The sequence below is a fragment of the Triticum urartu genome, chromosome 1A, assembly GCF_056163025.1.
Source record: "Triticum urartu cultivar PI428250 chromosome 1A, HENAU_Tu73, whole genome shotgun sequence".
NCBI classification, from domain to species: domain Eukaryota; kingdom Viridiplantae; phylum Streptophyta; class Magnoliopsida; order Poales; family Poaceae; genus Triticum; species Triticum urartu.
This window is the reverse complement of record NC_141873.1, coordinates 412,548,849-412,693,027: the sequence shown is the minus strand read 5'-3', so window position 1 is coordinate 412,693,027 and position 144,179 is coordinate 412,548,849.

Sequence of the window (144,179 nt, the reverse complement as noted above, 5' to 3'; positions counted from 1 at the left end):
ACTTCGGCTTTGCCTGGATGAGGTGGAGGGCGAGCCATTCATCGCGGATTCTATGTTTAAAGGCCGTTAGGGCTTCGGCATCCGGACAGTCGACTATCTAGTTCTTTTTAGTTAGGAACCTAGTCCAGAATTTCCTGGCTGACTCCCGAGGCTGTTGAACTATGTGACTTAAGTCATCGGCATCTAGCGGCTGGACATATGTTCCTTGGATGTTGTCCAGGAGGGCTTCTTCCAAGGCCTCCCAGTTGCCAATCGAATTTTTAGGTGGACTGTTTAACCAGTGCCGAGCTGGCCCTTTTAGTTTTAACGGGAGGTATTTGATGGTGTGGAGGTCATCTCATCGAGCCATATGAATGTGGAGAATACAGTCCTCGATCCACACCGCGGGGTCAGTTGTTCCATCATATGATTTGATATTTACGAGTTTAAACCCTTCTGGGAATTCGTGATCCATTACTTCGTCAATGATGCAAAGAGGGTGTGCAGCGCCTCTATATCGGGCCACATCATGTCGTAGCTCGGATAGAGTCCGTCTGTGGCATTCAGCCTGTGCGTGACTAGGTTTGTCACATCCGGATAGATAGCCATTGACATGTGTCGAGGCATGTCCTCATGATCCGTAGATCGATCTGGTATACCTTGCTTTGTTGTTCAGGTCCTGCCAGAGGTCATATGTGTCACCACAAGTTGTTTTATCTCTGCCTTTATAATGAGGTGAGGCGGGCTGGTATTCGGCTTTGGTTGTCGCTTTATCCCGACCACGTGGTGGTCTATTAGCCCCATTGCGTGATAATGGTATGGGCCCTAGCACCTCATCATCAAACTAAGGTAGCAATTTGTGCTTCGGGAAGTTTTTGGCTGGGCCCTTAAGGCCGTATTCCTCGGCTGTCAGGACATTAGTCCACCTATCGTTTAGTAGATCTTGATCAGCTTGAAGCTGCTGCTTCTTTTTCAGGCTTCTTGCAGTGGCTACTAGCTCATGCTTGAAGCGCTCCTGCTCAAGAGGTTCCTTAGGCACGATGAAATCCTTGTTTCCGAGGCTCACCTCATCCTCGGAAAGCGGAAGGTAACTACTGTCCTCCGAGTCTTCATTTGTGGCCTGTTTGTCGGGGCTAACTTGCCCATCTTCCCGTTCTTCTTGTCCGGAGGTTACTTCGACGGGGTCTTCATTGTCTTCGGCATCATCCGTAGTATTATCTTCTCGTGTGCCGGTATTGCTATCTTTTGCACGACATGACTTAGAGTGGCACCACTGACATCGACACTCAGGCTGTGTCCCAGGGGGTTTATCCTCGACTGGGTTTTCTTTGTCATCGTCGTTATGGTCTTTAGGTGTATCCACCATGTACATGTCGTACGAAGAAGTGGCCGTCCAGCATCCGGTGAACGGTGGGTTTTGGCCATGCTCCTCATCCGCATCGTTGTCCATTCCGTCGATGTCTTCGGAGCCGTAATCGAGCATGTCGGTTAAGTCTTCGACAGTGGCTATGAAGTGGGTAGCGGGTGTGAAGCGAAATTCCCCGTCATCAGCTTCTAGTTCGAACCGAATATAGTTTGGCTGTGAATCCCCAGCTAAGGATAGGTTTTTAATGAGTTCACCACATCGCCCAAAGGCGTGTGCCGGAAGATGTATGCGGCGCTGAATTCGGTGATCGATGATCGATCATGCTCGACCTGCACGGACGCACGTAATTCGGAACTTATAGATGACTCCAACACCAAAGGTTAGGTCTGTGTGCGGCTCCAGCACCATGGAGCCTACGGCTTCCGAGGCGGGGCTGAGCTTCCCTTTTTCGGATGGCACGACCTGCTCCGGATCTAAGGCCAGAGCAGTTGCAGGTGCAATTTCCTGGGTATGATAGATCTAGGTCATGTTCATCGAGGTGCTGGGGAGCTACTGCTGTAGTCTCAAATGCGTCGAAGATCAAGTCTCTAGGGATATCTCCGACATAGTTCAAGATCCTGAATCTGACCTGACGGCAAGGGGCGTAACTGTCGATCTGCTCCAGATGGCAAAGCGAGATGGCCCGCAGTGCGAAGCCGCCGAACATGAAGATTTGTCCGGGGAGGAAGACATCCCCTTGGACAACATTGTTGTAGATGATTGAAGGAGCCATCAAACCTTTTGGGGAGGACAAAGTGGAACTCTCAATGAAAGCACCAATGTCGGTATCAAAACCGGCGGATCTCCGGTAGGGGTCCCGAACTATGCGTCTAAGTTTGATGGTAATAGGAGACAGGGGACACAATGTTTACCCAGGTTTGGGCCCTCTCTATGGAGGTAATACCCTACTTCCTACTTGATTGATCTTGACGAATATGAGTATTACAAGAGTTTATCTACCACGAGATTGTAATGGCTAAACCCTAGAAGTCTAGCCCATATGACTACGAGTGTGATTGTATATCGATCCGAACTAAGCCTTCCGGTTTATATAGACGCCGGAGGGGACTAGGGTTGTACAAGGTCGGTTGCAGAGAAAGGAATCTTCATATTTGGTCGCCAAGCTTGCCTTCCACGCCAAGGAGAGTCCCATCCATACACACGAGAGAGTCTTCGGTCTTGTTTCTTCACAGCCCATTAGTCCGGCCCATGTCTAACAGGCCGGACGCCCGAGGACCCCTAAGCCCAGGACTCCCTCAAGGGGGATACCATCATGTAATCAGACTACTGTCTTATTCATTACGCCAGACATGAAACATGCCTTTGCGAGCCCGCAAGCTCTTCTGTGGGCTTGCTGCTCTAACTTACCTCAGTCTAGGTAGGCCTCAAACTGGTCTTGTAGTTGTCGATGTGCATTTCTCCCAAGGGGAGTCCTCCGCCGGCTCACGAGGTTTCGGGCTTCTGAGGAACCTGCTAGTTCGCCCGAGAGGGCCTCGCGAGAACGACCGTTACATCACGGCGATATGTGCACGCATACCATGCCCAGCCCCTGCTCACGAGGCACTCATAAGGGAGGGGCAGCAGGTGCGGGGCTCGAAACAAGGCACGGATCCAGAAAACTCAAGAAATGACGCATGAACGAGAAAATATGCCCCCCATGCTTGCCAATGAAAATACGTCTTCAAGTTCAAATCCAAAAGGCGGTAAATCAAGCTATAGAAAAAGGGGTTGAAAGCAAATGGCCTCGTCTGGCACCTAGTTAGTTTTCTTGTCTTCTCACCAGCGCAGAGCTAAGTGCTTTCACTGGCCACGAGCATAGTCATTGGGGGACAGTGTCGACAGCCAGCACTGAGCATGGTGCTTCCACTAGGATGTGGGTGGGAGCCCCCAAGGCCCGAGGGCGGCTCTCCGGAGACTCCGGGGCATGTACAGCCCCACTCATTATTATGTGAGAGTGTCACGGGCGGATACCTTCATAGGCATGTGAAGCATCTCCATTGTATCTATAATTCTTGATTCTTCCATGCAATATTCTACAAGTTTCATATACTTTTTGGCCACTTTTTGTACTATTTTTGGGACTAACATATTGATCATGTGCCCAGTGCTAGTTCCTGTTTGTTGCATGTTTTTTGTTTGGCAAAATATCCATATCAAATGGAGTCCAAACGGGATAAAACCTGATGGAGATTTTTTTGGAACATATATGATTTTTGGGAAGAAAAATCCACACGAGACGGTGCCCGAGGGGGCCACGAGGCAAGGGGCGCGCCCCTGACCCTCGTGGCCACCCCGTAAGGTGGTAGGTGCCCTTCTTTATCCGCGAGAAAGCTAATATCCGGATAGAGATCGTGTTAAAGTTTCATCCCAATCGGGGTTACGGATCTCCGGGAATATAAGAAACGGTGAAAGGGTAGAATCTGAGAACGCAGAAACAGAGAGAGACATATCCAATATCGGAGGGGCTCTCGCCCCTCCCACACCATGGAGGCGAAGGACCAGATGGGAAACCCTTCTCCCATCTAGGGAGGAGGTCAAGGAAGAAGCAGACTATGGGGCCCCCTCTCCCCTTCCCTTCCGGTGGCGTCGGAACGCTGCCGTGGCCATCATCATCACAACAATCTTCACCAACAACTTCACCGCCATCATCACCAACTCTTCCCCCCCCCTATGCAGCGGTGTAGCCTCTCTCTTACCCGCTATAATCTCTACTTAAACATGGTGCTCAACTCTATATATTATTTCCCAATGATGTATGGCTATCCTATGATATTTGAGTAGATCTGTTTTGTCCTAATTGTTATTTGATGATCGTGATTGGTTTGAGTTGCATGTTTTATTATTGGTGTTGTCCTATGGTGCTCTCCATGTCACGCAAGCGTGAGGGATCCCCGTTGTAGGGTGTTGCAATACGTTCATGATTCGCTTATAGTGAGTTGCGTGAGTGACTGAAACACAAACCCGGGTAAGGGGGTTGTTGCGTATGGGATAAAGAGGAGTTGATACTTTAATGCTATGGTTGGATTTTACCTTAATGATCTTTAGTAGTTGCGGATGCTTGCTAGAGTTCCAATCATAAGTGCATATGATCGAAGTAGAGAAAGTATGTTAGCTTATGCCTCTCCCTCAATTAAAATTGCAATAATGATTACCACTCTAGTTATCGATTGCCTAGGGACAAATAACTTTCTCATAACAAAAAGCTCTAACTAAATTTAACTTAGTTGTGTCTTTATCTAAATAGCCTCTAGCTTTTATTTACTTGCCCTTTATTACCTTGCAAACCTATCCAACAACACCTACAAAGTATTTCTAGTTTCATACTTGTTCTAGGTAAAGCGAACATCAAGCATGCGTAGAGTTGTATTGGTGGTAGATAGAACTTGAGGGAATATTTGTTATGCCTTTAGCTCCTCGTTGGGTTCGACACTCTTACTTATCAAAAACTGTTGCGATCCCCTATACTTGCGGGTTAAGTCACAGCCCTAGATGAGTCTTTGTTTGTCTTTGCTTCATCATCATGTCATCATGTTTAAATTCATATGAATTTGAATTGGGGATGTTTAAACCCTAGCATCAAATGGAATTCAAATAGGTTCAACTAAAAATATTTTTCAATGATTTCAAAATGCCCTTTAAAAATGTTCATCATTTCTGGATGAAGGTGGAAGCATCTACCAAAAATGGTTAACATTTCTTCAGGACATATTTGGACTTTGAATTAATTCAAATATATTTGAATTGGAGCTACTTAAATGCTATATATATTTTAGATGCTCCAAAAATTTTGGAAATTGTTAAGGGTCACTGGAATAATTCAGAAAGCACCCATAATTATTTCCAGGATTTTATGAAATGGTTTATTATTATTATTAAATCAAAACAGAGCAAAAGAAATAGAAAAGAGAAGAAGAAAACCCACCTGGCCTTACCTTTGCGGCCCACTTGGCGGCCCGACAACCGGCCAGCCCAGCTCCTCCCCTCCTTCTGTCTTCAACCTCGTGCTAGTAGGCAGGAGGGCGTGTGTCCCCGGCGCGCACACACGCGCGAGGCCACCTCCAGCCTGCCTGCTCGCTCTGGACGGCTCTGGACATCGCCACGCAGCCCCTGGTCCTCTCCCTCGCTCCCCTCGTCCTTCCCCTCCCCTAGATCCCTCTCTCTCTCTCACCACCGAGCGGGGCTAGTTGCCACTGACGCCGTTTACCACAGCCACCGCCTCCCCCTCGTCCCTTCGACATAGCCAAGAGCTTCGTCTCGACGCCCTTGTCGTCTACCCCAAGTCACGTGACGCGGGACGCACTGCATCACCGCCTTCTTCATCGTCTTCAACCTCCGGCCCCGAGATCACCGGCGATCCTGCGCTCGCCTCGCAGCCTCCCCGAGCCCACTGACCACCCCTGCAAACTCGCTGTGAGCTCCTCTTCGTTTCCCCTCCATCCTTTCGCTTGATTTCGTGCCGTAGCCAACGTCCCCGCCAACCTGAGTGCCGCCGTCCGCAATGGACGTCGGGAATGGCCTTGTTGTGTCCTTGCGCTCGAACCCATGCACCTCGAGTACTCCTGGAGCACTCGAGATCCCACCGCGCTCCTCAACTCACTTGCTAACGTGCAGCAGGCCTCGCGCCGAGCAGTCGTAGCTCTGGCCGCCGCACTTGCCATCGCCGCCGTCGCTGTACTACACCCCAGTTGCTGCCGCTGGCCACAATGGATGCGCGTGAGCCTGGGCGTCTCGTAGATCCCCTTCGCCGCTCCTTTGGTCACCAGGAGAGCGAACCCGACGCCCTCCGCCATATCTAGCTCCGCCGGCGATGAGCCGCGGGTCAACTCCGGCAAGTTGACCCGTGTTTGACCCCTGTTTGACCCCCCAGTGTCACTGACGCATGGGCCCGCCCTGTTAATTTTTAGTTAGGTTTAGTTTAGTGCTAATTAACTTAGATTAGTGCTTAATCTAACACTAACTAACTCTGTTAAGTTAGTGATGACACTGACACGCGGGACCCAGAGGTCAGGTTTGACCTGGACCGCCCCTGTTGACCTGCTGACGTCACAGTGATGTAGTGCTGACGCAGTAACTCTTTTTCTGGATTTATTCTTTTATAGGAAATTCCAGAAAATAGCCAAAACTTCTAAAATTCATAGAAAATCAACCGTAACTTCAAATGAAACAAATTATATATGAAAAATGATCAGAAAAATCCAAAGAATCTGTTTATGGCATTTTCATGCATGTTAGAGCAACTTATATCCTCTGTTTAGGACAATTCAATTAAATGGCATTTAAGAAAGCACATATGGAGTTTGAATTTGAACCTAGTGTTCAAACCAACTCCATTTAACTTGTTGCTAGTTGCATTAGGACAATCAATAGCATATTACCATGTCACATTCATGCATCATATTGTTGCATTGCATTGATTGTGTCCTTCTCTGTTTGCCAGTAACCGTCCCCTCTCAGTCGACGATGTTTCCACGACGTGATCGATGACACCGATGAAGAACTATATTATCTTCAGAAGTGCCAGGCAACAAAACCCCCTTGTTCATTCCGATACAATCCCACTCTATCGCTCTTGCTCTCTTTTACTGCATTAGGACAACAACGATTCATCTGTTACTTGTTGCGGTAGTTGAACCCCTTATCCTCTGCATGACCTGTCATTGCCAAAGTAAATAGATGAAACCCACTAGCATGAGTAGGAGTTGTTTGAGCCCTGATGTGCCTACTCATTCATGCTTGTTTGTCATGCCTGCTATTGCTTAGAGTTGTGTCAGGTCTGATTCATCGGGGATGAATTGGAAAGTTGTGAACATGTCCTACTGTGTGTGAGCTAAGTGTGTTGAACACGATTTGGTAAAGGTATCGATGAGAGGCCATGTAGGAGTACATGGTGGGTTGTTTCATTGGAACCATCCTTAAGCACCGAGATTTGTATATGTGGTTTAAGAACCAGCTACTACCATGCATTGGGCCCGAAACCAATGGACCCTCTCGGCTTCTTAATCACCCTAGTACTCTGTCCAGGAGTTGCAACTAGTTTATGGTGTTTATAGGATATGTCTTGGCAGCCATGCGTAGTGCTGACCCTAGGGGTGGGCTATGATGCGGTAGGTACACTGTGGCCGTCTCGGAACCCTGTACACATCGTTTTGGCCGTATGTGAAACCTCGGCCGGACTCCCTGCAGATGGAACCTGGATAGGCGATAAACCTAGACTAGAGACTTGCATGTTCAGGTAGGCCGTGGCCGACACCCTCGTTGGGCTTCCGCTTGAAGGTTGCCGAGTATATGTCGTGTAAACGACGGTAAGTGGTGAGAGCGTGTATGAAGAAGTACACCCCTGCAGGGTTAACATCATCTATTTGAATAGTCGCGTCCGCGGTAAAGGACTGCTTGGTTGCCTATACAGTTCATAGATAACTTGAAGTGGATACTCTAAAACTCGCAAGATAAGCGTCAGTGCTATGGATGGATTTCTCGTAGGGAGACGGGAGCGAATCCATAGTGGTGTATTGATATGGTGAATATGTGGACTCATGTGCGCCACTTCAAAAGAGTTGCTGGTAGTCGTAGTTCCGGTTAGCCACTGAGTCAAAGCTGGCTTGCCGCAGTTAAACTCCACTACCCCTTTGTTGATACCGATGCATATGTAGTTAGTTCTGATGTAAGTCTTGCTGGGTACATTTGTACTCACGTTTGCTTAATTTATGTTTTGCAGAGAGTCTTCAGTCTCGCTAGTAGTTCCGTGTGGACTTCGACGTTTAGCTTGATACCTCAGCTACGATCTTGTGCCCTCGGCAGGATCTGATAGATAGTCAGGCTTCTTAGCCTTTTTCATTTGTAGATGTCTGTACTCAGACATGTTGAGCTTCCGCATGTGCTTTGATTTGTATGCTATGATTGTTGGGTCATGAGACCCATGTTAGTAATTTCTCGCTCCTCGGAGCCTAATGAATAAATATTTGAGTCGTAGAGTTATGTTGTGATGCCATGTTGTATTTACACATATCGAGCATATTGTGTGTATGATTGAAATGCTTGGTATGTGTGGGATCCGACAATCTAGTTGTTTATCCTTGGCAACCTCTCTTATGGGGAAATGTAGTCTAGTGCTTCCATGAGCCATAGTAGTTCGCTACAGCTCGGTTCACCGGAGTCCTGCTAGCCCAGCACTACTGCTCAGGACACTTGAATGGCCGGCATGTGTTTCACTTCGTTCCTATGTTTGTCCCTTCGGGGAAATGTCACGCGGTGACATCCGGAGTCCTGCCTACCCTGCTACAGCCTGGGTTCCCCGGAGTCCTGTTAGCCCAGTGCTACAGCCTGGATTCACACGCTGTTGACCGACATGCTCGATGTGATTCATGTATTCCTGTCCCCATAGGTCTGTGCCGCTTTGGGTCCACGACTAGCCATGTCGGCACGGGTTCTTTGTCATATGGATGCTAGCGACACTATCATATACGTGAGCCAAAAGGCGCAAACGGTCCCGGGCCATGGTAAGGCGACACCCGTGGGAATACCGTGCGTGAGGCCGCAAAGTGATATGAAGTGTTACCGGCTAGATCGATGTGACTTGGAATCGGGTTCCCGATAGGTTATCAAGGCCTTTTTCTGGCGCCGTTGCCGGGGAGCAATAGCGTGGGGTGAATATTCTCGTGTGTGCTTGCTTGCTTTATCACTAAGTAATTTTTATTTGCTGTTCTTAGTTGTTCTTTATCTTTAATTATGGATATGGAACACATAATACCAAAAAAATTAGTTGTACTTAATGCTCATGGAGATGAGGAAGCTCCTAAAACCCTCGATGCTGGTTATGTGAAATATATTATGTACTACTTTAATAATCCTGAGAAAACCCCATTCAATTATGTAATGGGAGTAACGTTGGATCAACGCGAATACTTTAGGGATTATCGCTTGACACAAAAAGGGAAACTATTATGGGATCAAATTCATATATTGAATTGGTATGCTAGGCAACTATGCTTGAGATATGATTATACTTGTTGCTCTAGGATGAAGGCTCCACACCTTCCCTTTTTATCCAAATTTAATGATAATAAAACCTTAGCTTCTTATGCTAATGGTATATATGATTACTATGATGTGGAACAAATAGAAGAATTTGTTCCTTTTATGCGTGCTTATGAAATTGAATCTATGTTTAAAGAGTTTGAAGATTTTGATGATTCGGTTTATAGACCTGAAATTTTAGCTATCCTTAAGTATTGCTATGAGAATTATGAATACAATTCCGATATTAATGCACTTATTGAGAAAGTCTCCGCTGTCCAAGAAGAGACTAATATTTTGTAGGAATCTATGGAAGAAGAAGTTGATGAAACTGTGAGCTCATTGGATGAAAAAGATGGGGAGGAGAGCGAATAAAAAAGGAGGAAGAGCGAATTGATCGCCCGTGCCCACCTTCTAATGAGAATAACTCTTCAAATCATACATTGTTTAATTTCCCTTTGTGCTTACCAAAGGATGAATACTATGATAATTACAATGATCCCGTTGATTCTTTTTTCACTGTCTTTATATACAAATGTTTTATTTTTCCTAATTTTGGTAGAATTTTTCATGTCTCAGAAGTATGGTGAATTTTCAGATTATTACAGACTGTTCTGTTTTAGACAGATTCTGTTTTTGATGCATAGTTTGCTTGTTTTGATGAAACTATCAAATTTATATCAGTCGATTAAGCCATGAAAAAGTTATATTACAGTAGACACAATGAAAAAAATATGAATTGATTTGCAACAGTACTTAGAGTAGTGATTTGCTTTATTATACTAATGGATCTTAACGAGTTTTCTGTTGAAGTTGTGTGTGGATGAGGTGTTCGATGATCGAGAAGGTCTCGATGTGAGAAGGAAGAGAGGCAAGATCTCAATCTTGGGGATGCCGGAGGCACCCCAAGTAAATATTGAAGGATACACAGGCGTCTAAGCTTGGGGATGCCCCGGAAGGCATCCCCTCTTTCTTCAACAAGTATCGGTATGTTTTCAGATTCGTTTCGTTCATGCGATATGTGCAATCTTGGAGCGTCTTTTACATTTAGTTTTCATTTTTATTTTATGCACCATGATTGTATGAGATAGTCCTTGGTTGATTTATAGAATGATCATTGCACTTCACTTATATCTTTCGAGTATGGCTTTATAGAATGCTTCATGTGCTTCACTTATATCATTTGAAGTTTGGATTGCGTATTTCTCTTTACATAGAAAACCGCCATTTGTAGAATGCTCTTTTGCTTCATTTATATTTGTTAGAGCGTGGGCATATATTTTGTAGAAAGATTTAAACTCTCTTGCTTCACTTATATCTATTTAGAGAGATGACAGGAACTGGTCATTCACATGGTTAGTCATAAAATCCTCCTAGTTTTGTGATATAAAGATGGTGATATTAGAGTCATGCTAGTGGGTAGTTGTGGATTAGTAGAAATACTTGTGTTGGGGTTTTTGATTCCCGTAGCATGCACGTATGGTGAACCGTTATGTAACGAAGTCGGAGCATGATTTATTTTTTGATTGTCTTCCTTATGAGTGGCGGTCGGGGACAAGCGATGTTCTTTTCCTACCAATCTATCCCCCTAGGAGCATGCGCGTAGTACTTTGTTTCGATGACTAATAGATTTTTGCAATAGGTATGTGAGTTCTTTCTGACTAATGTTGAGTCCATGGATTATACACACTCTCACCCTTCCACCATTGCTAGCCTCTCTTGTATCGCGCAACTTTCGCCGGTACTATAAACCCACCATATACCTTCCTCAAAACAGCCACCATACCTACCTATCATGGCATTCCCATAGCCATTCCAAGATATATTGCCATGCAACTTCGATCAACATCATATACATGACTTGAGCATTCATTGTCATATTGCTTTGCATGATCGTAAGATAGCTAGCATGATGTTTTCATGGCTTGTCCGTTTTTTTATGTCATTGCTATGCTAGATCATTGCACATCCCGGTACACCGCCAGAGGCATTCATATAGAGTCATATCTTTGTTCTAGTATCGAGTTGTAATATTGAGTTGTATATAAATAAAAGTGTGATGATCATCATTATTAGAGCATTGCCCCAGTGAGGAAAGGATGATGGATACTATGATTCCCCCACAAGTCGGGATGAGAATCCGGACGAACAAAATAAAAAAATAAAAAAAGAGAGAAAGGCCAAAAGAAGAGAAGGCCCAAAAAAATAAAAAAAATAAAAATAAAAATGAGAGAAAAAGAGAGAAGGGCCAATGTTACTATCCTTTTACCGCACTTGTGCTTCAAAGTAGCACCATGTTCTTCATATAGAGAGTCTCTTGAGTTATCATTTTCATATAGTAGTGGGAATTTTCATTATAGAACTTGGCTTGTATATTGCGATGATGGGTTTCCTCAAACCCCCGAGGTCTTCATGAGCAAGAAAGTTGGATGCACACCCACTTAGTTTCACTTTGAGATTTCATACACTTATAGCTCTAGTGCATATGTTGCATGGCAATCCCTACTCACTCACATTGATATCTATTGATGGGCATCTCCATAGCCCGTTCATACGCCTAGTTCATGTGAGACTATCTTCTCGTTTTGTCTCCTCCACAACCACCATTCTATTCCACCTATAGTGCTATGTCCGTGGCTTACGCTCATGTATTGCATGAAAGTTGAAAAGGTTTGACAACGTCAAAAATATGAAACAATTGCTTGGCTTGTCATCGGGGTTGTGCATGATGTGAATATTTTATGTGGTGAAGATGGAGCATAGCCAGACTATATGATTTTGTAGGGATAAATTTCTTTGGCCATGTTATTTTGAAAAGACATGATTGCTTTACTAGTAGGCTTGAAGTATTATTGTTTTTATGTCAAATGATAGACTATTGTTTTGAATAACTCATGTCTTAATATTCATGCCATTATTAGATATGTGATCAAGATTATGCTAGGTAGCTTTCCACATCAAAAATTATCTTTTTTTATCATTTACCTACTCGAGGACGAGCATGAATTAAACTTGGGGATGCTGATACGGCTCCGTCGTATCTATAATTTTTGATTGTTCCATGCCAATATTCTACAACTTTCATATACTTTTTTGCAAATTTTTATACTATTTTTGGGACTAACATATTGATCCAGTGCCCAGTGCTAGTTCCTGTTTATTGCATGTTTTTTGTTTCGCAGAATATCCATATCAAACAGAGTCCAAACGGGATAAAAACTGACGGAGATTTTTTTGGGAATATATATGATTTTTGGGAAGAAAAATCCACGCGAGATGGTGCCCGAGGGGGCAACGAGGCAGGGGGCACGCCCAAGTGGCGAAGGCGTGCCCCTGACCCTCGTGGCAACCCCGTAAGGCAGTTGGTGCCCTTCTTTAGCCACAAGAAAGCTAATATCTGGATAGAGATCATGTTAAAATTTAAGCCCAATCGGAGTTATGGATCTCCGGGAATATATGAAATGGTGAAAGGGTAGAATCTGAGAACGCAGAAACAGAGAGAGACAGAGAGATGGATCCAATCTCGAAGGGGCTCTCGCCCCTCCCACGCCATGGAGGCCAAGGACAAGAGGGGAAACCCTTCTCCCATCTAGCGAGGAGGTCAAAGAAGAAGAAGACGAAGGGGCCCTGAGGGAGTCCTGGATTAGGGGGTATCCGGACAGCCGGATTATGTCCTTTGGCCGGACTGTTGGACTATGAAGATACAAGATTGAAGACTTCGTCTTGTGTCCGGATGGGACTCTACTTGGCGTGGAAGGCAAGCTAGGCAATACGGATATGTATATCTTCTCCTTTGTAACCGACCTTGTGTAACCCTAGCCCCTCTGGTGTCTATATAAACCAGAGGGTTTAGGTCCGTAGGACAACGACAATCATACCATATGCTAGCTTCTAGGGTTTAGCCTCTCCGATCTCGTGGTAGATCAACTCTTGTAATACCCATATCATCAAAAATAAATCAAGTAGGACATAGGGTTTTACCTCCATCAAGAGGGCCCGAACCTGGGTAAAACATCGTGTCCCCTGCCTCCTGTTACCATCTGCCTAGACGCACAGTTCGGGACCGCCTACCCGAGATCCGCCGGTTTTGACACCGACAGGCCCCCTCTCCCCTTCTCTTCCGATGGCGCCGGAACGCTGCCGTGTCCATCATCATCACCGTAATCTTCACCAACAACTTCACCTCCATCATCACCAACTCTTCCCCCCTCTATGCAGCAGTGTAACCTCTCTCTTACCCGCTGTAATCTCTACTTAAACATGGTGCTCAACGCTATATATTATTTCCCAATGATGTATGGCTATCCTATGATGTTTGAGTAGATCCGTTTTGTCCTAATGGTTATTTGATGATCGTGATTGGTTTGAGTTGCATGTTTTATTATTGGTGTTGTCCTATGGTGCTCTCTGTGTCGCGCAAGTGTGAGGGATCCCTGCTGTAGGGTGTTGCAATACGTTCATGATTCGCTTATAGTGGGTTGCGTGAGTCACTAAAACACAAACCCGAGTAAGGGGGTTGTTGCATATGGGATAAAGAGGACTTGATACTTTAATGCTATGGTTGGGTTTTACCTTAATGATCTTTAGTAGTTGCGGATGCTTGCTAGAGTTCCAATCATAAGTGCATATGATACAAGTATAGAAAGTATGTTAGCTTATGCCTCTCCCTCAACTAAAATTGCAATAATGATTACCGGTCTAGTTATCGATTGCCTAGGGACAAATAACTTTCTCATAACAAAAAGCTCTTTACTAAAATTAACTTAGTTGTGTCTTTATCTAAACATCCCCTAGCTTTTATTTACTTGCTCTTTATTACCTTGCAAACCTATCCAACAACACCTACAAAGTACTTCTAGTTTCATACTTGTTCTAGGTAAAGAGAACATCAAGCGTGCGTAGAGTTTTATCGGTGGTTGATAGAACTTGAGGGAATATTTGTTCTGCCTTTAGCTCCTCGTTGGGTTCGACACTCTTACTTATAGAAAACTATTGCGATCCCCTATACTTGTGGGTTATCTGCGTGAGCCTTGCTTCATATCGCCAGACGAGGGCCCCGCCCTGCGCCACCCTCGACCATCGTTGGGGCGTACAGAAACTAGGACAATGCCAAGGGGCAAAGGGGACAGTAGCAGCGCCCTCGGCGACCACGGGCCCTCTGCTGGTGGGAGGGCTCTCCGGCATCTCCTCGGCAGAGGACCTACCTTCGGGTTACGCCTTGCCCCGCGCGACATGAGAGAGGGCCTTGCTCCAGACCCCTCCCGTGTAGCCCCCAGTGCGCTACCCATTGTTGGAGTGGGGTTGCCGCACTGGGGTCGCTGAGGGAGTCCTGGTTTAGGGGGTATCCGGGCAGCCGGACTATATCCTATGGCCGGACTGTTGGACTATGAAGATACAAGATTGAAGACTTCATCCCATATCCGGATGGGACTCTCCTTGGCGTGGAAGGCAAGCTTGGCAGTACGGATATGTAGATCTCCTTCCTTGTAACCGACTTTGTGTAACCCTAGCCCCCTCCGATGTCTATATAAAGCACAGTTCGGGACCCCCTACCCGAGATCCTCTGCCCGAGATCCTTGTAGTACGCATATCATCAAGAACAATCAAGCAGGACGTAGGGTATTACCTCCATCAAGAGGGCCCGAACCTGGGTAAACATCGTGTCCCCCGCCTCTTGTTACCATCCGCCTAGACGCACAGTTCGGGACCCCTACCCGAGCTTGGTGCTTTCATTGAGAGTTCCTCAATGTCGTCATGGTTAGGCTGGATGGCTCCTTCAATCATCGATAGCGATGCAATCCGGGGTGAGACTTTTCTCCTCGGACAGATCTTTGTATCCGATGGCTCCGCACTGCGGGCCAACTCGCTTGCCCATCTGGAGCAGATCGAGAGTTACGCCCCTGGCCAGCAGGCCAGGTTTCGAAGCTTAAACCACACGGCCGACATCCGCGGAGACTTGATCTTCGACGGATTCGAGCCCCTGCCGAGTGCGCCGCACGGTCACGATGAGCATGATTTAGCTCTACCATCGGACAATGTTCAGCAGACCACACCGGCAACCACTCCGACCCTCAATTCGGAGCCAATTGTGCCATCCATGGATGAGTGGATAGACCCCGCCACGGAGGCCGCATTCTCAGCGGCGATCGAGCCGAGTATCGACCTTACCCTTCATGGGAGCCGTGATGCCGAACTGCCGGATTCTTCCCCGGCCACGGACTCCGAACCGCCTGCGCCCGTGCCTATCGAATCCAACTGGGCGCCGATCATGGAGTTCACCTCCACGGATATCCTTCAGCACTTGCCATTTGGCGACATACTGAACTCATTATGGTCTCTCTCCATGTCAGGAGAGTCCTGGCCAAACTATGGCCGGCCAGATCAGGATGCGGACGGCGATGAAATTCGCCGCCCCCCACCACCCACTTAGTAGCCACTGTCGATGATTTGACCGACATGCTCTCCTTTGACTCCGAAGACATCGACGGTATGGACGACGATGCAGGGGACGAATAGGAGCCACTGCCCATAGGGCACTGGACGCCCACTTCATCATATGATGTATACATGGTGGACACACCCAAAGAAAACGACGACGAGGAACGGAAGGACGCAGCGAAGGATCGTTCCCTTGAGAAGCAGTCAAAGCGGCGGCGTAAGCGCCGCTCCAAATCCCGCCTCGGCAGAAACAGCGATCATATAGACCCAGCGATAGAGCAGGGTGAGCCAGCGGACGACAAACACGACATTGAACCACCGTCCGACCACGGCAACACGGAGAATCAAACTGAATAACCCGACTCCGGCGAAGATAATAGTCTGGCTGACATCACACCGGACAGGCACCCGGAGCAACAGAATACCCATCAAAGGCTTGTTGCCACTGCGAGGAGTCTGAAAAAGCAGAAGCAAAGGCTCAGGGCTGCACAAGACACACTCAGAATTAGATGGAGTGAAGTACTCAACACTGCAGCAAAGTACGGCGGTAGTCGCCAAACAAAGAGCTACCCGAAGCGAAAGCTGCTACCTAAATTCGATGAGGAGGCCTTAGATACCCCGCAATCAAAAAGCAAAACACCCATCCGGTCGGATAGACGACCTCGTGGCCAACATACAGCGGCAAGCGACTCCGCACACTAGCCAGTACGCGATCCACGTGAGGGCTCGCATCAAAAGGACGACGCAACAAGATCCATCTACGGGCCAAGAAAGCATGCTCCAGAACGCAATGCAACACAACAAAAATCCGAACACCATGGTACACCCAAATACAGAGGTGCCACACACCCCCTATGTTTCACCGATGAGGTGCTGGACCATGAATTTCCAGACGGATTCAAACCCGTAAACATAGAGGCATACGACGGAATTACAGACCCTGGGGTCTGGATTGAGGACTACATCCTCCATATCCACATGGATCGAGGAGACGATCTCCACGCCATCAAGTACTTACCCCTCAAGCTCAAAGGGCCAACTCGGCACTGGCTTAAAAGCCTCCCCGAAAACTCCATTGGAAGCCGGGAAGAGCTCGAAGATGCTTTTTGGGCAAATTTTCAAGGGACCTATGTCCGACCACCAAATGCAGACGATTTTAGTCATATAACTCAATAGCCCGGAGAGTCAGCCCGAAAGCTTTGGAACAGGTTTCTCACTAAAAAGAACCAAATAGTCGACTGTCCGGACGCCGAAGCCTTAGCAGCTTTGAAGCACACTGCTCGAGACGAATGGCTTGCCAGACACCTCAGCCAAGAAAAGCCGAGAACAATGGCAGCATTAACAAGCCTCATGACCTGCTTTTGCGCGGGTGAGGACAGCTGGTTCGCCCGATGCAGCACCAGCGACCCAAGTACATCCAAAGTCAAGGATGGAAAGGGGAAGCCACGATGCAGCAAAAACAAGCGACGGAATAAAAAAGAAAGCCCAAAGAGCATGGCGGTAAACGCTGGATTCAGAAGCTCTTGGCCAGGTCAGCAAAAGCTGCCCTCCAAAGGCAACAAAGACGAACTGTTCAGCCTGAACAAGATTCTGGACAAACTATGTCAGATCCACAGCACCCCCGATAAACCTGCAAATCATACCCATAGAGAATGTTGGGTCTTCAAGCAGTGCGGAAAACTCAACGCCGAACACAAGGGGCAGGATACACCAAACGAAGACGAGGACGAGCCTCGCAAGCAAAGCACTGGGGAACAGAAGAAATTCCCACCAGAAGTCAAAACAGTAAATGTGTTACACGTGATGAAGGGGAGAAACAAAGCGGCACTCCTAGAGACACATGCCCCAGGGCCTATCACCGCGGAGTTCTACCACTGGTCGTCCAAACCGATCACCTTTGACCATCGGGATTACTCGGCAAGTATCCGGCATGCAGGATGGGCTGCCTTGGTGTTAGACCCGATAATTGACGGATACCATTTCACACGATTTCTGATGGACGGCGGCAGTAGTTTAAGCCTGATATATCAGGACACAATCCACAAAATGGGAATAGACCCAACAAAGATCAGCCATAGCAATACTACCTTTAAAGGAGTAACGCTAGGCCCAGAAGCCCATTGTATGTGCTCCCTGCTACTAGAGGTTATATTCGGCTTTCTCGATAACTTCCGCAGCAAAAAGTTAACCTTCCACATCGCTCCATTCCAAAGTGGTTATCAAGCACTACTCGGACGCGAAGCTTTCGCTCGCTTTAACGCAATACCGCATGACGCTTCCCTCATGCTTAAGATGCCCGGTCCACGTGGCATCATTACAGTAAATGGAAATATTGAGCGCTCCTTGCACGCGGAAGACCGTGCGGCTGCCTTAGCAGCCGCACACTAAACGACCTCACCAACTAGAGCATCTGACAGGTCATTAAGACCACGGACGCGGTTAGATGAGTCCGATGTAGCTATATATAATTGATACAGGTTTGATGGCTATACCCCTATGACAATACAAGGGGCTCAGCGCCTGTAAACAAGTGACAATTAGGCTCAACTTTACTCATCTTGAACTGTACATGGTTTATTTAGTATAACCTACCTTTTGCACGACAACTTTTCATCTAAGTTCCTCTCTTTTACAGATGACCATCGTGCTACACCCGTCCAGGATACGGCGCAACGGGGACACAGGCGCGGACGTGCAGCAGGGACCCATTCCAAAGATTCTTTTTAGATTAAGACCCTGTATAAACCTTTTTTACTATCTCTTGTTGATACACATCCCCCGGATTCTCAATACAATTGAGAAGGATGCTGACGTAGTGGCAGGTGGCCACGTCAGAATATTGCACGTACCTGGACACCAGGGGCTTATTACAAAGGGCACTGTTTAGCCCGGTTTACATCATAAAGACCGAATACCTTAGGGAGTGTTCGGCGTAATGAGTTTCGCCTTATATGCATGAGCTCCAAATCATGTCTTTGGTCAAATGCTGGGTTTGCCCGGCTCTTGTGTTTTTCTGCCTTATGTTCCGCTCTATCGGCTAAGGCGGCACCAGGAGAACTACTGCGACTGTTTCCTGGTTCATCCGGACGAGCACCTCAGTAGAGAAAGCAAAAAACTGACTATCATGATATAGCGTGAGACTGGTCAACCACTCGATGACCTAGCAGAATCTTCGGGATTCCTCCGCCTTAACGAAGGGCCGTTTCCCGGCCAGGCATGTACGCACCCTGAATTCGGATGAGCACGGCGCCACCAGGGGCTATATAGTAGCCCCACTGTCAAACTCCTCTGGCTAAGTGAAAGTGTTAAAGCATTATAGTCCGATTGCCTAGTTTGCTGCGCTATCACCTCCTTAATGGACCAAGACGTTGGATCAAGTGTGAACATGCGTCTTCTGCGAGCACCCCCGCCCACTACTAGGGAAAGGGCTATAGATGGAAATGACACTAATGGCGCACCAGCCATGTGGTGCGCCATTAGTGTCCAAATACTAATGGCGCACCACATCCACGGTGCGCCATTAGTAACATTTTTTTTAATTTTTTCAAAACTACTAATGGCGCACCGTGGGAGTGGTGCGCCATTATTAGTTGAACTAGTAATGGCGCACCGCTCCCACGGTGCGCCATTAGTAAAAAAAAATTAAATTTTTTTCAAAACTACTAATGGCGCACCGTGGGAGTCATGCGCCATTACTAGTTGAACTAGTAATGGCGCACCACTCTCACGGTGCGCCATTAGTAAAAATTTTAAACTACTAATGGCGCACCGTGGGAGTGGTGCGCCATTACTAGTTGAACTAGTAATGGCGCACCACTCCCACGGTGCGCCATTAGTAAAAAAAATTTAAATTTTTTTCAAAACTACTAATGGCGCACCGTGGGGGTGGTGCACCATTAGTAACTTGGCCCAAAGATTCGCCCGAATGCACCCCCCCCCCCCCCCCGTGGACCGCCTTTTCAGTTTCAAAAAAATAAAAGAAAAGGATAGAAATGTCAAAAAAATAAAAGAAAATAAGTTTCCCATGTGATATGTGGTCTAGTTGTTAGCAAAATTTACAAACATGAATTTTCGACTTTTTTGCAAAATCTCTCGAGAATTTGTAAAAATGGGCATAACTTTTGTGTACGAACTCGGATGAAAAAAAATTTATATGAAAAATCATCTACTCGAAAAGTTACGTCCGAATTTAACCGGGGAAACCGCGTTAAACATTTTCAAAATCCCCAAAAACCTAATAGAAAAAAGTTACAGGGCTTCTAAGATCCGGAGGCAAAAAAATTCAAAAAATTTCAAACTTACTAGTCGCGCACCGTATGCTAGGTGCACCACTAGTAATAGAAAAAAATTGGTTTTGAAAAAAAAATTGAATTATTTTTCAAAATATGATATGTAATATGATCGGGAAGTTTGAAATATTTTTTCAAAATTTCATCATACTCATGAACATGAACAAAGTCCTAGACATCAGCAAGGTTTAATAGGATTGATATGATAGATATATCAACAAGTGCTTGTAAGTGAGGTGGTGTTGGGGTTGGATAGAACTATGAAGTTAAGCATGCTTGGGCTGGAGTAGTGTGAGGATGGGTGACCTTTCGGAAAGTTTGACCACAGAGTGTGATTTGACCTGAGATTAAGCATATTGACTCGAGAATAAGCCATAGTGACCCGAGATTAAGAAAAAAATAAATAAATTTGAATTTTAAAAAAATGAAAAAAATTTAGAATTTTTTAAAAAAAATATATTTTTTTTTAATTTTGAAAAAAATGATTTTTTAAAAAAAATAAAAAAATGATTTTTTAAAAAAAATTAAAAAAAATATTACTAATGGCGCACTTCTATGTGGTGCGCCATTACTAAGTCAGATAGTAATGGCGCACCTCTAGGCATACTAATGGCGCACCACTGGTGCGCCATTAGTATGTGGTATACTAATGGCGCACCAGTAGTGCGCCATTAGTAGGCCTTTTCCTAGTAGTGCCCGCATTATATGCGTGGGGGCTGAAGCCGACGACTGCCATGTTTCAGGTTATATACATATATACATTAACGGCCGCACAGGAGGTATTATAATTCTTTTAGGCACAACTATAAAATAGCCTTTACAATTCACTAAAACATTGTTTTTCAATGGGAATACATGTCATTAGAACATAGTATTCTTCGAGCACTGCGCTTCTATTGAACGAGCGCCCTCAAGAACTTCTCGAAAGTAGTGCTCGGCTGGTACTCAGCTCTCGTTTGAATCTTGGGCTGCAATGCCGGTGGCCTCCATCTCCGCCCAGTATGTCTTCAGACGGGCAAGGGCCATCCACGCACCCTCTACGCACGCCGACCTCTTCATCACGTTGATGTGCGGCACTGCACTAAGGAACTGTTGCACCAAACTAAAATAACTGTTCGGCTTTGGCATTTCTGGCCACAGATGATCCACAACAGACCTCATGGCGAGTCCGGACAACCTACTCAGCTCGGCCCATTTAGCCAACCGATCAGTCAATGGAAGCGGACGCTCTGGAACGTTAAATTGTGACCAGAAGAGATTTTCCACTTTGCGATCTTTTTGATCTCGGAAGTATTCGGCCGCATCGGCAGCACTCGCCGCTAAGTCCAGATATGCGTCTGCAGAACTCCACACCTGGTCCAAAGGGGCGTACCTAGGATCTCCGAACTTCATCCGCAGCATAAAGGGCTTCCCAGCCACGATATCCCCGACTTGACGTAGCTCCTCCTTCATCGCTCTCATTGTAGAGCGGGTGTGTTTGGTCGCCATCGTGGCCTTCTCCAGGTCTGTCCTCTTCGCTCGATCTTCCTTTTCAAGAAGTTCGTAACAGTCAGCGGGATTCTTCAATTCCACAGCCATCCTGGCTATCTCCTCCTTGCTTTGGCAGTGAGCAGCCTGTTCGGCTTTCAACTCCTTAACTGCCTTTAGGGCAGCCGCCTCGCTTTTCCTGGCTTGTTCTTTGGCCCGGGCAAGTTCCGCCCGAAGGTTCTCCACGGCCGCAGCTCCATCTGCATTCACACACATATTATAGATATTGGCATCATGTTCCTCTTCCATGTCTCGCCGGAGGAATCACATACCATGTGCCTCGTCAAGCCCCTTGTTGACAAGTACGATGTCGGCATCTGCCATGTCAAGCTGCTGCTTTAGCTCGGCAAACTCATCAGTCCGGCTGGCCACCGGACCCTCCGCCACCTGCATATTAAGGCGGCACTATTATTCCTGGGACTATGATCCTCCGTGCGCCGTCATCTTCGACAGCACCCAGAGTCTCAGGGGCTACTATCTACATAGGGCACATCTAAATATGTGCGGTATTATCAAAAATGTACATCATTTCGCGTACCTCAAAACCTGTCAGTTGACTCATAACGGCTTCATGCAACCCGCTTTCGGCGGACGAAATCCTTTCAATCACCGTACCCATCAACATGCGGTGCTCTTCTGAGATAGGCGCTCGCTCTAGCAGATCCCTCAGCATGTCTGACCGCACACCAGACGGTGCCGGACTCTTTCGATTGCTCTCTTCAGGAGCCGAATACTAAGGACTTCGGGTGGCCATAGGATTGCCTTCTGGCCTTGCCGGATCAGGAGAAACCCTCCGTGATGACACTTCGGGGTCGCCAGCCTCATGAGGCAGTATGGCAGGGGGAGGCATTTCGCTCTCCATCATCTCTGGAAGAAGATCCCCTGAAGACGAGCTCTGCTGAGAAGGGCTAAGATCCGAACTGCAAGATAAATGCTTCGGTTATTTTTCTCAGAAGTAAAGCGAGGTATTTTCATTATTAAGTACCCTTTTACTTACAGCTCGGTGGAGGGTTGATCCCCTTGAGGGCATAGTGCGGCCGGGGTAGCCCCCGGGGCAGGAGCCTCCGGTGAAGATTTCTTCCCCCGTTTCGAGACCATTGTCTCCGGGTCCTCGAAGGCGGTCCTCTTCCTTCCCTGGGGAGAGGAAGTTTTAGTCCCTCCTCTCGTCTAACCTCCTTCGCGGAGGCGCTAGCCTCCTTGTTTCCCCCTTTATCTTCTCCTAAGGGCGCTTGATAAGGCGCGATCTCCAGCATCCTGGTTAGCACAGGATTTGGTGAGGTCTCAAGGAGGGGGGCCGGACACCTGATCAACTTTGCCTTCACTATCCAATCCTGGTCAAAGAGCGGCTTTTTTAGGGAAACATTGCGATAAATAAACGGACAGTGTGTTCGGATGCGGGGCTACTTACTTGGGTATCCGGGCGATTGCAGCTCAGATCTGCATCGTCAGTGATGTCCGGACACATTATTTGTGGTCCAAAGAAAAAATTGTACATCTCCTCGGGCGTCATGCCGAGGAAGTGTTGGATACCTTGCGGTCCCTCCAGGTTGAACTCCCACATGCGGAGGGGACGATGTTTGCAAGGCTGGACTCGACGAACTAGCATAACTTGCACTACCATAACCAGACTGAAATCTCTCTCAAAGAGATCTCGGATACGGCTTTGCAGTATTGGCACGTCCTTGGCTAGACCACAGCTCAGCCCCCTGCTGATCCATGACATCAGTTGTGGTGGGGGGCCTGAGCGAAAGGTGGGGGCAGCTACGCACTTGGCACTTCGGGGAGCTGTGATGTAGAACCACTCCCGCTGCCACAATCCGGACACCTCTGAGAAGCTACCCTCAGGCCATGGAGCGTCAGCGATTTTGCTTATTGAAGCGCCTCTGCACGCTACATGCTGCCCCTCGATCATCTTCGGCTTCACATCAAAGGTCTTGAGCCATAGGCCGAAGTGAGGGGTAATGCGGAGGAAGGCCTCGCATACGACAATAAATGACGAAATGTGAAGAAGGGAATCCGGGGCCAGATCGTGAAAATATAGCCCATAATAGAACATAAGACCCCTAACAAAGGGATCCAGAGCGAGGCCTAGTCCTAGGAGGAAGTGGGAGATGAACACGACGCTCTCGTTGGGTTCGAGAGTAGGGATGACTTGCCCTCAGGCAGGCAGCCGATGCGAAATTTCGGCGGTCAGATATCTGGCCTCTCTCAACTTCTTGATGTCCTCCTCCATGATGGAGGAAGGCATCCACCGACCATGAAGGTTAGATCCGAACACAGTTGAAGGTCCGAAGTGCCTAGGCATGAGCTTTGGGTGTTGGAACTCGAGGCGCGAGGCGGATTCGATTAAGATCGAGAGGAAAAAGCCTTGTCCCCCTTATAAAGAGGGTGGATATCAAGCGTCCTCCCCGTGGCCGTTTGGGACTTGCCTAAGATCTAGGAGTCCTACCAATAGGTACGGTTGGGTTACCCACGTCCGTATTGATGAGAATCCCGTAATAAAGGGGACACGATCTCTGCTTCGACAAGATGTGCCAAGGAAACCGCCTCACGATACACGCTGAGATTAGTTATGAAAAACGGTTCGAATAAAGACCTGGCTATGGTGTGATGTCACACTACAGGGTATGTCAGCAGATTTGATTTATGGAAATATTATTCTCTCTACGGTGGTATGTGGAACTTGTGCAGAGCCGGACACGATCCTTGTGTTCAAAATCTTCTATGAAGTATTCAGAGGAGGAACCCGCCTTGCAATGCCGAAGACAATCTGCGCGCCGGACTCATCGTCATTGAAGCCTGGTTCAGGGGCTACTGAGGGAGTCCTGGATTAGGGGATATCCGGGCAGCCAGACTATATCCTTTGGCCGGACTGTTGGACTATGAAGATACAAGATTGAAGACTTCGTCCCGTGTCCGGATGGGACTCTCCTTGGCGTAGAAGGCAAGCTTGGCAGTACGGATATGTATATCTCCTTCCTTGTAACGGACTCTGTGTAACCCTAGCCCCCTTCGATGTCTATATAAACCAGAGGGTTTAGTCAGTAGGACCAAGAACAACAATCGTACCATAGGCTAGCTTCTAGGGTTTAGCCTCTTCGATCTCATCGTAGATCAACTCTTGTACTACTCATATTATCAAGAACAATCAAGCAGGACGTAGGGTATTACCTCCATCAAGAGGGCCCAGACCTGGGTAAACATCGTGTCCCCCGCCTCCTGTTACCATCCGCCTAGACGCACAGTTCGGGACCCCTACCCGAGATCCGCCGGTTTTGACACTGATAGTCGCCATCAGCCGCTGCGGCCTGGTCCACCTGCAACCCATGATTAGTGTAAGCCTGCTCCTGAGATATCAGTGGTACCCTGCGGTTATTGTCGTTGGCAGGGTCGGCGAGGCTCTTGGGCGGTTCATGGAAGGCCGCGACTTCAAGCATCTCTTCTTCCCAGCCAGACTCAAGGAACGTGCAGGGGTCATCCTCTGGCGTGTACTCTCGATCCACCATGCGGGGCACATAGGCTTCCTGAGCTGCCTCTCTGGAACCTCCACCGAGACGCCCTGTGCCCCACACTGCCGAGCCCGGCGCACCTCTTGGTGGTTGTAGGGTGGCACCACATTGGGACTGTGAGGAGCAACGCCCGCACCTACGCCACCCTTGGGGAGGCAAAGGCACGGCCGGATGTCTAGCACCGTTGGTCGTGCTGGTGCTAGCGAGCCCTCCTGGTGCACCTGGTAGCACGCGGGCGCAATGAGGCCCGATGTGCGATCTGGCCACAACTTGAGATGTAAGTAGGTAGCAGAAAGGCGGCGTATCACTGGATGCAGCGTCCAACAGCTCAGCGACGTGTTCCAGCAACGTGTCGCGACCGCTCTCCATCAGCCAGCACCGCAGCGGCTCCCGCGCCACCATGAGCACGGCTCCATTGTTCGCCTGTTCCCGTTGGATGTGTAGTGCTCTCGCCGCTGCGTAGCTTGAGGACCTTGCAGGGCTTGCGCGCGCTGTGGTGCGAGGGTGGAAGGCGTCGATCCGCGCCGTCCGCGTCCCGCGGCGCTTGGCGGTGTGCAGGCCGCCTAGGGTGTAGAGTTAAGGTCTCCCTAGGCAGACGGCGCCGCCCTGACGGGCCAAGCAGCCCAATAGTTGGCGTTGGTCCTTGGGTAGCCAGACACTGGAGCCCCAGGGCATGGATGGGTCGACTGACGGGAGAAAAACTTCAGCGCACCCCTACCTAGCGCGCCAAATGTCAGATTGTGGCTTCTGTCAAACCCTTCAGGATCGAACACTGGGGTGCGCACGAAGATCTCTCTCTCTCTCTGTCTCTCTCGCTCACTCTTGCAACGATCTCTAGGCCCAGCTCGCCGAACCCAAGGAACAAGAGACACGAGAGTTTATACTGGTTCGGGCAACCGTTGTGGTGTAATACCCTACTCTAGTGTGGAGTGGTGGATTGCCTTGTAGGCTCAGGATGAACTAGAACAAGGGATGAACTCGGTGAGCTTGTGTGTATGAGGATGGTCTCAATGATCCATCCCCCACTACGATGGTGGTTAGTCCTATTTATGGAGGCCCTGGTCCTCTTCCCAAATGTTTAGGCGGAAGGGATCCCACAATGGCCAATTTTGAAGGGGTACAACTAGTACAAGCTATCCTGACAAAGGTGGTCTTCCCCTGCCAAAGGCTCTGGTGGTGACACCGTCGTGGGCTCAATGGTGACCTCCGTCCTGCCGGCCTGCTGGTGTTGGTCTTGTTGCACGGATATGGAAACCTTTGCCTAATGCCTCGAGACTCCTCGCCTGTGCCTGCTTCCTTAGCACCAAAGATGAAACTGGCACCCTGCGCCCGCTGGCGCCCACCTGGCCTTGGTCGTCATGGCTCATGTCACACGGACCTCGCGAGGTTCCCCTCGCAGATGACACCAAGACCTCCTCTGGGGTGGCAGCGCTAGGCAGGCTCCCGAGGAGAAGAGATATCTATGCAAGGGGCACCTCATGAGGTCCGCGTGAGGTGAGCCATGACGACCGAAGCCAGGCAGGCCCCAGCGGGCGCAGAGTGCCAGTTTCCTCTTTGGTGCTAAGGAAGCATCAGGCAATGGTTTCCATATCGGTGCAACAAGACCAAGACCGGCAGGACGGCAGGACAGAGGTCACTATGGAGCCCACGACGGCGTCACCACCAGAGCCTTTGGCAGGCGAAGACCACCTTTTGTCAGGATAACTTGTACTAGTTGTCTCCCTGGGAAATTGGCCGTTGTGGGATACCTTCCCGCCTAAACATTTCGGAAGAGGACCACGGCCTCTATAAATAGGACTAGCAAGACCGTAGTCAGAGATAGGCTCATCTCAGATCGGATCCACTCCACCAAGGCCATCTCACGAGCTCATCGATCTCAAGAACACCTCTTCTCAGGATGTTGTTCATCCACTGTAATAGTTCATCCTAACCCACGAGGCAATCCACCACACCACATTGGAGTAGGGTATTACATCGCAATGGTGGCCCGAACTAGTATAAACTCTCGTGTCACCTGTTCCTTAGGTACGGCGAGCTAGGCTTTGAGATCGTTGCGAGAGTGAGCTAGGGAGAGATCTTCGTGCGCACCCGAGTATTCGAACCTCAAGGGTTTGCCGGAACCCACGAATCCGATAACTTTAATGCACGGGGTAGAAACTGCCAATTTACTCTTCCACAACACGCAATTATCCTTAGCCAGGTATGCTGCATGCATCACGTGGGGTAGGTAACGGAGGCGCGCGGCACAGGAGGGCATAATGGTGAGGGCCCGGTTGTCTTGAATTGGTGGAGGAGGACGGTGGCCGCCCATTGATGGAGCAGACGGCCTCCCCGCCCAGCCTATAAAAGGTATGGGCGGAGGAGGGCAGAGTCATCCATCTTCACATTCCTCCTCTTCTTATCTTTTGCTTTAGCTGGCCATGTCGAAGAGAGGGGCCTGGGGCTAACCCCCGAGTCTCTGCTTGGAATCTCCCTTGGATCTGAGAGGAAGGTTCGGCTGGCGCGGCGGCGATGCTGGGAGTGGCAACCCCAGTGTGATTGCCAACGGGCCGCCCGTGGGCTTGACTTCAGTGGGAGGGGACATGAGCGACGTCGTGTCGTAGCTTGAAGTAGCCATGGCGTGTGGTAGTCGATCGTTCCCCATACTTCTTCCCTTCGCGGCGTGGGGGAGGGGTAATGGAAGGGATTCGCTGCTGATAGGGGCGAATCTGGCTCCTCCTGGGCGTCCTCCTTCTGTCGTGCAGGACAGTTCCCTGCTCTCGCATACGTCCATGGGACGTGCGGTGACTTCTGACGCCAGGGCTCCTGAGGACGACCATGCTCTCTGTGGGGAGGCCCAGAGAGCATGGCGTCCGGCGTGATGGTCGCACCGAGGCCTTTGGGCGGTAGTGGCACAGATGACAACGTCAACCCATGATGCGTCAAGAATGGGGACGACCGTTTCGACGAGTCGTGTTTTGCCGGTGACTCCCCTTCCCCCATCTGGTCCTCCGGCAGCGTCACCATCCATGCCTTCCCTCCAGTTTCTTCCTCCCTGTCGAGGAGCGGCGTCGTCCTGATCTTGGGGAGGTGCCGAATCCCAGTCGTGCCTGTCTCTGGCCCCTTCGACCTCTTCCTGTAGGAAATGGACAGGGGCAAAGGCGTAACGGGACACTTATCCTTTTCCAATCTTAAACTTGTACGCAATCGCCAAATTTTAATTCAAAATATTGTAATCCCTCGAGTCCATCTTTGTGTTCTGTAATACCTGTACTTGTATCAGCATGTTAATGAAAAAGATGAACCTTGTCGGGAACCTATGCATGTGTATGTCCATGCAGAGGTGGAAGGCCTCTTTAATGTAAAGAAACGAGCTATCCCCAACAGGCTATCCTGCTGGCACCCTCTTTGTCTGCCGAAGAACTACATCTATCGGGGAATAGATAGAGGGGCCAGCCCCCCGCCAACTCCTTTTTATCAAAGGCCACTGCAACCATCCTGACCGAAGCAACGTTCGAGTCATGGATGGGAGCACCTAAGTCTCAAAGGAGAAGCGAGGTTTTCTCATGCAAAGTCATAGATTACAGAACGCTGATGGACAAGGGGTAGAACTTGTCTGTTTGGCTTGCCGGTGATTGTAGTGTCGGGGCATCTTCTCAATTCCTTGACGAAGCCAAGTTCACGGCAGGAACCTGCAAACCCATGTAAATGAGAATGAATGCATGATGCAATCCTATCTATATGCATATGCAAATGCTCATGAAATGCTTATGAAGTGATCTTGGTGTGCTCATGAATGCATGCAATCTTAGTTGGGGCCCCCTATAGCGCTTCTTTATTTTCTCTTGCCCGGGGTCATCGCGCCGGCTTCGTACAAGGGGTTACATGCAATTAAGGGCAGGCCTGTACAAAAGGGTGGCTGTCGAGCAGGGCCCGACAGCCGCGCCTTACAGGTAGTACTTGGGGAGATGCTCAATATTCCATGAGTTTTGTAACTATGTGCCATCCCCGGTCTCTAGATGGATTGCGCCAGGTCTGTTGACTCATACCACCCGGTAAGGGCGTTCCCACTTCGGTGATAACTTGTGTGTACCCTTGGCGGACTGAACACGCATAAGGACAAGATCACCTTCCTCAAAACACCGGGCATGAACCCTGCGGCTATGATAGAGACACGCCGGTGCTGATCTTGCGCTACTTCATCGTAGGCAAGCACTCGAGGGGGCCGTAAATGAGTTCCGTGGGGATAACTGCTTCTCCCCTGTAGACCAGGGAGAAGGGACTCTTCCTGGTAGCTCGGTTAGGTGTCGTTGAGGGACCAGAGAACTACCGGCAGCTCCTCGATCCACCGCCTGCCATGCTTCTGCAGCGTATCGGAAGATCTTGTCTTGAGTCCACGTAGCACTTCAGCGTTCGCCCTCTCATCTTGTCGGTTGCTCCAAGGGTGTGCCACAGAGGTGAATGAGATCTTTCATCCGAGGGTATGCACATATTGCATGAAGGCGTGGCTCATGAACTGGGTGCCGTTGTCGGTGATGATCCTTGCCCGAACACCAAAACGACACACCAAATCTTTTAAGAACTTGATAGCTGACTGAGCAGTCACCTTTCTCAAAGAAGTCACTTCCGGCCACTTTGCAAACTTGTCGATGGCAGCAAACAAGATTTCAAAGCCCCCAATTGCTCGGGGGAAGGGGCCAAGGATATCGAGCCCACAGACCGAAAATGGCCATGAGAGAGGGATTGTTTGAAGGTCTTGGACAGGCAGGTGTGTTTTCTGGAATGGAACTGGCAGGCTTCACATGTCGTGACGAGCTTGACCGCATCTTGGAGGGCTGTGGGCCAATAGAATCCTTGTTGAAACGCTTTCCCAACTAATGCCCTTGATCCAATGTGGGAGCCGCACATTCCTCTATGAATCTCAGCCAACAGTTCATTTCCATCCTCCCGGCAGACACACTTCAATTTCACACTGTTGGGCCTCCTTCTATATAGAGTGTCATCGACAAACTGATACATACTGGCCCTCCGGGCTACTCTTTCAGCTTCAATTTAGTCGCTGGGGAGTTCTCCGGTCTGAAGGAAGTGGATGATGTGCCTTGCCCAAGTTGGAGCCTGGGGCTCGGCAACAAGGACTAGCGACACCTCCTCTACTCCGGGAGCACTAGCCTCGTTCATGGGGTCCATGGGCCCGGCTGGAGGGGGTGCTCCGGCAGGCTGTGAGGAGTTGGTTCTGGCGGGGTCTCTACAGAGAGCGGATGACTCGACCGGGAGAGGCTTACCATAGTCCAACTTTCTCCTTTTCCGGGCCATTGTTGCTGGGGATACGGAGGGCTGAGAGAGATGGAGAACAAAAGTTCCTGGTTCCACATGAAGGTTCTGCGCAGCACACTTTGACAGGTGATCAGCTATGCTGTTTTCCACACATGGTACGTGCTCTGTTTGCAACCCATCAAAGTGCTCCTCCTATCTCCTCACTTCCTCGATGTATGCCTCCATCAATGGACTCTGATAATCCTTGTTGACTTGTCTCACCACAAGCTGTGAATCTCCTCGAATGATCAACTTCTTAATTCCCAATTCTGCTACAATTCCGAGCCCGGCAAGGAGCCTTCATACTCAGTTGTATTGTTGGTGGCTTCTTCCCGGGCGAAATGCATTTGGATGACGTACTTCAAGTGGTCCCCGGAGTGGGCAACAAGGAGGACTCCATCCCCCGCACCTTGTAGGGAAAAAGCACCATAAATATACATAATCCATTATTGGGGTGATTCCTTGTCGGGGAGAGCCGTCTCTGTTATTTCCTCATCAGGGCTTGGCGTTCATTCCGCAATAAACTCTGCCAATGCCCCACTCTGAATAGTTGACATGCTCCCAAACTTCAAACCAAAGCTAGATAACTCCAAAGCCCACTACACTATTCTGCCAGTAGCCTTAGGGTTTCGGAGTATCCTTTGCAGCGGAAAACGAGTGTCAACCATGATCTCATGGTCTTGGAAGTAGTGGCGCAGTTTCCTTGAGGCCATAATGAGACCAAAAAACAACTTCTGCATGCCAGAGTACCTTGATCTGTCGGATTACGGGTTCCGGCAAACCTTTGAGAGGTTTGAACTCTGGGGTGCGCACGAAGTACTCTCTCCCCCTAGCTCGGTTGCTCAACGATTCCACGGCCTAGCGTGTGGTTTATAATGGTTCGGGCCACCATGTGGTGTAATACCCTACTCCAGTGTGGTGGTGGTTTGCCTCGAGGGCTAAGGATGAACTGGTACAATGGATGAATGGCCTCAAGGGGAGAGGTGATCTTGAGCTCCGTGAGCTGGTGGATGTGAGGATGGAATGGATCCAATCCAAGATTAGTCTCCCACTTTCCTCCCGCTTCTATGGTGGTGGCTAGGTGCTATTTATAGAGGCCTTGGTCCTCTTCCCAAATGTTAGGCGGGAAGGGATCCCACCACGGCCATGTTTGAAGGGAGACAACTAGTACAAGCTATCCTGAAAAAAGGTGGTCTTCGCCTGCCAATGGCTCTGGTGGTGATGCTGCTGTGGGCTCCGCGATGACCTTTGTCCTAGGGGTCTTGGTCTTGTTGCACCGAATGGAAACCTTTGCTTGATGCCTCGGGACCCCACGCCTGCGCTTTCCGCCATAGCACCAAAGAGGAAACTGGTACACTACGCCCACTAGCGCCCGCCTAGCCTTGGTCGCCATGGCTCATGTCACATGAACCTCGCGAGGTATCCCTTGCATAGATATATCCACTCCCCAGGAGCCAGCCTAGAGAGGCTGCCCCTAGGGAGGTCTTGGTATCATCCGCCTCGCAAGGCTTGGCCCCTCGCGAGGGTCTTAAGTTGTTTCCGCTGAAGATGGGTCGTACCAGGCCGTTGGTGGAGCCACACTCTGGGCCGTAGGCAGGCAAGTCTGGGCACCCCCGGTCCCAGAACGCCGACAATAGCCCCCGGGCCCAAGGCGCACTCGAGCTTGGCTTTGAGGCGAAGCCAATGGGAAAGTGCAAGTGCCGCAGGCCCCAACCGCCTGCAGCCTCAGGCGACGTGTGGTGATTGACAAGACATGGGCGCGTCCGCTTCCCCATGCTGCCTTGGCAACCATCCTTGACTGACAAAAGGTTGGCGCGTGCCGCAGAGCTTTCATCGCCTTGCTCCAGATCCCGTTTCTCCTCCTCGCCCCGAGAGACTCCTGATCCACCAGAAATCCACCCTGAGCTCGCAGTCGATGGCGCCCGATAAGGCGAAGGCTATGCACTCGCCTTCCTGGTGCGAGCCCGCCTTGAGCACGCCCTCAGTCCTAGAGAAGAACTTTGCCACCACGCTCCTGATGGCAGCGTCCAACAACAATGAGGGGGGAGAGAGTGCGCTTTGGGCCGGCTCCGACAGGCCAGAGGCCCCGGGTAGTACTTTCTATCCCTACTTTGTGCACAACGTTTTTGCGGGGCTAGTCCCCCTTTCTCTGAATTTTTCTACGCCATCCTCTATCATTATAAGCTCCACGCCCTGCACCATCATCCCAATTTTGTCCTTCTCCTGTCGATTGTCACCTTTTACTACGAAGAATTTGTGGGGGTGATGCCGTCCATGGTGTTGCTTCGCCATTTCTTCTACCTCTGGAACAAGGATCGCGCGCCATGCTCGGGGTGCGCCAACTTTGTTGCGGCAAACGGGAGCAACGCCATCTCGAGAGCCGGGAAGAAGGTAGAGGGCTTCCGGAACAAATAGGTTCCCATGGATTCCAAGAGCCCCTACCCTCGGTAGGTTCTGTCAATGGGGAGGCTAGCGCCTCGCGAGGGGTGGACTAGCGAGAAGCTCACCGACCCACGGGCAGACCAGATGCTGGCGAGGATGGCGGCCGACCTAAAGCCAAATGATCCAAAGGCGGAGAAGTTGACAGGGGCCATGGTCGTCAAGGAGTTCCTATCACCATGCCTGGCACCTCTCTAGGCACGCTCACGGTCCTTGTGGAGGCTCATGGAAAAAGGAGGAGGTGACCTCCCCCTGCGCCCGGATGCCTTGTCCGATGAGTTTTACAAGGTTCTCCACCTCCTGGTTGTGGAGGATCACGGGTATCCTCCTGATACCCATGTTCTGCTGTACCACCGCCCGGGCCGGGCATAGATTGCTGCCGCCATGCCCGTCTTCAACGAGCGCGGGCTCGAGTCACCGGCGCCTTCCGGGGCCCCAGCGGTGGCATCCCCGTGGTGTCTTCCGGCGAGTCCGGCGAGGAGGAGAGGCCTGACTTGAAGGCGACCCTGGAGGGTGCAGGGAAGACTTCTCCTCTTCGCGTGTCTTATCTCCCTCGCACCTTCCCTTAGAACGATGAGGCCGGTGAACATCCAGTGAGGGAGTCGCCGAACCCTGCCGGGGTCACCACAAGGTCTCGGGGCACCCCTCTGATGAAGCCGCCGGCCGGGGTTCTAAAGAAGAGCAGATCAGCACTGATCTCCCGAGGCAACGCTTCTGCTCCGTCGCCAGCCGGCGCTGCCGTAGGCCGAGCTGCCGTGCTCTTGCCCGCTCATTGTGCTCGCATGCTGGTGCCCCAGGCCATGAAGCCTTTGGGCTTTGTGCTCCAGAAGATGCCGAGGGAGTACGCCACCATAGATCAGTAAGCGCTTCGTCCTAATCCTTCGTTCCTGTCCCTGCTATAGTTTCTTGATGTCTCCTCTTCTAGGCCAACGTCAATGGCGAAGAAGAAGAAGGGGGCGACTGCAACCCCGGAGACTCCGTAGCCAGCTGCTGCCGCGCCTCCTCCGGCGTGGTGGGATAGCAATGGCTATCGAGCCCCAGCACTCGTGTCTTCCTCACGAGATACAGGAGCCTGCTCTTAGGAGAAGGCAGTCTCCCCAGCCAAGCTGACTCCTGAGGCCTCCGCCCCCAGCTCACCTCCTGAGGTTGCAAAGTCTCAGGAGCCCCCGGCTCCTTCTGCTGCTGCGACGCTACAGACCCTAGCGCCAATGTCGTATCTTCCCCCTTCCGTCATGCCACTGGGCTGTGATCCCCCTGCTTCACCTGACGCCCTAGAGGACGCCCCTCTCGCGCTGACCCATCTTTGTAACGATCTTCAGGGTGGCGACAGTCGGCTGGCGTCGAGGCGACTAGAGCTGGTAGCGGGGTGGTTGCTATCTGATGCTTCCGTGATGGTGGAGTGGGGGCAGGCCATGGCTACTTCTAAGGAGGTTAAGCGGGCCGCCGACCTAGCCACCGCCGCCCGCGAGGTGGCATTGAGGGACGCTAAGGACGCCAAGGAGTGCTGCCGGGTGGCGGCGGCCCAGCTGGAGAGCCTGCACAATGAACGCACTGCCGAGGCTCTCCAGCACGGGGCATGGGAGGAGAAGCTGAAGGCTCAAGAAGGCGCGGTCGCCGGCCGTGACACCGAGCTGGAGCAACTGGTGCGGGCATAGCCTGTGAAGCGTCACCGTATGGAGGAGCTAGAGAAGAAGATGGAGGCAGAGAAGGCCCAGCTAGAGGCCAAGGCGAAGGTTCTTGCTGAAGATCGTGTGGCCTTCAAATCCCTTGAGCTGAGGTCCCGTGAGGCACTGCATGAGCTATAAAAGAAGGGCTTGGAGAAGCCATTGGTCACTAATGATGATGGCCCCGCCCAGCTATTGCCTCAGCTTGTCATGAAGCTCGAGGGTGTCGTCAACAGGATCGGCCCTATGGTGGAGGGCAAAGCCCGCGTGCTGTCCTCATCAGCTCTGACACGCGTCTTCATCCACCTTCATCTTCGCGACCCTGATGTCGACCTCATGGTCCTACTCAAGGCTGTGGATGAAGAGCGCTGCGCAGCTGCTGCTGAAGCCATGAAACGTTAGGTGGAGGCCATGTTGAAGAAGTTCCCTGCCATCAAACTTGAACAACCGGCTGATGGTGCCGCCGATCTCGCGACCACGGCCGACGGCAGGGGCGACGGTGACGCTGCCGAGGGGGAGGCACTCCCTGACGACAGTGCCTAAGGCTGAAGATGAGGCTTGCTGGTGGACGGTGGTGCTCCTTCCCATTTTTACTTTCTCGTGAACTTTCCTACGTTATGCAACGTGCCTCATGGAGGCGTCAACACTTTTCTTTGGTGTTTGAGGAACAATATGTTTTGTAATATTTTGTTAAGATTCCGCGATTTCCTTCCCGTTTGCTTGACATTCTACATTGGCAGGGCCTGACCCCGCGCATACCTCAGCCGCCGTTGGGCCGTCCGGGTCACCAGGACGAGACCAAGGTGTGAGGGGCTACATGGCCAATTAGGCTCCTGAGTCACGATGCTCAGAAATCCCCCTTGACACACAAACGGCCTGCGGGAAGGTGATGCGAAAGTAGGCCTCAGTGTTCTACGTCGGTAGGGCACGACCCTGCACGTACCTCAGCCATCGTTGGGTCATCCGAATCGCCAGGACGAGACCAAGGGGTGAGGGGCTACGTGGCCAGTTAGGCTCCTGAGTCACAATGCTTAGGAGTCCCCTTTGACACTCAAACAGACCTCCATACCTGTCCTTGCCGAGGTCCCGCTCGGGAGGGGCGCGCGATGACCAGGTCCGAGGGACCTGGCAAGGCGGCGTACACTAGGCGTGACCTGAGCATAGCCCCCGTACCTAGCCCCCTCATGCGACCCTCCCAAGGGGAAAGCGTTGCGACAAGGCTGGACACTGAGCCGGGTGCCTCCCTGAGGTTGATGCGGCCATGGGGCCGCCCTCAGTTGTTTATCACTAGTGTGGAGCATAGTGCTTCCGCACTTGCACGAACATAGCCGCTGCTCGACCGTGTCGACTGCCAGCGTGGAGCATTGTGCTTCCACTCGTGCATGAGTGAGGGCTCCCTCTGAGTGGAGCCCCCGGGGCATGTACAGCCCCGCCCTAACACGTGGCTTGCATGGCAGGGCTAGACGAGGTGTATCTGGGCACTCGTGAGCCAGCGCGGGACTCACGAGGCCCTACCTCAAGGCAGGTTGCGCCTGAATTTGATTCTTGATAGCCGTGGTGGTCCTGCGAGATGGTTAGGCGACCTGCCCCGAATAAATCTCTTGAGATGATCACATGAGAAGGCCAGAAACCAACGACCCCAGGAGGTACATGTACGGTGCCGGCTCGCCAGACAGAGCTCAGTCATTGGGTTTATTGATGCTGCAGGGACGGACCCGAGCACAGACGTCATGCCTAGTCTTCTCATGCGAAAATCCTAAAGAAAGACAACCGACGCGCAGCTCCCGTGATGATGAGGCACCGTCTCGCGCGCCCTCGCTCATCCACCCGCAATTAGCTCATGCGAGGGCCAGGCACCAAGGACCATGGGAGGTGACATACACGGTAGCTGGCCCGTGAGCCAGAGCTCGGCCTCTTGGATTTAGCGACACTTCAGGGACGAACCCGAGCACAGACATCGTGCCGATCCTTAATCATGAGGCGGTCGCGGGTGGGTTTGCAAGGTCGTACGACATTCATGGCGTCGAAGTGCCGGACTGATGAGTGATAATCATAATGTGACCCATGCAAGGAGGCAAGCTAGTTCAGAATAGGTGCAAGAACGATACATGCCACAGGGATTGACCCGTGTGGCCTGGGGATGATGCAGCCCAAGGAGCGCCCCCAACACAGTAAGCCTAGAACGCAAAAAGATACATGTCGCAGGGATAGGCCCGTGCGACCGGGGGATAATGCAGCCCGAGGGGCGCCCCCAGCTGAATAAACCAAAAAATGTCACCTGGCACCATTGTTGAAGAGGTGTTGGAGCAGCTGAAGATGCGCTCTGAAGAAGTCGCTCCTCATGAGTCGTTCGGCGACCAGTTCCTAGGGGACCCCGGAGGTTCCGGCTCCTCCTCACCCAGGACAGCCTGGCGCCTAGCCAAGCAAGCTGCCAGGGCGCCCTGCATGAGCCAGTGGAAGGCGACAGTTGCATTCGGCAGGCCGAAGGGCATGCGAACATAGCTGTGTGGGGGACCCCCGCACCGACCAACGCTCGATGGCCAGATCAGCTTGGCTACTTGATTGCCTCCACTTTGAGGATTGAGAAGGGACTGGCCACCCTGACTCAAAACCAGGAGAGCTTGGAGAGGATCATGGAGCATAATTTCTATGACTTGAATGTGAAGGTAACTGAGATCCAGTCTCTTGTGGAGAAACTTCAGGATGATATGCAGGAGAGGAAGGGCAAGACAACCACTGATGCATTTGCCAGAGTGCCTAGAGCTCAGAGGTCAGCTGCAGTGCCTGTTCCAGACACCAGAGCCACTTCATCTGCACCAGCTACAGCTTCAGTGCCACCAGCTCCAGCACCTACTCCATCAGCTCCATCTACTTTGACTAAAGCCTTTGTTCTTGGAGTTATCCGGACACCACCACCTGAAGACCAAGCCTGAGAGACGATTTAGTGCTATGCATTTTCTCGGAACTTTTTGGTAACTTGTTGCCAAAGGGGTATAAAAATGTATAGATCATAGGCTTCGAGAGAGAGAGTTGCTTTTTTATTCTCTCTTGCTTTGGTGGTTGAACTTTATTTGCTTGTTTGAGATATTTTTGTCTGTGTGATACTTGGATGATCATGTGTGTTTGATCATATGCTACATTAATGCTTGTTGGATGACATTATCATTTTATTCCTATATCATCATTCACTTTGCTTGGTGATGAGTGCATGTATTTAATTATTATCATTTTGAGCATTCCACGAAGATGTATGTGACATGGAAGAGTAACCGATGAGCCTAATTCTCTGTGCATTTGCAGTCCAAAGCAAATCATAAAATATGCACAAATTTAGGGGGAGCTCTTGCTTTTCACATACATCTCAAAGCGACAATGTTTTTCACTTTTATTATCATTCGTCGAAGCTTTGATCTATATGTTGTCATCAATTACCAAAAAGGGGGAGATTGAAAGTGCAACTATCCCTAGGTGGTTTTGGTAATTCCTAACAACATATAGCTCATTGAGCTAATGCTATTCCAAGATTAATATTTCAGGAAAAGCTCAATGATTGGCATGGCGTGGATGAGGAAAGTGGACCCCTCAAAATACTAAGGACAAAAAGATTGGCTCAAGCTCAAAGCTCAAGACTCTACATTTTATATTTTAGTGATCCAAGATCACATTGAGTCTATAGGAAAAGCCAATACTATCAAGGAGGGATGAGGTGTTGCTTGATGAGGTTCTTGCTTCATAGTGCTTAGTGATATGCTCCAAAACCCTCAACTACCTTCCCACAGCCACATATGACCTAAACCAAAATTCAAACTCGGCCCCACCGATTCTTTCTATCCGGCGCCACCGAGTTCAGATGTCATAGCCACTGCCACAAACCCTAGGCAAATCAGTCTCACCGATAGGGATCTCGGTCACACCAAGATGGGGTTGTAATCTCTCTGTTTCCCTTCGTAATGTTTCGGTCCTACCGAGATGAGCGATCGGTCCCACCAAGATTGCAATGTAAACTCTCTATTTCCCTTTTGTAACATTTCGGTCCCATTGAAATGAGCGATCGGTCCCATCGAGTTTACCTGACCAACTCTCTGGTTAGCATATTACCAAAACCGGTCCCACCGAGTTTGTGTAATAGGTCACACCGAGATTACGTTATGCCCTAACCCTAACCATATCGGTCCTACCGAGTTGCATCTCAGTCCCACCGAAAATCCTGACGGTCACTAGGTTTGCTAAATCGGTCCGACCGAGTTTCTCAATTCGGTCTCACCGAGATTGGTAAATTGTGTGTAATGGTTAGTTTTTGTGTGGAGGCTATATATACCCCTCCACCCACTCTTCATTCGTGGAGAGAGCCATCAGAACATACCTACACTTCCAATACACATGTTCTGAGAGAGAACCACCTACTCATGTGTTGAGGCCAAGATATTCCATTCCCACCATATGAATCTTGATCTCTAGCCTTCCCCAAGTTGCTTTCCACTCAAATCTTCTTTCCACCAAATCCATATCCTGTGAGAGAGAGTTGAGTGTTGGGGCGACTATCATTTGAAGCACAAGAGCAAGGAGTTCATCATCAACACACCATTTGTTACTTCTTGGAGAGTGGTGTCTCCTAGATTGGCTAGGTGTCACTTGGGAGCCTCCGCCAAAGATTGTGGAGTTGAACCAAGGAGTTTGTAAGGGCAAGGAGATCGCCTACTTCATGAAGATCGACCGCTAGTGAGGCAAGTCCTTCGTGTGCGATGGCCATGATGGAATAGACAAGGTTGCTTCTTCGTGGACCCTTCGTAGGTGGAGCCCTCCGTGGACTCGCCCAACCGTTACCTTCGTGGGTTGAAGTATCCATCAACATGGATATACGATAGCACCACCTATCGGAATCACGACAAAAACATCCGTGTCTCCAATTGCGTTTGAATGCTCCAAACCCTTCCCTTTACATTCTTGTATGTTGCATGCTTTACTTTCCGCTGCTCATAGACTCTTTGCATGCTTGCTTGAATTGTGTTAAGATTGCTTGACTTGTGCTAAGATAGCTAAAATCTGCCAAAGACTAAAATTGGGAAAAGGATAGATTTTTAATTGGTCAAGTAGTCTAATCATCTCCCCTCTAGACATACTTTCAATCCTACAAGCATGCCTCCATGTGGCGCCCGAGCGCCTCCCTCGTGATATTGGCTAAGTCAGAAGCCCTCCAGAAGAGAGCCCCCACGCCCAGCCTGAGGAGGGCGCCGGGCGCGCCTTCCTATGTGAGGGAGGAAGGCGCCCCATCCATGGGAGCAGATCCTGAGATGGTGCCGTTGGAGACTACGCCCTCCTGAAACCCTTAGCAGAGCAGCTGCTTCTTCTTCTTGGGGACAGTCTCAGGAGGGTAGATGTTTCCTTCGTTATCTGGATTTTCGGCCACCGCAGCCTAGTAAGTGCGCTCGAGAGAGCACACCGGGTCCTTTTCCTCACAGGCGGCCGTGATGACGCCGCAGCTTCCTAGCATCTTGAGGACATTGTAGCCGTGGTGGGTCACTGCCATAAACTTGGCCAGTCCCGAATACCCAAGGATGGCATTCTACGGCAGGCGGATGTGGGCGACATAGAAGACGATTAGCTCGGTGCGCTGGTGGTCACGATTGCCGAAGGTGACAGGGAAGCGGGCCTTCCCTATCGGAAAGTTCAATGCTAATGGAGTTGAGTGGGAAGAAGATCAATACCCCAAGATGAAGTTTGTTCCTCAACAAGAAAAGTATGATCCTACTTCTTTCAAAGGGACACAAGCTCAAGATGATCTTCCACCACAAGACCACAAGCAAAAAGGCAAGGACAAGCTTCAAGAGGAAATTGATGCATTTGAAGAAGCTCCTAAGGTCTTGGTCAAGTCGGTTCCCAAGACTACATCAAGTTCCACTTCATCAAGTACAACTACAACTCCGAGGATTCCCATCAAGATGGTGTGAATCCCGAAGAAGAAGAACTAGAGAGTTCTTGAGGGTGACTCCGCCAACATACTTCACTCTTATCATTTTGGCAAAGAACGAGTGCAATCAACTTCCACATCTTGCACTAGTTCAAGGAGTCACAAACCCTCTTGTTGGTAAGACAAGGGACAAGCTAACCTAAAGCTTTCATAGACACCATCTTGTGTTTGCATCACTCTATGTCTATAGATATCCTTGTTTGTTCCTTATGGGACTAACCGGTGTAGGTATTCAAAGTGCAACTCACTCCAGAGGATAGCTCCAAATGTTCTACATCAACATTAAGCATCCACATCTTCAGCATCTACATGAAGTCATCATCGACAAAACCCAAGGTTAGTTCATCCCTCTTAGGGGGGATCTCACATCTAGGGGGAGCTTTACTCTAACAATTGAGTCAAAGCAACTCTAATGGTGTGAACACAACAACGCTTTATGTAAATGTGGTAACCCCACTTGTGCTTAAACGATGAGTATGACCTATGATCAAATGTTCTCATTTGACTCCTAAGTCAATATACTCATATATAGATGACCTAGTCATCGCCAATTGCTTGATAGATGCTAGAATTGTTTGTGCATGCTTTGCCACATATTTCATTTGTCATTTTATTGTGTGAGCATGTTGGTTGCATAATTTACTCATTTGAGGACATCCACTTGTTGTTTTGATTGATTGGTTTCTTTTTCTCTTGCCAAGTGGATGGACAAGAATGCCTAAGAACCTTCTCTAGCTATCTATGCTTTTCTCATCTCAAACTCTATTCATGCTACATCACAAAATTTGATCAAGTCAGATTGGAACCACTCTGTGTGAGGAGCACTCGGAGTCCCCGATTCGTCATAGACTTAAACTTCCAAAACTTCTTTGTGCGTTTCGGTCTGACTGATTCACCCATTCGGTCATACCAAGATCACTAAGTCAATCTAGGTTTTCATTCTCGGTGCAACCAATTTGAACTTTTCGGTCACACCGAGTTGCAACAAGTGCTTGCAATTATGCATCTCGGTGCCACCGAGTTGTTCCACTCAGTCACGCCGAGAGGGTCAGGATATATATACCCACGGGCAAAAATTTGGAAATTTTCTCCGAACTCTTTCGCCCGCGCATAGCCCGCTCTGCCTCCAGGGTCTCCGGATCGTCCTCCTCATCGCTAGATGCCTCCTACCGCTGGTCTCCTCCGCCGTCAACGGGAATCATCCCCGCCGTTGCCGCCGTAGCGAGTTCATCGCTGAACTAGGGCATGAACTTGATCACTGTGCTATCCTTATCTGATTCCTCACACATTGTGTTCGCCCTGAATCTTGCCATTATTGAAACTATCTTATCTACTCAAAACACTCCATAGATTAGAGATGATTTGAAAATCTAGGGTTAGGTTTCCGCCGAAACCATCTCGGACCAACCGAGATGTGGAACTCAGTACCACCAATTCGGCTCAGGCCATTGCACATGCGATTCTCGGTCTGACCGAGAATTGCAAATCGGTGTGACCGAGTTCAGGACTTTGTGAAACCCTAGCAGTCTCAGTGCCACCGAACTATGACTTGGTTTGACCGAGTTCACTAGTTTAGGTTCCAAAAGCTGCTTCGGTATCACCGAGTTTACAAATCGGTTGATCCGAAATGCTTTCTGAGGAAAACTAAAACTATGTTTTTGATTCATTTTTTTTGCAAAAACCTCTGTATTTTGTGATGCTCATCCACTCTACCTCATCTATAATCTATTCACAGGGTCAGTTGTTAGAGATTGCAATATGTCTAACCAAAGTGACAGCTAGAACAAGTCAGAGGAGCAGGTTCACTTGAGTGAGGGCACTAGTCCCTCTAGCAGCTCAGATGATGGCAGTAGCAGCACACAAAGCAATCTACCAAAGGCTGCCTCCAGGGCCAGAAAGAAGAAAACTTCTGAATCTGAGGATGAAGACTATGTGGCAGTTGAGGATGAGGCCACTTCCAAGAAGAAAGTGGTTAAGAAGGAATATAGCACTGCTGCTGCAACTAAGCCTAGTATGAAGACCAAATTACCGGCAAAGAGAATTCCCATGTCTAAAGCCAGAGCCTCTACTAAAGTACCTTTGGAATCTGAACCCAAAGAGGCTGCTGCAGAAGGGAAGGAAAGGAAAGAGAGGGTCAAGAAGACCACTGCCAGAGTGCTTGGGAGATCCTCAATTATGAGAGACTCTGAAGAGGAAGAGGAAGAAGATGCTGCACCAGCACCTAAGGCACAGAAACTTATGGGAGATGCCATAAGGTCAGGGGCTGCTTCGTCTAAGCCCAAAGAAGCTTCTAAGCCAGCTGCTCCAAAACCCAAATCTGCACCAAAGAGGAGTACCAGGAACATTCCAGCTACAGAGAAGAACAAGGCCCCAATGCCTGAAGCTACAATGGAAGAAGAAGATGATTCTTTTGTCTTGAGGAAATTGAAGCCAAAAATTCCATATCACAATGATGCTCATCTAGTTGCAGAGAACATGAAAGTCAGGAAGGACTGAGGTCTAAGGCTATGGAGAGAATCTGATCCATTTGCCACCAGGAGAAGGACTGATGTGGACTACAGGTTCCATACGAAGGAACATCAGGACTTCTATGAGACCATCTTGCTTGAGAAGATGCCCATAGTGTGTGACATGAGATGGGTCGATTAATTGGACATTCATTGAGGAAAACGAGGATCACTTCCCTAGTGTATATGACAGCTTCAAGGCTTGTGGAGTTGATGAGTTTGTTGCTCAGAAGCTCACAAAATGGAATGACGAGCTCATCATGCAGTTCTACTCCATAGCTCACTTGTACCAAGATGGAAGGATTGTTTGGATGTCTGAAGGCACTAGGTACCAGTCAACGGTTGCTGAATGGGCGAAATTGATCAATGCTCCAGAAGAGAGTGAAGATGACTTGGATGTCTATGCCAACAAGAAGAAGGATCACAACACCATGGCACACATGTACAAGGAGATCCTAGATGCTGCTGTTGAGACACACAAGTTTGGATCTGTACATTACCTTCTGTCAGGCATGCCAACTATCAACTAGATCCTCAGGAACAATCTCTTGCCAAAGTCAGGTGATCACAAGATGATCAGAGGCCATGCAATAAACTTGCTTCACATCTTTGATGTCCCACAGAAGTTCAAAGTCATGAGCCTAATAGTGGAAACCATAAACAGGACAGCTGCAGATCAGAAGAGGAGTTGTGGGTATGCCCCACAGATCCAGGAGCTGATTAACTCCAAGATGGGCACTGGCACATATCTGCTGGACAAGGAGAACCTGCCCATCTACCCAGAATTTGAGGATAACACAGTGGTGATGGATGAAAATGAACCATCTTCTGTGCACGGACAAGCCAAGAAGGAGAAGGCAAAGGCTGAAAAGGTTGCAAGGATGCCAACTACTAAAGAAGCATCTCAGTATCTTCTGAAGAGCAAGCAAGATCATCTTGGCTACTTGATTGCCTCCACTCTGAGGATTGAGAAGGGACTGGCCACCCTAACTCAAAACCAGGAGAGCTTGGAGAGGATCATGGAGCATAATTTCTATGACTTGAATGTGAAGGTAACTGAGATCCAGTCTCTTGTGGAGAAACTTCAGGATGATATGCAGGAGAGGAAGGGCAAGACAACCACTGATGCATTTGCCAGAGTGCCTAGAGCTCAGAGGTCAGCTGCAGTGCCTGTTCCAGACACCAGAGCCACTTCATCTGCACCAGCTACAGCTTCAGTGCCACCAGCTCCAGCACCTACTCCATCAGCTCCATCTACTTTGACTAAAGCCTTTGTTCTTGGAGTTATCCGGACACCACCACCTGAAGACCAAGCCTGAGAGACGATTTAGTGCTATGCATTTTCTCGGAACTTTTTGGTAACTTGTTGCCAAAGGGGTATAAAAATGTATAGATCATAGGCTTCGAGAGAGAGAGTTGCTTTTTTATTCTCTCTTGCTTTGGTGGTTGAACTTTATTTGCTTGTTTGAGATATTTTTGTCTGTGTGATACTTGGATGATCATGTGTGTTTGATCATATGCTACATTAATGCTTGTTGGATGACATTATCATTTTATTCCTATATCATCATTCACTTTGCTTGGTGATGAGTGCATGTATTTAATTATTATCATTTTGAGCATTCCACGAAGATGTATGTGACATGGAAGAGTAACCGATGAGCCTAATTCTCTGTGCATTTGCAGTCCAAAGCAAATCATAAAATATGCACAAATTTAGGGGGAGCTCTTGCTTTTCACATACATCTCAAAGCGACAATGTTTTTCACTTTTATTATCATTCGTCGAAGCTTTGATCTATATGTTGTCATCAATTACCAAAAAGGGGGAGATTGAAAGTGCAACTATCCCTAGGTGGTTTTGGTAATTCCTAACAACATATAGCTCATTGAGCTAATGCTATTCCAAGATTAATATTTCAGGAAAAGCTCAATGATTGGCATGGCGTGGATGAGGAAAGTGGACCCCTCAAAATACTAAGGACAAAAAGATTGGCTCAAGCTCAAAGCTCAAGACTCTACATTTTATATTTTAGTGATCCAAGATCACATTGAGTCTATAGGAAAAGCCAATACTATCAAGGAGGGATGAGGTGTTGCTTGATGAGGTTCTTGCTTCATAGTGCTTAGTGATATGCTCCAAAACCCTCAACTACCTTCCCACATCCACATATGACCTAAACCAAAAGTCAAACTCGGCCCCACCAATTCTTTCTATCCGGCGCCACCCAGTTCAGATGTCATAGACACTGCCACAAACCCTAGTAAATCGGTCTCACCGATAGGGATCTCGGTCACACCGAGATGGGGTTGTAATCTCTCTGTTTCCCTTCGTAATGTTTCGGTCCTACCGAGATGAGCGATCGGTCCCACCGATATTGCAATGTAAACTCTCTGTTTCCCTTTTGTAACACTTCGGTCCCACCGAAATGCGCGATCGGTCCCACCGAGTTTACCTGACCAACTCTCTGGTTAGCATATCACCAAAATTGGTCCCACCGAGTTTGTGTAATAGGTGACACCTAGATTACGTTATGCCCTAACCCTAACCATATCGGTCCTACCGAGTTGCATCTCAGTCCCACCGAAAATCCTGACGGTCACTAGGTTTGCTAAATCGGTCCGACCGAGTTTCTCAATTCGGTCTCACCGAGATTGGTAAATTGTGTGTAACGGTTAGTTTTTGTGTGGAGGCTATATATACTCCTCCACCCACTCTTCATTCATGGAGAGAGCCATCAGAACATACCTACACTTCCAATACACATATTCTGAGAGAGAACGACCTACTCATGTGTTGAGGCCAAGATATTCCATTGCCACCATATGAATCTTGATCTCTAGCCTTCCCCAAGTTGCTTTCCACTCAAATATTGTTTCCACCAAATCCCTATCCTGTGAGAGAGAGTTGAGTGTTGGGGAGACTATCATTTGAAGCACAAGAGCAAGGAGTTCATCATCAACACACCATTTGTTACTTCTTGGAGAGTGGTGTCTCCTAGATTGGCTAGGTGTCACTTGGGAGCCTTCGACAAAGATTGTGGAGTTGAACCAAGGAGTTTGTAAGGGCAAGGAGATCGCCTACTTTGTGAAGATCGACCGCTAGTGAGGCAAGTCCTTCGTGGGCGATGGCCATGATGGAATAGACAAGGTTTCTTCTTCGTGGACCCTTTGTGGGTGGAGCCCTCCGTGGACTCGCGCAACCGTTACCCTTCGCGGGTTGAAGTATCCATCAATGTGGATGTACGGTAGCACCACCTATCGGAACCACGACAAAAACATCCGTGTCTCCAATTGCTTTTGAATTCTCCAAACCCTTCCCTTTACATTCTTGCAAGTTGCATGCTTTACTTTCCGCTGCTCATAGATTCTTTGCATGCTTGCTTGAATTGTGTTAAGATTGCTTGACTTGTGCTAAGATAGCTAAAATCTGCCTAAGACTAAAATTGGGAAAAGGATAGTTTTTTAATTGGTCAAGTAGTCTAATCATCCCCCCTCTAGACATACTTTTGATCCTACAAGCATGCCTCCACGTGGCGCCCGAGCGCCTCCCACGTGACATTGGCTAAGTCGAAAGCCCTCCAGATGAGAGCCCCCACTCCCAGCCTGAGGAGGGCGCCAGGCGCGCCTTCCTATGTGAGGGAGGAAGGCGCCCCATCCATGGGTGCAGATCCTGAGATAGTGCCGTTGGAGACTCCGCCCTCCTGAAGCGCTTAGTAGAGCAGCTGCTTCTTCTTCTTGGGGACAGCCTCAGGAGGGTAGACGTTGCCTTCGTTATCTGGATTTTCAGCCACCGCAGCCTGGTAAGTGCGCTCGAGAGAGCATACCAGGTCCTTTTCCTCACAGGCGGCCATGATGACGCTGCAGCTTCCTGGTATCTCGAGGACATTGTAGCCGTGGTGGGTCACTACCATAAACTTGGCCAGGCCCGAATACCCAAGGATGGCATTCTACGACAGGCGGATGTGGGTGACATCGAAGACGATGAGCTCGGTGCGCTGGTGGTCATGGTTGCCGAAGGTGACAGGGAAGCGAGCCTGCCCTATCAGGGTGGTGGAGTTGTCGGTCACTCCTGAGAAGGGATTGGTTGGCTGTAGCTGATCATACGACACTTGGAGGTGGTCGAACGTCTCGACAGAGAGAAAGTTGAGCCCTGCCCTGCCGTCAATGAGGGTTTTGGTGACAAGGACATTGCTGATGATGGGTGAGCAGAGAATTGGGAGGGCATCGATAGTTGTTGCGTACATGAGTTGGTCGGACGAGCTGAAAGTAATGGTGCACTTGGACCACCTAAGAGGGCGCGTGGCTTCGAGCCTGGGGAGAGCCGCGTTCACCTCACGCGCGAACTGCTTGAAGATGCACTGGGAGGCTGGGGCCTGAGTGCCACCCAAGATGCAGGCGATGGCGCGCAGCTCCTGGAAGCCCCCAGGCCCCCCCCCCCCCCCCCCGTCCAAGTGATGGTCGTCGTTCCTCCTTGGCGGTGGTGGCAATGGAGGAAGGCTAGCCTTGCCTTGAGCTCGGTCCTCACGAGGATGGTCCCTCTAGGCGCCCTCATGAGGCTGGTCCTGCCAGCTGTCCTTGCAAGGCCGATCGCGCCACTCCTAACGGGGGCCGCGGTCATCCCAGCGTCCTCCTCTTTTTCCTCCTCCTCGGCCGTAGCCTCGGTCATTATGCTCGGGGCGTCAGCCGAAGCACCCATCGTGGATGGCCCTGGGCTCTTGACCGTCATTGTGTTGTGGTTGTGCACATTGTGGAAGGCGCAGAACGGGCTGTTTGCCTTCGATAACTCGGGATGGTCGCAATCGCGCTTCATTTCTGGCTCGGCCGCTAGCACGGCCGCTCCCTTGCGCTTCACGTCCTTGGTGTCGGCCTTCTTGACTTCTGGGTCGACCGCTGGAAGTTCGAGGAGGGAGAGGCGCCCCTCCTCAGCTCTTGCGCACTTGGTCGCCATGTTGAACATCTCCAGAGCCGTGCATAGGTCCTCGTGGATGGCAAGCTCCTCCTTCATCTTGACATCACGGATGCCATCAGAGAATGCTGAGATGATGGCCACATCCGTCACCTTGGGGATCTTGAGGCGAACGCTATTGAAATGCGGGATGTACTTTTGGAGAGTCTCCACTGGCTGGTACTTGATGCGCCGTAGGTCACCAGCGACAAGCGGGTGGTCGCGAGTGCCTTGGAAGTTGGCGACAATGTGCTCGCGCATGTCTCCCCAGGAGGAGATCGACCCCATGGGCAAGTTCAGGAGCCACGAGTGCGCGCCATCTTTGAGGGCCATGGGAAACAAGTTCGCCATGACTTTCTCATCGTCGTTGGCCGCCTCGATGCTCAGCTTGTAGAGCTGCAAGAACTCGGCAGGGTCAGGGGTGCCATTATACCACGGAGGCAGGTCGGGCATGAACTTGCCGGGCCAGACAACGCTCCACAGCTTGGGGATGAAGGCGCGGCAACCCGCGGTGGTCACTAGAGCCCACCGTGGAGGTGGAGCCTGGTATTGGTACCCATGCGCCGCCACCACATGTGGTGCACGGTTTTGATGTCGTGTTGCAGGGAGTGCATGAGCCCTTTCTTGTGGCCGAGGGACCTCCTGGCAGCTTCCTTCTTCATGCGCGGGCGCCTCGCGTGGTGGGTCGCGCCGCGGGGCCGCGCGTCTTGATGCGAGGGCGACGTCTTGATGTGGACGTGGTGGAGGCACTCCGTGAGCCACATTGCTCGCAGCAGGAGGCGGAAGAGGCAACGAGAGGGATGGTGCAGGTGAGCCCCAGTGGCGTTGACGAGCTCGGCGATGTGGTCTAGCCAGTCCTTGTAGAGGTCGTCGACGGGGCGGTAGCGCAGGAGCTCACGCGCCATGAGCGGCACAGCCTACGCGTCTGTAGGCCCGCGGCGACAGGGTGGCGGTGCACCCGAACCGCCGCCTGGAGGGGTGCAGCAACGAAGCATGCTGCTCATTTGTTGCCGGGCCAGGGGCGGCGTTGGCAGCGGGTGGTGGAGAGTGGTGAGGAGGTCTGCCGACGGGGGCTATCTGGACGACGTGGGCGTTGAGAGCAGCCCGGCGCTCAGCGCGGGTCCAATGAGCATCGGCCATGGGACTGGTGGAGCAGTGAAGCGTGGATCGATGGAGGAAAAGCTTCGGCGCACCCCTACCTAGCGCGCCAAATGTCGGATTAAGGGTTCCGGCAAAACCTTGTGTGGTTCGAACTCTAGGGTGCGCACGAAGTACTCTCTCCCCCTAGCTCGCTTGCTCAATGATTCCACGACCTAGGTCGCCAAACCCAAAGAACATGCGACACCGAGGTTTATACTGGTTCGGGCCACCATGTGGTGTAATAACCTACTCTAGTGTGGAGGTGGATTGCCTTGAGGGCTAAGGATGAACTCGTATAGTGGATGAATAGCCTCAGGGGGACAGGTGTTCTTGAGCTCGGTGAGTTGGTGGATGTGAGGATGGAATGTATCCAGTCCAAGATTAGTCTTCCTCTTTCCTCCCTCTTCTATGGTGGTGGCGAGGTGCTGATGCGGAGCATCCCACGTTCATCCCCATGTACACTCCGACTACTCTCCAAACCCCAAGGATACAAAAGACGAGACCACAAGTATACGCCATTGGACACAAGCTGAACTCGCTCCTCTCCGAATCGTCACTTTCCACATGTGACACATGGCTACTACCTCAAACATGTGTGCTATGCATGACCAGGAACCAAGAGGAAGACCATGTACAAGAAGGCGAGGACACCAAGCACGAGGAACAAGAAGAAGAGTGGCAGAAGAAGCTCCAGCCACTGGACGACCCATCGGGACTGGACGTCCGACGCCTCAAGACCCATGGGACGACCGGCGATCCCGCACCCGAGCCAAACGAGCAGACGTCTGGCCTCCACCGGACGACCGGTGCCTGTAGCACAGCCAACGCCAGCTACAACAGCTCCCAGCGAGCGGGCATTCGGCCCCCGACAGACGACCGATAATATTAACGGAAGTCCGAGGACACCGGACGTCCGGTGCCTCTTCACAGAACGTCTTCAGCGGACGTCCAATGACTAGCGGATGACCAGTACCTGCCTGTGCGCAGTCGGGCCTTTGGCCTTGTATCCTTCTCCAACTTACCCCTTCGTGGCTCCAGACTATATATACTACTACACCTCCTCCTAGTTAGGGTTAGCAAAGGATTAGCTCATATTTCATGTGAGAGCTTTGCTCATCCACTTGGTTACCTTGTCCTCGGATATTCGAGCCTCCACCGGAGAAGATCCCCTAAGCGGATTCAAGACCCCTTTTAGGTAAGAACTCAAGACCTCCGCACGAAAAAGACCGGTTACCAATTGTATCATCCCTTATTGATCGTGGATCTTGTATCTCCTTTTGTGTTCATGGATCTAGCACATGTGTGATCATACTTGTTGGTTTGAGTGTTTTGTTGTGTTCCCCTGTGATTTCCCCTCGTGTTCCCCCTCGTGTTCTTCGTGTTCTTCGCGGGATCTGCTCCTTTCGTGAAAGATCGGCCATCTAGGGTTCCACCCTACATCATCTTGGTATCAACAGCCACGTTGATCACGATTTCCGAGCCTCCCCATTGTCTTTCTAGCCTAATTTTGTTGTGTTCTTCCCCAATTTCAAAAATCCCCACCAAACAATAGCCCCAATTTTTTTGTGATTTGTTGGTTTGAGGAAGTTTTGTTGATTTTGATCCATGGATTTGCTTGGTTTCAACTGGATCTAGCATCTCCCAAAGTTTCCCCATCTTTCATCAATGAAATCCCCTCTATTTTGACCCCAAAATCCCCAAATTCCGCCCAAAATCATGTCCCGAAAGTCGCATCTCGCGTTGACCCAGACCCACCGGACAACCATCATTTTACGGGACGTCCGGACACCAAGGAAGCACCAGACGTCCGACCATACCGGATGATCGGGATGTAATGCCCCAAGACCGTTGCGCCAGGTGTCTTCGACTTATTCGCGGTTGTTGCCTTGTCATTTGTTTGTGTGTCATGCCTTTGATATCATGTCATCATGTGCATCGCATTTGCATACGTGTTCGTGTCATGCATCCGAGCTTTTTCCCCGTTGTCCGTATCTCAATCCGACACTCCTATGTCCTCCGACGCCCTCTTTTGTCTCTTTTCGTGAATAGGTGTTAAACTTTCTCGAAATGGACCGAGATTTTCCAAGTGGTCTTGGTACACCACGGGTAGACCGCCTGTCAAGTTTCATGTCATTTGGAGTCTATTTGATACTCCAACGATTAACCAAGGATTCGTAAAGGCCTCGTGTGTGGTACAGCCCAACACCACTCCAAAGTGGCCCAATAACAAATCCAAACCCCCTCCATCCTCTCGGCCGTTCGATCATGATCGCGTGGCTGAAAACCGCACCTCATTGGGACTCTCGTAGCTCCCTCTACCTATAAATATGTGCCCCTCTCCGAAATTCGCGGACGAAACCCTAGTCTTCCGCCTCCTCGCGCCGACAGACACGTCTGCCCCTGCGCCGGACATGTCCGCGCCGCTGTCCCCGACGAATCCTCCGCCACCATGTCGCCCTCTCTCTCCTCCCATCGCGCCAGGCACGCGGGCCCAGATCGGGCCCGCGTGGCCCATCCAGCCGCCGCCACCCGCGGACGGAGCCCCGCGTCGCCGCCGCCCGGTCGCCGCTCCGTGCCGCCATCTCCGCCGCCGCCTCGATTTCGCCGCCATCATGGCAAAAGGGACTTTTGTTATATGATTTGAGTAAATTCATGCCATGCCTTCTATTGCCATGTAATGATCTTGTAGCATGTTGTTATCTTGATCTAAACATTGCTTCCTGATGTTAATTCCTGACATGTTGTTATTTTCACTAAATCTGTGATGTTGATATCTTTTGCACTTTTGCCATGCTTGTTTGAACCTGCTCTTGTGTGATTTAGCCGTAGCTCAGTGTTCATCTTTTGTCAAGCATCTGGAGTAGATCATTGCCATGTGCTTTGTTGCTATGTTGGAGTGCATTAGCTTAGTTTCTTGTTGCATTCTAGGTGGCATCATGCTGTAATCGCAGGATTGTGCCAATCTTGTTTTGCTTGCCATTTGCAAACTGTGCATCCGATTCCGATGATATTTATATCGATTTTGACCGAAATCAACTCATCTTTCCAGTGGCGCTCTTGGTTTGCCAAGTTGAGGCCTGGTTCAATCTTTCCTTTTCGAAGCCCGCATTTGCATTTCATACCACATCCCGCATATCATGCCATGTTTTGCATCATGTTGCTTGCACATTACACCGTGGTTGATTGTGTATTCCTTTGCTTGTCTTCTTTCATTGGGTAGAACCGGGAGACGATTACGTGATCGAGGAGCCCATTGAGTACACTCTCGAGGATCAAGCTTTCATCAACCTCTCAGAACATTACAGGCAAGATGACCATACCCTCGAAATCACTTTTATCTTTGCTTGCTAGTTGCTCCCTCTTGCTATATCATGCCTCCCATATTGCCGTGTCAAACCTCTAACCCACCTTGTCCTAGCAAACAGTTGTTTGGCTATGTTACCGGTTTTGCTCAGCCCCTCTTATAGCGTTGCTAGTTGCAGGTGAAGCTGAAGTTTGTTCCATGTTTGGAACATGGATATGTTGGGATATCACAATATCTCTTATTTAATTAATGCATCTATATACTTGGTAAAGGGTGGAAGGCTCGGCCTTATGCCTGGTGAGGGAGTCCTGGATTAGGGGGTCTCCGGACAGCCGGAGTATATCCTTTGGCCGGACTGTTGGACTATGAAGATACAAGATTGAAGACTTCGTCCCGTGTCCGGATGGGACTCTACTTGGCGTGGAGTGCAAGCTAGGAAATACGGATATGTATATCTCCTCCTTTGTAACCGACCTTGTGTAACCCTAGCCCCCTCCAGTGTCTATATAAACCGGAGGGTTTTAGTCCGTAGGACAACATAAAATCATACCATAGGCTAGCTTTTAGGGTTTAGCCTCTCGAATCTCGTGGTAGATCAACTATTGTACTACTCATATTATCAAGAATAATCAAGCAGGATGTAGGGTTTTACCTCCATCAAGAAGGCCCGAACCTGGGTAAAACATCGTGTCCCCAGCCTCCTATTACCATCCGCCTTAGAGGCACAGTTCGGCACCACCTACCCGAGATTCGCCAATTTTGACATCGACATTGGTGCTTTCATTGAGAGTTCCTCTGTGTCGTCGCCGTTAGGCTTGATGGCTCCTTCGATCATCGATAGCGATGCAGTCAAGGGTGAGACTTTTCTCCCCGGACAGATCTTTGTATTCGGCGGCTTCGCACTGCGGGCCAACTCACTTGGCCATCTGGAGCATATCTAGAGTTACGCCCATGGCCATCAGGTCAGGTTTGGAAGCTTGAACTACACGGCCGATATCTGCGGAGACTTGATCTTCGACGGATTCGAGCCCCTGCCTAGTGCACCACACAGCCACGATGAGCATGATTTAGCTCTGCCATCGGACAGTGTCCAGGAGATCGCGTCGGCAACCGCTCCGACCGTCAATTCGGAGCCAGCTGCGTCATCCATGGACGGGTGGATAGACGCCGCCATGGAGGCCGCACTCTCATCGGCGATCGAGCCGAATATCGACCTTACCCTTCACGAGAGCCGTGATGCCACTCTGCCGGATCCTTCCCCGGCCACGGACTCCGAACCACCCGTGCCCGTGCCTATCGAATCCGATTGGGCGCTGATCATGGAGTTTACCTCTACGGATATCTTTCAGCACTCGCCCTTCAGCGACATAGTGAACTCATTAAGGTCTCTCTCCTTGTCGGGAGAGTCCTGGCCGAACTACGTCCGGCAGGATTGGGCTGCGGATGACAAAGAAATTAGCCACCGACCCACGACCACCTTAGTAGCCACTGTCGACGATTTGACCGACATGCTCGATCACGACTCCGAAGACATCGACGGTATGGACGACGATGCAGGAGACGAACAGGAACCACTGCCCACAGGGCACTGGACGCCCACCTCATCATATGATGTATACATGGTGGACATACCCAAAGAAAGCGATGACGAGGAACGGAAGGACGCAACGAAGGGTTGTTCCCTCGAGAAGCAGTCAAAGCGGCGGCGTAAGTGCCGCTCCAAATCCCGCCTCGACAGAAACAGCGGTCACATAGACCCAGCGATAGAGCAGGGTGAACCATCGCCCGACCAGGGCAACACGGAGAATCAAACCGAACAACCCGACTCCGCCAAAGATAACAGTCCGGACGACATCACACCGGTCAGGCGCCCGGAGCAACAGAACGCCCATCAAAGACTTGTTGCCACTGCGAGGAGTCTGAAAAAGCAGAAGCAAAGGCTCAAGGCTGCGCAAGACACATTCAGAATCAGATGGAGTGAAGTACTCAACACTTGAGCGAAGTACGGCGGTAATCGCCACACCAACAGCTACCCGAAGCGAAAGTTGCTACCTGAATTCCACGAGGAGGTCTTAGATCCCCCGCAATTAGAAAATAAAACGGCCATCCGGTCGGATAGACGACCTCGCGGCCAATATAGAGTGGCAAACGACGCCACACATCAGGTAGTACGCGATTCACGCGAGGGCTCGCATCAAAAGGACGGCGCAACCAGATCCATATACGGGCCACGCAAGCGCGCTCCAGTATGCAATACAACACAACAAACATCCAAACACCACGGTACACCCAAATACAGGGGTGTCGCACACCCCCTATGTTTCACCGATAAGGTGTTGGACCATGAATTTCCAGAGGGATTTAAACCCGTAAACATAGAGGCGTATGACGGAACAACAGACCCTGGGGTTTGGATTCAGGACTATATCCTCCATATCCACATGGCTCGAGGAGACAATCTCCACGCCATCAAGTACTTACCCCTCAAGCTCAAAGGGCCAGCTCGACACTGGCTTAAAAGCCTCCCCGAAAACTCCATTGGAAGCTGGGAAGAGCTCGAGGACGCCTTTCGGGCAAATTTTCAAGGGACCTATGTCCGACCACCGGATGCAGACGATTTAAGTCATATAACTCAACAGCCCGGAGAGTCTGCCCGAAAGCTTTGGAACAGGTTCCTCACTAAGAAGAACCAAATAGTAGACTGTTCGGACGCTGAAGCCTTAGTAGCTTTCAAGCACAGCGTTTGAGACGAATGGCTCGCCAGACACCACGGCCAAGAAAAGCCGAGAACAATGGCAGCATTAACAAGCCTCATGACCTGCTTTTGGGTGGGCGAGGACAGCTGGTTAGCCCGATACAGCACCAGCGACCCAAGTACATCTGATGTCAGGGACGAAAACGGGAAATCACAACACAACAAAAACAAGCGCCGGAATAAAAAAGACAGACCGAAGAGCACAGCGGTAAACGCCGGATTCAGAAGCTCTCGGCCAGGTCAGCAAAAGCCACCCTCCAAAGGCAACAGGGACGAACTGTCCAGCCTAGACAAGATTCTGGACCAAATATGTCAGATCCATAGTACCCCCGACAAACCTGCAAATCATACCCATAGAGAATGTTGGGTCTTCAAGCAGTCCGACAAGCTCAACGCCGAACACCAAGCGAAGACGAGGACGAACCTCGCAAGCAAAGCACTGGGGAACAGAAGAAATTCCCACCAGAAGTCAAAACAGTAAACGTGTTATACGTGATAAAGGGGTGAAACAAAGCGGCGCTCCCAGAGACACATGCCCCAGGGCCTATCACCGTGGAGTTCTGCCACTGGTCGTACCAACCGATCAGTTTTGACCATCGGGATTACTCAGCAAGTGTCCGGCATGCAGGATGGGCTGCCTTGGTATTAGACCCAGTAATTGACGGATACCACTTCGCACGAGTATTGATTGATGGCGGCAACAGCCTAAACCTGATATATCAGGACACAGTCCGCAAGATGGTGATAGACCCATCAAAAATTAGCCATTGCAACACTACCTTTAAAGGAGTAACGCCAGGCCCAGAAGCCCATTGCACTGGCTCCCTGCTACTAGATGTTATATTCGGCTTCCCGAATAACTTCCGCAGTGAAAAATTAACCTTCCACATCACTCCGTTCCAAAGAGGCTATCAAGCACTACTCGGACATGAAGCTTTCGCTCGATTTAACGCAATACCGCATTATGCATCCCTCATGCTTAAGATGCCTGGTCCACACAGCATCATTACAGTAAATGGAAATATTGAGCACTCCTTACACGCAGAAGACCGTGCGGCTGCCTCGGCAGCCGCACACTAAACGGCCTCACTAACTAAAGCATCTGACAGGTCGTTAAGACCACGGACACGGTTGGACAAGTCCGGCGCAGTTATATGTAATTGATACAGGTTTGATAGCTATACCCCTATTACAATACAAGGGGCTCAACGCGCGCAAACAAGTGGCAATCAGGCTCAACTTTACTCATCTTGAACTCTACATATTTTCTTTAGTACAACCTACCTTTTTGCACGACAACTTTTCAACTAAGTTCCTCTCTTTTACAGATGACCATCGTGCTACACCCGTCCAGGATACGGCACAACGGAGACACATGCACAGACGTGCAGCAGGGACCCGTTCCAAGGATTCGTTTTAGATTAGGACCCCGCGTAAACCTTTTTTACTGTCTGTTGTTGATACACATCCCCCGGATTCTCAGTACAATTGAGAAGGATGCTGACGTATTGGCATGTGGCCATGTCAGAATATTGCACGTACCTAGAGAATAGGGGCTTGTTACAAAGGGCACTGTTTAGGCCCCGGTATACACCATAAAGACCGAATACCTTAGGGAGTGTTCGGCGTCGCGAGTTTGGCCTTATATGCATCAGCTCTGAATCATGTCTTTGGTCAAATGTTGGGTTTGCCCGGCTCCTGTGTTTTGCTGCCTTACGTTCCGCTCTATCGGCTAAGGCGCACCAGGAGAACTACTGCGATTGTGCCCTGGTTCATCCGGACGAGCACCTTAGTAGAGAAAGCCGAAAACTGACTGTCATGATATAGCGTGAGACTGATCAACCACTCGATGACCTACCGGAATCTTCGGGATTCCTCCGCCTTAACGAAGGGCCGTTTCCCGGCCAGGCATGTACGCACCCTGAATTCGGATGAGTGCGGAGCCACCAGGGGCTATATAGTAGCCCCACTGTCAAACTCCTCTGGCTAAGTGAAAGTGGTAAAGCATTATAGTCCGGTTGCCTAGTTCGTTGCGCTATCACCTCCTTAATGGACCAAGATGTTGGATCAAGTTTGAACATGTGTCTTCTATGAACACCCCCGCATTATATACGTGGGGGCTGAAGCCGACGACTGCAATCTTTCAGGTTATATACATATATACATAAACGGCCGCATAGGAGGCATCATAATACTTTCGAGCAAAAGTCACTAGTAGAAAAAGGGTCAAATGTGAAGCACATTAGTGCCGGTTTGTAAAAAAACCGGCACTAATGTGATCAATAGTGTCGGTTCGAATGGCTATGCATTAGTGCCGGTTCGTAATGAACCTTTAGTACCGGTTCATGCCATGAACTGGTACTAAAGGGGTGGTGACAGGCTGGCATCAGGCCAGGGCCCCACGAGCACCTTTAGTGATGGTTTGTGACACAAACCGGTACTAAAGGTCTAACCTATAGTACCGGTTTGTTTCACCAACCGGCACTACAAAGTCTTAACCTATAGTCCCGGTTGAAGACACAAACCGGCACTATAGGGCAATTTTCAAACTCTACCCCCCCTGTGTATCGCCATTTCAGTTTTGAAAAAATCAAAAGAAAATGATAAAAACTTCAAAAAATAAAATCCTTCGAGAGGTAGTTATATTACTACATCTACACGTTAGGAAAATTTGAAAACTTAAATTTGGACATGTTTTGAAAAAAGTGTAGGGAAAATGTAAAACGGCTATAACTTTTGCATACGATGTCGGAAAAAAACGTATAATATATCAAAAAATTTAGCACGAAAATCCGCATCCGATGGAGACCGCCTACGGCCTGTTTGCAATTTTTTAGAATCCTCAAATTCCAAAAGGAAAAAAAGATATGGTCAAACTACTTATTCAAGAAGTATTAATGCTACCACATAATTATTCAAGAATATTAGTGTTACTAAATAATTATTTCAATTTTTTGAATTTTGGTCAAATCTGGTCAAACTATGGTCAAACTGTGGTCAAACTATGGTCAAACTGTGGTCAAACTATGGTCAAACTTATTCAAGAAATATTACTGTTACTAAATAATTACTGTTTTTTAGAATAATAGTTTCAAACTCAAACAGTGAAATGTGTGACTTCATGCTCAAGCTAAATTCCTGAGGGTTAATAGGATTGACATCTTACTATTGTCAGGAAAACAACAAGTGCAGACTTGGTAACGAAGGAGAATAGAACCCGAAAGTTAAGCGTGATCGGGCTGGAGTAGTGAGAGGGATGGGTGACCGGTCGGGAAGTTAGATGATTTGAAATGAGTGATCCACACTTGAGCAGTTAAGAGAGGTGATTAGAGATTAAATCACCAAATAATTCAGAAAAATTAAAAATCGAAAAGAAATAATCAAAAAAAATTTCCAAAATTTTCAAAAAAAAACCTTTAGTACCGGTTGGTAACACCAATCGGTACTAAAGGTCCCCCATACTAGGGCGCGAGCTCACGCCACGTGGTGGCACTTTAGCGCCGGTTCGTGCCGAACCGGTACTAAAGGGGGGGGGCCTTTAGTGCCCACCAATTAGTGCCGGTTATGGAACCGGCACTAAAGGCCCTTACGAACCGGTTTTAAAGCTCCGTTTTCTACTAGTGAGTATAAATAGATCCTTGATAAACTTAATAAAACATTGTTTTTACAATGGGAATACATGTCATTCAAAAATAATATTCTTCAAGAACTGGGCCTCTATCAAATGAGCGCCTTCAAGAACTTCTTCAAAATAGTGCTCGGCAACCACTCGGCCTATGGCCGAACCCTGCGCTGCGACAGTGGTGGCATCCATCTCCGCCTAGTATGTTTTGACATGGGCAAGGGACATCTGTGAGCCTTCTATGCACGCCGACCTCTTCATCACATTAATGCGCGACACCGCACCAAGGAACTGCTGCACCAAACTAAAATAGCTGTTCGGCTTTGTCCTTTCCGGCCACAGATGATCCACAACAGACCTCATGGCGAGTCCGGACAATCTATTCAGCTCGCCCATTCGGCAGGCCGATCGGTCAATGTGAGCGGACGCTCTGGAACATTAAATTGTGACCAGAATAGCTTGTCCGCTTCACGATCTGTTTGATCATGGAAGTATTCGGCCGCATCGACAGCACTCGCCGCCAAGTCCAGATATGCGTCCGACGAACTCCACAACCGGTCCAGAGGGGCATACTGAGGATCTCCAAACTTCCTCCGCAGCATGAAGGGTTTCCCAACCGCGATATCCCCGGCTTGACGCAGCTCCTCCTTCTTCGTTCTCATCGCAGAGCGGGTGTCTTTGGTCACTATCGTGGCCTTTTCCAGGTCCGCCGCCTTCTACCGGTTTTCTTCTTTAAGAAGCTGGCAACGGTCGACAGTGTCTTTCAACTTTACAGCCATCTTGGCCATTTTCTCTTTGCTCTCGCAATGCACGGCCTTTTTGGCTCTTAACTCTTCGGCCGCCTTTAAAGCGGCCGCATTACTACTCCTAACTTGCTCCTTGGCTCGGGTAAGCTCCGCCCGAAGGGCCTCGACAGTGGCAGCTCCATCTGCAGTCACAACCTATTAAAGATATTGGCATCATACTACTCTTATTATGTGACGATCACCACAAAAATCACTCACCCTAAGCCTTGTCAAGCCGCTTGTTGACAAGCACAATGTCGGCATCTGCCCCATCCAATTGCCGCTTTAGTCCAGCAAACCCATTAGTCCAGTTAGCCACCGGAGCTTCAACCACCTGCACATAAAGGCGGTCTGGTTATTACCTGGGACTATGATGCTCTGTTTGCCGCCATTCTCAATGATAACTAGAGTCTTAGGGGCTACTATCTACATAGGGAACACCTTGAAATGTGCTGTACTGTAAAAAATGTACATCATTTCACGTACCTCAAAACCCGTCAGTAGACTCATAAAGGCTTCATGCAACCCGCTCTCGGCGGACGAAATCCTTTCAACCACCATACCCATCAACGCACGATGCTCTTCTGAGATAGTCGCTCACTCTAGCAGATCCCTCAGTACGTCCGACCGCATACCAGACGGTGCCGGACTCTTTTGGTTGCTCTTTTCAAGAGCCGGATACTAGGGACGTCGGGTGACCATAGGATCGTCTTCTGGCCTCGCCAGATCTGGAGAGACCGTCCGCGACGACACTTCAAGGTCCCCCGCTTCTTGAGCTGGGAGTCCAGGGGATGCGTTTCTCTCTCCATCATCTCCGGAAGAAGATCCCCCGAAGACGAGCTCTGCTGAGAAGGGTTAAGATCCGAACTGCAAGATAAATGCTTCGGTTATTTTCCTTAGAAGTAAGGTAGGATATCTTCCCTATTAAGTACTTTTTTGATTACTTACAGCTCGTTAGAGGGTTGATCCCCGCGCGGACATTGTGTGGCAAGAGCACCCTCCGAGGCAGGACCCTCTGGGGGAGATTTCTTCTCCCGTTTGGAAACCTTGGTTTCCGGATCTTCAGAGGTAGTCCTCTTCCTTCCCCGGGGCGAGAGAATGTTAGATTCTTTCCCTGGGTTGTCCGCCCTCACGGAAACGCTCATTCCCTCGGTTGGAATAGGTAGCAGTGGAGGCCCGCTTTCGCCCTCTTTATTGCCCCCTTCATCTTCCTTTGAGGGCACCAGGCAAGGTGCTGGTTCGAGCAACTTTTCCAGCACCGGATTGTCCAAGCCTTCAGGAAGGGGGGACGAACACCGGATCATCTTCGCCTTTGTTATCCAGTCCTGGTCAAAGAACGATTCTTCAGAATGATGTCATGATAAAGAAAAGGAGAGTGTGTTCGGCCATGGGATTACTTACTTGGGCCGCGGTGCGGTTGCTGCTCAGGGCCACACCATCGGTAGTGTCCGAACACTCTATTTGGGGACCGAAGAATGATTTGTACATCTCCTCATGCGTCAGGCCGAGGAAATTCTGAATAGTGCGCGGCCTTCCGGGTTGAATTCTCACATGCGGAGGGGCCGTCGTTTGCAAGGATGAACTCGATGAACCAGCATGACTTGCATCACCATAACCAGACTAAAATCTCCCTCGAAGAGATCTCATATGCGGCTCTGCAGTATGGGCACGTCCTTGGTTGGGCCCCAGCTCAGCCCCCTGCTGATCCAGGACATCAGTTGTGGTGGAGAGCCTGAGCGGAAGGTGGGGGCGGCTACCCACTTGGCACTTCGGGGAGCTGTGACGTAAAACCACTCCCGTTGCCACAATCCAAACACCTCTGGAAAGGAGCCCTTCGACCATGGAGCACTAGCAATTTTTCTTATTAGAGCACCTCTGCACGCTGCGTACTGCCCCTCGACCATCTTCGACTTCACATCAAAGGCCTTGAGCCACAGGCCGAAGTGAGGGGTAATGCAGAGGAATGCCTCACACAAGACAATAAATGACGAGATGTGAAGGAGGGAATCCGGGGCTAGGTCGTGAAAATCCAGCCCGTAATAAAACATAAGACCCCTAACAAAAGGATCCAGAGCGAGGCCTAGTCCTCGGAGGAAGTGGGAGACGAACACAACGCTCTTGTTGTGTTCGGGAGTAGGGATGACCTGGCCTCTGGCGGGCAGCCTATGCGAGATTTCGGCGGTCAGGTATCTGGCCTCCCTCAACTTCTTGATATCCTCCTCCATGACGGAGGAAGGCATCCACCGGCCTTGAAGGCTGGATCCGGACATCATTGATGGTCCGAAGAACCTGACCTGGGCTTCGGGTGTTAGAAATCGAGGCAGGGGAAGGGTTCGATTGAGCACGGGAGGGAAGAAGTGAAAGCCTTGTCCCTTTATAAAGAGGGTGAATATCAAGCATCCTCCTCGTGGCCATTTGGGACTTGCCTAAAATCTAGGAGTCCTAGTCACGGTTGGGTTACCCATGTCTGTATTAATGAGGATCCCGTAATAAGGGGAACACGATCTCTGCTTTGACAAGACGTGTCAAGAAACCGCCTCGCGTTAAGTACGGGGCTGGTTAAGGAAAAATGATTCGAATAATTACCTGGCCATGGCATGATGTCATGTTGCCGAAACATGTCAGTAGATCGGATTCATGGAAATATTATTCTCTCTAAGGTGGTATGTGGAACTTATTTGGAGGGGTCGGTCACTATCCTTGTATTCAAACTCTTCTGTGGTGTATTCCGAGGAGGAACCCGCCTTGCAATGTCGAAGACAACATTGCGCGCCGAACTCATCATTATTGAAGCCTGGTCTGACTGTTGGACTATGTCCTTTGGCCGGACTGTTGGACTATGAAGATACAAGATTGAAGACTTCGTCCCGTGTCCGGATGGGACTCTACTTGGCGTGGAAGGCAAGCTAGGCAATACGGATATGTATATCTCCTCCTTTGTAACCGACCTTGTGTAACCCTAGCTCCCTCCGGTGTCTATATAAACCGGAGGGTTTTAGTCCATAGGACAACATACAATCATACCATAGGCTAGCTTCTAGGGTTTAGCCTCTCCGATCTCGTGGTAGATCAACTCTTGTACTACTCATATTATCAAGAATAATCAACACGGATGTAGGGTTTTACCTCCATGAAGAGGGCCCGAACCTGGGTAAAACATCATGTCCCCAGCCTCCTGTTACCATCCGCCTTAGACGCACAGTTCGGGACCCCCTACCCGAGATCCGCCGATTTTGACACCGACACCTGGTGTTTTGTTCCACTCTTGCCGCCCTAGTTTCTGTCGTACCGGTATTATGTTCCTTGATTTTGCGTTCCTTACACGGTTGGGTGTTATGGGGACCCCCTGATAGTTCGCTTTGAATAAAACTCCTCCAACATGGCCCAACCTTGGTTTTACCATTTTCCTCACCACCACCTACCCTTCCCTCGGGTCGGCCAGCCCGAGGGTCATCTTTATTTAAGCCCCCCCCCAAGCCATTGCTTGTCTAAGTGTTGGTCCGAACCGAGTAGACTGCGGGGCCACCTCGGGGAAACTTGAGGTTTGGCTTTACTCGTAGGATGTGTCATCTGGTGTTTCCCTGAGAACGAGATATGTGCAGCTCCTATCGGGATGTAGGCGCATCGGGCGGTCTTCCTGGTCTTGTTTTACCATTGTCGAAATGTCTTGTAACCGGGATTGCGGGACTAATCGGGTCTTCCTGGGAGAAGGAATATCCTTCGTTGACCGTGAGAGCTTGTGATGGCCTAAGTTGGGACACCCCTGCAGGGTTTTGAACTTTCGAAAGCCGTGCCCACGGTTATGGGCAGATGGGAATTTGTTAATGTCCGGTTGTAGAGAACTTGACACTTAACTTAATTAAAATGCATCAACCACGTGTGTAGCCGTGATGGTCTCTTTCTGGCGGAGTCCGGGAAGTGAACACGGTTTTGGAGTTATGTTTGAACGTAAGTAGTTTCAGGATCACTTCTTGATCACTTCTAGTTCACGACTGTGCTTTGATTCTCTTCTCGCTCTTATTTGCGTATGTTAGACACAATATATGATAGTGCTTGCTGCAACTCCACCTCACTACCCTTTTCTAGCTTAAATAGTCTTGGTCTCGCGGGTGTGAGATTGCTGAGTCCTCGTGGCTCACAGATACTTCCAAAACAGTTGCAGGGGCCGATGATACCAGTGCAGGTGACACAACCAAGCTCAAGTGGGAGCTCGATGAAGATCGTGTTCGTTGTGTTGTTTCGTTTCCAGTTGATCAGTAGTGGAGCCCAGTCGGGGCGATCAGAGATCTATTGCATTAGGGGTTGTCTTTCTTTATTTGGTTCCGTAGTCGGACCTTAATTGTATCTGGATGATGTAATGCAATATTTATGTATTGTGTGAAGTGGCGATTGTAAGCCAACTCTTTATCCCTTTCTTATTCAGTACATGGGATGTGTAAAGATTACCCCTCTTGCAACATGCCTACTTTGCGATTATGCCTCTAAGTCGTGCTCCGACACGTGGGAGATATAGCCACATCGTGGGTGTTACAAGTCGGTATCAGAGCCTTCCCCGACTTAGGAGCCCCCTGCTTGATCAAATCGCTGGCGTTGTTGAGTCTAGAAAAAAAATTGAGTCTTAGGATTATATACATCGGAGAGTAGGATTATTTTTACTCCTCATTCCCTTCGTCGCTCTGGTGAGGCCTCCTGGCGTAGAGTTTTGACTATTCTCTTCTCAAATTTCACGAAAAAAAATTAGGATCATGCGGGTATCTTGGAATCGTTCCGATGGTTTTGTGACGAGAACATTGTTCTTAGTGCCTCTTGACATTTAGGGGTTGTGGCAGTGTCCCGGGGAGTTGAGCTCCGGGGTGTTGTCGTCACAATTTTATCGGTGCAGTTCTGGAATACCTGAGTTCGCCGACATCGAAAATCTCTTTTATGCAGTTGTTGGTGAGATAACCTCGACGCCACCCAGTACTGGGGCGGGAGTTCGGTAGTATTGCCATAACTCGTATAACGGATGCTTTTTGAAGGTTGAGGTAAATGATTTCTGAAGGTTTCTTGGTTATGTGTTGAAGGATGGATAGAACTGGATGTAGGATTTGCTAGTTTTGTGTGAGATATTGTGCTTCCCCTGTATCCCCAACACCTAATTGCACAACCAGAAAGTTTCGGGAGTTTATAAGAGGGAATTCAAGTAGCTCTTAGGATATCTTTCCGACAGATGCATGATATGAGATTGGGGTTCGACGTCTAGTGGTCCGCCTATCCACAGTTGGTTTTATAGTGGTCTCGTTGTGTCTTAAAGAGTCCTTGGCTATGCTGACTCGGGGACGCTTCGTATGTCATGTGCACTGCCTTCTACATGATCGTGCTGTACGATCGAGCCCGTGTGGGCCCCACCATGAAAACTTCGGACGAAATCTCTATCATATGTTTGTTCTAGCTTATTTTGCAAGCCAATCTTTGTTTTTTTTTATTGTGGTATTCGAATTGCTTCTAAGTCAAATGTGAATACCTTGCCTAAGCGGAGTTGTTTTGATTGTGGTATTCGATACCTTGCCTAAGCGGTGTTCTCATATTTCTATGTGAATACTAATCCTTCATGATAATCGAGAGTGTCTTGTCAATTATTTCCAACCGGTGCGCTTCTCTTTGAGATGATCCTATCATTTTTCAACATCTGCAAGATCAACTCTAAGTCTTCTCAACGTTGTTTGTTTCATCCGTCCCAAGTTGCCTTTGTTTTTCCCGCCCTCCCACCCTTGTTTCTTCAAGGACTCAGATTTCTTAATCAAGTATCCATCTTATTGATGTGAAGTCTCTCCATTTTTTCCGTCAATATTCTTATCCGGTGATTCTCAGGAAGAAACTAACGGAGCCTCAAGTTCATCATTCTTCGTTCTCTTTTCCTCTCTACTGGATTCAAACCAAGCTTTCGGTGTTGATCATATCTTTTTCATTGGTTCGCATGCTTTCCATGTTAGAAGTCCTTACCAAAAACTCTCTTAATTATTCACCTCTCATTTTCCATTTGTTCCGTTGTGATGAAGATATCTCGGAAGATTAGTGCTTCTATTCTTGATCTGTCCAAGCTATTTTCGAGGTCTTACCTTATTCAAGCCATTTAATTCAACCGGTGCAATCTCTCTTCAAAATCGTTCAACGGTGTATCTTTTAAGTGGGCCCTAACCCACAAGTCTTTTCCCGGGATCTTACCTGACTCTTCTATTTTTGCCGGAGATGTCTCTCAAATTCTTCAAGATTTGTCAAATTATTTTCATCGTTTGTTCAACCTTTCTAATTTTCATCCTGGAGTATCTCAACGATTCATGGTGGTGTTTCCCATCATTATTCTCAACATTTGAAGACCGAAGAAGAGTTTTTCCTCCAAATCTTGGTCCGTTTTCTGGAAGATGCGTAGTTCAAGCTTGATGCCATCATCTCATAATTGTTTGATTGTGAGTATTCTTTTCACCTATCTGGAGCATTTCATGAGTTGTTTGCATTTCTTTCCTCGGAAGGCCATCTTTTTAAATATTATTCATTCCATCTTTCAGCTCTCGTTCTCCAAATCATACCAGTGCATCACTCAGGTATTCTCTAGTCAGTTCATGATCTCTTCGTTTCACTTGTATCTAAATTCCCTCAAGTATCTTTGTTCATTCTCCAAATCTTCCAGGTGTTCTGTGACATTGCTACTATCATTTTCAATTCTTATGGTGGTTCATTCAAGATTTCTTTTCCTTCGTTATCATATCAATTTATTCGTTGTTTCAATCCTACCGTTGGTTCGTTGAAGACCTTTCGCAAGTTTGCGCTATATCTCTCTTAATCCTTTCTGCGAGAATAAGTAGTATGCCAAATCCGCTGCTTGTCATCAATCTAAATTGGTGAAGGATAAGCATAATGTAATTCTTATTCTTGTTTCATCGATTATATTCAACTCTCATTCCGGAGGTTCATCTAAAGTCTTGATTTCATTTGTTCATCTTTCTTTCCGGAGTTTCAAGTTTTTCTCGGTTATATCATCGTGAAGCTCCATCTAAATCATCGCAAGGCTTCACCTTGTGTTTTCAACTCCTCTTTCTTTTCGTTATCCTTTTTATTACCGGAGCTCTTTAGGGAGGCTCTACATGATGGCTCATCAAAGATTTAATTCCTTCTCGAAGTGTTCATCGAGATTCTTTTCAAAGGAGCTCAAGTATTCTTCTTATTGCATTCCGGAGTGCAATTGTTTCTCCCCAATATTTTGAGGTGGTAATATATCATTCTTCATTCAAATGGTAAGGATCATGTTCTTTTCGTGCTTATCCATTTAACAAGAGTGTTGTGTCCTCTGCTCAAGTTCTTTTCACCTTATCAAGTCTTGCATCTCTTTTCAACCGGAGTGCTGCCCGAATTGGTTCTCCCTTGTTCCTCTTTTCTAACGGAGAGTTATCAACTTTGTTCATCTCCGTTGCATTCTTTCTTTCAATTTGTTCAACCTTCCAAGGTTCTTTGGTTTCACTCGTTTGTCAAAGAAGCAACTTAGTTTTACCTCTTATCTTCATCTTACGTTTCCCCTCCGGTGCCATCCTAGATCTCGGGACGAGATCCTCTTGTAGTGGTGGAGTGTTGTAACGCCCCGAGACCGTTGTGCCAGGTGTCTTCGAGTTATTCGCGGTTGTTGCCTTGTCATTTGTTGTGTGTCATGCATTTCATATCATGTCAGCATGTGCATCGCATTTGCATAGGTGTTCGTCTCATGCATCCGAGCTTTTTCCGCGTTGTCCGTATCTCAATCCAACACTCCTATGTCCTCCGGCAACCTCTTTTGTCTATTTTCGTCAGCGGGTGTTAAACTTTCTCGGAATGGACCGAGATTTGCCAAGCGGCCTTGCTACACCACCGGTAGACGCCTGTCAAGTTTCGTGTCATTTAGAGTCCGTTTGATACTCCAGCGGTTAACCGGGGATCCGTAAAGGCCTCGTGTGTGTTGCAGTGCAACACCCCTCCAAAGTGGCCCAATAACCCATCCAAACCCCCTGCATCCTCTCAGCCGTTCGATCACAATCGCGTGGCTGAAAACCGCACCTCATTTGGACTCTCCTAGCTCCCTCTACCTATAAATATGTGCCCCTCCCCGAAATTCGCGGACGAAACCCTAGTCTTCTGCCTCCTCGCGCCGACGGACACGTCTGCCCCTGCGCCGGACATGTCCGCGCCGCCGTTCCCGACGAATCCGCCACCGCTAGATCGACCTCTATCTCTCCTCCCACCGCGGCAGGCCTGCCTGGCCCGGATCGGGCCCGCGGGGTCCATCCGGCCGCCGCTGCCACCCGCGGACGGAGCCCCGCGTCACCGCCGCCCGGTCGCCGCTCCGTGCCGCCATCTCCGCCATCGCCTCGGTTTCGCTGCCGACCAAGCGCCGCCGCCCGCGTCAGGCTCCGCCGCCCGTCGACTTCGCGGGCATCCCGCGCCGCGTCGCTCCTTCTCGCCGCAGGCCCCACCGCCGCTCGCCGCAGTGTGCCACACTGCCGTCCGGTCTCGCCGCGAGGACTCCCCGCCGGCGTCGCTCCTCCCTTTCGCACGCTGTCGCCGGAGCTCGTGGGAGCCGGATCCACCCAAGGGTGGACGAGATCCACCAATTCCGGTATTCAAATGCCCGGATCGAACCGCCCCGCGCCATCCTGCTCTGTTCGATCCCGCGTTGACTTCCTCCGAAGATTGAATTTCTCTAAGTCCCCAGATCTGCAATATTTTGTGGCTCACTTCATCATGCCATAACTACACATCCGTAGCTCCGTTTCATGCGCATAAGATATCAAAATGTTCATCAGAATGTCCTCTTCATTTTGTTCCATTGCACCATGCTTGTTTGAGTCCATCTTGAAGCCCAAATTGTTGTTGCAAGAGTGCTATAAAATGTTAGGTGCTGTTTCTTAGCAGATCTTGAGCATTTGTCATTTTTGCCATGATTATTGGGTGCTGCATATGGTCATGAGTTCTACATGTGTTTTGGGATATGCCATGCCATCTTTACAGGGGTGTATGCCATGTATTTTTGTGATCAATGTGGTAACTAGCACAATCTTGCAAAGTAGATCTCGTGATGTTGCTGATTTCAGAGACTTAGAATTTCACTAAGTTTTTTCCCTGCTGTTATTTTTATGCAATGTATTCATGTTGCTACATAGTGATCCATGCTTCTTTTTAGTATGTTCAGTAAGGATGATTTGGACATATGGTTGTGCTCTATCCAACCATGTCCATGTTTGCATTTATGGAGTACCCTAGCATGACTCAATCTTGCTCCACTTTTGCTATAAAATGTTCCTGGCAGATTGCTTACGTGTTAATCAAATTTTGCCAAGGTTGTTGTAGTTGATCCATGCATGCTATGAGTTTGTTCTTGCTTTGGTTAGCTTCTTGAACATGTCTTCTTGCTGGTAATATGCTTAGCTTGTCATGCAATGCCTTGTGAGGACTGCATCAAGCTCGCAAAGAGGCCTTCGTAACTCTGTTTTTGCCATGTCTAGTTTTCTGCTAACTCTGAATCTGTTAACGAAACTTGCTATGTTTACATGGGTGCCATCATATCTTCTGATGCTTTTTGGCTTATAGTCAGTAAGGGACTTTTGTTATATTCTTTGAGTAGATTCATGCCATGCCTGGTATTGCTATGTTCTGATCCTGTAGCATGTTGTTATCTTTCTCTAAACATTTCTTCCTGATGTTAATTCCTGACATGTTATTTTCACTAAGTCTGTGATGTTGATATCCTTTGCACTTTTGCCATGCTTGTTTTAACCTGCTCTTTTGTGATTTAGCCATAGTTCAGTGTTCATCTTTTGTCAAGTATCTTGAGTAGATCACTTCCATGTCCTTTGTTGCTATGTTGGAGTGCAGTAGCTTAGTTTCTTGTTGCATTCTAGGTGGCATCATGCTGTACTCGCAGGATTGTGCCATTCTTGTTTTGCTTGCCATTTGCAAACCGTGCATCCGATTCCGATGATCTTTATATCGATTTCGACCGAAATCAACTCGTCTTTCTAGTGGCGCTCTTGGTTTGCCAAGTTGAGGCCTGGTTAAATCTTTCCTTTTTGAAGCCCGCATTTGCATTGCATATCACATCCCACATATCATACCATGTTTTGCATCATGTTGCTTGCGCGTTGCACCGTGGTTGATTGTGGTTTCCTTTGCTTGTGTTCTTGCCTTGGGTAGAGCTGGGAGACGATTACGTGATTGAGGAACCCGTTGAGTATGCTTTCGAGGATCAAGCTTTCGTCAACCTCTGAGAACTTTGCAGGTAAGATGACCATACCCTCGAAATCACTTCTATCTTTGCTTGCTAGTTGCTCACTATTTTGCTATGATGCAATACCTACCACTTGCTATATCATGCCTCCCATATTGCCATGTCAAACCTCTAACCCACCATGTCCTAGCAAACCGCTTTTGCTCAGCCCCTCTTATAGCGTTGCTAGTTGAAGGTGAAGCTGGAGTTTGTTCCATGTTTGGAACATGGATATGTTGGGATATCACAATACCTCTTATTTAATTAATGCATCTATATACTTGGTAAAGGGTGGAAGGCTCGGCCTTATGCCTGGTGTTTTGTTCCACTCTTGCCGCCCTAGTTTCCGTCATACCAGTGTTATGTTCCTTGATTTTGCGTTCCTTACACGGTTGTGTGTTATGGGGACCCCTTGATAGTTCGCTTTTAATAAAACTCCTCCAGCAAGGCCCAACCTTGGTTTTACCATTTGCGTCACCACCACCTACCCTTCCGTCGGGTCGGCCAGCCCGAGGGTCATCTTTATTTAAGCCCCCCCCCGGGCCAGTGCTTGCCTAAGTGTTGGTCCGAACCGAGTAGACTGTGGGGCCACCTCGGAGAAACTTGAGGTTTGGTTTTACTCGTAGGATGTCTCATCTGGTGTTGCCCTCTGAACGAGATATGTGAAGCTCCTATCGGGATGTCGGCGCATCGGGCGGTCTTGCTGGTCTTGTTTTCCCATTGTCAAAATGTCTTGTAACCGGGATTCCGAGTCTGATCGGGTCTTCCTGGGAGAAGGAATATCCTTCGTTGACCGTAAGAGCCTGTGATGGGCTAAGTTGGGACACCCCTGCAGGGTTTTGAACTTTCAAAAGCCGTGCCCACGGTTATGGGTAGATGGGAATTTGTTAATTTCCGGTTGTAGAGAACTTGACACTTAACTTAATGAAAATGCATCAACCACGTATGTAACATGGTTTTGGAGTTATGTTTGAACGTAAGTAGTTTCAGGATCACTTCTAGTTCACGACCGTGCTATGCTTCTCTTCTCGCTCTTATTTGCGTATGTTAGCCACAATATATGCTAGTGCTTGCTGCAGCACCACCTCACTACCCTTTCCTACCCATAAGCTTAAATAGTCTTGATCTCACGGGTGTGAGATTGCTGAGTCCTCGTGGCTCACAGATACTTCCAAAACATTTGCAGGTGCTGATGATACCAGTTCTGGTGACACAACCCAGCTCAAGTGGGATCTCGATGAAGATCGTGTTCGTTGTGTTGTTTCGTTTCCAGTTGATCAGTAGTGGAGCCCAGTAGGGGCAATTGGGGAACTATTGCATTAGGGGTTGTCTTTCTTTATTTGTGTAACACCCCGGATGTAACTTTCCCAATTGTACTCCAACTCTTGCCGTTTCCGGGGTTAAGTTATTTTATTTTCTCGGGTTCGGGTCTTTGTCTCCGTGTGTTGTTATCGTTGTCATGCATCTCATATCATGTCATCATGTGCATTGCATTTGCATACGTGTTTGTCTCATGCATTCGAGCTTTTTCCCCATTGTCCGTTTTGCATTCCGGCGCTTCGTTCTCCTCCAGTGGCCATTTCTAGCTTTCTTTCGTGTGTGGGGACTAAACATTTCCGGATTGGGCCGAGACTTGCCAAGCGTCCTTGGTTTACTACCGGTAGACCGCCTGTCAAGTTTCGTATCATTTGGACTTCGTTTGATACTCCAACGGTTAACCGAGGGACCGAAAAGGCCTCGTGTGTGTTGCAGCCCAACACCCCTCCAATTTGGCCCAAAACCCACCTAACTCTATCCATCATCTAGAGCGTTTGATCACGATCGCGTGGCCGAAAACCGCACCTCATTTGGACTCTCCTAGCTCCTCCTTTGCCTATAAATAGGTCCCCCTCGAAATGTCCCGGATCCCCTCTCCCCGAAACCCTAAATCGCCCCCGCGCCGCGCCGGACATTGTCCGACCCGGCCTGACATAGCCGCCGCCCCACTCCGAAGCCGCCACGTGGCAGCCGCCACCTCCCACCGCCGCCGGCCCGCCCGGCCCAAGCGAGGCCCCCGCGGCCCAGCTGCCGCCGCCGCCTCGCCCCGCGCCCCGCGCCGCTGCCTCGCCCAGCTGCCGCCGCCGCCGCCTCGCCCGGCCGCTGCCTCCGGCCACCGCCGCCGCGTCCGTGCCCGCCGCCACCAAATGCCGCCGCCGCCCCGCCGCCTCTCCGGCTCCCCGCCAGCCGGATCCGGCGAGATCCGGCCCGGGAGCACCTCGCCGCCGTCTTCCCGCTCCGCGAGCTCCGTCAACTCCAGCGTGAACAGTGCGCGCTCCGCCATCCTCGGATTCCGTGCCGAGTCAAACCCTAGATCCGGTGGTAAATTTCGTCTAAGTCCCGAAAATCTCAGTCCATGTGCTCATGTTCACGGCTCCGTAACTTTGCATCCGTAGCTCCGATTCATGCATATAGCATATCAAAATGTTCATCTCAGATAGTACATCATTTCATTCCATTGCATCATTTTCATTTGAGTTCATCTTGATGCCCGAAATGCTGTTAGAGGAGGCTACTTGAGTTAATTGTCAGATCTTCTCCTCCATTTAGCTTTTTGTCATTTTTTCCATGTTTAATGTGTGCATGATATGCCCTGATGCTCTACATGTGTTTTCTTAAGGGTTTTGTCATCTTTCTAGAGGTGCAACCCATGTATTTTTGTGATGTGTGTGGTGACTTGTGAAAGCTTGCAAAGTGGTGCACTTAGTAATTCTGTTTTCAGGGACTTAGTAATTTCACTAAGTCCTGGAGCTGTTTATCTCATGATGCCATATGTTCATGTTGTTTCCTAGTGATCCGTGCCTCTTTTGAGGATGATCAGTAAGGATGTTTTGTTAATCTTGTAGTGCTCTATCCATCCATGTCTTTGTTTAAAATTATGGAGCACTCTAGCTTGAGTCAATCGAGCTCTATTTTTGCTACTTTGTGAATCTGGGCAGATTGTCAGCTTGTTTGCAATTTTGCCGATGATGTTGTATTTGATCCTTGCATGCTATGCTATTGTTCTTGCCATGTCTAGCTTGAATTTTGTGCCTTCTTGATGGGTGTATGCTTGTCTTGCCATGACTTGCAACGTAGTGAGTGCATCGAGCTCGTAAACATGCCTACTTGAGTTATATTTCAGCATGTGCCAGTTTTCACAAAGTCTGAAAACTGATTATGTTTTTGCTATGTTCACATGCTTGCAATTGTATTTTCTGATCCCTTTTGGCTCAAGGTCACTAAGGGACTTTTGTTAAGCTCTTTGAGTAGCTCCATGCCATGCTTTACTTTGCCATGTTCAGGTCATGTAGCATGAAGTTTTGTTGCTCCGAAGAGGGCTACCTGATGTGAAATTCCAGACAAGTGTTAATTTCACTAAGTCTGAGATCTGTTTGCCATATGCATTTTTGCCATGCTTGGTTTAACCTGTTAATGGATGAATTGGCCGTAGCTCAGTGCTAGACTTTTGTTAAGCATCTTGTGTGCATCCCTGCCATGTATTTTTTTGTCATGTTTGGGTGCTATAGCATGTTCATTTTGTTGCATTTAGATGCCTACTTGCTGTAAATCGCAAACCGGTGTCATTTTTGAATCGCTTGCCATTTCCAAACCGCAACTCCGATTCCGGCGTTCTTTATATCGTTTTCAAGCGATTTCATCTCATCTTTCCAGTGGCACACTTGTATTTCCAAGTTGATTCCAGGTTCATGCATTTCCTGTCATATCTTGCATTTTGCATCCCGCATCGCATTCCGCATAGCATATCATCATTGCATCATATTGCTTGGTCTTGCACGTGGTTGATTGTATCCTTGTTGCTTGTTTGTCTTTTTTGGGTAGAACCGGGAGAAGAGTTCACTAACAAGGAGCCCGTTGAGTTTGCTTTCGAGGATCCACTCAACTCTGACAACTGTGCAGCAAGATGATCATACCCTCGAAATCACTACTATCTTTGCTATGCTAGTTTACTCGCTCTTTTGCTATGCCAATGCTACGATGCCTACCACTTGCTTGCAAGCCTCCCAAATTGCCAAGTCAAACCTCTAACCCACCATGTCCTAGCAAACCGTTAATTGGCTATCTTACCGCTTTGCTCAGCCCCTCTTATAGCGTTGCTAGTTGCAGGTGAAGATTGAAGGCCGTTCCTTGTTGGAACATTTATTTAATTGTTGGGATATCATTATATTATCTTGTTATCTTAATGCATCTATATACTTGGTAAAGGGTGGAAGGCTCGGCCTCTCGCCTCGTGTTTTGTTCCACTCTTGCCGCCCTAGTTTCCGTCATATCGGTGTTATGTTCCCGGATTTTGCGTTCCTTACGTGGTTGGGTTATAATGGGAACCCCTTGATATCTCGCCTTGATTAAAGCTTTTCCAGCAATGCCCAACCTTGGTTTTACCATTTTCCACCTAGCCTTTTCTTTCCCTTGGGTTCTGCAGACTCAAGGGTCATCATTATTTTAACCCCCCAACCGGGCCGGTGCTCCTCTGAGTGTTGGTCCAACCTGTCAGCCGCCGGTGGCTACCAGGGGCAACTCTGGGCTGGCCTACCGAAAGTTTAGACAATATGAGTGTGCCCTGAGACAGAGTGTGTAGCTCCCATCGGGATTTGTTGGCACATTCGGGCGGTGTTGCTGGATTTCTTTTAACCTGTCGAAGTGTCTTGAAGAACCGAGATACCGAGTCTGATCGGAACGTCCTGGGAGGAGGTCTATTCCTTCATTGACCGTGAGAGCTTGTCATGGGCTAAGTTGGGACTCCGCTGCAGGGATTGAACTTTCGAAAGCCGTGCCCGCGGTTATGGCCAGATGGGAATTTGTTAATGTCCGGTTGTAGATAACTTGAACTTTAATTAATTAAAATGAATCAACTGAGTGTGTTACCGTGATGGCCTCTTCTCGGTGGAGTCCGGGAACTGGACACGGTGTTGGAGTAATGTTTGCGCAGGTTGCTCTCTAGTTTCACGCTCGCACTTTGCCTCCTCTTCTCGCTCTCTTTTGCGAATAAGTTAGCCACCATACTTGCTAGTCTCTTGCTGTAGCTCCTCTCATATTTTACCCTGCCTTACCTATAAGCTTAAATAGTCTTGATCGCGAGGGTGTGAGATTGCTGAGTCCCTGTGGCTCACAAATTACTATTACACCAGATGCAGGGCCTGATGATTCCGCTCCAGGAGACGCGTATGAGCTCAAGTGGGAGTTCGATGAAGACTCTCAACGTTCCTTTCCCGATGATCAGTAGTGGTGCCCAGTTGGGGGTGATTGGGACCGTCGTCGCATGTTGGGTTATCTTTTATTTTGGCACCGTAGTCAGGCCATGAGTGTTTGGATGATGTAATGTTATTTATGTACTTGATTGACGTGGCGAGTGTAAGCCAACTATGTTATCTCCCCTTTATTATTTATATTACATGGGATGTTGTGAAGATTGCCTAACTTGCGACATATGCCTTCAATGCGTTTATGTCTCTAAGTCGTGCCTCGACACGTGGGAGCTATAGTCGCATCGAGGGTGTTACAAGTTGGTATCAAAGCCTTCCCCGACCTTAGGAGCCCCATTGCTTGATCGTTTTTAGCGGCCGAGTTGTGTCTAGAAAAATGTTTTGAGTCATTTAGGAATTATATATCGGAGAGTTTAGGAATTCTTTTTACTTCCCAGTCTCCTCATCGCTCTGGTAAGGCATCCTGACGTAGAGTTTTGACTCTTCTCTTCTCACTAAATTTTTTTTTAGGATCACGCGGGTATCTTGGAATCGTTCCGATGGTTTTATGATGAGAACATTGACTTGGTGCCTCCTGTCAGGGGTTTAGTGGAAGTGTCCCGGGGAGTTGAGCTCTGAGGTGTTGTCATCATAATTTTATCGTTGCAGTTTTTGAATACCTGAGTTTAGTACGCCGACATCGAAAATCTCTTTTATGCAGTTCGTTGGTGAGATAACCTCGACGCCACCCAGTACTGGGGCGGGAGTTCGGGAGTATCGCCATAACTTGTATAACGGATGCTTTTCGAAGGTTGAGGTAGATGGTTTCCGAAGGTTTCTTGGTTATGTGTTGAAGGATGGATACAGCTGGTTGTAGGATTTGCTAGTTTGGGTGAGATATTATGCTTCCCCTGTATCCCCAACACCTGATTGCATAACCGGAAAGGTTCGGGAGTTTCATAGGTGGGAATTCTAGTAGCTCTAGCTCTTCTTCCACGGATATTGGTTTGAGAATGGGATTTCTTACCAATTATTCGTTCTTGATCCATACCTTGTTGATTTATTTCTCTACCTTAATTCTAAGTGGCTTCCCAATTTATGGAGATGTGACCATTTCAAGAGGAATGCATTCGTTCATTTTGTTCGGATGTGAAGACCATATGTTGCAATTTTCATTCCATTGGATTCAGCTTCAATATTTGTCTGTCAATGTGCTAATGGATATCAACCTCTTCAGGATGGCTCCTCCAACACGCACGACTCCGAATCCTGATCCGCCTCCACCTCCACCTCCTCCAGAGGCATGGCAAGTTGTGATGGCCGCAACCAATGCAAACACACAGTTGATCATGCAAATTCTTCAAGAGCGCAATCAAGGCAACCAAGGGAATCAAGGCAGCAATCAGAATCACTTTGCTACACTCAACCAGTTCCTTGCTAACGGGCCTAAGACTTTCAGCAATTGTGTTGAAGCAACCGATGCTGACGATTGGCTAGTGGATCTGTGCAAGCATTTCGAGTGCAGTAACGTCAGGCCTAAGGACTTTGTCAAGTTCGTTCTCCTTCCAACTCAAAGATCAAGATGCAGAATGGTTCCAGCAGTACAAGGACTCCACAGATGGACGTGTTATCACTTGGGATGATTTCCGTTGAGATTTCCGAGCTCATCATATTCCTCAGAGCATGGTTGAAAGCAAGCGTGAGGAATTCCGCAATCTGAAGCAAGGCTCTTTGTCTGTCTATGACTACAACAAGTTGTTTTAGAAGCTCGCCCGCTTTGCCAAGCAGGACGTCCCTGATGAGAAGAGCATGATATATCAGTTCAGGGGTGGTCTCAGAGAAGAAATTCAGCTCGCTCTTGTTCTCTTTGAGCCCTTGAGATACGATGAGTTCTACAACATGGCACTGAAGCAAGAGGGTGCTCAGTTGAGGTGTGATGCTTCCAAGAAGCGAGTCAGAGACGTTACTCCTTCTTCCTCGACTCAAGTGGCCAAGCAACAGAAGTATTGGCTTCCTCCTCCTCCGTTTCGTCAGCCATTTCAGCAGAAGAGTAAAGGTGGCAGTGGTTCTTCCCACCCACCCAACCCTGGCTTTCAGAACAAGACTTCGTCTCAAGCTCCAAGATCGAGTGCTCCGTATGACCGTCCGCTTTCAGAGGTCACGTGCAACAAGTGCCAACAGAAGGGTCACTATGACAAAAAGTGTTTCAACCAGAGGTGTTTTCCTCCTCCTCCTGTCAGATCGGCAAGTACAGCTGTGGTCAAGCATAACCCCAAGTACGCCAAGGTCAATATGGTGAATGCAGCTCAGGCAGAGGACTCGTCAGATGTGATCATTGGTAACCTTCCTGTTAACGATATTCCAGCTAAAGTTCTTTTTGACACTGGTTGGTTTTCACAAGTTATGCATAAGCCATTAGCAGTCGTCTCTCCGGGTAGATGCTTGCTTGCTAACTACGAAGTTTCGGATATTTCTATCTCGATGGGTGATTTCAAGTTTCTGGCTTCTCCAATGGTTCTTGGTAACTCGGATATTGATCTTATTCTCAGAATGGATTGGCTTTCTAAGCACAAGGCTCAGCTTGATTGTGCAGCCAGGCAGATTCAATTGACTCATTCGTCTGAGGATGTAATTGTCTTTGCCACTCGGGATAATACCATCCGTCTGTTTTCTCTCAATTAAAGGGGTGAATTGGATGCTATCTCTCAAATTCCAGTCGTTTGCGAATATCAAGACGTCTTTCCAGAAGAGCTTCCAGGAATGCCTCCGCACCGGCCAGTTGAATTCGTTATTGATCTTGAGCCTGGCACGGAACCTGTGTGCAAACGTCCTTACAAGCTCGGACCTGAAGAGTTGAAGGAGCTGAAGAAGAAACTCGATATTCAAGAGAAAATGGGTCTCATCCAGCCTAGTTCTTCTCCGTGGGGTTGTGGTGTTCTTCTTGTGAAGAAGAAGGATGGAACAGACCGACTTTGTGTTGATTACCGTCCAGTGAACAAGAAGACCATCAAGAACAAGTATCCACTTCCCAACAACAATGAGCTATTCGAACAACTCAAAGGTGCCCAAGTATTCTCCAAGCTTGATCTCCGTATGGGTTATCATCAGATTCGAATCCGTGAGCAAGATATTTCCCAAGACGGCTTTCAGGACAAGCTTTGGTTCATATGAATACACAGTCATGTCTTTTGGCCTCGTCAACGCTCCTCCGACGTTCTCTCGCATGATGAACTTCATCTTCAATGCCTACACCAATGACTTCGTTTTGGTCTATCTTGACGACATTCTGGTTTTCTCGAAGAACAACGAAGATCATGCCAAGCACTTGCGTTTGGTTCTTGATAAGCTCAGGGAACATCAGTTCTACACCAAGTTCTCCAAGTGTGAATTTTGGCTCGATGAGGTTTTTTATCTTGGTCATATCATCTCTGCCAAGGGCATTGCCGTGAATCCTGAGAAGGTGTCTGCAATTGTGAATTGGGAACCTCCTCAGAATGTGAAGCAACTCCGCAGCTTCCTCGGTCTCGCAAGTTATTGCCGAAGATTCGTTGAAAACTTTTCTAAGATCGCGAAGCCTCTCTCTAATCTTCTCCAGAAGCACGTCAAGTATGTTTGGTCTCCAGAGTGTGACATTGCTTTCAACACTTTGAAAGAGAAATTGATCACTGCTCAAGTTCTGACTCCGCCTGATGAATCCAAGCCGTACGAGGTCTTTTGTGATGCCTCTCTCCAAGGTCTTGGCGCAGTATTGATGCAAGCGAAGAAAGTTGTTGCTTATACATCTCGCCAGTTGAAGCCTAATGAGAAGAACTACCCCACTCAGGATCTCGAGTTGGCGGCAGTTGTGCATGCTCTTTTGACTTGGAGACATCTTCTATTGGGAAGAAAAGTGGACATTTTCACTGATCACAAGAGTCTCAAGTACATCTTCACTCAGCCTAATCTCAACCTCAGGCAAACTCGATGGGTCGAAATGATTCAAGAGTATAATCCGAGTATCGAGTACACTCCAGGCAAGGCTAATGTGATTGCTGACGCATTGAGCAGGAAAGCTTACTGCAACAGTCTGATTCTTAAGCCTTATCAACCCGAGCTTTGTGAAGCTTTCCGCAAACTTAATCTGCAAGTTGTTCCTCAAGGTTTCCTCGCCAACCTTTTAGTCTCTCCTACCTTGGAAGACCAGATTCGCCAAGCTCAGCTTCTTGATGCTATGGTGAAAAAGGTGCAGATTGGGATTGCCAAGAGTCAGTCCAAGTACAAGTGCTACCGCCTTGACGACAAGGATACTCTCTTCTTCGAGGATCGTATTGTTGTACCCAAAGGTGACCTTCGTAAAGTGATCATGAACAAGGCTCACAATTCTCTCCTCTCCATCCACCCTGGGAGCACGAAGATGTATCAGGACCTTAAACAGGCTTATTGGTGGACTCGAATGAAGCGCGAGATTGCTCAATTCGTGAATGAATGTGATGTCTGCAGAAGAGTGAAGGCAGAACACCAAAGGCCAGCAGGTCTCCTCCAACCTCTTGCCATTCTAGAATGGAAGTTTGACCACATTGAAATGGACATCGTGACTGGGTTTCCAAAGTCCAAGCGTGGCAATGATGCTATATTCGTTGTCATCGACAAACTCACCAAAGTGGCTCACTTTCTGCCTGTCAAAGAGTCGATCACTGCAGCTCAATTGGCGGAACTCTATACCTCCCGTATTGTCTCTCTGCACGGTATTCCTCAAGTGATCTCTTCAGACCGTGGCAGCATCTTTACCTCAAAGTTTTGGGATTCTTTTCAGAAGGCCATGTGCACGAACATCCGCTTCAGCACAGCTTTCCAACCTCAAACTAGCGGTCAAGTCGAGCGTGTCAACCAAATTCTTGAAGATATGCTTAGGGCTTGTGTGATCGCCTTCGGCATGAAGTGGGATGATTGTCTTCCTTATGCTGAATTCTCCTACAACAACAGTTTTCAAGCAAGTTCGGGCAAGGCCCCATTTGAAATTTTGTATGGCAGGAAGTGTCGTACCCCTCTCAACTGGTCTGAAACCGGTGAACGTCAGCTTTTGGGTAATGACTTAATCACAGAGGCAGAAGAAATGTGCAAAGTGATTCGTGATAACCTCAAAGCAGCCCAATCCTGCCAGAAGAGATACTATGATAGTAAGCACCGTGATTTGGCTTTCGAGATCGGAGATCATGTTTACCTCCGTGTCTCTCCTATGAAAGGTACTCGTCGCTTCGGTATCAAAGGGAAGCTTGCCCCTAGATACGTGGGACCTTTCAAGATTGTCAGCAAGAGAGGCGACCTCGCCAATCAACTCGAGCTTCCTTCAAACTTTGCAAATGTTCATGACGTGTTCCATGTCTCTCAGCTTCGAAAGTGCTTCAAGACTCCTGGCCGCACCGTCAACTTCGAGTACATTGAGCTCCAAGAAGATCTCTCTTATCATGAGCACCCAGTTGCTATTCTTGAAGAGACTGAACGCAAGACTCGCAACAAGTCAATCAAATTTCTCAAAGTCAAGTGGTCACACCATTCCGACCGTGAAGCTACCTGGGAATGCGAGGATCACCTCTGTTCTGAGTACCCGGCATTCTTTCAGTCCTAGATCTCGGGACGAGATCCTTTCGTAGTGGTGGAGTGTTGTAACACCCCGGATGTAACTTTCCCAACTGTACTCCAACTCTTGCCGTTTCTGGCGTTAAGTTATTTTATTTTCTCAGGTTCGGGCCTTTGTCTCCATGTGTTGTTATCGTTTGCATGCATCTCATATCATGTCATCATGTGCATTGCATTTGCATACGTGTTCGTCTCATGCATTCGAGCTTTTTCCCCGTTATCCGTTTTGCATTCCAGCGCTTCGTTCTCCTCCGATGGCCATTTCTAGCTTTCTTTCGTGTGTGGGGATTAAACATTTCCGGATTGGGCCGAGACTTGCCAAGCGTCCTTGGTTTACTACCGGTAGACCGCCTGTCAAGTTTCGTATCATTTGGACTTCGTTTGATACTCCAACGGTTAACCGAGGGACCGAAAAAGCCTCGTGTGTGTTGTAGCCTAACACCCCTCCAATTTGGCCCAAAACCCACCTAACTCTGCTACATCATCTAGAGCGTTCTATCACGATCGCGTGGCCGAAAACCGCACCTCATTTGGACTCTCCTAGCTCCTCCTATGCCTATAAATAGGTCCCCCTCGAAATGTCCCGGATCCCCTCTCCCCGAAACCCTAAATCACCCCCGCGCCGCGCCGGACATTGTCCGACCCGGCCGGACATAGCCGCCGCCCCACTCCGAAGCTGCCACGTGGCAGCCGCCACCTCCCACCGCTGCCGGCCCGCCCGGCCCAGGCGAGGCCCCCGCGGCCCAGCTGCCGCCGCCGCCTCGCCCGGCCGCTTCCTCCGGCCGCCGTCGCCGCCGCGTCCGAGCCCGCCGCCACCAACCGCCGCCGCCATGCCGTGGCCGCCGTCCCGCCGCCTCTCCGGCTCCCCGCAGGCCGGATCCGGCGAGATCCGGCCCGGGAGCACCTCGCTGCCGTCTTCCCGCTCCGGCGAGCTCCGTCAACTCCGGCGTGAACATCCTCGGATTCCGTGTCGGGTCAAACCCTAGATCCGGTGGTAAATTTCGTCTAAGTCCCGAAAATCTCAGTCCATGTGCTCATGTTCACAGCTCCGTAACTTTGCACCCATAGCTCCGATTCATGCATATAGCATATCAAAATGTTCATCTCAGAGAGTACATCATTTCATTCCATTGCATCATTTTCATTTGAGTTCATCTTGATGCCCAAAATGCTGTTAGAAGAGGCTACTTGAGTTAATTGTCAGATCTGCTCCTCCATTTAGCTTTTTGTCATTTTTGCCATGTTTAATGTGTGCATGATATGCCCTGATGATCTACATGTGTTTTGTTAAGGGTTTTGTCATTTTTCCAGAGGTGCAACCCATGTATTTTTGTGATGTGTGTGGTGACTTGTGCAAGCTTGCAAAGTGGTGCACTTAGTAATTCTGTTTCAGGGACTTAGTAATTTCACTAAGTCCTGGAGCTGTTTATCTCATGATGCCATATGTTCATGTTGTTTCCTAGTGATATGTGCCTCTTTTGAGGATGATGATTAAGGATGTTTTGTTAATATTGTAGTGCTCTATCCATCCATGTCTTTGTTTGCAATTATGGAGCACTCTAGCTTGAGTCAATCGAGCTCTATTTTTGCTACTTTGTGAATCTGGAAAGATTGTCAACTTGTTTGCAATTTTGCCGATGATGTTGTAGTTGATCCGTGCAAGCTATGCTATTGTTCTTGCCATGTCTAGTTTGCATTTTGTGCCTTCTTGATGGGTGTATGCTTGTCTTGCCATGACTTGCACCGTAGTGAGTGCATCGAGCTCGTAAACATGCCTACTTGAGTTATATTTCAGCATGTGCCAGTTTTTGCTATGTTCACATGCTTGCTATTTTATTTTTTGATCCCTTTTGGCTCAATGTCACTAAGGGACTTTTGTTAAGCTCTTTGGGTAGCTCCATGCCATGATTTACTTTGCCATGTTCAGGTCCTGTAGCATGTAGTTTTGTTCCTCCGAAGAGGGCTACCTGATCTGAAATTCCAGACAAGAATTAATTTCACTAAGTCTGAGATCTGTTTGCCATATGCATTTTTGCCATGCTTGTTTGAACCTGTTAATGGATGAATTGGCCGTAGCTCAGTGCTGGACTTTTGTTAAGCATCTTGTGTTCATCCCTTCCATGTATTTTGTTGTCATGTTTGGGTTCTGTAGCACGTTCATTTCGTTGCATTTAGATGCCTACTTGCTACAAATCGCAGACCGGTGTCATTTTTGAATCGCTTGCCATTTCCAAACCGCAACTCCGATTCCGGCGTTCTTTATATTGTTTTCAAGCGATTTCGTCTCATCTTTCCAGTGGCACCCTTGGATTTCCATGTTGATTCCAGGTTCATGCATTTCCAGTCATATCTTGCATTTTGCATCCCGCGTCGCATTCCGCATAGCATATCATCATTGCATCATATTGCTTGGTCTTGCACGTGGTTGATTGTATCCTTGTTGCTTGTTTGTCTTGTTTGGGTAGAGCCGGGAGATGAGTTCACTAACGAGGAGCCCGTTGAGTTTGCTTTCGAGGATCCAGTCAACTCTGACAACTGTGCAGGCAAGATGATCATACCCTCGAAATCACTACTATCTTTGCTATGCTAGTTTGCTCGCTCTTTTGCTATGCCAATGCTACGATGCCTACCACTTGCTTGCAAGCCTCCCAAATTGCCATGTCAAACTTCTAACCCACCATGTCCTAGCAAACCATTGATTGGCTAGGTTACCGCTTTGCTCAGCCCCTCTTATAGCGTTGCTAGTTGCAGGTGAAGATTGAAGGTCGTTCCTTGTTGGAACATTTATTTACTTGTTGGGATATCATTATATTATCTTGTTATCTTAATGCATCTATATACTTGGTAAAGGGTGGAAGGCTCGGCCTCTCGCCTAGTGTTTTGTTCCACTCTTGCCGCCCTAGTTTCCGTCATATCGGTGTTATGTTCCCGGATTTTGCGTTCCTTACGCGGTTGGGTTATAATGGGAACCCCTTGATATCTCGCCTTGATTAAAGCTTTTCCAGCAATGCCCAACCTTGGTTTTACCATTTTCCACCTAGCCTTTTCTTTCCCTTGGGTTCTGCAGACTCAAGGGTCATCATTATTTTAACCCCCCCCCCCCCGGGCCAGTGCTCCTCTAAGTGTTGGTCCAACCTGTCAGCCGCCGGTGGCTACCAGGGGCAACTCTGGGCTGCCCTACCGGAAGTTTAGACAATCTGAGTGTGCCCTGAGAAAGAGATATGTGCAGCTCCTATCGGGATTTGTCGGCACATTCGGGCGGTGTTGCTGGATTTGTTTTAACCTGTCGAAGTGTCTTGAAGAACCGAGATACCGAGTCTGATCGGATCGTCTTGGGAGGAGGTCTATTCCTTCGTTGACCGTGAGAGCTTGTCATGGGCTAAGTTGGGACTCCCCTGCAGGGATTGAACTTTCGAAAGCCGTGCCCGCGGTTACAGGCAGATGGGAATTTGTTAATGTCCGGTTGTAGATAACTTGAACCTTAATTAATTAAAATGAATCAACTGAGTGTGTTACCGTGATGGCCTCTTCTCGGTGGAGTCCGGGAAGTGGACACGGTGTTGGAGTAATGTTTGCGCAGGTTGCTCTCTAGTTTCACGCTCGCGCTTTGCCTCCTCTTCTCGCTCTCTTTTGCGAATAAGTTAGCCACCATACTTGCTAGTCGCTTGCTGTAGCTCCTCTCATATTTTACCCTGCCTTACCTATAAGCTTAAATAGTCTTGATCGCGAGGGTGCGAGATTGCTGAGTCCCTGTGGCTCACAGATTACTATTACACCAGATGCAGGGCTTGATGATTCCGCTCCAGGAGACGCGTATGAGCTCAAGTGGGAGTTCGACTGTGGCGACCCGACCCGAATGGATCAAGTCTACTGAGCTCCGGTGTCATCCCTGGATCAGTAATGCTGACACCACACAGTACAGCGAAGGATTTATAGCAGAGTGGCAATCACACACTTATTACATCGATGTCTCAAAGAGAACTTATTACAATAAATATGGCTTAAGGCCATCTAATAACGATAACAGCGGAAGACTCGGAAGATAAATGGGTCCATCAACTCCAGCGGCATCACTGAGTATAGAACCACGACCTAAAAACACCTTACTCATCGTCTGAAAAGTCTGCAACATGAGAAGTTGCAGCCCGAAAACGGGTCAGCACATGGAATATGCTGGCAATGTAACACATAGAGAGTAATGGAATGAAACAGCTATACTATATGCATCTATGGCTAGTGGAAAGCTCTATGGTTACAGTTTTGCGTAAAGCCAGTTTTTCCCTACTGCAAAGGAATAAATTTATTTAACTATCATGGTAGTTGTTAAACATCGAGAATGGTTGACAGCATTCCGATCCCAATTAAGTGAACAATTAAAACCCAACAACATTAATTAGAGTAACGTGATGAGATTCACATGATATTCAAGTACTAGATACTCAAGTTGTCCATAACCGGGGACACGGCTAATCATGATTAGTTTGTACACTCTGCAGAGGTTTGCGCACTTTTCCCCACAAGACTCGATCGCCTCCGTTTGGTTTCTCGCACTACATGGTGTTTGAGAAGACGGATGACCGAGACATAGTCTTTCAGAAGCGCTAGCACCTTACGATCCGGTAGACCATACCACCTATAACCCCTATATCTGCTAGTCTACCACTATAAGAGTTCGCGCGACTTAGTCAACTATGCCAGAGCCCATAATGGCTTGTGGCTGCACACGGAAGTTACTAGCATGAATGATCTTATGATCCCTTTGAGCCTGGGTGGCGGTCCAAAATAAAACAGGCAAGTCCTGATAGACATCAGGTGCCTCAATCCACCCAGATGTGTGTTTAAGTTGCCACCTTAGATAAACCATTAAAATTATCAACTCACATCTGTCATGGATATCACTCACCCTATCCACGTCTACTAGCATAGCATGGCATAATAAACAAATGCAGAAGTAACTCCCAAAGGTTTCATAATAAACAGGTAATAGGTACTACCTCATCTACTTCCCGTCCCACAATTTAATTAGATCGTAATCATGCAAGGTGAGAGGATTGATCTAATGCAATAAAACATGGGTTGTAGAAAAGGTATGATCAAAGTGTTACTTGCCTTGCTGATGATCCGCAAGACCAAGGGTTTCGAAGTAACAAGCGGCGCAATCCGGGTGATCTATCGCAGACAAACAACAAGCACACAATAAGTACTCATCTAATGCACAGGTAAAACTCGAACAAGAGAACGAACCAGAAAGTTCAACTTAAGAACTCCGGTTGCAAAGAAAGAACGAACCGAACAAACGACGGAAAAACAAACGGCGGAAGAAAACAACTCGGTTCTAGCAAATGGAAACTAGGTCAAATTTTACTGTAGCAAAGGCTTGTTCATGTTGATTAGACGGAACGGCGGTTTCGAGACGAATCTCCAGGCGATTGAATCACCTGATTCCGATAAACGAGCGAGAAGAAAGACTAGAACGAAGATCGGATCTGAGATCACGATCGCGGAATAAATCCGACGAAAAGAAAGATACGAAGAACGATTAAACGAACGGACGTTCGTTAACCGAGAAAGAATCGGTGATCACGTTCGTTAAGACGAACGGTCCGAAAGAAGAACGAAAACCGATCTAGGGTTTTCGGAAAAGAAACCGAAAAAGAAACGAAAAACCGATCTAGGGTTTCGGAAGAAAACCGAAACAAAAACCGGAAAAGAAAACGGAAAAGAAAACTGGAACGGTTTCTAAAATAAAAACCGAACCAAGGCAAGGGTGGCGCGGCGCGGCTACCTCGACGAGGCTCCGGCAAGGGGCTCCGGCGGCGGTGGGATGCAAAGGCGGCGGCGGCGGCTAGGCGGCGCGGCGGCTAGGGCGGTGGCGGCGGCTAGGCGGCGGCGGCGCTAGGGCGGCGGAGGCGGCAGCTAGGCGGCGGGGCTGGCGCGCGGCTCGGGGCAGGAGGCGGCGGTGGTTGCGGCTTGGGGTGGAGAGAGGGGGGTGTGCTTGGGTATTTATATAGGATGGGGGGTGTTGCTTGGGGAGGGGGCAAGCAAGGGGCGGCGGCGGTGGAGTCCGATCCGGACTCGGAGGCGGCGGCGGCTGGCGCTGGCGCGCAGGGCGGCTGGCGGCTGGGCCGGCTGGCTAGGCCCTTGGCCCAGGCGGGGCGCTGGCTCCTTTTTTTTAAATAATAATTCCGCGCGCAGAAAAACAAAGAAAAAGAAAACTAAACGAACTCCAAAATTTCTAAAGTAAATTTTCCCCGACTCCTAAAAATGAGCCGAACAAAATGAACTTTTCTCCGGGCCTAAAATGCAATTTTTGAAAACGCGCATTTTTCCCTATCCAAATAAAATGCAAATAAAACTCCAGAAAACCAAAATTTGATTTATTCATTAAATCTTCATTTTCTCCTAACATTGGGAAAGTCATATTATTCCCTCTCTCATTTTTGATATTGGAAAAATAATTGAAGACAAAATAAATAAATCAAATGATCCTCTTTTCAAATTTGAGAAAACTCTCAAATATGAAAATAACGAAATCTCCAACTCTCTCCGAAGGTCCTTGAGTTGCGTGAAATTTCTAGGATCAACCAAAATGCAAGAAAATATGCTATGCATGATGATCTAGTGTATAACATTCCAAATTGCAAAATTTGGGATGTTACAAACCTACCCCCCTTAAGATGAATCTCGCCCTCGAGATTCGGGTTGGCTAGAAAATAGGTTAGGGTGGTCCTTGAGAAAATCTTCTTCTCTTTCCCAGGTGGCTTCATCCTCTGAGTGGTGGTTCCACTGAACTTTGCAAAACTTGGTAACTTTGCTGCGGGTAACTCTGCTGGCAAACTCGAGAATCTTGACTGGCTTCTCCTCATACGTTAAGTCATCCTTCAACTAAATCGCTTCAAGTGGCACGGTATCTCTTAGCGGTACCTCCGCCATCTCGGCATGACATTTCTTCAGCTGAGAAACATGGAATACATCATGAACTCCTGATAGTCCCTCTGGTAATTCCAACTTATAAGCGACTTCTCCCATACGTTGCAAGATCTTATACGGTCCAACGAAACGCGGTGCTAATTTTCCCTTAACTCCAAAGCTCTTAACTCCTCGAAGTGGGGATACTCGAAGGTAAACTCTGTCTCTGGTTTCGTAAACTATCTCCTTGCGTTTTGAATCTGCGTAGCTCTTCTGCCTGGACTGGGCTACCTTGAGCCTATCGCGAATCAACTTAACTTTCCGTTCAGACTCCTTAATCAAATCTGGTCCAAAGAATTGACGGTCTCCAACTTCGTCCCATGACAACGGTGTCCTGCACCTCCTTCCGTATAAAGCTTCGCAAGGTGCCATCTTCAAACTGGTTTGGTAACTATTGTCGTAGGAAAACTCCGCATACGGCAAGTTATCGTCCCAACTAGATCCATAATCTAGTGCACAAGCTCTCAGCATATCCTCCAAAAATCTGATTGACTCTCTCAGTCTGTCCATCCGTCTATGGGTGAAAAGCTGTGCTGAACTCTAGTCTGGTTCCCAAAGTTTCATGCAACTGATTCCAAAAATTTGAGGTAAATTGGGTACCTCTATCTGATACGATACTCCTCGGAACTCCATGCAAACAAATGATCCGAGTCATGTATATCTTTGCCAACTTAGCACTGGTGTAAGTGGTCTTAACTGGAATGAAATGTGCCACCTTTGTCAAACGATCAACTACTACCCATATCGAGTCATAGCCTGATTTTGTCCTGGGTAGTCCTGTGATAAAATCCATGCCTATCTTATCCCACTTCCATTCGGGTATCGGCAATGGTTGTAACAATCCTGCTGGCTTCTGATGCTCTGCCTTTACTCTCTGACATACGTCACAAACTGCTACATATGCTGCAATATCCTTCTTCATTCCGGTCCACCAGAATGTTTCCTTCAAATCCAAATACATCTTGGTATTCCCTGGGTGAATCGAATACGGTGAATCATGTGCCTCTTGCAAAATCAACTTCCTGATCTCCGGGTCATTGGGCACGTAAACGCGGTCTTCAAACCATAGGGTGTCGTGTTCATCCTCACGAAATCCCTTAGCTTTTCCTTTGCTAAGTTTCTCCTTTATAGCAGCAATCTCTTTGTCAGATTTCTGAGCTTCTCTGATCTTATCCATCAATGTTGACTGAATCTCCAATGCTGCTACATAGCCTCTCGGAACTATTTCCAAACATAGCTCACGAAGGTTTTCGGCTAACTCCTTTGGTATTTTCCCCGTCATTAGGGTATTGACATGGCTCTTACGGCTCAAAGCGTCAGCTACTACATTAGCTTTTCCGGGATGGTAATGCAATCTCATGTCATAATCCTTGATGAGCTCCAACCATCTCCTTTGTCGGAGGTTCAACTCCTTATGAGTGAAAATGTACTTCAAACTCTTGTGATCCGTGTACACCTCACAATGATTTCCAATGAGGAAATGTCTCCACGTTTTCAATGCTTGCACTACGGCTGCTAACTCCAAATCATGCGTGGCATAATTCAACTCATGAGGCTTCAGTTGCCGTGAAGCATACGAAACAACTCTTCCTTCCTGCATAAGCACTGCTCCAAGTCCTCGACGTGAAGCGTCGCAATACACCTCATAATCCTTGGTCTGATCTGGCAAAATCAATACTGGTGAGGTAACCAAGCGTTTCTTCAATTCCTGGAAACTAGCCTCCCATTCCTCAGTCCAATTGAACTTAGTATCCTTCTTCAACAATTCCGGCATAGGCTTTGCAATCTTTGAAAAGTTCTCAATGAACCTCCGGTAGTATCCTGCGAGTCCAAGAAAACTCCGGATCTCTCCAACTGTCGTTGGTGCTTCCCATTCGGTTATGGTCTCAACCTTAGTGGGGTCAACTGCTATACCTTCGCCGGATATAACATGTCCGAGGAATCCAACTTCCTTCAACCAAAACTCACATTTGCTGAATTTGGCGTATAACTGATGTTCCCTTAGTTTCTCCAAAACCAAACGCAAATGTTCCTTATGCTCCTCTTCATTCTTTGAATAAACCAGGATGTCATCAATGAACACTACGACGAACTTATCCAAAAACTCCATAAACACTTTGTTCATCGGGTTCATAAAATAGGCAGGTGCGTTAGTCAATCCAAATGACATAACGGTATACTCATACAGTCCATATCTCGTGGTCAATGCTGTCTTAGGTATGTCCTGCTCCCGAATCTTCAATTGATGGTACCCTGATCGCAAATCGATCTTGGAAAACACTTTAGCTCCTTGCAACCGATCAAACAGATCGTTGATCATTGGCAGTGGGTACTTGTTCTTGATGGTTACTTCATTCAATCCCCGATAATCTACAACCATCCTTAATGATCCATCCTTCTTTTCCACTAGAAGTACGGGTGATCCCCAAGGCGAAGAACTTGGGAGAATGTAACCTTTATCCAATAACTCCTTAATCTGATTCTTAATTTCCACCAAATCCTTTGCTAGCATCCGGTACGGTCGCTTTGATATTGGGCCTGTACCTGGCAATAACTCAATCAAAAACTCAATGTCTCTATCCGGTGGCATGCCTGGTAATTCCTCAGGAAATACATCAGGAAAATCCTTCACCACTGGTACTTCCTCTTGCACAACTCCTGTTAGGCAGTTTACTTGTGCCCTGTTTGGCACATGCCGGGATACATACTTGATCCTTCTTCCTTCTGGTGTGGTAAGCAAAATTGACTTACTAGCGCATTCAATGTTTCCTTCATTCATTGATAACCAATCCATGCCTAATATCGCATCCAATACTTGAGATTCCAATACTATTAGGTCTGAGGGAAACACATAGTTACCAATCCTTAATGGTAACCGATCACACCATCGTCTAGCCATAAACTCCGCTCCTGGTGAGCTTACTAACATGGGTGACCTAAGGGCTTGGGTTGGCAGGTTATATTTATCCACAAATCCCCTTGATATGTATGAATGCGATGCACCAGTATCGAAAAGAACGAGTGCAGTAAATGACTTAACCAAAAACTTACCTATTACTGCATCGGGCTGATCTTCAACCTCCTCCACATTAACGTGGTTCACCTATCCCCTATTGAAAGGGTTCGGCTTCTTCCCAGAGTTTCCATTGCCATTTCCATTCTGGCCTTCAGGGCATTCCTTGGCATAATGTCCGTTCTTGGAACACTTGAAACAAGTGACTTGACTCAGATCTCTCTTGGTTGGGGTCGATGGGATGGTATGGTTCTGGCCGTTGCTTCCTCCATTCCCATTACCATTCTTGTGGCCATTATGGTTGTGCGAGCTACCTCCTCCATGGGTGTGCTGAAACTGAAATCCCGGTTTAGGGGTAAAACGGGGCTTCTGCTGGGCTCCAGAGTTATACTTCCCCTGTCCATACTTCCTCTTACGGTTCTCAATCTGTTGTTGCTTCCCTTCAATCATGATGGCACGATCTACCAACTCCTGGTAGTTGTTGAAACTCGCTACCATCAACTGCATGCTTAGTTCATCATTCAATCCTTCCAGAAACTTCTCCTGCTTAGTTGCATCCGTAGCAACGTCATCTGGGGCATAATGTGCTAACTTGCTGAAGTCGTCAACGTACTGGCCAACTGTCCTTCCTCCTTGGCGTAAGTTGCGAAACTCACGCTTCTTCATGGCCATAGCTCCTGCTGAAACATGGGCAGTGCGGAAAGCTTGCTGAAACTGATCCCATGTGACAGTGTCAACTGGGTAAGTGGCTGTGAAATTCTCCCACCATGCTGCCGCGGGTCCGTCAAGCTGGTGAGCGGCAAACTTCACTTTCTCACCATCCGTGCATCCTGCAGTGGTCAACTCCCTTCCTATCTTGCGGAGCCAATCGTCTGCTACTATTGGCTTGGTGCTACTGGAAAACACCGGCGGATTCAGCCTAAGGAAACGGGCTAAGTGGTCAACAGGTGGTGGTGGTGGTGGTGGGTTGTTGTTGTTGTTCAGCTGGTTCTGGCCTAACATCTGCATCAATTGATTCTGCTGCTGGATCAACTGAGTGAGCTCCGGTGGGAATCCATTGTCACATCTCGGAGGCATCTGAGGGTTTAGAAAAGACGAGAATTGAGAATAGAGTGAGGTCTAAAGGGAAAACACTACCCCAATGCACATGAGCAAATGCACACAAAATCACTTCATTCAATCAAACAAGGGCTTACAATCGGTCTAAACTATCGCAAAAGTGCTCGAACTATAATGTTTACATGGGGGAATACTACTACTATCTGGTGGTCATCTAGAAATTTGAACCGGTGGAAGACTCCATGATATCTGCTCCAGCTTCGTCTTCAAAATCGGGTTCACTTGGATCCAAATCAGTGTCGTCGATGATGATGTAGTTGTCCGGACATGCGACGTACTCGTCCTCCTCCGTGGATGCTAACTTCAATCTCCTGCTTAAGATCGCCATTGTGTCTCGCTAGAGCTACGATCTCGTCCATGTAGTCCTTGCGTGTAGACTTCAGTTCTCCTTCTAGCTCGATGATCCTTGCCTTTGCATTCTTCAACTCTATCATATCATTGCACATCCGGTTTTCGTGGCGTCGAATGTGCTGGTTTAACTCCTGGATGAAAGATGCAATGGATCTATCCTTCTTGGTGCTGACTAACTCCCATTGTTCATCTCGGCGTCCGCAAATCTGGTAGATAGTGTCCTTGAGGTCTTCTTGATAAACTTCTCCAATGCGTCCCATGGTGATATGAGCTGCCATGCTCCTTCCCAGACTCCAGGTTGGTGCATTGAAAACACTATCTATAGGCTTCATGATTGGCACGAATGTCCTTCCCGGAACATGAGCTTGAATCTTCTAGCGCTCCTCTTCAGGCAGAGTGGCGTTGAAGGTTCCCGTGAAGCTTGGTAATCCAATGTTCAGGTACTTGGTGACTTCCTTCAGGTGAAATCCAAATGGTGTGCCTTCATCCGGTTGAGCGTACTTAATCTTTGCGTTCGTCATCCTAAAAGGGTAGAAAAGATGAGGAGTTAGAAAATGAGAACAGAATGGTGATCTATGGCTTTAACTTAGTGGTCATGTCCTACAGTCAGCGTGCGCTCTGATACCATCTCTGTGGCGACCCGACCCGAATGGATCAAGTCTACTGTGCTCCGGTGTCATCCCTGGATCAGTAATACTGACACAACACAGTACAGCGAAGGATTTATTGCAGAGTGGCAATCACACACTTATTACATCGATGTCTCAAAGAGAACTTATTACAATAAATATGGCTTAAGGCCATCTAATAACGATAACAGCGGAAGACTCGGAAGATAAATGGGTCCATCAACTCCAACGGCATCACTGAGTATAGAACCACGACCTAAAAACACCTTACTCATTGTCTAAAAAGTCTGCAACATGAGAAGTTGCAGCCCGAAAACGGGTCAGCACATGGAATATGCTGGCAATGTAACACATAGAGAGTAATGGAATGAAACAGCTATACTATATGCATATATGGCTGGTGGAAAGCTCTATGGTTACAGTTTTGCGTAAAGCCAGTTTTTCCCTACTGCAAAGGAATAAATTTATTTAACTATCATGGTAGTTGTTAAACATCGAGAATGGTTGACAGCATTCCGATCCCAATTAAATGAACAATTAAAACCCAACAACATTAATTAGAAGTAACGTGATGAGATTCACATGATATTCAAGTACTAGATACTCAAGTTGTCCATAACCGGGGACACGGCTAATCATGATTAGTTTGTACACTCTGCAGAGGTTTGCGCACTTTTCCCCACAAGACTCGATCGCCTCCGTTTGCTTTCTCGCACTACATGGTGTTTGAGAAGACGGATGACCGAGACATAGTCTTTCAGAAGCGCTAGCACCTTACGATCGGGTAGACCATACCAGCTATAACCCCAACATCTGCTAGTCTACCACTGTAAGAGTTCGCACGACTTAGTCAACTATGCCAGAGCCCATAATGGCTTGTGGCTTCATGCGGAAGTTACTAGCATGAATGATCTTATGATCCCTTTGAGCCTGGGTGGCGGTCCAAAATAAAACAGGCAAGTCCTGATAGACATCAGGTGCCTCAATCCACCCAGATGTGTGTTTAAGTTGCCACCTTAGATAAACCATTAAAATTATCAACTCACATCTTTCATGGATATCACTCACCCAATCCACGTCTACTAGCATAGCATGGCATAATAAGCAAACGCAGAAGTAACTCCCAAAGGTTTCATAATAAACAGGTAATAGGTACTACCTCATCTACTTCCCATCCCACAATTTAATTAGATCCTAATCATGCAAGGTGAGAGGATTGATCTAATGCAATAAAACATGGGTTGTAGTAAAGGTATGATCAAAGTGTTACTTGCCTTGCTGATGATCCGCGAGACCTAGGGTTTCGAAGTAACAAGCGGCGCAATCCGGGTGATCTATCGCAGACAAACAACAAGCACACAATAAGTACTCATCTAATGCATAGGTAAAACTCGAACAAGAGAACGAACCAGAAAGTTCAACTTAAGAACTCCGGTTGCAAAGAAAGAACGAACCGAACAAACGACGGAAAAACAAATGGCGGAAGAAAACAACTCAGTTCTAGCAAATGGAAACTAGGTCAAATTTTACTGTAGCAAAGGCTTGTTCAAGTTGATTAGACGGAACAGAGGTTTCGAGACGAAGCTCCAGGCGCTTGAATTACCTGATTCCGATAAACGAGCGAGAAGAAAGACTAGAACGAAGATTGGATCTGAGATCACGATCGCGGAATAAATCCGACGAAAAGAAAGATACGAAGAACGATTAAACGAACGGATGTTCGTTAACCAAGAAAGAATAGGTGATCACGTTCGTTAAGACGAACGGTCCGAAAGAAGAACAAAAACCGATCTAGGGTTTTCGGAAAAGAAACCGAAAAAGAAACGGAAAACCGATCTAGGGTTTCGGAAGAAAACCGAAACAAAAACCGGAAAAGAAAATGGAAAAGAAAACCGAAACAGTTTCTAAAATAAAAACCAAACCGAGGCAAGCGTGGCGCGGCGCGGCTACCTCGACGAGGCTCCGGCGAGGGGCTCCGGCGGCGGCAGGATGCAAAGGAGGCGGCGGCTAGGCGGCGCGGCGGCTAGGGCGGCGGCGGCTAGGCGGCGGCGGCGCTAGGGCGGCGACGGCGCTAGCTATAGGCGGCGGCGGCAGCTAGGCGGCGGGGCTGGCGCGCGGCTTGGGGCGGGAGGCGGCGGTGGCTGCGGCTTGGGGTGGAGAGAGGGAGGGGTGCTTGGGTATTTATATAGGATGGGGGGTGTTGCTTGGGGAGGGGGCAAGCAAGGGGCGGCGGCGGTGGAGTCCGATCCGGACTCGGAGGCGGCGGCGGCTGGCGCTGGCGCGCAGGGCGGCTGGCGGCTGGGCCGGCCGGCTGGGCCTTGGCCCATGCGGGGCGCTGGCTCTTTTTATTAAATAATAATTCCGCGCGTAGAAAAACAAAGAAAAAGAAAACTAAACGAACTCCAAAATTTCTAAAGTAAATTTTCCCCGACTCCTAAAAATGAGCCGAACAAAATGAACTTTTCTCCGGGCCTAAAATGAAATTTTTGAAAACGCGCATTTTTCCCTATCCAAATAAAATGCAAATAAAACTCCGGAAAACCATAATTTGATTTATTCATTAAATCTTCATTTTCTCCTAACATTGGGAAAGTCATATTATTCCCTCTCTCATTTTTGATATTGGAAAAATAATTGAAGACGAAATAAATAAATCAAATGATCCTCTTTTCAAATTTGAGAAAACTCTCAAATATGAAAATAACGAAATCTCCAACTCTCTCCGAAGGTCCTTGAGTTGCGTGAAATTTCTAGGATCAACCAAAATGCAAGAAAATAGGCTATGCATGATGATCTATTGTATAACATTCCAAATTGCAAAATTTGGGATGTTACATCGATGAAGACTCTCAACGTTACTATGTTTCCTTTCCCGATGATCAGTAGTGGTGCCCAGTTGGGGGTGATTGGGACCGTTGTCGCATGTTGGGTTATCTTTTATTTTGGCACCGTAGTCGGGCCATGAGTGTTTGGATGATGTAATGTTATTTATGTACTTGATTGACGTGGCGAGTGTAAGCCAACTATGTTATCTCCCCTTTATTATTTATATTACATGGTATGTTGTGAAGATTGCCTAACTTGCGACATATGTCTTCAATGCGATTATGTCTCTAAGTCGTGCCTCGACATGTGGGAGCTATAGTCGCATCGAGGGTGTTACAATTTGGTTCCGTAGTCGGGCCTTGATTGTATCTGGATGATGTAATGCTATATTTATGTATTGTGTGAAGTGGCGATTGTAAGCCAACTCCTTATCCCTTTCTTATTCAGTACATGTGATGTGTAAAGATTACCCCTCTTGCGACATGCCTAATATGCGGTTATGCCTCTAAGTCGTGCTCCGACACATGGGAGATATAGCCGCATCATGGGTGTTACAAGGAAACCCTAACCCGAGCTGTAATTAGCGGATTTTCGACCCGACCGGACATTCGGCGATCGGACGACCGTCCATTACCGGATGTCCGCTACCTGTAAAAACTGACTTCGCTCAAATTGTGTTTCGGCCATAATTAATTCATCCGAACTCCGATTTTGACGTTCTTTAGCTCGTTTTGAAGCTCTTGGCATCCCCCTTCCCACAAAAATACCACCAACATCTTTTGAGTCCATCAAATTTTGTGAATTTTGGCATCTTTGCCTAGGGCTTCCACCACATCATACGCTACACCACCATCGACTTCCGAACCTCACCAATTTTGTTCCCCATCACATTAGTGGTTGCTTGATGAGTAATTTGAGTCTCCTAAGGTGTCTAGGATACTTATGGACGGTTGCTTCTTCATCAACCACCACCACCACTTCCGTATAGGCTTACCAACGATACACTTCTTCCACACCGACTTAACCCAATTTTGTTTGTGTTGTGAGTTGTGTCTCCTAAGGTGTTTCAGCTACTTAGGGACCGTGCTTCCAACTCTGACACCGTGTATAGTCCACCACCTTTCCCTCCATTTCTGCATTGCCATTTCGCAATTCCATTGAGCTTCCACAAAACAACCACCGCATTCTCGCTACCACAATTTAACATTTGAGATTTTGAGTTCGCGGTTTTCCATTTCCTAAGGTGTTTCAGCTACTAAGGGACGAGTATCCATCATCTTGGTATCCCCATCAAGATCACCGCCACTCATCATCGACACGGACGGTAACCTCCATATCATCTTGGTATCATGGTATCCCTCCATTGTATATTCCCTTGCCATTGCATTGATAACCCCTAGCCCATTTTGCGTCACTTGCCTATTGAGACTAGCCATTTGAGTATTGCCGGAAATGTTCCTTGTGCACATTAGTGATCTACACCATCCATTGCATACATACCATATCATATTGGTATCATCATATCATCTCTTGTGCCTCAAGTTTGTTCCCGCATATATACAATTGCTATCTTGGTTTGTGCATCGTGCAAAAGTGGCCATACAAAAAAAGAATAAGCTTTTAAGCAAAGAAAAAGAGAGAAACAAAATAGCTTGTAAGCAAGTGCCATAGCATCATACCACATTGCACATAAGACTGTCATATCTGATCATCTTGGATCATACAACCAGAACATCATACACATAGCATACTTGGGATATAAAGTTCATACATTTTGCATATCATAGATTGTGCACAAGTGTCGTATCCGCGTATAGAGCAATCATGCTAGCGTCTCTCTTGAGTTGTGCAACACGAGAGTTTTCCGTGGATTCCACATTTTGTGCTCATTACTTGGTTGCATGACCCCATTTATCTATCCGTGTGTTCGTTTCCGTGTGCCATTCATTGCTATTGGTCTACTTGTTACACTTGCAAATTTGTGAATATTTTCCAGCATTATTGACTCTTGCTAACACCTTACATTAATTTTTTTGTGCCACTATCCTCACCGAGCTCCACCATAAGCCTTATTTGTGTAGGTGTGAGAAACCGACAAGAATTGGTATCAATTGTGCTATTTCCTGGTCCACATTGGAGTGATCATTGGTCCACTTTCAACTTCGGTCAAGGTACATTTGGTATTCGTTCTTCTCTTTCTTCCACTCACATTTTTCTCTTGGAGTGATGGATAGGCAAGGCATTTCATCTCCGGTCTTCCACAACAACGATGACGTGAACAACTACATCACCAAAGCGTCAATCCTCGATCTACAATGACAAATGCAAGGCGCGCAATCAAGATTGCGAGAGTGCATCAAGAACCTCTCCATCGACATTTTTCACTCTGAAGCAAGGAAAAGGGACTACATCGACAACTATCTTTCCACACAAAAGGAGGAGCAAGATGCAAGGATGGAGGAGATTTGGACCTTGTTGATCAACCATTCTTCCCCTTCATCATCCTCAAGGCGGCGAAGTTCAAGTCACAAGTCTTTGGAGCACAAAAATGATGCAAGCGCAAGTCGTCCACGTCCACGTCTCCATGGCAACCACCATCATGTTCGTGATCCACCTCGTCATCAAGGGAAAGTCACCTCCAAGCAACATGTGCATGACTACGACAAACGACATCTACTACGAGCTCAAGTGCGACAACGCCAACATCATCATGACGATGCTCACCAAGCGCAAATGCACAAGTCCCAACAGGCCCAACTTCACGCCAAGTCCAAACTTCATGAGCACAAGAGAAGACCGCGAGACAAGCACCACCACGACGGAGCTATGTCTACACCAACCACTTCGGCATCTTCGGCAAGTGCTATCAAGGCATCTTCGCCTTTGGACGTACGGCATCTTCGCCTACTTCCCATGAGTTTGCCTACATCGACATCATCAAGTACAAGGCGACCACCTACGAGCGAGGGCGACACTTCCTTCTTCAGAAGATGGCCGAGCATGGGACATTCCCTTCGGTCATGGAGACGAGCTACGAGGTGCCACATCATATGGGACTCCTACAACAAGATGGTGACAAGAAGGTCAACCAAGGGCCATCCCCTTCGTCAATGGCGACGAGCATGAATCTCTTCAACAACATGATGACAGCGCCCGTATTGGACTCATTCTCCGAGTCAAGCTACGAGATCGCACATGAGACCTTATCTTTGGTCTTAGAGGAGAGTGATGACGTGCCATGTTCGTCCTTCATCCATGGCTACGACTACGACGTGATTGAGCATGGAGACATTTGCACCAACATCTCTCTGACACCAACATCTGACGAGGTGCCCCAATTGCCATGCGAGGAGAGCCACCAACACATGAGTGACATGAGTGAATCCACCACATGTGACATTGAGAGCATTTCCTATGAGAGGATGAGTGTGACCACCACTAGCCCCACACTTGAGAGCATGCCACACATCCAATGTGAGCTTGAGAGCCATTTGAGTGACTCCACCAACCATCTGAGTGAGAGCATCCAAGAGGGAGTGCGTGAGCCACAACACTTAGTGAGTGAGGTAGTTGAGATGGCATGTGAGGCCACTTTGATTTCTAATGACTTAGCCTCTACTTCGAGTGTCTTTTCTTCTTTGGTGGTAGGTCTCCTACATGACGACATGCCTATCCTCGATGAGTCCATACCTCCAATGGAGACGATTATGGCCATGATGGATGATGATGCACCCCCCACATGGTTCCATCAAGATGAAAATGACCACGACTCGGTCTTCGACACCTCACCTAAAACACATGAGCGATGCTCAAAGGTAACATAGGTGACGGTGCTTCTCTTGTCACACTAGTGGACTAGTTTACGAATGATTGCTTGCGTGATGTTGACACACCTATTTCCATGCTTCATGCTAGTGCGACTTCCTCATGTCATGACTTTCCTATTTATGATGAATATGATGACGAGCATGTTGAGTTGCCTAGTTGTGATGGTATGCTCCATAGGATATCATGTGAAAATTCTTTTGGTCACATCATGTTTGATAATCCATTAACCTTGTCATATGCTATGAGTGAGATATCCCATATTGCATCATTTCAACCTCAACATAGTAACTATGCATGTCCCATTAAAATAAATCCCATTTGCACTTATGGCATAGATGACGAGATGATGGTCATTGACTTTTGTTTTTCATGTGATGATATTGCCATGCTTCCTTTACATGATTTGCGCAATTCATCTAATATACCATGCCATGTGATGTTTCCATTAATGATCATGAGGAGACGCCCATAGTTTCCTCATACATATTAGGAGATTTTGATGCATTCCATACATTGCATGATTCTCATAATTGCTTGCACCATATGCATCCCATGCATAACAATTCTCTAGATATTTCCCATGATGCATTACACAATTTGAGTTTCCATTATTCTATACATCACAACAAACCTATCATGATGGACGACATGTTTCTACATCACGCATCTCATTTATTTGAGCATTGGATATTTTGTGCTAACCAACACAAACACGTGCGCATCATGATGGTTGATGTGTACATCTACCACGCACACACAATTTTCCCTTTGTCTTTGTTTTGTGTAGGTACTCACGTATACTCGTCAACCTCTCAATCCCAAGAGTTGACGAAACAAGGTCTTGAGAGAAAAAATGACTTGGGATCCCGTGAACTATCCTTCCCACCGCTCTCTTCGTGCAACGACTACGTGCATCTCTCTCACTTGGCTCTCACACGGCTATGGGCTCTATATCACTTGTTACTTTATGCCCATTGTATCTTGTTCAGTTTGCATATTATGCATCTTTACATGATTTTGCCATGCAATTGTGACCCTTACTTGCATCTACCCATGATTCAACATTATGCTACTCCTATGTGTATTTGCATGCTTGGTGGAGATCCTTGTTGCTATTGCCATGTTTATCATCTGCCTCATGCTATTGTTGATTCTTGTGTTGGGAGAGTCATGATGTTCCATTGCTATTTAGATAGGACTTCTTGCCGATACATTGATGATATTTTGCTCATATCTTGCCTTCATGCTTGTGATATGTCTTGTGCATTATTCATGACTACCATTTGCACACATGACATACTTTACATGATTCTTTCTAGTACATTGCATCTTCGCACTACTAGCTTGCTTGCCTTGATTCATATGATTGCTTGGTTTGTCGCATTACCCATGTTCCATTATTACTTTCTTTCTTGGGTTGATGACGTATATGTTCATGCCTCCCACAAGATATATTCTGTTCATTGTCGCTTGCCTCCAATTGTTGCATCTATGCTTATTGATCGTGGAGACGTGGGCACTCTACTTGTGATGCATGCTTGCTTGTTTGAGCCTATTGTATTTGGTTGTTCTCGCATCATATGCCTCCATACTATGAAATGCTCCCTTGTCCTTTCTTATGATGAGCATGATACGTCCACTTGTTGGGTATTTTACCACATGAATGATAGGTTTTGCATCTCCGCTAACCTCATTTGTTTTTCTGAGTGTTTGTCATGTTCTTTCATTTTGAAGGATCCACAAGGCGATACCGTCATGAGACAATTTAGTCATGTGAGGGCATACACGATGTGCAACACCAACATTTGCGAGAATCTCCTAAAGGTGAACTCCTTCCCTTTGAGCCATCCTCAAATATGCATATTGGATGGGTCACTCTTTCATTGTTGTTTCCTTCTTGTTTTCTACATGGTACATCTCCAACAGAGGAGCGGCATTGAAGATTGGATCTATGGACCTTCACATTAAGGAGCACTCGGATTTATTGGAAGCACCTTTGAACCTCCACGCATGTCACGACATCGAGCATTGGTACACCAACATCTCCATATTTGTTGATTATGCTCACACATGTCATGCTCATTGGACATCTCACACATGAAAAATTTGCATCTTATGCATGGATTGACTGATATTATGATTGCCTTGTTGCATCTTGTATTCCCATGTCATCCATGATATATGAGTTTGTGCATTTTCTTAGAGAATTTGTTGTGATCTTTCTTGATGGCATATTCATACATCATGCTCATATTTCCCATCATCAATTGCATGATCACATACTCATTTTGAGCACCCATTACCATGTTCATGCTTTTGATAAACCATCCCATTATTACATCATTTTGCACCATGGTTGAATTGATCATATTCACAATACATTTGTATGCACAATGAATGCTTTTGCTCCCATGAATGCTTTGCATATCATTCCATCTCTTTTGGATAAGCTTCATGCACCTTGTCATGATCAATCTTGTTGCGCTGACTCATTCTTACATGATGGACGCTTTGTGTGCTCTAACCATTGTATTTCCGAGTGTTGTTTGAGTTTGCTCTTTTTGCATGTATACCACTCTGGCGACACCTTGGACTACTTGGATCGCGCCATGTTTTCAACTCCGTCCAACTACAAGTTCGTGCACAACAACCATTTCCATGGTGATGATGATCATGATCCGAGGTCGAATCTTTCCCAAGGGGGGGAGATGATGCGGAGCATCCCACGTTTATCCCCATGTACACTCCGACTACTCTCCAAGCCCCAAGGATACATAAGACGAGACCTCAAGTATACGCCATTGGACACAACACTACTAGGAAAACGGCTATAGATGAAATGGTCACTAATGGCGCACCACGTGTGTGGTGCGCCATTGCTATATTCTAATGGCGCACCACATACAGGTACGCCATTAGTAATATATTACTAATGGCGCACCTGGTGTGCGGTGCGCCATTAGAAGTTTTGAAAAAAAAAATTAAAAAAAATTTGTTACTAATGGCGCACCGTGGATGTGGTGCGCCATTACTAGTTGACATAGTAATGGCGCACCACACCCACGGTGCGCCATTAGAAGTTTTGAAAAAAAAAGTAAAAAAAATAAAAAAATTTGTTAGTAATGGCACACCAGTGGATAGTGCGCCATTACTAGTTTTTAACTAGTAATGGCGCATTGTCCACTGGTGCGCCATTACTAAGTTTTTTTCAAAAAAAAATAAAAAAAAATTCAAATTTTTTTATATATTTTTCAAAACTAGTAATGGCGCACTGTGGGTGTGGTGCGCCATTACTAGTTTAACTACTAATGGCGCACCACACCCACGGTGCGCCATTAGAAGTTTTGAAAAAAAAAGTAAAAGAAAATAAAAAAAATTTGTTAGTAATGGCGCACCAGTGGATAGTGCGCCATTACTAGTTTTTAACTAGTAATGGCGCACTGTCCACTGGTGCGCCATTACTAAGTTTTTTTCAAAAAAAATTCAAAAAAAATTTCAATTTTTTTTTCAAAACTAGTAATGGGGCACTGTGGGTGTGGTGCGCCATTACTAGTTTAACTACTAATGGCAAACCACCCCACGGTGCGCCATTACTAGTTTCCCCGGCTTCCACCGAATGCACCCCCCACCCCCTGTGGACCGCCTTTTCAGTTTTTTAAAAAATAAAAAAATTGATAAAAATGTGATAAAATAAAATAAAATAAGTTTGCCATGTGATATGTGGTCTAGTTGTTGGGAAAATTTACAAATAGAAATTTCGACTTTATTTGCAAAATCTCTCTGGAAATTTGTAAAATGGGCATAACTTTTGCATACAAACTCGGATTAAAAAGTTTTATATATGAAAAATCATCTACTCGAAAAGTTACATCCGAATTTAACGGGGGTCGTTAAACATTTTCAAAATCCCCAAAAACCTAACACAAAAAAAGTTACGGGGCTTTCAAGATCTAGAGGCAAAAAAATTCAAAAAAAAGGTTTTGAATTTTTTTTCAAAAAATGATACGTAATATGACCGGGAAGTTTGAAATAGTTTTCAAAATTTCATCATAGTCATGAACATGAACAAAGTCCTAGACATCGACAAGGTATAATAGGATTGATATGCTAGATATATCAACAAGTGCCTGTGAAGTGAGCTGTTGCTGGGGTTGGATAGAACTCTGAAGTTAAGCATGTTTGGGCTGGAGTAGTGTGAGGATGGGTGACCTTTTGGGAAGTTTGACCACGGAGTGCGATTTGACTTGAGATTAAGCATATTGACCCGAGATTAAGACATAATGACCTGAGATTAAGAAAAAAACGAAAAAAATTGAAAATTTTTGAAAAAAATTAAAAAAAAAATCCAAAAAAAAATTCCAAAAAAAATTGTTACTAATGGCGCACTTCTATGTGGTGCACCATTAGTATACCAGATACTAATGGCGCACCATGGGCCATACTAATGGCGCACCAGTAGTGCGCCATTAGTGGGGCGCCACTAGCAGCCCTTTTTCTAGTAGTGCAACGTGAACTCGCTCCTCTGCGAATCATCACTTTCCACATGTGAGACATGGCTACTATCTCAAACATGTGTGCTATGCATGACCAGGAACCAAGAGGAAGCCCATGGACAAGAAGGCAAGGACACCAAGCGTGAGGAACAAGAAGAAGAGCGGCGGAAGAAGCTCCAGCCACCGGACGACCGATTGGGACCGGACGTCCGACGCCTGAAGACCCACCGGACGACTGGCCCGGACTGAACAACCGGCGATCCCGCACCCGAGCCAAACGAGCGGACGTCCGACCTCCAGCGGTCGACCGGCGCCTGTAGCATAGCCAACGCCAGCTACAACACCTCTCAGCGAGCGGAAGTCCGGCCCTCACAGGATGACCGGTAATGTTAACGAAAGTCCGAGGACAGCGGACGTCCGGTGCCTCTTCACAGAACGTCTTCAGCGGACGTCCGACAACTAGCGGACGACCGGTCCTTCCCGAGCCATCGGACGACCGGTACCCACCGGACGACCGGTACCTGCCTGTGCACACTCGGGCCTTTGGCCTTGTATCCTTCTCCCACTTACCCCTTCGTTGCTTTAGAGTATATATACTCCTCCACCTCCTCCTAGTTAGGGTTAGCAAAGGATTAGCTCATATTTCGTGTGAGAGCATTGCTCATCCACTTGGTTATCTTCTCCTTGGAGATTCGAGCCTCCACCGGAGATGATCCCCCCAGCGGATTCAAGACCCCTTTTAGGGAAGAACTCAAGACCTCCTCACAGAGAAGACCGATTACCAATTGTATCGTCCCTTGTTGATCGTGGATCTTGAATCTCCTTTTGTGTTCATGGATCTAGCACATGTGTGATCATACTTGTTGGTTTGAATGTTCTCTTATGTTCCCCTTGTGATTTTACCCTCGTGTTCCCCCTCATGTTCTTCATTTTCTTCGCGGGATCCGCCCGTTTCGTGAAAGATCGGCCATCTAGGGTTCCACCCTAGATCAGGTGCTATTTATAGAAGCCTTGGTCCTCTTCCCAAATGTTAGGCGGGAAGGGATCCCACAACGGCCAAGTTTGAAGGGAGACAACTAGTACAAGCTATCATGAAAAAAGGCGGTCTTTGCCAGCTAAAGGCTCTGGTGGTGATGCTACTGTGGGCTCCGCGATGACCTCCGCCCTGGGGGTTTTGTGTCACATCCCTAGTTCTGGTATGACCTAGACCAGCTAGCCACTTGTGCATCATGTTAAAATTCCATTTAAATTTGAAATGGGGATTTGTGAAACCCTCAAAATCATTCTGGAAATAATCCAAATAAAAATTTCTCCAAAAAGGTCCAAGAAAATATTCATGTTACTCTCTGAAAATATTGGTCAGAGGTAAAAATCAAACCAATATTTGAAGGAACTCATAAATATTTATTTTGGACATTTGGAGTTAATTCAGTAATTATTTGCGTTGGATAAATATTTTTATATATATGAAATATTGTCCAATAATTCTAAATTTTGGTGAGGGGTTTTGGATTAATTCCTTAGGCCGCTGCAAAAATTGACAGAATTAAATAAATTAGTTTAGTATTATTTAAAAAAACAGAAACAAATGTCAGAAATAGAAAAGAGAAATAAGAGAGAAGTACCTGGGCCTTACCTGGCAGCCCATCTGGCCAGCCCAGCCCACCAGGGGCAGGGAGGTCTACTTCCTCCCGCCAGTCGGATGCACAGCGCGTGCCCGACGCGCGCACGGCCACCGCCGCCACCTCCTGCTTCCCCGCTCGCTGCTGGAGGCCCCCGACGACGCCACGCACTCCCCTCGGCCTCTCTCACTCCCTCTCCCTCTCTCCAGTGGCCTCCCCTCCACTCTCTCGCCCTTCCCCGCGAATGCTCGAGCGCTGTCGTCGTCGCCGCTCGCCATAGCCGTGCCCACTGTGCTCCCCTCGCATCGCTGCTGTGTCCTAGAGCTCCGCCATGTCGCCTTCTTCGTCTTCGTCAAGCCACGCAGCTGGGGACTCCCTACCTCGACCTCGTTTCCGCTGTTTTCCACCGCGAGCGTCCGAGATCGCCGGCTCCTGTACGTCGACATCTGGCCTTCCCCGAGCTCGCTTCGACGCCCTCTGCGACCACTATGAGCTCCATCGTCGTTTGCCCCTCTTCCCCTTGCCTCTCGATCACCGCAGCCGCCGTTTCGACCGAAGCCGTAGCACCTCGCCGCCGGCCATGGCGCCACCGTGGCCAGGGGCCGAGCCAGCCGCACCAGCACGCGTCACCGTGCTCCTGGTGACGCTAGGAGGCCGTAGAGCCTCTCCGCTCGCCTCCCCATGCACCGCAGCCCTCACCCGCACTTGGCCGTGCTCCGGCCGCCGCCGCGAGCCTCGCTCCGGCGAGCTCCGGCCACCCCTCCTCCTCCTATCTATCCCACTAGATGCGGGAGAGCACGGGCTACGCCCCGGTGCTCTCCGCCGTCCTTTTGGTCACCGGAATGGTGATCCCGAGCCCCTCCGCCGCGTTCGGCCTCGCCGGCGGCTAAAGGCCGGTGGGGTTGACCGGTCTAACCCCCCAGTTGACCTGGGGTTTGACAACCCAGGGTCAATGACAGGTGGGGCCCGGCCTGCTAATGTTTCTGTTAGGATTAGTTTAATTTCTAATTAACACTATGAACTAACAATGAGCCAATGACATGTGGGACCCGGTCGTCAGGATTGACCTGGTCAGCTCCGTTGACCTGCTGACGCAGGCATGACGCAATGCTGATGCAGTTATTCTTTTTCTGGAATTATTTTTTAAACAGGAAATTCCAGAAAATGTTCAAAACTTCAAAAATTCATAGAAATTCAACCGTAGCTCAGATTGAAATAATTTATATATGAAAAATTATCAGAAAAATTCAATCTATCCATTTGTACCATTCTCATGCATGACAAACAAACTATACATGCTGTATATATGAAAACACACTTATGGCATATTTAAGAACTTAATTTGGAGTTGTATTTGAACCCTTGGTTCAAATGGACTTCAACCAAATAAATGCTAGATGCATTAACTCAAACAACATCACATGCTCATGCCATGTTCGTGCATCATAATGTTGCATATGCTTGTGTTTGATTTCCGACACCGTTCCTTCTCGATAGGTCCTGCTCCGGAGAGTGTTCGAGAGTAACTGTCTGAGGAGTAGTTCCCCCTGTTGATCTACCAGGCAAGCTACCCCCCCTTGTTCATTCCAATAAAATCCTACTCTCTCGCTCCTGCTCTCATTTATTGCATTAGGACAACAACGATTCAACTGCTACTTTATGCTGCGGTAGTTGAACCCATTCCTCTGCATGACCTGTCATTGCCATAGTAAATAGTTGAAACCCACTAGCATGTGTAGGAGTTGTTTGAGCCATGCTGTGCTTCTACCATGCCATGCCTGCTATTGCTTAGAGTTGTGTCAGGTCTGATTCATCGGGAATGAATTGGAATGTTATGATATGTTCTGGTAATGAGAGCTAAGCGTGTGAACACGATTTGGTAAAGGTAGCGGTGAGAGGCCATGTAGGAGTACATAGTGGGTTGTCTCATCGCGACCGTCCTTAAGAACTGAGTTCTGTGTAAGTTGTCCAATGACTAGCTACTACCACACATTGGGCTCCAGGCGCTCCAAGCTCTCTCGACTTATTAACCGCCTTGAACTCCGTCCAGGAGTTGCAAATAGTTTCTGGTGTTTGTAGGTAGTGCTATTTTTCTACCGAGTGGCACCCGGCAGGGTGGACTTGGGACAAACTAGGCACACGTGGCCCAGTGTACCGAGTGGCACCCGGATGGTGGGCTCGGGAACCCTGTACACATCGTTTGGGGCCGTGAGCGAAACTTTGGCCGGATGTCCTTGCGGATGGAACCCGAATAGGCGATAAACCTGGACTAGAGTCTTGTGTGGTTAGTCAGGTCATGGCCGACACCCTCGCCAGGCTTCCGCTTGAAGGTTGCCGAGATACATGACGGGTATATGGTGATAAGTGGTGAGAGCGTGTGTGATGAAGTACACCCTTGTAGGGTTATCATGACCTATTCAAATAGCCGTGTCCTCGGTTATGGACTTCTTGGATGCTTATCTGGTACATAGACAACTTGAAGTGGATACTCTAAAATGCTCAAGATAAGTGTGAGTGCTATGGATGGCCTTCTCGTAGGAGAGACGGGGATGAATCCATACTAGTGTATTGATGTGGTGATTAGTGGACTCGTGTGCGCTGCCTCACCTCAAAGAAGTTTCTCTTTGTCGCAGAACAGGATAGCCACTGAGTCAAAGCTGGCTTGCTGCAACTAAACCCCACATTACCTTCTTGATACAAATGCATGTATGATAGGATCTGATGTAAGTCTTGCTGAGTACCTTTGTACTCACGTTTGCTTTATTTATGTTTTGCAGGTGAGACATCTGTCTCACTAGTAGTACCGCTTGGACTTCGACGAGTAGCTTGTTACCTCAGCTACGATCTTGTACCTTGGAGGGACTTGTAGTTAGTCAGGCTTCTCAGCCTTTTTCTTTTGTAGTTGTCTGTACTCAGACATGTAATGCTTCCATTGCTTGTATGCTCTGAATGATGGGTCATGTGACCCCTGTTTGTATTTATGCTATGTGGCTCTTCTGAGCCTTTATCTATATGAGTTGCGTTATGTTGTGATGCCATGTTGTACATCACATACTTGCATGTTATGCGTACGTGTGACGTGTATTGCTATGTGTGGGATCCGATAATCTGGTTGTTTGTCCTTGGCAGCCTCTCTTATGGGGAAATGTAGTCTAGTGCTTCCTTGAGCCATAGTAGTCCGCTACAGCCCGGTTCACCAGAGTCCTGCTAGCCTAGCACTACTGCTCAGAACACTTGACTGGCTGGCATGTGTTCCACTTCGTTTCTATTTCTGTCCCTTCGGGGAAATGTCACACGGTGATTTCCGGAGTCCTGTTAGCCAGTGCTACAGCCCGGACTCATACGCTGTTGACCAACATGCTCGATGTGATTCATGTATGCCTGTCTCCATAGGTCTGTGTTGCTTTGGGTTCACGACTAGCCATGTCGGCCCGGGTTCTCTGTCATATGGATGCTAGCGACACTATCATATACATGAGCCAAAAGGCGCAAACGGTCCCGGGCCATGGTAAGGCGACACCCGTGGGGTTACCGTGTGTGAGGCCGCAAAGTGATATGAGGTGTTACATGCTAGATCGGTGTGACTTAGAATCGGGGTCCCGACAGCTTTTGTATCAGAGCCTGACTGCCTGTAGGATTTCCAAGACAACCTGGTCGAAGTTGAGTCTAGAAATTCTTTAGCTATATAGGGGAATTGATTGTGGAAGGGAACGTACGGCTCTTTTTACTCCTTATACCTCACGCCTTCTGATCTGAGTCATCCTATCTTTCCTACGGGGTTAAGGAACTAGGCTTTCTCTTCCGTCTATCAGGATCACGTGTTACTACTCCGTAGTCCCTTAGGATTGGTTGATCAGAGTCTTATCCCAGTTTGAGTACCTCCGGTGTAACCTATTTAGCAATATCTTAGAACCTTGGGTAATGATGTTGAGTATGGTGCTACCCCGTCTTTTGCAGAATGTCTCATTTCGAGCATTTTACTGCCGTTGTGCTGCCGGAATTGTCCTAGGAGTTCAAGAGATAGTATTTTTCCTCGTACTATATTCTACATCCTTATGATGATGCTGAATCCATCCTTGTTTCCTAGGTTGGTTCTTCAGGATGTTGCCGGTTAACCGAAGTTCTGTTGCTCGTATCTGGAACCACGGAGATGGTAGGGATGAGGATCCTCCCGACCAGTCTTCGTTGGCAGAGTTCATGTTAGAGGTTGAGAGGAACAAGCATGAGTCTAACCGCTTGCTAGCACGTATTGAGGAGAACACCTCCCATCAGCACAAAGAGTTTGTGTCCATCCATGACTTCATGGTCTGAAACCACCTACCTTCCATCATTCCATTGAACCACTCGATGCAGATGACTGGCTCTGTAGTATCACACACAAGCTGCATTCTATGAACGTAGCTGAAAGTGACAGGGTCACCTACGCTGCCTATCATCTGGAAGGTCCTGCTAGTATTTGGTGGCAGAACTATGAGGCTATGCTTCCAGCTGGCCGGATAACCACCTGGAGAGATTTCACCGAGGCTTTTCGCGAGCATCACATTCCTCAAGCCCTCATTGACCGCAAGAGAGAAGAGTTCTGTAGTTTCACACAGGGTAAGATGGCTGTTGATGCTTACAATAGAGAAGTTGAGAACCTTGCCCGCTATGCTACAGAAGAAGTGTCCACAAACGCCAAGAAGCAGGCTAGATTCCGGAAGGGTCTCAACCCCAAGTTGCGTCGTGATCTCCACTTGCATCATTGCAATACCTTCCAGGCTCTTGTGAACAAGGCCATTAATGCGGAGACAGCTCAGCTCACTTACAAGGAGTCTCATAAGCACACCCGTGATTTGGGTTCCTCTTCCGGTTCTACTTTGCAGAAGCGCCGGATTTGGGTTCCGAACTCCGCTCTTCCACCCGGTTATACACCAAGGCCATCTTGTGTGGCACCTCACCCAGTTCAGCAGTATGCTCCACCCAGGCCTATTGGTAGACCTCTTGTCAAAGCGGGTCCACGTCCTACTTCAGGGACTTGTTTCACATGCGGAGATCCAGGACACTATGCACGTGACTGCTCTCAAACCAACTATGCTCCACCCCAGCCTGAGAAGTCTGTTGGTCGTGGTAAGCCATCACGCAAGATGATTAGTGTCAAGTCAGCTCCCACTGAACGTGGATGTGTGCATCACGTCTCAGCTAAAGACACTCATGATGATCCGGATGTCATTCTTGGTACCCTCCTTGTCAATTGCCATCCAGCTTCGGTTCTGTTCGATACCGGAGCATCTCACTCCTTCATTTCTGAAGGCTATGCTCGTTTGCACGACATGTCATTTTGCGATATGCCAACTCCACTTGAAATCCAAACTCCAGGGTCTAGATGGCAAACTACCAGAATAAGCCATGGTAATGAAATCCTTGTTGACAGACTTGTATACCTTGCATCACTTATAGCCCTCAAGTCTACAGATATCAACATCATCTTGGGTATGGACTGGATGAAAGGTCATTATGCCAAGATTGATTGTTACACTAGGTCTGTTCAGCTTACACACCCATCTGGCAAGATAGTCACCGTCTCCACTAGGGTTGCAAAGCGTCAGCTCTATTCTCTTAATGCCAACCCTCTTCCTGACCTTGAAGATATCCCGGTAGTCCGTGACTTTCCGGATGTTTTTCTAGAGGAACTGCCAGGCATTCCACCTGACAGAGATGTAGAATTTGTCATAGATCTTATCCCAGGAACCGCTCCAATCTCTAGGAGACCTTACAAGATGGCACCCTTAGAACTAGCTGAGCTTAAGAAAAAACTCGATGAATCCTTGCAAAAGGGTTTCATCCGTCCTAGTTCTGCTCCCTGGGCTTGCCCCGTCCTCTTCGTCAAGAAGAAGGATGGTACGGATCGGATGGTTGTAGATTATCGTCCCGTTAATTTGGTCACTATAAAGAACAAGTATCCGCTCCCCAGGATCAACGACCTGTATGATCAGCTCGCTGGATCCTCGGTCTTTTCCAAGATGGATTTGAGGTTAGGCTACCACCAAATCAAGATCAAAAATGGGGACATTCCTAAGACGGCCTTTGTCACTCGTTATGTCCAGTATGAGTACACCGTCATGTCCTTCGGTCTAACTAATGCTCCAGCTACATTCTCCCGCTTGATGAACTCGATCTTCATGGAGTACTTAGATAAGTTCGTCGTGGTTTACCTCGATGATATCCTTATTTACTCTAAGAACGAGGAAGAGCATGCCGAACATCTTAGACTTGTGCTAGAAAAACTCAGAGAGCACCGTCTTTATGCCAAGTTCTCCAAGTGCGAATTTTGGTTGCCAGAAGTGACCTATCTCGTCCATGTAATCTCTGGTAAGGGCATTGCTGTCAATCCCGAAAGAGTTCAGGCAGTTCTTGATTGCACTCTGCCTGAAATAGTTAAGCAAGTTAGGAGTTTCCTTGGTCTAGCCAGTTATTGTCGCTGCTTCGTTGAGAACTTCTCCAAAGTGGCCAAACCTCTCACAGAACTTCTCAAGAAAGATAAAAAGTTTGAGTGGTCCCCATAGTGTGAGCACAGTTTTTAGGAACTGAAAAGACGTCTGACTTCTGCTCCCATACTTGTGCCACCGGATTTCACTAAGGACTTTGTTATCTACTGCGACGCCTCACGACAGGGACTAGGTTGCATTCTTATGCAAGATCGCAATGTGATTGCCTATGCATCTCGACAGTTGCATCCACATGAGGAGAATTATCCTACACATGATCTAGAGCTTGCAGCCGTAGTCTATGCACTTAAGACATGGTGACATTACCTTCTCGGTAAACGTTGCGAGATTTACACCGACCATTCGAGTCTCAAGTATATCTTCACCCAACCAGATTTGAACCTTAGGCAAATACGTTGGTTGGAGTTGATCTCAGATTATGACTTAGGGATTACCTACACCCCAGGCAAGGGGAATGTCATGGCTGATGCGCTAAGTCATAAGTCCTATTGCAACAATCTCATGTTGCAGCAGGGCCAACCACTTCTCCATGAGGAATTATGTAAACTTAACCTCCACCTTGCTCCTCACGGATTGCTTTCTACCTTGGTGGCGAAACCTACTCTTGTGGATCAAATCATCTCTTCTCAGAAGCAGGATACGGGAATTTCCCGGATCAAGATAAACATTAACAAAGGAGTTGGTGGTAGTTTCTCTATAGATGATCATGGTGTTGTTTTCTTTGAGAGTCGCTTGGTGCTTCCCAAGAATCAACATCTTTGACAATTAATCCTTAAGGAGGCGCATGAATCTCCTCTCACGATTCATCCTGGTAGTACTAAGATGTATCAGGACCTACGCCAGAGGTTCTGGTGGACTAGGATGAAGAGAGAAATTGCTCAACTTATTGCTAACTGTGACGTTTGTCGTCGCGTGAAGGCAGAGCATCAGAGACCTGCTGGCACCCTTCAACCTTTAGCTATTCCTGAGTGGAAATGGGATAAAGTTGGTATGGACTTCATCACCGGTTTTCCCTGGACCAAGAAAGGGAATAATGCTATCTTCGTAGTCATTGATTGTCTTTCTAAAGTGGCTCACTTCCTACCTGTTCGAGAGAGTATCACTGCTAGTCAGCTTGCTGACTTATACATTTCTTGAATAGTGTCACTTCATGGTGTTCCACTAGAGATCAATTCAGACCGTGGTAGTCTTTTCACTTCTCATTTTTGGGAGAGTTTCCAAACTGCCATGGGCACCCATCTTTCCTTCAGTACCGCTTTCCACCCTCAATCAAGTGGTCAGGTGGAAAGGGTCAACCAGATTCTTGAAGACATGCTTAGAGCTTGTGTTATCTCATTCGGTATGGATTGGGAGAAGTGTCTTCCCTTCGCCGAGTTTTCTTATAACAACAGCTAGCAATCCATCCTCAAGAAAGCTCCTTTTGAGGTTCTGTATGGACGAAGATGTCGAACACCTTTGAACTGGTCAGAAACCGGTGAAAGACAATTCTTTGGACCGGATATGATCCAGGAGGCAGAAGAACAAGTTCACATCATTCATGAGAATTTGAAAATAGCCCAATCTCGTCAAAAGAGCCAGTATGACCGTAGTCATAAGGAAGTGGCTTATGAAATTGGCGACAAAGCTTACCTTCGGGTTACCCCTTTGAAGGGTGCCCATCGATTCGGTATCAAGGGCAAGTTGGCTCCTCGTTACATTGGTCCCTTTCTCATTCTCGCTAAACGAGGAGAGGTTGCCTACCAGTTGGAACTACCACCACATCTTTCTCGAGTTCATGATGTCTTCCACGTCTCTCAACTTAGGTGTTGCTTCTCGGATCCAATCCGCGGAGTGGACCACGAAACACTTGATCTCCAAGATAACCTCACTTATCGAGAATACCCTGTCTGCATCCTTGATCAAGAAGAGCGTGTCACTCGACGTCATAACATCAAGTTTCTCAAGTTTCAGTGGTCTCATCATTCCGAGAGAGAAGCAACTTGGGAGCGTGAAGATCGTCTTCGACTTGTGTACCCCACTTTCTTTCCGCCGACTCCTGAATCTTGGGACGAGATTCTTCTGAGTGGGGGCGAGTTGTCACATCCCTAGTTCTGGTATGACCTAGACCAGCTAGCCATTTGTGCATCATGTTAAAATTCCATTTAAATTTGAAATGGGGATTTGTGAAACCCTCAGAATCATTCTGGAAATAATCTAGATAAAAATTTCCCCAAAAAGGTCCAAGAAAATGTTCATGCTACTCTCTGAAAATATTGGTCAGAGGTAAAAATCAAACCAATATTTTAAGGAACTCATAAATATTTATTTTGGACATTTGGAGTTAATTTAGTAATTATTTGCGTTGGATAAATATTTTTATATATATGAAATATTGTCCAATAATTCTAAATTTTGGTGAGGGGTTTTGGATTAATTCCTTAGGCCCGTGCAAAAATTGACAGAATTAAATAAATTAGTTTAGTATTATTTTAAAAAACAGAAACAAATGTTAGAAATAGAAAAGAGAAATAAGAGAGAAGGAGAGAAGTACCTGGGCCTTACCTGGCAGCCCATCTGGCCGGCCCAGCCCACCAAGGGCAGGGAGGTCTTCTTCCTCCCGCCAGTCGGATGCACAGCGCGTGCCTGACGCGCGCATGGCCACCGCCGCCACCTCCTGCTTCCCCGCTCGCTGCTGGAGGCCCCCGACGACGCCATGCACTCCCTCGGCCTCTCTCACTCCCTCTCCCTCTCTCCAGTGGCCTCCCCTCCTCTCTCTCGCCCTTCCCCGCGAACGCCCGAGCACTGTCGTCGCCGCCGCTCGCCATAGCCGTGCCCACTGTGCTCCCCTCGCATCGCTGCTGTGTCCTAGAGCTCCGCCCTGTCGCCTTCTTCGTCTTCGTCAAGCCACGCAGCTGGGGATGCCCTACCTCGACTTCGTTGCCGCCGTTTTCCACCGCGAGCGTCCGAGATCGCCGGCGCCCGTACGTCGCCGTCTTGCCTTCCCCGAGCCCACTTTGACGCCCTCTGCGACCGCTGTGAGCTCCATCGTCGTTTTCCCCTCTTCCTCTTGCCTCTCGATCACCGCAGCCGCCGTTTCGACCGAAGCCGTAGCACCTCGCCGCTGGCCATGGCGCCACCGTGGCCAGGGGCCGAGCCAGCCACACCCGCACGGGTCACCGTGCTCCTGGTGACGCCAGGAGGCCGTAGAGCCTCTCCGCTCGCCTCCCCATGCACCGCAGCCCTCGCCCGCACTTGGCCGTGCTCCGGCCGCCACCGCGAGCCTCGCTCCGGCGAGCTCCGGCCACCCCTCCTCCTCCTATCTATCCCACAAGATGCGGGAGAGCACGGGCCACGCCCCGGTGCTCTCCGCCGTCCTTTTGGTCACCGGAATGGTGATCCCGAGCCCCTCCGCCGCGTTCGGCCTCGCCGGTGGGGTTGACCGGTCTAACCCCCCAGTTGACCTGGGGTTTGACTACCCAGGGTCAATGACAGGTGGGGCCCGGCCTGCTAATGTTTCTGTTAGGATTAGTTTAATTTCTAATTAACACTATTAACTAACAATGAGCCAATGACACGTGGGACCCGGTCGTCAGGTTTGACCTGGTCAGCTCCGTTGACCTGCTGACGCAGGCATGACGCAATGCTGACGCAGTTATTCTTTTTCTGGAATTATTTTTTAAACAGGAAATTCCAGAAAATGTTCAAAACTTCAAAAATTCATAGAAATTCAACCGTAGCTCAGATTGAAATAATTTATATATGAAAAATTATCAGAAAAATTCCATCTATCCATCTATACCATTTTCATTCATGACAAAGAATCTATACATGCTGTATATATGAAAACAAACTTATGGCATATTTAAGAACTTAATTTGGAGTTGTATTTGAACCCTTGGTTCAAATGGACTTCAACCAAATAAATTCTAGATGCATTAACTCAAACAACATCACATACTCATGCCATGTTCATGCATCATAATGTTGCATCTGCTTGTGTTTGATTTCCGACACCGTTCGTTCTCGATAGGTCCTGCTTCGGAGAGTGTTCGAGAGTACCTGTCTGAGGAGTAGTTCCCCCTGTTGATCTACCAGGCAAGCTACCACTCCTTGTTCTTTCCGATAAAATCCTACTCTCTCGCTCCTGCTCTCATTTATTGCATTAGGACAACAATGATTCAACTGCTACTTTGTGCTGCGGTAGTTGAACCCATTCCTCTGCATGACCTGTCATTGCCACAGTAAATAGTTCAAACCCACTAGCATGTGTAGGAGTTGTTTGAGCCATGATGTGCTTCAACCAGGCCATGCCTGCTATTTCTTAGAGTTGTGTCAGGTCTGATTCATCGGGAATGAATTGGAATGTTATGATATGTTATGGTAATGAGAGTTAAGCGTGTGAACATGATTTGGTAAAGGTAGCGGTGAGAGGCCATGTAGGAGTACATGGTGGGTTGTCTCATTGCGACCGTCCTTAAGAACTGAGTTTTGTGTAAGTTGTCCAATGACTAGCTACTACCACACATTGGGCTCTGGGCACTCCAAGCTCTCTCGATTTATTAACTGCCTTGAACTCTGTCCAGGAGTTGCAAATAGTTTCTGATGTTGGTAGGTAGTGCTATTTTTCTACCGAGTGGCACCCGGCAGGGTGGACTTGGGACAGACTAGGCACACGTGGCCCGGTGTACCGAGTGGCACCCGGATGGTGGGCTCGGGTACCCAGTACACATCATTTGGGGCCGTGAGCGAAACTTCGGCCGGATCTCCTTGCGGATGGAACCCGATTAGGCAATAAACCTGGACTAGAGTCTTGTGTGGTTAGTCAGGTCGTGGCCGACACCCTCGCCAGGCTTCCACTTGAAGGTTGCCGAGATACATGACGGGTATATGGTGATAAGTGGTGAGAGCGTGTGTGATGAAGTACACCCCTGCAGGGTTATCATGACCTATTCGAATAGCCATGTCCTCGGTTATGGACTTCTTGGATGCTTACGTGGTACATAGACAACTTGAAGTGGATATTCTAAAATGCTCAAGATAAGTGTGAGTGCTATGGATGGCCTTCTCGTAGGAGAGACGGGATGAATCCATAGTAGTGTATTGATCTGGTGATTAGTGGACTCGTGTGCGCTGCCTCACCTCAAAGAAGTTTATCATTGTCGTAGAACAGGATAGCCACTGAGTCAAAGCTGGCTTGCTGCAACTAAACCCCACATTACCTTCTTGATACAAATGCATATATGATAGGATCTGATGTAAGTCTTGCTGAGTACCTTTGTACTCACGTTTGCTTTATTTATGTTTTGCAGGTGAGACATTTGTCTCACTAGTAGTACCGCTTGGACTTCGACGAGTAGCTTGTTACCTCAGCTACGATCTTGTACCTTGGAGGGACTTGTAGTTAGTCAGGCTTCTCGGCCTTTTTCTTTTGTAGTTGTCTGTACTCAGACATGTAATGCTTCCGTGGCTTGGATGCTCTGAATGATGGGTCATGTGACCCCTGTTTGTATTTATGCTATGTGGCTCTTCTAAGCCTTTATCTATATGAGTTGTGTTATTTTGTGATGCCATGTTGTACATCACATACTTGCATGTTATGCGTACGTGTGACGTGTATTGCTATGTGTGGGATCCGACAATCTGGTTGTTTGTCCTTGGCAGCCTCTCTTATGGGGAAATGTAGTCTAGTGCTTCCTTGAGCCATAGTAGTCCGCTACAGCCCGGTTCACCGGAGTCTAGCTAGCCCAGCACTACTGCTCAGAACACTTGACTAGCCGGCATGTGTTCCACTTCGTTCCTATGTCTGTCCCTTTGGGGAAATGTCACGCGGTGATTTCCGGAGTCCTCTTAGCCAGTGCTACAGCCCGAACTCATACGTTGTTCACCGATATGCTCGATGTGATTCATGTATGCCTGTCTCCATAGGTCTGTGCCGCTTTGGGTTCACGACTAGCCATGTCGGCCCGGGTTCTCTGTCATATGGATGCTAGCGACACTATCATATACGTGAGCCAAAAGGCGCAAATGGTCCCGGGCCATGGTAAGGCGACACCCGTGGGGTTACCGTGCGTGAGTCCTCAAAGTGATATGAGGTGTTACATGCTAGATCGGTGTGACTTAGAATCGGGATCCCGACAGCTTGGTCTTGTTGCACCGATATGGAAACCTTTGCCTGATGCCTCGGGACCCCGCGCCTGCGCTTGCCACCTTAGCACCAAAGAGGAAATGGGTACACTGCGCCCGCTAGCGCCCGCCTGGCCTTAGTCGTCATGGCTCACCGGGTTGGCTCTCAAGGAGCGGAGATATCAAGGCAAGGTGCACCTCGTGAGGTTCACGTGACATGAGCCATGATGACCAAGGCCAGGCGGGCGCCAGTGGGCGCAGTGTGCCAGTTTCCTCTTTTGTGCCAAGGAGGCAAGTGCAAGCGCTGAGTCTCGAGGAATCAAACAAAGGTTTCCATATTGGTGCAACAAGACCAAGACCGCCAGGACGACAGGTCGGAATTCATCATGGAGCCCACTGCAGCGTCACCACCAGAGCCTTTGCGGGCGAAGACTACTTTTGTCAGGATAGCTTGTACCAGTTGTCTCCCATTGAATTTGGCCGTTGTTGGATCCCTTCCCGCCTACATTTGGGAAGAGGACCAAGGCCATTATAAGTAGGACCTAGCCACCACCATAGAGTGGGAGGGGATCCATTCCACCCTGACGACCTCACTAGCTCATTGATCTCAAGAACACCTCACCTCCTGAGGCCGTTCGTCGACTGTACTGTCGGTGTTCTGGGAACGGGGGTCCGCAGACTTGCCTGCCTGTGACCCATGGCGTGACTTTGCTAGCAGACATGTACGTCCCATCTTCATCAACAAGGCATTCAAGACCTTCGCGAGGGGCCATGACTCGCGAGGCGGATGACACAAGACCTCCTCGGGAGTGGCCTCACCAGGCTGGCTCGTGAGGGGCGAAGAGTTTAAGACACGGCAAACCTCGCGAGGTTCTCGTGACATGAGCCATGACGATCGAGACTAGGCGGGTGCCAGTGCGCGCCGCATCCTTGTTTCCTCTTTGGTGCTAAGGGGGCAAGTGCAGGCGCGGAGTACCGAGGCATCAAGCAAAGGTTTCCATATTGGTGCAACAAGACCAAGACCAGCAGGATGGCAATACGGAGGTCACCATGGAACCCAAGGCGACTTCACCACAAGAGCCTTTTGCATGCGAAGACCACTTTTGTCAGGATAAGCTGTACTAGCTGTCCCCATTCAAATTGGCCGTTGTTGGCTCCCTTCCTGCTCAATATTTGGGAAGAGGACCAGGGCCTCTATAAATAGGACTAGCCACCACCATAGCTAGAAAAGTGAGATCGGGGGAGATAGAGAGATATCAAGAGAGACCAGAACACACACAAGTTCGCCAAGCACAAGAACACCTCAACCTCAGGAGGCTGTTCTTCCCCTTGTACTGTTCATCAACAGCCCAGAGGCAATCCACCATCACCACACTGGAGTAGGGTATTACACCACAACAGTGGCCCGAACCAGTATAAATCTTGTGTCCTTTGTGTTTCGAGTTCATCGAGTTAATTCATAAGATCTTAGCTAAGCTAGGACGTGGATTGGTAGGGGGAATCTTCGCGCGCACCCCAATGTTCGAACCTTAAGGGTTTTGCCAGAACCCGTGATCCGACATGTACTATTTCATCCACAGCCCCTCGATGCAATCCACCACAAAGCTAGAGTAGGTTATTACACCGCGAGGTGGCCCAAACTATGATAAACTGTTGTGTCCCTTGTTCCTCGGGTTCGTCAAGCTAGGTTGTGGAATCATTGAGCCGGCGGGTTGGGAAGAGGGAGTTCTTCGCACGCACCCTAGAGTTCAAACCTCTCAAGGGTCTGTGGAACCCTGAATCCGACATTTGGCGCGCCAGGTAGGGGGTGCATCGAAGCTTTGCTTCTTCGACCGCCTCGCCTCCGCGACTTGCTCCCATGGCGGGCATCGCCTCTCCGACTGGACCGACGAGCGTGCGCAAAGGCACTGTGGGCCTCTGGGCCTTCACCCCCGCCTTGCGACAGGTACAATGGCCACCCAAGTTCAAGCCGAAGATGCCGCCTCGCTACGATGGCGCGGCGGATCCGGCAGGTTTCCCCCAGGCCAACGACGAGGCCGTTTGGGCGGCCGGCGGTGACGAAAACGTCATGGCCAACTGGTTCCCCATGGCCCTCACTGGCTTGCCGCGCATCTGGCTTCTCAACTTGCTAGTGTCTTCTGTGGCCTCCTGGGAGGAGCTGCGTGGCCTCTTCCTCGCGCACTTCACGGCACCGGCTCCCCATGCCGTTGCAGCCCACCTCGGCGGTCCTCAGGCACCGCCCACGGACCGCCACATCAAGCAGTTCTTCTGCCAAGTGGGTGCCGCCCGCATGCAGCAGGGAGCTCCTCCAGGATGGGCGGCACCCGAAGCCGACCTCACCTTCGACTCAAGAGACCATCGTGTGACCACCGCAGGCACAGGCGCGCTCCCGATGCTCTTCACCCCCACCATATGCAACGTAGCGGTAACCAAGACCCTCATCGACGGCGGGGCCGGGCTCAACATGCTCTCCGTGGAAACTATCAGCCTGGTTCATGTGTCACATGGTCGGCTTCGCCCCACCAAGCCGTTCTCTGGGGTCGTCGACGGCTCCACCAGCCCTCTGGGACAGATCCGCCTCCCAGTCACTTTCAGCACCCGTAACAACTACCGCACTGAACTCATCGACTTTGACATCGCCCGTATCGGCCTCCCGTACAATGCCATCCTTGGGTACCCGGCCTTAGCTAAGTTCATGGCAGCAACCCTCCTTGCCTACAACCTCATGAAGATGCCAGGAAGCAGCGACATCCACACGGTGGCCGGGGACACCAAGGAAGCGCTGGCGGCTCTCAAGCTCGCCTTCAGTACCGTAGCTGACGCGCCGTCGGTGGAGGAAGGGACCCCGGGGGTTGCGCCAGCAAAAAAGAAGTAGTTGTTCTCTCAAGACCGGTCCGAGATGAAGCAGGTGCCGGTCGACCAAGATGGGGCATCAGGAGCCACCTTCACCATAGGTGCCAACCTCGCCCCAGACCAAGAAAGGGCACTAGTCGTTTTCTTGCGCGAGAACAAGGAGGTGTTCGCATGGGAGCCCAAGTACCTGGCTGGAGTCCCAAGGGGAGTGATTGAGCATCGCCTGAATGTGTGCCCCAATGTGCGCCCAATAAAGCAGAAGGCGCGGCGGTAGTCCACGGAGAAGCAATCGTTCATCGTCTAGGAGACCCGCAAACTACAGGAAGCTCGTGTCATCCGCGAGGTGCAGTACCCGGAGTGGCTAGCACACCCGGTCGTCGTGCCCAAGAAAGGGAGGAAGGAGCGCATGTGTGTTGAATTCACCAACCTCAATAAGGTGTCTCCTCAAGACCCCTTTCCGCTACCACGCATTGACCAGATCGTCGACTCCACCGCTGAGTGCAACCTGGTGTGCTTCTTGTACACGTTCTCATGGTATCACCAAATCAAGATGGCGGTACAAGATGTCGAGAAGATGGCCTTCCTGACCCCATGCGGGGTGTACTACTACACCTGCATGCCCTCTGGGCTGCGTAACGCCAGAGCAACCTTCCAGCGGCTGATGCACATCACTTTGGGCAGACAACTCGGGAGGAACGCTGAGACCTACGTCGACGACATAGTTGTGAAGTCTTAGGAGGCGAGGACCTTCATTGAGGACCTGGAAGAGATGTTCGCCAGTCTGCGCAAGGCGGACTTGCGGCTCAACCCGGAGAAATGCGTATTTGGCATCCCCTCTAGCAAGCTGTTGGGTTTTTCTGGTGTCACATAAGGGGATCGAGTCAAACCCAGAGAAGGTCAAGGCGATAGAAAGGATGAGTCCCCCAAAGATCCTTAAGGAAATGCAAAAGCTGGCGGGCTATGTGACCTCGCTAGGGAGCTTCATCTCCAAGCTAGGGGAGCACGCCCTCCCATTCTTTAAGCTGATGAAGAAGAAGGGATTGTTCGAGTGGACCCCGGAGGCTGACACCGCATTCCAAGACCTCAAGAGATACCTCATCAGCCCGCCGATGATGGTGGCACTGTGTCCACTCGAGCCCCTGGTGCTTTACTTGTCCGCCACGCCTCACTCAGCCAGTGCGGCGCTGGTGGCCGTCGGGGAAGAATGTCGGCCCAAAGTCCTGCCACACGACTCCACGTGCTTGGTCAAAACGACGCAGTCCCAAGACGGCATCCGTGAAGCCACGGCAACACCAGCGGATGACCAGGCCCCACAAGACGGCGCCCTTGAGGATGTAGTTGCCCCAACAGGCGACCGAGCTCCTGAGGTCCCCCAGCCTCAGGAGACACCCCAACCTTAGGATGTCTCGGACTCCACCGGCACTTACGCCCTCATCGAGCACCCGATGTATTTCGTCACCACAATACTGCGTGACGCGTGGGCACGCTACCCCATGCCACAGAAGCTCCTACTCACGCTCCTCGTTGCCTCACGAAAGCTGCGCCACTACTTCCAAGGCCACCCCATTAAGGTCGTCTCGGCTTACCCGCTAGAGAGGGTGCTCCGGAGCCCCAATGTTGCGGGAATGGTCGCTGAATGGAACATCGAACTGCAGGCATTCCCGCTACAATTCAGCACCACCAGGGTCTTTAAGGGTGCTTCGCTCGCCGACTTTGTAGCGGAATGGACCAACGCCCCAGGGCCCGAAGCAGGGTAGGACCGGTCCCTCTCACCAGGGAGCGAAGCACCAGACGGCTGGGTCATGTACTTCAACGGCGCCTTGGGTGCTACGACAAGCCATCAAGATGGACAGACCGGGAAAAATAAGAAGAGGACTGCGAGAAGACAGAGATGAGCGAGGGGCCCCACCCCTCCCCTCATTTATTACTAGGAGGAGGCCAACCACCGGCCTTCATGATCGCACGTAATGATGGTTCTCCTCTACAATAGAGTCTCATCAAGTCGAACGGTTGCCGAGGCAGCATGGGGAAGCGGAGGCGCCCATGTCCCATCAATCGCCACATGTCGACCAAGGCCACAGGCGGTTGGGGCCTGTGGTGCTCCGCCCTTTCCCTTTGGCTTCGGCTCGAAGCCAAGTTAGAGCACGCCTTGGGCCCGGGGGCTACTGTCAGCATCCTGGGAAAGGGGGTATCCAGACTTGCCTGCCTGCAGCCCACGGCGTGGCTCCTCGATGGCCCGGTACAGCCAAGTTTCAGCAACAACAATCCAAGACCCTCAGTTGGTGCCAAGCCTCACAAGGCAGACGACACCAAGACCTCCCTGGGGGGTGGCCTCAGTAGGCTGGCTCCCGAGGAGCGGAGATATAAAGGCAAGGTGCACCTCGCGAGGTTCACATGACGACCAAGGCCAGGCGGGCGCCAGCGGGCACAGTGTACCAGTATCCTCTTTGGTGCCAAGGAGGCACGCGCAGGCACGGAGTCCCGAGGAAACAAGCAAAGGTTTCCATATCGGTGCAACAAGACCAAGACCGCTAGGACGACAGGTCAAGGTAATCTCGGAGCCCACTTCAGTGTCCCTACCAGAGCCTTGTCAGGATGGCTTGTACTAGTTGTTTCCCTTTGAATTTGGCCGTTGTGGGATCCCTTCCCGCCTACATTTTTGAAGATGACCAAGGCCACTATAAATAGGACCTAGCCACCACTGTAGAGAGGGAGGGGATCCATTCCACCCTGACCACCTCACTAGATCATCGAGCTCAAGAACACCTCACCTCCTGAGGCTTTTCGTCAACTATACTAGTTCATCCTCATCCCCTCGAGGCAATCCACCACAAAGCAGGAGTAGGGTATTACACCGCGAGGTGGCCTGAACCAGGATAAACTGTTGTGTCCCTTGTCCCTTAGGTTCGTCGAGCTAGGGTGTGGGATCATTGAGCCGGCAGGTTGGGAAGAGGGAGTTCTTCGCACGCACCCTAGAATTAAAACCTCTCAAGGGTCTGCGGAACCCCAATCCGATAAGACTGACCACTTCGTTGGTTTCTGCCAAGTATAGCAATAATGGTTCTTGGGGTTTGGGCGCAACCCAGGTAGGCACAGACGATAGGTTGGCCTTCAACTCTTGTAGAGAGGCATCTGATTCTGGGGTGCACTTCCTAGGCCCTGTCTTCTTCAAAATTTTAAAGAACGGCAGGGCATGCTCGGCAGACTTGGAGATGAATCTGCTTAGCACGACAATGCATCCCGTCAAGCGCCTCACATCCTTAACAGTCCTTGGCGCTTGAATCTTCTTGATGGCTTTGATATTGTCGGGGTTAGCTTCGATCCCCCCATGGGACACGAAGAAACGAAGTAGCTTGCCTGAGGGAACACCAAACACACACTTCTTCGGATTAAGCTTCAAATTGATCTTGCACAGATTAGCAAATGTCTCCTCCAAATCCTGTATAAGGGTGGCCTTATCCTTGGTTTTGACCATGATATCATCCATATAGGATTCTATATTTCTGTGTAACTGTGACTCAAAACCAATCTGGACTTCTCTTGCAAAAGTGGACCCGGCACTCTTCAACCCGAATGGCATGCAGACAAAGCAGTACGTACCACATGGAGTGATGAGTGATGTCTTCGCTTCATCTTCTTTGGACATGACATGTCGCGGGATTTCTGTAACAACCTGATTTTTGGCCCTTTCTTTTTTCTTTTGATTTTTTGAGATTTTTGCGTGAGATTTCTTTTTTCGTGGCTATGTGGTTTGGAAACATAAGAAGAAGAACTCTTCTTTGCTTCTAGAGTGGCTCGTCATACCCAAATCCTTCCCTAGACTTTTCCATTTTCATCCTAGCCCAAATCCCAATATTCTTTTTATTGGTAATATTCCTTTTCTATTATAGGAACAAGTCAATTTACCCTAGGTTGTGAAGCAACCTATATTTCCATCACTCCTAAAATTCCCAAATAATTCTCATTAATTGTTTGGCTAATATCTTCCTTAAATATGGCAAAATATTTCTTTTTCCATGTTCCTCATCATGCTCAAATAATTATTTTCCTATTCTGTCCTGAATGGAAGATTGTGAAGCAAGTGCCATTTATCTTTTCCCAATTTACCCCAAACCTTTTCGACACCTTTTCATGTCCAAATAATTGCCTCATGAAAAATTTCAACTTAATTTGCCTAGTAAATATTCCTGGGCAATTTTTCAAAGTTCCTGTCTGAGGGAATTGGTTGTGAAGGAAGTACTAGCTAGGTTGACCCAATTGAGTTGAAAGTTTTCATGGTCTTTCATATCTTTAAATAAAAGCTCTCTGCAAGATTTGAGCTCATGCTCTGCATCCTTGTGAGCACAACTTCAAAATCTTTAGTTTCTGTCCAAATTTTCAGTTAGTGAAGCAAGTATATTTTATCTTGCCCCATTATGGCCTTATCCTACCCATTTAACCTATCTCCAAAAAATTTGGGCTCATTTCATCTAGCTATTTTCCCTCAATAATTTTCTCAAATTCCTATTCAGAGAGGATAGCTATGAAGGAAGTACCATTTTGGCTTGGCGAAATGGCATGAAATTTTTATGGCACTCTCATATGCCCAAATAATCTATCCTTGCCAAATTTTAGCTAAAGTGGTTACTACTAGTGAGTTCTACCTCATGATTCATATTCTAGACCAAGTGAAGCAGTTGTGAAGCAACTCTATTAAATCTTGGTCCATTTCCTTTCAAACTTCATAGGATCGTAGTCCTTCCTTATCTAAACACCCCAGACAACACCACTTAACCCAATCAAGTCCCTGTTGGTCAGCAGTGCACGTCCAAGTTTGATGTAGCAAACTTGCAGCGATGCCACATTCCTCTCCTTGGCTCCTTTTGTCGATCCATCAACTCCCTCAGCCTCTATTATGAAGGGACTCATCACTAGACAGCTCATGGCAGTCTTTTGTGTCCCCTCCTTGCCGGGAACAGCGGTGACCGCATTGTTTGCACATGCTCTGGCATCATTGGTTACGTCCAGAGCATCGTTTTGCTTGGGCACGGCACGTGGTCATCGCGTTAGCTCACACGGGCATGTCTAGTGCGTTCCCCGCATTGTTGCCATTCCCATGGAGCCATTTCCCCCTCCGTCTTCTTCCTCGGAGAGAAGTCCCCGTCGTTGAACAGTGAGCGCCCACGGGAGCGCTGTAGCCGACCGGCTTTGTTCGAGCCGCGACGCCTTCCTCCTCGTGTCCTCGAGCGCCCCTCGTCTCCGTGAGCTGTGCCACTCATCCATTCCCTCCCTCGTCGCCTTCCCACCCCTCCCCGTGACCTTTGGCCGCGTGTGCCCATCGCCGGAGCACAGACATGTAGCCGCGTGCGTGCCACCTCGCCCCCCTTGCCGCTCGGCTATATAGCCACCCCGAGCCCCTCCTCTCATCATCACCAGCCTCCCCACCCTCCTCTGGTCCTACCTGGCTACTTGCCCGAGCACCAGAGCCCCTCTCTGACCTCCATCGCCGCCATGTCCGCCGCCCCCTCCGGCCTAAATTCGCCCAACGCTGAGGCCCTCCCGTCAGTCCATGACCACCAGAGACCTCCTCACTACCTCGTGAGCCGCCTCCCTTCCTTTCTTTTTCGCCGGATCCACGGTAGCCTCGGCTCCAAGTTCGGCCAAAGCCATTCCTGTCAGAGTCTTCACCATCACTACTTCGGTCCTCCTCGGAGCTCGTGTCCTGGCCAGGAAGGTGTGGCGTCCTCACCCGCATCCACCGGTGGCCGGAGTTCGGCTGGAGACGGCCTGAGCAGTTGGGGAGCGACGGCATGTGCGCCTGGCCATGGCCTCCCCTGCTTTTGTCGAGAGGAAAAAGGAGATCTGTGGGAGGAGAGAGAGAGCACCGCGGGACCCACCTATAAGCGAGCCGGCAGCCGGCCCCGCGTTAACCCCGCCCATGCTGATGTGGATAAGTGGAAGCGTATTCACTCGAATATGTTTTCCCTTTCCGAAGGCTTATTTCCTTGCGGCTTAGGCGAGGAATGTGTTTTCCTCTCCGGAAAGCGTATTTTGTGAAAACCGCTTCCGCCTTATCCACTCATGGACTTGTTTGTGATGATATTTTTGTAGAAAAGTCTCTGATCTTCATCACTTCACAACTTTTTAGTCATAACTCCAAATGAGGTGAATACAAAGCCCACTTCTTTGTCTGGTCGAGCCCATTCTGTTCGAAACATTTTCACTATGGTTGGATATACTAGAATTGACCATTTTTCCCTTGCCCCTAATTAGCCCCTCCAAGAGAGAACCCTTTCCGGCAAGTGTTTCCGCGGCTTCACCGCACTTCTCCCTGGAGCCTTCTTCATCCCCAGGCAAGCCACAACCACCATTTGCATGATAGCCATGCAAAAGCATTGGTTTTCAACTTGAATCTTTAATAACTGTCTGTTTGTTTTGCTACTGCATTTGGTATTTCGGTTATGCTTATGGATCGGTCACTACTAGGAAAAGGCCTACTAATGGCGCACCAATTTTGCCTACTAATGGCGCACTACTGGTGCGCCATTAGTATCACGCCACTAGTATTTTTTACTAATGGCGCACCACTGGTGCGCCATTAGTATACCAGATACTAATGGCGCACCAGTAGTGCGCCATTAGTATGCCTAGAGGTGCGCCATTACTATCTGACTTAGTAATGGCGCACCACATAGAAGTGCGCCATTAGTAATAAAAAAATTTCAATTTTTTTTCATTTTTTTAAAAAAAAATTCAATTTTTTTTTTCATTTTTTTTAAAATTCAATTTTTTTTATTTTTTTCTTAATCTCGGGTCACTATGGCTTAATCTCGAGTCAATATGCTTAATCTCAGGTCAAATCGCACTCTGTGGTCAAACTTCCCAAAAGGTCACCCATCCTCACACTATTCCAGCCCAAGCACGCTTAACTTCATAGTTCTATCCAACCCCAGCACCACCTCACTTCACAGGCACTTGTTGATATATCTATCATATCAATCCTATTAAACCTTGCTGATGTCTAGGACTTTGTTCATGTTCATGAGTATGATGAAATTTTGAAAAAATATTTCAAACTTCTCGATCATATTACGTATCATATTTTGAAAAATAATTCAATTTTTTTTTCAAAACCAATTTTTTTTCTGTTACTAGTGGCGCATCTAGCATACAGTGCGCCACTAGTAAGTTTGAAATTTTTTGAATTTTTTTGCCTCCGGATCTTAGAAGCCTTGTAACTTTTTTCTGTTAGGTTTTTGGGGATTTTGAAAATGTTTAACGGGGTTCCCTCGGTTAAATTCGGATGTAACTTTTCGAGTAGATGATTTTTCATATAAAAAACTTTTTCATCCGAGTTCGTACGCGAAAGTTATGCCCATTTTACAAATTCTCGAGAGATTTCGCAAATAAAGTCGAAATTCATATTTGTAAATTTTCACAACAACTAGACCACATATCACATGGGAAACTTATTTTCTTTTATTTTTTGACCTTTCCATCATTTATTTTTATTTTTTTAAACTGAAAAGGCGGTCCACGGGGGGGGGGGGGGTGTGCATTCGGTGGAAGTGCTGGCCAAGTTACTAATGGCGCACCGTGGGAGTGGTGCGCCATTACTAGTTCAACTAGTAATGGCGCACCACTCCCACGGTGCGCCATTAGTAGTTTTCAAAGAATTTTAAAAAAAATTACTAAATTTTTACTAATGGCGCACCGTGGGAGTGGTGCGCCATTAGTAGTTTGAAAAAAAATTAATTTTTTTTACTAATGGCGCACCAACTAGTAATGGCGCACCACTCCCACGGTGCGCCATTAGTTGTTTTGAAAAAACAAATAAAAAAATTTGTTACTAATGGCGCACCGTGGATGTGGTGCACCATTAGTATTTGGACACTAATGGCACACCAACACATGGTGCGCCATTAGTATATACTAATGGCGCACCACATGTCTGGTGCGCCATTAGTGTCATTTCCATCTATAGCCCTTTTCCTAGTAGTGGGTGGTTACCGTCATGCTTTGTTTTCATGCACGCTGTTAGTATGTTCCTCGTGCTAGTATTACTTTAATATTGGCAATGCTTGGTACTATTACATGTTGGTGATGGTCTTCGGTGCCTAACTATCGTCTGTTCCAAGTACCATTGTTATGCATGTTACTTTGCATCCAGTTGATTAAATACCTGCATGGTAGTTTTATCGTTAGTTTATTGCATGGTATTTATTGTTGATGCTAGTGGTCATGTTTAGTGTTCTAGTGGTGATATCCATGCTCATCAGTACGCCATGCTCATCTGGATAAATGTTGTTAAGCTCGTTGATTGCGATGCACCCCCATGCTTTTGTTAATATCATGCTCATGCATTGTAGTTGCATCCTATTATTTTTATCATGATTCATCATATCGCATTCAATTTTAACCGGATTAATAAATTGAACTTGAACAACAGTTGGTTGAGTCATGGTGCCACCATATTGAGCTGACCAGCGCAACCATGCTTACCTCATGGGGGGTCCTAACTGGGTCTATTGTCATGCCTCTCGCCGGTGCCTCCCGCGGGGGAACGTTATGCGCGGGCGCTACCTTGGATAGGTAGGACGACATAAGCCTTGTGTGCCCATTGTTTTGTAAGGATCCTTGTCCCCGTTTGGGACCGCTTTGCCACGACGGTGGCTGTTGGTGCCTTTGGTAGGCACGGGGCCACCCAGGACATAGCCCAAAGGGGAGTTGGTTGGAGTGACAGAGAGAGTGTCATGGCAGTCGGACAGTTTTGTCGGAATGCCGTTGGTCCACCTGAATGGGAGTGCGAGGCCACGGGTTCCGTGGTGTGGGTACAGTGTGCTAACCTCTGCAGAGTGTGTGTTCAATCTATCGATAGCTGCGCCCGTGGATATGGCCCCAGTGCATGTTGGTCACACTATGGGTCAACAGTAATAATAATAATAATAATAATAATAAAAATATTATTATTATTAATAATAATAATGTGCTTAATAACAACCCTGGCTCGATGATCAAAGAAGTTGGTTGATATTTATGTGATCGAGAGAGGATCACTGTGGTATCCTGATTACCAACTTGTTTGATATTTGGGATGGTATGCGAAAGTCAAGGGTAAGGGTCATGCTCCTTGTGGTCATAAACGATTACTACGGTATTGTTAATACCAAGCTTGATTGGATCCTGAGATGATCGTGTGATGTCCGTGATGGTAAGTGATGCATGTGATAGTTATGATGTAACCCGAGTAGAGTAAGTTGGTGCATGATAGTTTCATCATGTTGCATGCTAGTCTCATCATGTTCATATGTTTATGCCATGCTTGTATCATTCTAGTTGTATTATGTTATACATGCCATGTTGTTCTGGTAGTATCGTGATCATCATTGCTTAATAATCTGTAATTGCCATGCTATTGCTTGTCTTGATTGCTTTGGGTGCTATGAGCTTGCAAGTACATTCAAAGTACTGACCTGGCGTGTCATGCCAGTTTGCAGGTCATGACGGATTTGATTGCTTGTTTGCCATGGATTCCTTTTTCCGAGCTAGGATAAGCGTTCCAGCCAGAGTCCCTATGGAGTGGAGTTCACCACCGCCGACGTTGTTCCGCTACCAGGAGATATTCTGCTGCATCGTGTTGTTCTGCTGCTTGCATGGAGCGATCATGGCAGGCATAGTGTTGTCGTGCCGATGTAATCCCCTTGTACCCATATAGATTGTAATAAAGAGCTGAGTTGTTCTATGCTAAGCAGAGCCGTATTCTAGAAGACTTCTCCTCGATCTCTGGGCTGGAATACGGGGCGTTCCGGTTTCTCTGAGCCGGGGTGCCACAGGCTTGGTGAAAGTGCGTTATATCGACTATAGGGGGGTGAATAGGCGATTTTTATGAAAGTCTTCACAACGTGGAAGTTTCGAAGACAAACGATAGAAATAGAACTATTACCATGCAGCGGAAGGTAGACTACACTAGGCAAACCATAGTCAAGTATTCAATGAAGTGAAAGCACAATGACCTATAGTAGCTAGGTAGTAAGGATCAGGTAGGAAGATATTATGAAGCCAATCAGAACAAGCAGTCACTCAGTGAAGACAAAAGATAGTGCAATCATACAATGACTTCACAAGGACCAACAGTAAGTAAAGGGAAGGGAAGGATGAAACCAGTGACTCGTTGAAGACAATGATTTGTTAGACCAGTTCCAGTTGGTGTGACAACTGTATGTCTGGTTAGGGAGGCTAGGTATTTAAACCTGAGGACACACAATCCCGGACACCCAGTCCTAAACACGCAGCTCAGGACACCCAGTCCTCACTGTATTCCCCTTGAGCTAAGGTCACACAGACCTCGCCCAATCACTCTGGTAAGTCTTCAAGGTAGACTCCCAAACCTTCACAGACTTCGTTCACCGGCGATCCACAATGACTCTTGGATGCTCAGAACACGATGCCTAACCGGCTGGAGGATTCACAGTCCTCAAGTGTAATAAGTCTTCAGATCACACAGACAGGAAGACTTAAGTGATGCCTAACACTCTTTGGCTCTGGGTGGTTAGGGCTTTATCCTCGCAAGGAATTCTCTCTCAAAGGCTTCGAGGTGGGTTGCTCTCAAACGACAAAAGCCGTACTCTAACTCTGAGCAGCCAACCGTTTATGGTTGTAGGGGTGGGCTATTTATAGCCACTAGGCAACCCGACCTGATTTGTCCGAAATGACCCTGGGTCACTAAGGAACTGACACGTGTTCCAACGGTCAGATTTCAAACACACGCGGCAACTTTACTTGGGCTACAAGCAAAGCTGACTTGTCCGACTCTGGACAAGATTCGCTCTCATAGTCTTCACTCGAAGACATAGGTTTTGGTTAAGCATCACTTCAGTCATTCTGACTGGTTCTCTTGGACCCCATTTAACAGTACGGTGGTTCCTATGACTCAACAAAGAAGAAAAAGAACTACGAAAGATCTAAGTCTTCGAGCTCCATAGGCTTCATGTGATGTCTTCTCTTGTCATAGTCTTCAATGTGAATCTCTTCACATACCACCTTTGACATCAATATCTTGATACATTTTTGGGGTCATCTCTGGTAGGAAAACCGAATCAAATGAGGGACTTCTACCTGTGTTATCCTGCAATTCTCACAAACACATTAGTCCCTCAACTAGGTTTGTCATCAATACTCCAAAACCAACTAGGGGTGGGACTAGATGCACTTACACTTTGTATCAGAGCAGGTATAGTTGTACGATTCCCTAGCCCACGTGAATGTCAGAATGCGGTCGTATAGGGCCCCGTTGGTTTGTTGCACTTGATTGTTGTATTTGTTTGTTGCATAGCATGCATATAGTTTATTATTTAGTTGCTAATAGTCATCTTGTGAGTGTAGGTGGCATCTGTTTCGATCCACTAACTGCTGGTAATATGCTTAGCTTGTCATGTAATGCCTTGTGAGGACTGCATCAAGCTCGCAAAGAGGCCTTCGTAACTCTGTTTTTGCCATGTCCAGTTTTCTGCTAAGTCTGAATCTGTTAACGAAACTTGCTATGTTTACATGGGTGCCATCATATCTTCTGATCCTTTTTGGCTTATAATCACTAAGGGACTTTTGTTATATGCTTTGAGTAGATTCATGCCATGCCTTTTATTGCTATGTTCTGATCTTGTAGCATGTTGTTATCTTGCTCTAAAAATTTCTTCCTGATGTTAATTCCTGACATGTTATTTTCACTAAGTCTGTGATGCTGATATCCTTTGCAGTTTTTCCATGCTTGTTTTAACCTGCTCTTTTGTGATTTAGCTGTAGTTTAGTGTTCATCTTTTGTCAAGTATCTTGAGTAGATCACTGCCATGTGCTTTGTTGCTATGTTGGAGTGCAGTAGCTTAGTTTCTTATTGCATTCTAGGTGGCATCATGCTGTAATCGCAGGATTGTGCCATTCTTGTTTTGCTTGCCATTTGCAAACCGTGCATCCGATTCCGATGATCTTTATATCGATTTTTACCGAAATCAACTCGTCTTTCCAGTGGAGCTCTTGGTTTGCCAAGTTGAGGCCTGGTTCAATCTTTCCTTTTCGAAGCCCGCATTTGCATTGCATATCACATCCCACATATCATGCCATGTTTTGCATCATGTTGCTTGCGCGTTGCACCGTGGTTGATTGTGGTTTCCTTTGCTTGTGTTCTTTCCTTGGGTAGAGCCGGGAGACGATTACGTGATCGAGGAACCCGTTGAGTACGCTTTCGAGGATCAAGCTTTCGTCAACCTCTGAGAACTTTGCAGGTAAGATGACCATACCCTCGAAATCACTTCTATCTTTGCTTGCTAGTTGCTCTCTATTTTTCTATGATGCGATAACTACCACTTGCTATATCATGCCTCCCATATTGCCATGTCAAACCTCTAACCCACCTTGTCCTAGCAAACCGTTGTTTGGCTATGTTACCGCTTTGGCTCAGCCCCTCTTATAGCGTTGCTAGTTGCAGGTGAAGCTAGAGTTTGTTCCATGTTTGGAACATGGATATGTTGGGATATCAAAATATATCTTATTTAATTAATGCATCTATATACTTGGTAAAGGGTGGAAGGCTCGGCCTTATGCCTGGTGTTTTGTTCCACTCTTGCCGCCCTAGTTTCCGTCATACCGGTGTTATGTTCCTTGATTTTGCGTTCCTTACACGGTTGTGTGTTATGGGGACCCCTTGATATTTTGCTTTGAATAAAACTCCTCCAGCAAGGCCCAACCTTGGTTTTACCATTTGCCTCACCACCACCTACCCTTCCCTCGGTTCGGCTAGCCCGAGGGTCATCTTTATTTAAGCCCCCCCCCCCCGGGCCAGTGCTTGCCTAAGTGTTGGTCCGAACCGAGTAGACTATGGGGACTCCTCGGGGAAACTAGAGGTTTGGTTTTACTCGTAGGATGTCTCATCCGGTGTTGCCCTAAGAACGAGATATGTGAAGCTCCTATCTGGATGTCGGCGCATCGGGTGGTCTTGCTGGTCTTGTTTTACCATTGTCGAAATGTCTTGTAACCGGGATTCCGAGTCTGATCGGGTCTTCCTGGGAGAAGGAATATCCTTTGTTGACCGTAAGAGCCTGTGATGGGCTAAGTTGGGACACCCCTGCAGGGTTTTGAACTTTCAAAAGCCGTGCCCACGGTTATGGGCAGATGGGAATTTGTTAATGTCCGGTTGTAGAGAACTTTACACTTAATTTAACGAAAATGCATCAACCACGTATGTAACCGTGATGGTCTCTTTCCGGCGGAGTCCAGGAAGTGAACACGGTTTTGGAGTTATGTTTGAACGTAAGTAGTTTCAGGATCACTCCTAGTTCACGACCGTTCTTTGCTTCTCTTCTTGCTCTTATTTGCATATGTTAGCCACAAGATATGCTAGTGCTTGCTGCAGCTCCACCTCACTACCCTTTCCTACCCATAAGCTTAAATAGTCTTGATCTCACGGGTGTGAGATTGCTGAGTCCTCGTGGCTCACAGATACTTCCAAAAAAGTTGCAGGTGCCGATGATACCAGTTCTGGTGACACAACCCAGCTCAACTGGATCTCGATGAAGATCGTGTTCGTTGTGTTGTTTCATTTCCAGTTGATCAGTAGTGGAGCCCAGTACGGGCGACTGGGGAACTATCGCATTAGGGCTTGTCTTTCTTTATTTGGTTCCGTAGTCGGGCCTTGATTGTATCTGGATGATGTAATGCTATATTTATGTATTGTGTGAAGTGGCGATTGTAAGCCAACTCTTTATCCCTTTCTTATTCAGTACATGTGATGTGTAAAGATTACACCACTTGCGACATGCCTACTATGCGGTTGTCGGATTTCGGGTTCCGGCAGACCCTTGAGGTTCGAACACTTGGGTGTGCACGGAGATTTCTCCTTCTACCTACCTACGCCCCTCCGCCTCGCTAATATCTAAGCCATGGAAAGAACAACACAAGAGACACAGGGTTTATACTGGTTCGGTCCACCGTTGTGGTGTAATACCCTACTCCAGTGTGTGGTGTGGTGGATTGCCTCTTGGGCTGATGATGATGAGCAATACAAGGAAGAACAACCTCGCAAGGGTCTGTTCTTGGTTGGGGGGATGAACTGCTAGGGGGAGTTCAGTCACCCTTCTCTCTCTCTCTTCTCCGATTCCCCCCTGCTACCCTGGGGGTGGCTAGTCCTATTTATAGGCAAAGGCCCTGGGCCTCTTCCCAAATATTGAGAGGGAAGGGCGCCAACAATTGGCCATTTTGAAGGGGGACATCTGGTACACTTATCCTGACTAAAGTTGGTCCTCGCCTGCCAAAGACTCTGGTGGTGACGCTGGCTTGGGCTCCACAATGACTTCCTCCCTGCCGTTGGACCGGTCTTGGTATCGTTGCACCAAAACGGCTGCCTTTGCTTGATGCTCTCGCCTGCGCTTGCTCCCTTTGCACCAAAGAGGAAAGGAGGACACTGCGCGGGCTGGCGCCCGCCTAGCGCCCTTGGTCGTCATGGCTTGCGTCACGGGCACCTCGTGGGGTACCCCGCCTTGATCTCTCCGCCTCCTCGCGAGCTAGCCTGATGAGGCCGTGCCTGAGGAAGCTCCGTGTCGTCCGCCCTGCGAGGCTTGGCCCCTCGCGAGGGTCTTGGGTCTGTGTTGATGGAGACGGGCCGTGCTGGGCCCCCTTTGAGCCACGCCGCAGGCCACAGGCAGGCAAGTCTGGGGACTCCATTCCCAGAACGCCGACAGTAGCCCCCGGGCCCAAGGCGCGCCCGGACTTGGCCGTGCAGGGAGGCGAAAGGGCAAGTGCGAAGCGCCGCGGGCCCTAACAGCCTGCGGCCTTGGGCGCCGCATGGCGGTTGATTGGACGTGGGTGTCTCCACTTCCCCACGGCGCCTCGGCAACTGCACGGATTGGACAAGTCCCTGCATGCAAAGCGGGTCATGATTACCTGCGATCGTGGGGGCCGACGGTTGGCCCTCGCCGGTTATAAGTACGGATCGGCGCGCTCCCTTCCAGTTCATTCCCCCTTGCTTCTTCTTCTTCATCATGGCCCCGTCGAGGAGGTTCTCGGCCGCAGAGAAGGGGAAGGCTCGCCAGGTTGAGCCTGCCTCACCCCCGCCCAAGTGCGGCCGAGGGCGCCCTCGCAAACATCCTGTGACCACCACGGCAGCTCCCCGCGGCCGTGGAGACGATTTCTAGCATGGTGACGGGCGGACTGCTGCGGCCGGGGGGCGCGCTTTGGTCGCGCGTCCCCCTAGGCCACGCTTTCGCGCTGCAGAGGTGCTGCCGGAGTTCGTTGTGTGGTCGGCGGAGCCGACTAGCACCCGTCTTCAACTTCCTCGCTTCCTCCTCGGCGAGCTCCCGGCCGGCGCCCCGGGCGGCCTCTGGCTTCAGGCAGACGGCTGCTGCAGCCAGGCCTCATGGGCTTCACTGGAGGTCTCCGCAGCCGGGAGCCTGGCCTTGACCCGCGGTTGGCAGACGTTTGCCCGCGGGCGTGGCCTAAGCCATCGGTGCACCCTGCACTTCAAGTTTGACGGCGATGCCACCCTCTACGTGAGGGTGTTTGGGGAAGATGGTCGCCGCGCAGGGTGCTGCCCTGAGGATGACGACCACGGCCGGGAACCCAGCCCCGGCGATGATGGAGAGGACAGCGCTCGCGTGATTGGCAGCGCTCAGGGTTCCCCATGCTTCACTGGTTCTTCTTCCGGCGGCGACTCTTCTAGCGATGGCCGCGGTCAGCCTCCACGCCGTCGTACCTTCTTGGGAGGTGGTAGCATGTCTGCCCGCCATCGCGCTTCGGTGAAGCGCGAGAGGGAGTCTGCCTGAGCCCCGGAGGCAGCTCGAGCATTCCCTGGAGGCCGGTGTGAGGCGAGCTGCGCCTGATTTGTTCTTTCTTTTCCTTTTTCCTGCGTAAAAAGATAGTAGCGTGGAGCCCCGCGGGGGCGTGTTTGGGTTATTGCTGTTAATCATTGCTTTGCTTCCGTTATCGTGCCTTCCGGCTACGTGCCCCCGCGCGGATAGTTCCCGACCCCAGCCGTGGGGTTGCGACCGACCCAGGTCCTGTGTTCGTGACGCTGTGCCCGTGGGGCACGGACTGGAGGGGTGCTCCTGCAATGGACCCAGGTCGCAAAACCTTTGAACGACTAGGACAGGAACACTCGCGAGGGTGCTCGGCTGCCCCCTTCGCGAGGCCTTGCATAAGAGAAATCGAGGCAGGAGAGTGAAAAAGTCGAAGAACCACAAGCCAAAGACGGCAATAGCTTCAATAAAACTTTGAATGAGAATGAACAAGCCAACTACAGAAAGCAAATGAAAAAGCCGTGTCTGGCACCTAATCTAGTCTGCGATGTCTTCTCACCAGCGCAGAGCTAAGTGCTGCCACTGGGCGTGGGAGGGAGCCCAAGGGCCTGAGGCCGGCGCTCCTGAGACTTCGGGGCGTGTACAGCCCCAACTCATTATTACGTGAGAGTGTCACGGGCGGCGATCTTCACAGGCGTTGGCCTTCTTCACAGGCTTCGGGCCTTTCTTGGGGGAAGCAGGCTTCACGAGTGTTTGCCCTCTTCACAGGCTCCGGGCCCTTTCCAAAATGCGACCGCTTCATAGGCATTCGCCTTCTTCGCAGGCTCTGGGCCTTTTCCAAAACGCGACAGCTTCACAGGCATTCGCCTTCCTCACAGGCTCTGGGCCTTTTCCAAAAGGCGACAGCTTCACAGGCATTCGCCTTCTTCACAGGCTCTGGGCCTTTTCCAAAACGCGACAGCTTCACAGGCATTCGCCTTCTTCACAGGCTCTGGGCCTTTTCCAAAACGCGACAGCTTCATAGGCATTCGCCTTCTTCACAGGCTCTGGGCCTTTTCCACTGGTACGTGGGAGGGGGCTCCCCTCCGGGAGGAGCCCCCGGGGCGTGTACAGCCCCACCCTGACACGTGGCTGGCACGGTAGGGCCTGGCGAGGTCTATCTAGGCACCCGTGAGCCAGCGCGGGACTCACGGGGCCCTACCTCTAGGCGGGTTAAGCCTAGCGCTGGGCCTTATCTTGTGATGTTTCCCTGCAAATTTGGTTAGATGCTGGCACTCTACTTCCTCGGGTCCCGGCCCTCGAGCTGGTCTCAGCCGTCGCTGGTATGCCAGGTCGCGATGCCATGGACAAGGCCAGAGGGTGAGGGCTGGAGAGCCAGTAAGAGCCCCGAGTCGTGATGCTCAGGTACCCCCCCTTTAACGTGCAAGTGGTCGGCATGGAGAAGAAGAGATGCCGTGGATAGGCATCAAATAATCAAGCATGGTGGGTCGAACCCATAGCCGGAAATAAACGCAAAAGGGATACATGCCGCTGGGTCTGGCCCGAGCGACTTGGGGATGATGCAGCCCGTGGGGCGCCCCCAACAAGGTGAGCTAACAACATGAAATAAAAGGGATACATGCCGTAGGGACGGACCCACACGGCCTGGGAATAATGCAGCCCTGGGGGGCGCTCCCAGCTAGAAATGAAACTTGAAAGATGTCACCTGATGATGTTGAGGACGAAGGAGTGTTGGTGTAGCTGACCCGGTGGGCTGCGGAAGCCGATCCTCACGAGCCCCTAGGCCCAGGGGCCTCGGGAGGCTCCGGAGGCGCTGGTGGCTCCTCGCGGACCATCTCCATCTCCACCAGGGCTGCGGAACGCCTGGCCTCTTGAGCCTCCATGATGCCCCTCATGAGGCGCTGGTACGTGGCAGCCGCGTTCGGCAAGCCGTAAGGCATGCGAACGTAGCTGTAGGGTGGACCTTCGCAGCGCCCCACTCGCGAGGGCCAGAGGTGCTCCAAAGAGGTGACTCGATTGAGCCTTGGTATGTCGATGCAGATGCGCAGCCCACCATCCAAGCCTGGATGGGGAGCCACAGCTGGTGGGCGGCGGCCACCTCTCATGACTCTTGACTCCTGTAGCTCCTGAATGGCCTTGCTGACGAACTCCTGAGGGTCTGGCCCTCCTTTCCTTACTCCTTCTTGAGGGAAACGTGCTTCGAAACACGCCTCCATGTGGTGCCCAAGCGTCTCCCTCGTGACCTTAGCCAGGTCGGTGGCCGTCCAGGGGAGAGCCCCAGAGCCCTGCCTGAGGAGGGCGCCGGGCGCGCTTTCCTATGCGATGGAAGGAGGTTCCCCCTGGGCAGGCGCGGGCCCTGAGGGGCCTGCCTCCTGAGGGGCCGGGCCGGACGATGTCTTCTTCTTCTTGGGGGCGGTCTCGGGAAGCCTCCTGCTTCCACGATCCGGGTCTTCCAGTGATGCGGCCTGAAAGGCTCGTTCCAGGGAACACACTGCGTCCTTCTCTTCACAGGGCACCGTGATGACTCCGCCACCTCCTGGCATCTTGAGGACGTTGTAGCCATGGTGAGTCACGGCCATGAACTTGGCCAGCGCTGGGTACCCAAGGATGGCATTGTACGGAAGGCGAATGTGGGCGACATCGAAGTCGATGAGCTCGGTGCGGTAGTTGTCGCGTGCCCCAAAGGTGACAGGGAGGCGGACCTGCCCAATCGGGACCGTGGAGCCGTCGGTGACTCCGGAGAAAGGATTGGTTGGCTGAAGCTGGTTGTAGGGCACTTGGAGATTGTTGAATGTTTCCACGAACAGGACGTTGAGCCCTGCCCCGCCATCGATGAGGGTCCAAGTGACCACCATGTTGCTGATGATTGGGGACCAAAGCATCGGGAGGACTCCGGCTGTGCCCGCACACTTGATCTGATCTGCTGAGCTGAACGTGATGGCGCACGCCGACCAGCTGAGAGGGTGCATGGCTTCCAGCTTGGGGAGGACTGCAGTCACTTCGCGGGTGAACTGCTTGAAGATGCGTTGAGAGGCTGGGGCTTGAGCCCCGCCCAGGATGCAGGCGATCACGCGCGGCTCCTGGAAACCCCCAGCCCCCTCGTCCTGATGGCGGTCCTCGTTTCTCCTTGGCTGCGGTGGCAGTGGAGGGAGGCCTGCGTTGCCTTGCGGGCGATCCTCGCGAGGCTGATCCCTCCAGTCTCCCTCGCGAGGCGGGTTTTGCCAGCGATCCTCGCGAGGTCGATCGCGCCACCCCTGGCGCGAGCAGCGGTCTTCCCAGCATCCTGCGTTCCTTACTCCTCCTCGACCGTAGCCCCGGTCACCTCGGTCGGGGCGACGGCCGATCCTTCCTTCTCGCACGGCTCGGAGCTCTTGACACTCGTTGGTGTTGTGGGTGTGGAGGTCGTGGTACATACAGTATCGACTGCCCTTGGGAGGTTCGGGCTGGTCTCTGCCCCGCTTGGTGTCTTGTTCTGCCGCAAGCACGGCAGCCCCCTTGCGCTTCACATCCTTGGCCTTGCGCTTCTTCTCTTCTGGGTCTGCGGCAGGCAGCTCGAGGAGGGAGAGACGCCCTTCCTCAGCCCTGGCGCACTTGGTTGCCAAGTTGAACAACTCCAAGGAAGTGCACAGGTCTTCATGCATCGCCAGCTCCTCCTTCATCTTGACATCGCGCACGCCGTCGGAGAAGGCTGAGATGATGGCCTCCTCGGTCACCTTGGGAATCTTGAGGCATGCGTTGTTGAAGCGCTGGATGTACTTCTGCAGGGTCTCTCCGGGTTGATGCTTGATGCGGCGCATGTCGCTCACGGCGGGTGGCCGGTCGTGAGTACCTTGGAAGTTGGCGATGAAGCGGGTGCGCATCTCGTCCCAGGAGGAGATCGTGCCTGGAGCCAGGTTCAGGAGCCAGGTGCGGGCCCCGTCCTTGAGCTCCATGGGAAACCAGTTCGCCATGAACTTCTCATCTCCATTGGCAGCTTCGATGCCCAGCTCATAGAGCTGGAGGAACTCCGCAGGGTCGGCCCTGCTGTCATAACGAGGAGGCAGGTCTGGCTTGAACTTGTCGGGCCACACGATGCTGCGTAGCTCGGTGGTGAAGGCGCGGCAGCCTGCTGTGGACACGGGAGGCCTTGGGTGACGGAGAGCTTGGTCTTGCATGTCCCCACGCACTGCAACTGGGAGCAGCACGGGGTCTTGACGCGCGGGAGCAGGAGCATGGTCGCGACATGCTGGAGCAGGGAGCGCCCGGGCAGCTTCTTGCGGTCGAGGGACTTCTTGGTAGCTCTGCTCTTGCCGCGCTGGCACCTGACGGAGTGGGTTCCGCCCAGGGGCCACGCGCCTTGGAGCCATGGCGCAATATTGGGGAGGAGGCGGCCGTGGCGCCGCTGGAGCTTCGTCGCCCGCACGGGGCGGGGTGCGGTGCAGCGGAACGGACGGCGCAGGAGAGCCCCCTGCGGCACGGACGAGCTCGGCGACGCGGTCGAGCCATTCTTCGTAGACGTCATCGACGGGATGGTAGCGCAGGAGCTCGTTTGCCGCGATGAGCGCAGCTCGAGCCTCCATGTGTGCGCGGAGCGCGCGGGACGAAGAACTAGCTGGGGTGAGCGAGGGAGTAGCGGTGCGGCCGTCTTGCCGTACGGACGGATGCTGAGACGACGCTTGCCGCTCGTCCCCCGCCGGGCCGGTGGCGGCGTTGACTTCAAGTGACGGGGAACGGCGAGGACGCCCGCCGACAGGAGCCATCTGGGCGACGCGGGAAGCGAGAGCGGCCCGGCGCTCGGCGCGGGCCCGACGAGCGTTAGACATGGACGCGATGGTCGGAGGAGAACGGGGTGGTGGAAGGCGAATTTCGGCACACCCCTACCTGGCGCGCCAAATGTCGGATTTCGGGTTCCGGCAAACCCATGAGGTTCGAACACTGGGGTGCGCGTGGAGATTTTGCCTTCTACCTACTTGCACCCGTCCGCCTCGCTAAGATCTAAGCCATGGAAAGAACAGCACAAGAGACACAGGGTTTATACTGGTTGGGGCCACCGTTGTGGTGTAATACCCTACTCCAGTGTGTGGTGTGGTGGATTGCCTCTTGGGCTGATGATGATGAGCAATACAAGGAAGAACAGCCTCGCGAGGGTCTGTTCTTGGTTGGGGGGATGAACTGCTAGGGGGAGTTCAGTCACCCTTCTCTCTCTCTCTTCTCCGATTTCCCCCCCTACTACCCTGGGGGTGGCTAGTCCTATTTATAGGCAAAGGCCTTGGGCCTCTTCCCAAATATTGAGCGGGAAGGGCGCCAACAATTGTCCATTTTGAAGGGGGATATCTGGTACACTTATCTTGACTAAAGTTGGTCCTCGCCTGCCAAAGACTCTGGTGGTGACGCTGGCTTGGGCTCCACAATGACTTCCTCCCTGCCGTTGGACTGTTCTTGGTCTCGTTGCACCGAAACGGGTGCCTTTGCTTGATGCTCTCGCCTGCGCTTGCTCCCTTTGCACCAAAGAGGAAAGGAGGACACTGCACGGGCTGGCGCCCGCCTGGCGCCCTTGGTCGTAATGGCTTGCATCACGGGCACCTCGTGGGGTACCCCGCCTTGATCTCTCCGCCTCCTCGCGAGCCAGCCTGATGAGGCCGTGCCTGAGGAAGCTCCGTGTCGTCCGCCCCGCAAGGCTTGGCCCCTCGCGAGGGTCTTGGGTCTGTGTTGATGAAGACGGGCCGTGCTGGGCCCCCTTTGAGCCACGCCGCAGGCCGCAGGCAGGCAAGTCTGGGGACCCCCGTTCCCAGAACGCCGACAACGGTTATGCCTCTAAGTGTAGGGTTTCGTAGTAATTTCAAAAAATTTCCTACGCTCACGCAAGATCATGGTGATGCATAGCAACAAGAGGGGAGAGTATGATCTACGTACCCTTGTAGATCGACAACGGAAGCGTTGGGTTGATGTAGTCGTATGTCTCCATGGCCCGACCGATCAAGCACCGAAACTACGGCACCTCCGAGTTCTAGCACACGTTCAGCTCGATGACGATCCCTGGACTCCGATCCAGCAAAGTGTCGGGGAAGAGTTCCGTCAGCACGACGGCGTGGTGACGATCTTTATGTACTACTGTCACAGGGCTACGCCAAAGCACCGCTACAATATTATCGAGGAGTATGGTGGAAGGGGGCACCGCACACGGCTAAGAGTATGATCACCTGGATCAACTTGTGTCTCTCTGGGGTTCCCCTACCTCGTATATAAAGGATCAAGGGGGGGTTGCGGCCGGCGTAGGAGAGGCGCGCCAGGAGGAGTCCTACTCCCTCTGGGAGTAGGATTCCCCCCCCCCCCAATCCTAGTTGGAATAGGATTCGCGGAGGGGGGAAAGAGAGAGGGGGGCCGGCCCCCTCTCCTTGTCCTATTCGGACCAAGGGAGGGGAGGGGCGCGCGGCCCATCTTGGGCTGCCCCTTCTCTTTTCCACTAAGGCCCACTAAGGCCCATATAGCTCCCGGGGGGTTCCGGTAACCTCCCGGTACTCCGGTAAAATCCCGATTTCACCCGGAACACTTCCGATATCTAAACCTAGGCTTCCAATATATCAATCTTTATGTCTCGACCATTTCGAAACTCCTCGTCATGTCCGTGATCACATCCGGGACTACGAACAACCTTCGGTACATCAAAATGCATAAACTCATAATATAACTGTCATCGTAACCTTAAGCGTGCGGACCCTACGGGTTCGAGAACAATGTAGACATGACCGAGACACGTCTCCGGTCAATAACCAATAGCGGAACCTGGATGCTCATATTGGCTCCCACATATTCTACGAAGATCTTTATCGGTCAGACCGCATAACAACATACGTTGTTCCCTTTGTCATCGGAATGTTACTTGCCTGAGATTCGATCGTCGGTACCCAATACCTAGTTCAATCTTGTTACCGGCAAGTCTCTTTACTCGTTCTGTAATACATCATCCCGCAACTAACTCATTAGTTGCAATGCTTGCAAGGCTTAAGTGATGTGCATTACTGAAAGGGCCCAGAGATACCTCTCCGACATTCGGAGTGACAAATCCTAATCTCGAAATACGCCAACCCAACATGTACCTTTGGAGACACCTGTAGAGCTCCTTTATAATCACCCAGTTACGTTGTGACGTTTGGTAGCAGACAAAGTGTTCCTCCGACAAACGGGAGTTGCATAATCTCATAGTCATAGGAGCATGTATAAGTCATGAAGAAGGCAATAGCAACATACTAAACGATTGGGTGCTAAGCTAATGGAATGGGTCATGTCAATCAGATCATTCAACTAATGATGTGATCCCGTTAATCAAATAACAACTCTTTGTCCATGGTTAGGAAACATAACCATCTTTGATTAACGAGCTAGTCAAGTAGAGGCATAATAGTGACACTCTGTTTGTCTATGTATTCACACATGTATTACGTTTCTGGTTAATACAATTCTAGCATG